The following is a 138,632-nucleotide window of genomic DNA, read 5'->3' as shown; positions in this document are numbered from 1 at the left end:
AGCACGGACGGAGCAGTTGCTGCCCTCTAGTGGCCCGAAGGGACAGGCCCCAGGGGGGTGGTGACAGGACCCTATACTGAAGGTGCTCGGGAAGGAAAGTCAAGAGGACAGAGTGCCTCCCAGTTGCTTTTCCCCTTTTTATTAAAAATAGACCCAAACACTTTATGTATCATACAAAAGTTTCTTTCGCTGGTGGCAGCCACGAAGGAAGCCTGGCCCCGTGGTACTGCTGTCCCACCTCCCCTCCACGGGACCGTGGCCCCGGGAGCAGCGGCTGGGCCTCAGCATGCCCAGAAAGCCCGCTCGCTCTGGAAGCAGCCGACCGGGGTGGGGGGTGTCCCAGGAGCAGCTTGCCCACCCCACCCACTGGCGAAGGGTAGATACTCCGAAAGTGCCTCTTTAGTGCCAAGATGAGCAAACAAGTGGAGTGAAATGGAAACCCCTGTGATTCTTTTATTTCCCAGGGCTTGGGATCTGGGATTTTTTTTTTCCCTTCCACCCCCGAATCCTTTCTCCTGCGAACGGGGGTGGGAAGCTTTACCGTCAGAGACTGGTGTCTCACGGTGTCTGAGGCCAAAATTTCACTCCAACACCAGCCCCTTCTCATCTGCTACTCCCGTGGCCTGGGACCTACCAGCCCCGTGTCTAAGGCTTGTCCTCCATTCACCCAGAAGAGAGGTTAGGGCCAACACGGATCCTTCCACGGTCCTCTGCCTGCCTTATACCCTGCCATTACCTCCATTCTCAGGACCTCAGCGTTAGAAGGACCCGCGACCATCTGTCTCTCCCTGAGCCTTGAACACCCCTGGGGTACCCCGGGCCCCTGTTCCCAAGGGGCCTAGGAGTGACGAGGTGGAAGGGGTGGGGAGGGGTGGTGGGAGTTGGGTTCCCCCCAGGGGTGGGGCAGTACTCATGCTGGTATGGACTGCTTGGCAGGGCCAGGGGACAGGTGTGGGGAGGGTGGGCATGCGGAGGGAGGGCACAGCCTGCCTGAGCCCCTCAGTCCCAGCCGTTGTCCTTCACCATGTGTGACATTTCAATGATGTATTTCCCCTCCTTGTACTTCTGGCTCGTCTCAAAAGCCTGCTCCTGGTGGAGGGGAAGCAGTGAATGTAGGACAAAACAGACACCCCCCACCTCCTCCTACCTGGTGTCCCCCCTCCCCCGCCCCCAGGGGCTGCCGCCCAGTCCAACCCATCAGCTCCCTCTTGCCTCTCGGGACCACGCAACACCCTGCAGTGGTCACTGGGGCTCGGAGGGCCACACAGCACCTGTCCACGTAGAGGCTCGCCCCGTCTCCGGGTACTTACATACTTCCAGCCCAGGGTGGTCTTGCAGCTCTCGCAGAAAATGTCAGCTACCGAGTGGAGCCCCGTGAGCAGGAGACGCTGCTCAGCCGGTCCGCAGCCCACGTTGACCCTGTCTCGGGAAACACGAAGGACCCAGCACCGGTGGAGTTGCTCTGCCAGTTCGGGCCCCCCAAGAGCCCCAAGGAACTTCCATCTGGGAGTGCTCCCCCGCCCCCTGGAAGCCCTGCCGGCAGCTCCGGCCCCCAGGACTAGTGGCTGGGCCTCCTCTCTCCGGGGAGTCAGTTCTGCCCAGACTCTCCACGACACAAGCTGCGGACTGAGTTTCTGAACCCCTTTGCGAAAGGAGAGGCAAAAGCCGAAGGTGCAAGGCCACCTGCTGATGGCTCACCCCCTTTGTCCACACTCTGACGCACGCGCACATACACAAAGAGAGAGGGAGACTCACACGGAGTTAAACAGGTAGGCTCGGCCATGGCTCCCTTGGAAAGACTGTGGAGACATAGGACAGACGGTGACTGCGGGGTGGCCCGAGGGCCCCACTGCCTGCATGCCCCAGGGGTGAGGAGGAGGGCGGACGGCTTTGTGGCCTCTCCCCTCGGTGAGTCTGGATGATCCCCGTTGGGACAGAGAAGAGAGGAGTGGTGGTCCCCCACCTGGTGTACCTTGGAAATAAGCTCATCATGTTTGGCCAGGTGTGCGCGGCAGTGGACGCAGCTGTAGGTGCGGTGGCAACGGGGCAGGTAGCTGCGGAATGTCTTGGCGGGGAGGCAGGTGGGGCCCGGGCCAGGATCGCAGCTGGGCATGACCGGCTGGAGGACGATGCCCTGGCGGGCCGGAGGGGCTGGCGCCGTGCAGCCCCCACACAGACGGTCGCAGGTGAAGCAGCGGAGCAGGTTGGCTAGAGCCGTGTTTCAGGGCAGGAGAGATGTGGGGGGGCTGCCCGGCCAGGGCCCCCCCAGACGTGAACCAGATAGAAATGGAAGTCACCTGCAAAGAGGAAAGAGTGCATCAGGAGAGTCTTGACCTCCCGAAGAGCCCCTCCTCAGGGGGAATGGAGAAGACCGGATCTTTGGAGACCCTCAGCGTGCCATCACACTGTCTCTCAGGCCCCTGGAATCCCGGCTCTGCTGGTGGCCGGTCCAGGCCTCCGGTGCCACAGGCGGGGACGCAGTGTCTGTCCCTCCTGGGGCGGGAGGAGCCTTTACCAGTCTCCACCGAGAGCAGCCTGCTGCTACCAACGCTGCCATGGGAGCAACGTCATCGGCGGCGAGTGTCCTCTCCTGGGCTTCAGCCCTTTTGTGAGGGTCTGCATCCCACATGTGCTGGCAGGCTCGGGTTCAGAGCCTTTTACAAGTTGGGGAAGCCTGGCAGGTTTTCTCTTCTGCGCCTCTATTTGCAATGCAATTGGTCCTTCACAGATTTGGGAGGGGAGGGGGGGAGGCCAGCCCAGAAGGCAGGTACACACACACCCTAGTCAGCCCTCTCCTGGGGGCTGAAGTCCTGCACCCTGGGAACTAGAATTTCATAGATGTCTCCTTTGCTACCAGAGACCTCAGACGTGGCCCCTCGCCAGCCCTGCACTTTGGCCCACTCATTCCAGCTCAGAAACAGCAACTGGCTCTTTTCTCAGCCTCTGAGCCCCTTGATCTATATACTGCTCTTTGCTCACTGTTGCCTTAGCCTCAGTTAAAGACTTGGACATACAGCCCTAGGAGAGAAAATACCTTTCTTTCAGGCAACTCTAACAGCTGGAAGCAATGGGAAATGGGGATCACGTCGGGGAAGGCCGCATTCTGGGGCTAAGTGGTGTGCTGTGGGAGCAACGGGCAGCAGAAGCGGGGGGGGACTCCTGTTTTCCAAACCTATGCTTTGGGGTACAAGGCAGAGCATGTTTCCACCTTCCTCCTGGGGTAGGGACCAACAGCAGTGACTCTGTGGGTGACATTAGATAAAATTGCTAGGTTCTCATTAGGAAGGCCGAGGAAGATGTCATTATCTGCCCAGACTCCAGCCCCGAAGTGGCTGAGGGTGCTAGAGGCAGCAGATAAGAAGGGAGGGGTCATCTGTTGGCTCTGATAAGTGGGTGAAGTCCCGCCTTTTTCTCCATGGTGCCTTCGGGCCTGTGATGGGTGATTTTTTCAGAGGTGCCAGGTGGGTGCTCTGGCAATGCAAGACCACTAAGCAGAGTAGAGGCGGTGTGGCTGCGAGTGGCCAGGGCACACAGGCTCTCGTCCTGTCCTCTGCGGTGGCCGCCTGTGCCCCAGCTGTTCCAGCCTTTCCTGGGCCCGCCAGGTAGTCTCTCTGCAGAACCCCAGAAGAGCCCATCTTCAGTTTGAGGTCCTCTACCCCTGGCTGGGCCCTAGAAAGACACCTTGAGCTGAGTTCAGGGTGACATTGGGCTCCGGCCGCAGGAGATGGGCCTTTCTCACCAGCATCCAGCGTTCAGTGCCCACTTCCCAGGTCTGCCTTCAACTTTGCCTGTGAGTTCCCCTCTGCTGCGCTCCACCTACTGCACCGGCCAGGGGGCTTGCACTGGGTCCCAGCTCGCCAGGTCCTTCTCCAGCCCGCAGCTCCCCTCCCTCCCTCTCTCCCCAGCTTCCCCATCAGGCCAAGGAGAGGCTGCCCAGAAGGCCAGAGAATCACTCACAGGAGGGGGAGCAGGGGGTCATCGCTTCCCGGGCTCAGATCACAGGCAGATTCAAGTTGGGCAAATGAAGAAAAAAACAAAGGCAACCTGAGCACCAGGGAGAGGATGTTCCCCCAAGTGAGATGGGGCTGGACCGTGGGAGGTGGGGGCGAGAGAGCGCTGGCGGGTAGGGAGGGGGGGTGCTGAGCAACCAGCGCTGACAGCAGAGGTGCCCAGGAGGAGGCTCCAGGAACCAGGTGCGAATCCTGTGGCTGGGGGTGGGGGGACACGACACCTGCTCACAGTGATTTTCTCATCTGCTCCGAGGCTTCACCTCCCCCCCCCCCCAGGCTGGCATTCTCGGCATGGTATGGTCCAAATAATTAGCAGCGCAGCCAGCTCCCCGGGCGGGCGGGCTTCGGGGGTCTGCACCAGCAGCAAAACAATAACCAGTGAGGCCTGATGCAGCAGCCAAAGTTGCCGGGAAATAAGTGCGGGAACCGTCAGAGCTCGGAGAGGGATGGAGGAGCTGAGAGAGAGGAGCCGAGGCAGCGGGGAGGGGGAAGGGAGGACAAAGGGTGGATGAATAATGCTTTTGCGATGGGGAGAAAGCAACACGCAGCAGGAGGAGGAAATTTGCAAAGGGGAAAAAAATTCATTTGGAGAAGGGCTGCCCCCTCACCTTGAGGTCTGCTCCAGAGATCTCCGTCTATCTCTCTCTCTCTCTCAATCTCTCAATCTCTCTGCTCACTCTTCTCTCTTCTCTTTCCGCTCCTTCAATGGGGAAGGGGATGGGGGCGGGGGAGGGGAGTTAGGGGCTCGGGCCTGGGGCTGCCAAGCTGGCCAGCTGCTGGGGGGCCAGAGGTTGTCTCTCGTCTGTACCCCGGTCTGTGGGTGAATGTAGCTGTGTGTTGTGGAACTGCATCATAACACTGTGAGTCATCCGTCCCCCCACCCCCTCACCTCCCACGTCAGAGCAGGGCTGGGAGACACAGGAGGCGGGTCGGCAGGAAGGGAGGGGGCAGGCATCAGGGATGGGTCTAGAGAAGGGTGCAGGGGGGTGGGAGCAGAGGGCCGGCCGGCCGGGGAGGCGGGATGCTAGAGGAGAGGCTGGTTGCTGAGGAGAAGGCAGCGTGGCCAAGGAGACGGAAGGAACCTGGGGAAAGGATGGGGCTGGGCAAGGATGGAGTAGGGGCGGCAGGGCTGGAGGAAGGGAGGCGGCCAGGCGGTGACAGTGAGAGATGGATGCAGAGTCAGGCGTGTGCACACACATCCAAGATGATACGTTCCCCATCTCAGCTCGGACGCCAGCCCTGACGCAGGGAAAAGGAAGACATATTAATTGTCACACGGGGCCAACTGTGCCCCCAAGCTTGAACCGGGCGCTTCCAAGCCTCAGAGCCTCAGCTTGATGCCCCTGAAGGACTCCTAGATGGAGTCTGACCTCTCTCGAGCAGGCACCTCTTCTCAGCTACCTCCACGTTCCTTGTGCTTCGTGAACAGAGACGCCCACATTACGTAAGCTTCTCCACCGGGCTGTAAACTTTGAGAAAGGTCCTCTGGGCAACTCCTGTCTGCATCCCGGGACTGCAGTGCCTAGCGCAGAGCTTCCCGACGGAAGATGATCACACACCGGCAGTGGAGCTGCATCTTCAGACGTGGTCCAAGTGTCTGGCGCTGGTGTCAGAGAGACCTTAGAATAGCAGCTCTGCCAGTATAGTCACCAGGAACCGCTGGGAACTTACTGATCCTTTTTGTGCTGCTCCGTTTCCTCTTCTGCTAAGTGAAGCTCATGATACTGACCTCATGGAGATGTGAGAGTGAAGCGAGGTAACGTGTAAACACCTAAAAAGTGCCTGGCACGTGATAAGCACTTAGTAAACCGAAGCTACTTCAAAACGGTGTTCTCCACTTAATACCCTTAAACCCAGAGAGGATTTACTATTAAGTTCTGATATCTCAAGAGACGTGTACCAAATCTCTTTCTTATGAAGAACCTCTATGTTTCGGTGCTATTTTTCTATCAGCTTCCAATTATATTTCATTTGACTCAGATTCTGTTTCTCATGGAGTGCTGTCCTGTGTATATCTCTGAAGTATGTGGACAGAACATATCCTTTTTTTTTTTAAGATTTTATTTATTTATTCATGAGAGACACAGAGAGAGAGAGAGAGAGAGAGAGGCAGAGACACAGGCAGAGGGAGAAGCAGGCTCTATGCAGGGAGCCCCACGTGGGACTCGATTCCGGGTCTCCAGGATCACACCCCGGGCTGCAGGCAACGCCAAACCACTGCGCCACCGGGGCTGCCTGACAGAACATATCCTCTAAGATAAAACCCCCAATTTCTTTAAAGGATTTTTTAAAAAAGATTATTTATTTATTCATATTTATTCATGAGACACAAGCTGAGTCACCCGGGCTGCCCCCAAACCCCAATTTCTAACGGAGGCTAGCTACCATCTAGAAAATGAAGTGTGACAAAGATAGGTACTCAGGGAGGACAGCTCGTGGGTCATTTTTCTTTTCGCATGTAAGGAAGGGAAGCGTAGGTCAATGGTAGGTAATGGGAAGCATTGCTAGCTGGGTATGAAAAAATATAAGGAATTCTGAAGATTTAACCAAGGAAGATTCTGGGGTTGAAGATAAATTCTGAAACACAGTGCAGGTGCCTTGAGTGATATTATCAGAGGTTTGGAACTAAGAGGGAGACTTGGGTAAAGAAGGAAGTGTTTCTGTACGGGCAGTGGATGAGAGAGGAAAGGTAAGCAGAGGAGGGATTTGAGGAACTATTCTTGAGGAAAACAATGGGAAGTGGGAAAAAATGTAGGTGAGTAGTCCTTAAGGCAAGGATGGAAAGTTTGGAAGCAGAAAAGGGATGCCAATTAATTTAACTCAGGAAGAAAATGATCAAGGGTTTAGTTGGTGAGAATGAAAAAGACATGAGGACAGTCTTCTTTGGGGGGTGTGGAGATGGCAGGAATGCTTGGTGTAAGATGACAAGGGAGAAAAGGAGTGCAGGCAAGCCTAGATGCTGTAAATACTGTGCCCTCACTCTGTTTAAGAAGTAAGTTGGAGGGGATCCCTGGGTGGCGCAGCAGTTTGGCGCCTGCCTTTGGCCCAGGGCGTGATCCTGAAGACCCGGGATCGAATCCCATGTCAGGCTCCCGGTGCATGGAGCCTGCTTCTCCCTCTGCCTGTGTCTCTGCCTCTCTCTCTCTCTCTGTGTGATGTGACTATCATAAATAAATAAAAATTAAAAAAAATAAAGAAGTGAGTTGGAGGGACGCCTTGACTGGCTCACTAGGTGAAGTATGGGACTCCTGATCTCCGCGCTGTGAGTCAGAGTCCCATATTGAAGGTAGACATTACTTTATTTAAAAATAAGTGAAATGGGAGATAGTCTAAAGGCGGGGAGAGGTTTCTTTTCCCTAAATTCAGCTTGAGATGGCTGCACAAATAAGCCAAATAAAGATGACCTTCAGATAATTGGGAGAAATTGCCTCAAGGGAGAGAGTGTGGAGGCGAAGAAAGAGATCTGGGAAATAGACTGCTGGGAAAGAGGAGAGGCTGAGCTCATTCAGGGAGGGAATTTGCAAACAGAAGCCTGGAACTGAATTTTTGAAGGATGGTGAATGGTTACGGGATACCTGAGAGTTCACAGGAGAACTAACGCATGTGTGGTGAACGAATGAATTAAAGTAAACCATCAAGGACTAAGCCGTAGAAAGTGAGGATGGCACTGCCTGCTGACAGAATGAGTGTGAAGGTAAGAGTGGGTGTGAAAGAGCCAACCCAGAAAATTGTCCCAGGCTTCTTGATCCCGAGTAACCATGAGAGCCGGACTGAAGAAAGTACTCATCTATAAAGAGGGGGTGACAATTATAGTATGTGTTTCATAGGGTTCCTGAGAGGATTACATGAATTTACACCTGCAAAGCTCATTGAACAGTACCTGGCATCTAACACTACCTGTTTGCTATCATGATAACTGGACTCGGACTCCCAAATCCTGAGTTTGAGTCCTAACATGGGCAAATCCCTTCCCCTGTCTCTGTCCTCCTTTGAAATTGGGAGATCATACCACTGACTTTACACGTTGGCTGAGAAAGAAAATACTGGAAAGGGCTTTAAAAAATTCAGACTGGGCAGCCCAGATGGCTCAGCGGTTTAGTGCCGCTTGCAGCCCAGGGCGTGATCCAGGAGACCCGGGATCGAGTCCCACGTCGGGCTCCCTGCATGGAGCCTGCTTCTCTCTCTGCCTGTGTCTCTGCCTTTCTCTCTGTGTCTCTCATGAATAAACAAATAAAATATTAAAAAAAATAAAAAATTGAAACTGCTGTGCATGTGGATGGCATTATAAGAGCTCCCCCTCCTCAACCTATAATAAAAACTCAAAAGCTAACGTCAGATGCTGTGTTACACTGTGTTACACTGTGCTTAGGACTTTACATGAGTCATCCATGCAATCTTTAAAACGACTTTAAGAGGTTGGGTACTGTTATTATCCCTGTTTTACAGACAAGAAACTGGGTCTCAGAGAGTTAGCCTGATTTGCCCAAAGCCACACAGCGAGAAAGTGGCCGAGCAGAGCACAGATTCCAAAGCCCAAGCTCGCGAGGCTGATGGATGCGGCCCCAACTGCTGCCTGCGGGGTAGGTGGGCGGCCTTGTACAACTGTTGGGAATTCAGGGAGGGAAACCGAGCCCCCCAAAGAAATCCCCGATCCGGAGGAGAGACGTTGTTGGGTAATGACTGGAAGGAATTCTTGGACGTTTAAGTGTTTTATTAAAACAAATTGTAGGGACGCCTGGGTGGCTCCGCGGTTGAGCGCCCGCCTTCAGCCCGGGGCGTGATCCTGGGGACCGGGGGTCGAGTCCCGCGTCGGGCTCCCTGCATGGAGCCTGCTTCTCCCTCTGCCTGCGTCTCTGCCTCTCTCTCTCTCTCCCTGTGTCTCTCATGAATAAATAAATAAAATATTAAGAAAAAATAAATTGCAACGCCGTCTCGGTGCCAAGCGCTGTCAGGGAGGGGACGACACCCAGGCCGGCCTCCTCCACCTGCCTTAGCCCAGACGTCCCCGGGTCCCACGAGGGGTTCCGAGGGATTCCGCTAATTCCGCGACCTCCTGGCTTGTGGACCAGGCAAGCCGACGGTCGTGGGACCCAGACGGCGAGCCGGCCCGCCTCCCCCTCCCCCCGCCGTCTCTCCCGGGCTGCAGGTGAGCTGGAACCTCGGGGGCGAGAGTCCCCTCCAGCCGCGCCCCGGCAACCATTGGCTCCTCCGCGGGTCCCCGCCTCGCGCGGGGCGTCACCGCATCCTACCCGCGGCTCGCCGTCTTCGCAAACAAGGACGCCGCCGCCCCGCCCACCTATGGCGTCACGATCAAAACAATCTTGTAACTACAACTCCCAGAAGGCCGCGCGGCTGCGCGAGCTCCGCCGCTGGAGGCAGTTCCGGCAAAACTACCGATCCCGATAGGCATCGCGCGGCCACTGTTCCCACTGTTCCTGCGTCGCGCCTGCGCAGAACCGCCTTTGTTTCCGGCGTGGATCCGGGCGGGCGCGGCGTGCCGTTGGGTTTAGGCGCTGTCGGGGGCTCCTCGGTTTGCCGGTTTGTGTTTGCGGCTGTGCAGGTGAGAGAACGGCCGGCGCTTTGGGACCAGGGCACGTTTCGGCGTCTCGGGGTGCTGGGACAGATGCTGGACTTACACTTGCGGTTCGCAGTCGGAAATCGTTGTTCACCACTCCTCGGTTCCTCGGCGTTTTCTAGTTGACGAAGTAATTCTTCTTCCCCTTCACCGATCCCCACAACACTTGGGGAGATCAGGTGATTTGTCTAACGACAGTAGTAGCAGATGCTGAGCGGGTTCTTAGGCTATTTTCTTTTCTTTTTTTAAGATTTTATTTATTTATTCATGAGAGGCACACAGAGAGAGGCAGAGACGCAGGCGGAGGGAGAAGCAGGCTCCCTGCAGGGAGCAGATGTGGGCCTCGATCCCTGGACTTCGGGATCACGACCTGAGCGGAAGGCAGATGCTCAACCCCTGAGCCAGCCAGCTAGGTGCCTCACCCCAGGCTATTTCCTAAGTCCGAACCCAGGGTTCTCTGCTTTGCATTCAGTTTGCAGACGCCCTTTCTTGTGGACTAAGAGAGCTGGGAGGGTATTTGTCTCCTTTTCAAGTCGAGTATCCCAATAGAGTGACGAAAGGAGCGATGGAAGTGATATAATCAAGTCTTAGGTCAATGTGTAGATATACTTTTCTAATGTATGAAAAGTATACATTTATTCAGTCGGTGTTTTTATGAGGTGCCTATGGGTTGTCGAGCCTTAGATACTGGAAGTAACAGCAGCAAACCAGACTGCCTAACCCTTACATTCCAGTGGGGGTAGACAGGCAAATGTATAGTGAGACGGGGTGATCACAGCTAAGGGGAAGAATGAGGGTAAGGAGAAATATCCAGGGGAGGATTTTGAGTAGTGTCCTAACTCCTGTTTCAGTCTGGTAATTAATTTGTGTTCTAGGCACAGCAACCACACAGAAAAGATGGGAGAGGAAGCCAATGACGACAAGAAGCCAACAACTAAATTTGAACTAGAGCGAGAAACAGAACTTCGCTTTGAGGTGGAGGCATCTCAGTCAGTTCAGTTGGAGCTGCTGGCTGGCATGGCAGAAATATTTGGCACAGAGCTGACCCGAAACAAGAAATTCACCTTTGATGCTGGTGCCAAGGTGGCTGTTTTCACTTGGCATGGTTGTTCTTTACAGCTGAGTGGCCGCACCGAGGTGGCTTATGTCTCCAAGGACACTCCTATGTTGCTTTATCTCAACACTCACACAGCCTTGGAGCAGATGAGGAGGCAGGCGGAGAAGGAAGAAGAGCGAGGTCCCCGGGTGATGGTCGTGGGCCCCACTGATGTGGGCAAGTCCACAGTGTGCCGTCTGCTGCTCAACTATGCAGTGCGTTTGGGCCGCCGTCCCACTTATGTGGAGCTGGATGTGGGCCAGGGGTCTGTTTCCATCCCTGGTACCATGGGGGCCCTCTACATTGAGCGGCCAGCAGATGTCGAAGAGGGATTCTCTATCCAGGCCCCTCTGGTGTATCATTTTGGCTCCACCACTCCTGGCACCAACATCAAGCTTTATAATAAGGTCAGAGCCAGAGTCAAGGTGGGATGGAGGGAAGGGCTGCTGTCAGGGTAGGAAGCTGTGCAAAAGTGTGCTAATTAAAACTGTCTATGGCCATTTCTTTGCTCCCTTTCAGCTGGGATTTCTGTCACATGACTTTGGAAGACAGTTTCAATTATGTCAATCTCAGGTTCTTAAATATTCCTGTGGCCCTGTTCTTAAGTAATGTACTAAATTTCTACTTAGGACACGAAACAGAAGAAGCAACATAAAATCGAAATCTGTGTTATGGGGTTAAAACCTTAGCCATTAAGAATGTCATTGTTTTCTGGTACCTAATAGCCACTTATTCTACATAACTATTGAGTTCTTTCGTTTTGTGTTTCCTTTCCTCACCTTGATGCTCTCTTCTGCAGATTACATCTCGTTTAGCGGATGTGTTCAATCAAAGGTGTGAAGTGAACCGAAGGGCCTCTGTGAGTGGCTGTGTCATTAACACCTGTGGCTGGGTCAAGGGTTCTGGGTATCAGGCCCTGGTGCATGCAGCCTCAGCCTTTGAGGTAGACGTGGTTGTGGTTCTGGATCAAGAACGACTGTACAATGAACTAAAACGGGACCTGCCTCACTTCGTCCGAACTGTGCTGCTCCCTAAATCAGGGGGTGTGGTTGAACGCTCCAAAGACTTCCGGCGGGAGTGTAGGGATGAGCGTATCCGTGAGTATTTCTATGGATTCCGGGGCTGTTTCTATCCCCATGCCTTCAATGTCAAATTTTCAGATGTGAAAATCTACAAAGTTGGGGCACCCACCATCCCAGACTCCTGTTTGCCTTTGGGTATGTCTCAGGAGGACAATCAGCTCAAGCTAGTACCAGTCACACCTGGACGAGATATGGTGCACCACCTTCTGAGTGTTAGCACTGCTGAGGGCACAGAGGAGAACCTTTCTGAGACCAGTGTGGCTGGCTTCATCGTGGTGACCAGTGTGGACCTGGAACATCAGGTGTTTACTGTTCTCTCTCCAGCCCCCCGCCCACTGCCTAAGAACTTCCTTCTCATCATGGATATCCGGTTCATGGATCTTAAGTAGAGACTGGTATGAAGCCTTGCTGCCTGGGGCATCGAGATCTTCTGGCCATCATGAAAGGCAAAAAAGTTGGGCTAAAGTATGAGACTCTGTTGAGGCCAAACAGACGAGTAAATAGTGAACTAGTAGAAAGCATATTTCTACCTCTTAAGATGGGTGGTGGGAGCCTAACTCTTCTGATCTTGAACCAAAAAGAACCAGGAGAACATAATTGGTTTCTTGGATCACCAAAGGTGCCGCTTTGTATTCTCCGAGGCCCTGGAGAATCGTATTTTTTCCACTATGCTACTTGGTGGACTAATTTTTAGGAGGAACTTTTTAAAAAATTATCACTGCTTTATATTCTGTACATAGTACTTGTTATTCCATTTATCCAAGATGAAAGATTGAATCAGAAGGCCTCTTTCTAGTAAAGTTCAAACTTGGGAAATTTTAATAAATATTTTTGCCATACCACAGAAGTTGGTATAATTTTTTTTTAATTTTGTTTTTCTCCCTAAGCATGATGGAAACATTATTGAAGTGAGTTATTGCTAAATGCTTCAAAGAAAGCCAAGGGCCCACCTTTGAGCCAAGCAGGTGAATTTTTATAATGGTTTTCCTTTCCTTGTAGGTAAATAGATGCTAAATCTGTTAATGCCAGGTTTACTTTGAGGAGCTACAGAGGCTGGTGATAAACTTGGATTGAGATTTCTGGTCTAATTATTTTCCATACATAGCTCATTTGCTCTCCGCTGCAGCTGTCTTTCCTATTGTCCTTCTGATTGGAACTGGGCCCCAGGTCAAGGTGTAAATTGAATTTTCGGGTGGTAAGAAGCTGGGAAAGAAAGCCCCATTCTCTTTGATTTCTTGCAAATGATTTGTGTTCCTAGTTTAGACTGGATTATTGAGTATTATCTGATACCCTTTGATTCATTCTTTCCACAAGTGTTTATTGAGCATATGCTATTGGCCAGGAACCATTCTAGATGGGGAACAAGATAGACAAAATCTTACAGAGCTTACATAGAATAAGCAGACAAAAAAGGTAAGTGCTATGTAAAGTTAAAATTGCGTGGTCTGAGACAGAGTGACTGGGAGGGTTAATTAGAACGGGTGGTCAGGAAAGGCCTCCCCTGAGCACATTTCACATTAAGATTTGAATGGCTGTGTGAAATTGGGACAACGTCTTGGTGGGGGAAACAGTTCAAAATCCTAAAAAAGGAAAAATATTGATGTATTTGATGAAGGGAAAGGGTGGTGTGGTGTACTGAGGGGTGAATGGTAAAAATTGAGGCTGGAGGGGGCAATAGGGACCAGATAATGTAGGGCTCTTATAATCTTAGAGCAGTGGCAAAGGATGGGAGAGGGGTGGTGTCTTAATTCCTTAATTCAGGCTGCTGTAACAATGCCAGACTGGGTAGCTTATAAACAGATTTCTCAGTTTTGGAGGCAGGAAAGTCCAAGGTCAAGGCATCAGCATGGTTGTGTTCTGATGATGGCTCTCTTTGGGGTTGCAGACTGCCTATTTCTAGCTATGTTCTCACATAGTAGAAGGAAGGGCCAGGGATCTACTGTGGAGCCTCTGTTGTAAAGACACTGATCCCACTCACACAAAGATTTTACATTCATAGTATCTAAGCACCTCTCAAAAGTCCCACCTCCTAATACCATTATCTTTGGGGCTTAGGACTTCAATATATGAATTTTAGGGTGACATATTCCAGCAAAGCAGGTGGTTAAATGGAGGAATGGCCTGATTTTGAAAAAAATCATTGCTGTGTAGAATATGGATGATAGATGGAAGAGTAGGAGCAAGGATATGTGAGACTTGTAGTTTCAATGTGAGAATTGATGGGATTAGACTAGCAGAGGTGGAGTAGGAGAGTAGATTGCCTTGGATCTTTTGGAGGTAAGATGGCACTTGCTGATGGGAGTGGTGAGGAAAAGAAAGTGGAATCAAAGCGGATTCCTGTAACTAGATTGGATATGAGATTGGGGAAACTCAGGGAGTTTCACTCAGGGATGAGGGAGTATCAAGAGTTCTACTTTAGCAGTATTAAGTTCTAGCTGTCTACCAGTTATCCATCTGGAGATGCTGTGTGAACACATGGAAACAAGAAGCTAGGCTTGGAGAAGTTAGGGGTGAAAATTCATGGGCACTATTGGCTTACAGATGGCTTTTTAAGACAGTAGTATTGAAGTCAGGGACTCTGTAAATGAAAATCAGGAGACAGATGGACTTTCAGGGCACTCCAAACATAAGAGGTGAAGTGTAATGAGAACTAGCAAAGGAGACATGACCATGGATCTGGAAGCATGGATGTCAGTGTTGACCTTAAGAGTGTAGTTTTGAAAAAAAAAAAAAAGTGTAGTTTTGGAATGGTAGGAATAGGAGTCCTATTGAAATACATTACTGAAGAAGTAGAGATAATCTCTATGGACAAGAAGCTTTGCTAAGAAAGGTGGGGGGAGCTGGATGTAGGGTCAAGGGAGGATTTGTTATTTTTTTATTTATATTTTTAAAAAGATTTTATTCATGAGAGACCGAGAGGCAGAGACACAGGCAGAGGGAGAAGCAGGCTCCATGCAGCCTGACGCAGGACCGCCCAGGCTGAAGGTGGCACTAAAGCGCTGGGCCACCGGGGCTACCTTGTTAGTTTTTTTTGATAGGATTCCTTAGCATTATCAACAGCCTTGAGTGAGAATTTAATGATGGGGAGGAGAAGCTTGACACCATTTTTTAAAAAAAATATTTATTCTTTAAAATAGAGACAGAGGCAGAGATACAGGCAGAGGGAGAAGCAGGCTCCATGCAGGGAGCCTGATGTGGAACTTGAACCTGGGACCCCGGGACCACACCCTGAGCTAAAGGCAGACGCTCAACCGCTGAGCCACCCAGGCATCCCTCTTGACACCATTCTATTTTGTTTTGTATTTTTCAAATACAATGTCAAATTTGAAAGAAAATTTGGAGGGGGATGGGATCCAGAGCACAAGGGGAGAAAGTGCTTTAAAACAACTGGAGACATTGCCTAAGGACATGAGGGAAGACAGCAATATTTATTTATTTATTTTTTTTTTTTAAATTTTTTTTAACTTTTATTTATTTATGATAGTCACAGAGAGAGAGAGAGAGGCAGAGACACAGGCAGAGGGAGAAGCAGGCTCCATGCACTGGGAGCCCGACGTGGGATTCGATCCCGGGTCTCCAGGATCGTGCCCCGGGCCAAAGGCAGGCGCCAAACCGCTGCGCCACCCAGGGATCCCAAGACAGCAATATTTAAATATAAAGAGGTTGGGGCACCTGGCTGGCTCAGAAGCCATGTGACTTTTGATCTGGGGTCATGAGTTCAAGCCTCACTTTGGGTGTAGATTCCTTTAAACAAAAACAAAACCCAAAGAGGTCATTGGTGGTTTTGGTATTGAAAAACTAAATCTTCTCTGTCTATACCCAAGGGTTACAGTTTGTTCTTGTCTGCCTCTGCCTGTTTATGGGTAAGTTGAATTAAAAACGACCTTGTGGTTTGCCATGTATCAGCACGACAAGATGCAAGTGAAGGAGTGGAAAAAGGTATACACTAGAAAAAAAACTATAAGGTATTATCTGATACTCATAGCAAAATAATTTGGTCTGGATGCTCCATTGTTTTAGCTTAGATTTTACTCTCCAATATTTCTCAAATGGTTGATAGTTTAAACCTTATTTTTTTTTTTTTTTAAGATTTTTTAATTTACTTATTCATGATAGACATAGAGAGAGAGGCAGAGACACAGGCAGAGGGAGAAGCAGGCTCCATGCAGGGAGCCCGACGTGGGACTCGATCTTGGGACTCCAGGATCACACCCTGGGCCAAAGGCAGGCGCTAAACTGGAGCCACCCAGGGATTCCCAAACCTTATGTTCTTCATTAAACATCCTTTCCAGGAAATATCTTGTATGGTCCTAAAATAAACTGGACAAGAACATGGAATTGTGTCTAAACCTTGGGATAGTGATTATGCCATTAGTGCTCATCCAGGTAAGAGGTTGGCATCCAGTAGTCCAGTGTCCTAAGAGAGCTTTAGTATGTGTGGTTGGTTGGTGGAAGATCAGATTTTTTTTTTTTTTTTTTTTTTTAAGATTTTACTTATTTCGGGGTGCCTGGGTGGCTCAGTTGGCTAAGCATCTGCCTTGGACTTGGGTCGTGATCCTGGGCTCCTGAGATGGAGCCCATCTGGCTCCTCAGTCATTGGGGACCCTGCTTCTTCTTCAGCTGCAGCTTCCCGTTTGTGCTCACACTTTCAAATCAGGAAAAAAAAAAAGATCTTATTTATTTGACAGCACAACCAAGTGCAATGGCAGGGAGAGGGAAGGAGAAGCACACTCCTTGCTGAGCAGGGAGCTCCATGTTGGGCTTTATCCCAGGACCCTGAGTTCATGACGTGAGTGGAAGGCAGACATTTAACCCCCTGAGCCACCCAGGCACCCCTGGAAGATGGAATTTTATTTTCATTTGGCAGTGTCTAGCCGAAAGACAAAATTTACAGATTCTTACGTTGTTGAAAATAGGAAAAGAAAAATGTATAATGTGACGTTGGGGAAATGGAAATCTTAAAATCCAAGAAAAATATACGATAGAAAAATGAAATTTGATTTCTTCCTAAGGAAACAAATGAAGCTGGATTAGCAGATATAAGTCTCTATAAAAGAAATATTGTATCTCCAGTAATACCTTAACTTTACCTTTTACATGGGCTAAAGTGTTTCAAAGATTTCATTTTTTATTTAAAAGAACCCTGAATAGGGGTAGCCCTGGTGGCTCAGCGGTTTAGCGCCGCCTTCAGCCCAGGGGCCTGATCCTGGAGACCCGGGATTGAGTCCCACGTCAGGCTTCCTGCATGGAGCCTGCTTCTCCTGCCTGTGTCTCTGACTCTCTCTCTCTCTCACAGGAATAATATTAAAAAAAAAAAACAAAACCCTAAATAAAAAATATTTAGGGATGCCTGGGTGGCACAGCGGTTGGGTCAGCCCGGGACGTGATCCTAGAGTCCCGGGATCGAGTCCCACGTCCGGCTCCCTGCAGGGAGCCTGCTTCTCCCTCTGCCTGTGTCTCTGTCTCACTGTGTCTCATGAATAAATAAATTATTTAAAAATTTTTTAATACACACTGGTCATTACAAGAGAACTCTGCAGTAAATGGTGGCTTGAAATCTCTAGCAAGAGTGAACTAGAACCTGATGCATATGCCATGTCAGAAGAGCCAGACTAGACCCCAGAAAATTGGGAGGTAGACCTTTCCCCCTTATCCTTGCTGTCTAGTACTAAAGTATTAGGCCACAGTTTAAGCCTTCGACACTTCACACCGAACCCAGGGACAGACCGCAGGATTTAGGATCACACCTTGCAGGTGAGCAACCTTTGCTTCAGAGAAGTGGCTGCTGGAACACTTTTCTGAGTGTTATGTAATAGCCAGAGCTGCTTTGAAAAGAAATGGCCTCGGGCTAAACGAGGAGAGAACAACACCTGGCCTTGCTCTCGGGTTCACAGCTGGGTAGGGCTAATTAGGGCAAAAGCGTGGTGCTCGGATCTAAGGAGAGTCGGCCAGCAGCCCGCCAGGGACAGCCGGATTCCAGCCTGTGTTCCCGGCCGGGGCGAGGTTCGGGAAGCGGGCGTCCATCCCTTGTGCTGCAGTGAGAAACTAAGGGAATGAAGCCAAGAGCCCGCTGGCATTCCGGGGGGCTGCCGCCACCGCCACCGCCTGGGGGTGGGGTGGGGCGGGCGCTCACTCCCTGCGCCTCCTTCCGCGGTTGGGCTGAGGTCTCGCGCCGCTCTCCTTCCTCTTCCTCGCGGGCCTCCGGCAGGAGCTTCGCCCCCACGACCCTGCAGTCCTGGCGCCCCCTCCACGCGGGAGCCACAGCCAGACCGCTCCATTCCCCCGCGACGCCGCCGGTACCGGGGAACTCGCTCCGCCGCGGACTCCGCCGTTCGGAGTGCTTTCAAGTTCTCGCCATGGGGGGGAGGGGAGGTATTCGTGGCCTAGCGCTCGGCCAATGCTCCGAGGGGCTGAGAGCAGGAGGACCGGCGGGGCGGGCCGCTGATTGGCTACGGCAGGAGCCTGTCTGGGCCGTACCACTTACTTGGAGGGGGTCTGGAGAGGGAGGGAGGTGGCTCCTCGCTCGTGACCATGTCCAGCACACACATAAGCCTGTTTTTACTTCCGAGCATTCCTTCTTGGATACCGTAAGGATAGAAAACAGGACGCAGGGAAACGGAAGAGTCGCCCGGCCACTTCCCCATTTCCGAGTCCTGCGCACTAGGCCAGGCCTCCTCTCCCAGGCGCCCGCGGACCCCGACGGCCGTGCGCGCGCGCGCTCGTTCTCTCGCGTGCGTACGGCGCTGCGCCCCTGCAGCCAATCAGGCCGCGAGGTCGCCGCGGTCGCCGGGTCGCGCGCACGCCCTAGCGCGGAGTGGGGGTGGGGGCTGTGGGTGAATGGGAGAGTGAGCGGGGGCGGGCGCGGCGGCGCGAGCCGCATGAATGAGAGAAACGTGCCCCGCGCGAGACGTCGCGCGCGTCCGGGACGGGGAGCCAATGGGAGCGCTGGGAGGGCTCGAGACCCGGCGCTGAGGGCAACGGCCGCGCGCCGGCTCGAAGGCGAGCGTCGCCAGGCGGGAGCGCGCGTAGCAGGGCGGGCGTGGAGCGTGCGGGGGCCGCGCGCGGCCTCTCAGAGGCCGGACGGCACTGCCGGGAGGCGGCGGCGGCGGCGGCGACGGGAACCGCGCCGGGGGTGAGTGCCGGGGACACCGGCCCCTGCGGAACCGGAAGTGCCGGGCCAGGGAGGTGGGAGGGGAGAGTGACCTCTAGGGAAGGGGGACCGAGAGTGGGGACGTGGGTTGAGGCCCCGTTCCTGCCCCGGGGCCGGGCCATCCAGCTGCGGCGGGACCCGTGGGCCCCGGAAACGGACGACGAGTAGAGGCCGGGGCTCCGCGGCCGCCGGGGCTCGCCCGGGACCTCCGCGCCTGGCGCCGGGCCGCCGCCCCTTCCGCCCCCGGCCCTGCGCCCCCGGGCTCTGCTGTCGCCCGCAGCCTCCGTGGGGGCCCTGCGGCCGCCGATTCCGCCTCCTCGGTCTCAGCCTGCCTCCCCCGTGCGGCGATTCCCTGCCCCAGCTCCCGGGTGGGGACGGGGTGCTGTTCCCCTTTCAGCTCCCCGCATTTCAGATCCCTGGCCCCCTTCTGCTGATACTTATTTTGGCTCAAGCCTTCGTCCTGGTACCTGTTCTCTCCCACCCGTCCGCTGCCTCCCCTGCCCCCACCGGCTGGCCGCTCCGTGCTTTTAGTACTTTGTACTTTTTGCCAGCGGAGCTCGGATGCGTTTGCCAATATTTCACCTATAGGAATCCCTTCGTGGGACAGGGAGGTGGAAAGCGTTTTTACCCACTTGGCCAAATGAAAACACGCTAATGAGAAGTAAGAAAGTGACTTAAAAGTTACAGAAAGAGGTGTAGGATCGGGTGTTACACCCTAGACCTGTTTTTTTTTTTTTTTTTTTTTTTTGCGTTGGATTTTTCACTTCCTGGTTAATGCCATCTTGTCTAGGTTGGTCTTCTCTTCACATCCCTATCTTTTTTATCCCAGTATCCCTTGTGCTCTATCAGATCTCTTCAGAATGCTCGTTGTCACCCATTTTTAAATACCCACCTAATGCCTATAAGAATTGTATCACCATGTACGTGGCTACTTGTGTATGTAATAACACCCTTATTAAACTTCTGCTTGACTCCAGCCAACATCTTGACACGCGGATTATACTTTGTATTCAGATTTACTCTTGCGCTGTTACATTACTTATTTCCACAAATGTTGAGCTCCTGCTATGGGTGGTACTGCTGATTTCCATTCACACCTCTAAGGTACCTACTTGTATTAAACCTTAGCGCTGTATGTTTTCCAGTTTGTTCTCTATATATGTATTTCCATTCCATCGATTACTTTGTGCCTGAATATGTCCTACACATTCTTGTACACCTTTCTCCTGCTGGTCGGGATCCAGACTGCTGGCTGTGATGAACCATGCTCACCCTGCAGTCTCATCCCTACTGCCCAGACCACATTCTTCGGCTAAGACTTGGTGTGTCTTTATTATACCCAATACATTGTTCGGTTTTTGTCTTCTCCGTTCTAAAGTGTATTCCCTAAACACTTCAGATGTTGATTTCTTGGGTTTCTCAGTACCATACTCCCCAAACTGTATGGCCTTTTATGATCCTGCCTTCCTATGGCAGTATTAGCCCATGTCATTTTCTTCCTGTCAGAAAGTATAATCTGAAATAACATATAGCGTCTAAATGGTATTATGCAGTCTAGGTAAAATCGAAGCAGTGCAGCTTTCCATCTTCTCTACTCTTAGGGGTTTTGAGGGGAAAGTTTACTTTGATAGTACTGTCCACAAATCAAGAATTTCCTTCTCATTGTTCACAAAGTTACTTAGGCCCAAATTGAGCAGGTTGGGCTTTGATTCCTATAGAAACTGAGCGTTAAATCACAAAATCAGGGGCTAGAGAGGATTTATCTTTTTTTAGGCCTTTTACAATTTCTTGTACTCTCTTGAGTGTTAACTCTATTATAATATTGCCATTTGGCCCCCTGATACTCTGTTTAACATTTTTAGGAGAAAGACATGCATCTTGAAAGAAGGTGCCATGCTACGGGAGAAAGTAATGAATTCCGGGGCACACTTGTATTTCACTAGCTGAACCTCCTGACCTATGGATTTCTGCCATTGATATTAAGAGAAATCCTGGATGGCTTGGGTCAAATAAACTTTTATTTTTAAACTCTAACTTGAGTAAAATTTTTGGTCTGCACATTGCGAGATGCAGTCATTGGGCAAGTAGTGTAGTGGATGAAAAAGTGGTAGAAAGGCTTTGTGTTGGCAAAGGGGCATGTGAACTCTGGTTCTTAACCTGACTGCTCAAGTGATTAAGTAGATTGGCCTCAGGCATTCTCTAGCCTTCAATTTGATGGAGTGGGGTAAGGGACTGTGTCACCAGATAATGTGAGTTAAGTGCTTTGAGATCACTAGATGAAAAGCATCCTATAAAATCCAAAGTGCTGGTGTTATTTGGCTCCTACCATCAACAGAAATAATTGTTACTCTGAATCATATGGGGAGTGTGGGGGCTCAGTTGACTTCTGATGGGCCAATGTAGGAATACATTGTTGAATGGGGAAGAAAAGGACCAGCCCCTATGGTTGACTCAGTTTCTCAGAGAGAGCAGCTACCTTTTAGTTCAAGGACGTTTCTCAGCTAGGTCCTTTCATGGATTATTCCAGCAGACCAGAAACTCAGCCTCTGCCTCTTCAGGGTTATAACTAAAAAAGCATAGAGAGATAAGAGACCGAGACATACACAGAAGGGAAATGAGATATACTGTCCTAATTTTGAGGTTACTTTTTTCATTGTTGCAATAAATACTTTTTGTCCAAAGAGAAGTATGTTTTCTAGGACTGTTCTTTTCTGTTGTGCTGTTGTTTGTTTTTAGGTTTTGATATTCATGGTATTTGTTACTGCCCATTTGTGTCAGGTGCGATGCACCCCTTATAAGAGCTTGTTTTTGGGCAGCCCGGGTGGCTCAGCGGTTTAGCGCTGCCTTCAGCCAAGGGCCTGATCCTGGAGTCCTGGGATCGAGTCCCACGTCGGGCTCCCTGCATGGAGCCTGCTTCTCCCTCTGCCTGTGTCTCTGCCTCTCTCTCTCTCTTTCTCTGTGTCTCTCATGAATAAATAAATAAAATGTTAAAAAAAAAAAAAAGAGCTTGTTCTTTGATGACCTCAGGCTAGGTGAAGCCACATTCTTCTCTTTCCAGTATGAACAGCACTTAGAAGGGTGAAGGATTCTGAATCCGTTGTACTCCCAATTCAGAATTCTTTTCTTTTGTTTTAATTTTTTAAAAAGATTTTTATTTATTGGGGGATCCCTGGGTGGCTCAGCGGTTTGGCGCCTGCCTTTGGCCCAGAGCGCGATCCTGGAGTCCCGGGATTGAATCCTGCATCGGGCTCCCTGCATGGAGCCTGCTTCTCCCTCTGCCTGTGTCTCTGCCCACCCCCCTACCCCCACCCCCACCCCCGTCTGTCACGAATAAATAAATCTTAAAAAAAAATTTATTTATTCATTCATTCATTCATTCATTCATTCATTCATTCATTCATGAGAGGCACAGAGAGAGAGAAGCAGAGACACAGGCAGAGGGAGAAGCAGGCTCCATGCAGGGAGCCCCATGCAGGATTCAATCCCGGGACTCCAGGATCGCGCTCTGGGCCAAAGGCAGGCGCCAAACCGCTGAGCCATCAGAGCTGCCCCAGAATCCTTTCCTATGTGTACTTAGGTGAAGTGTATGGCATAAAAAGGCATTTTTTAAACAGAGTAGCCTGTGGGGTGTTGTCCTTGATGGTCTTAAGAAATTCTCTGAAAGAATTTATCTGATAGAGATATTTGTGTTTTTCCCCCCCAGGTGAAGCACTGTAACCCAGTTGAATTCTGCATCTAGAAAGCCCAAGACTGAAGAAGAAAGATCAAAGACATTGACTAACCTGGAAACAGGGACCTCTTTGGAACTTTGCTTTCATCCACAGTACCCTTGTAGAACTATCCTTGAGTGGAATTGATTTCTTCATCTTATTTTTGCGCATTGGGAAGAACATGGCTACGGGGATTTTACGTTTCCCTTTAGTTTTGCATGAACCCGATTGGAAACGGAGCCCTTAAAGGGCTTGGGAATAACAAGAAGAGATTGAAGACAGGCTTGCTCCTATTCTCTCTCTCTTTGTTTTCCCTCCCCTGCGGAAGAAAAGGATTTACAACTGAACCTTGTAACAGCTGCTGCCCAGCTTTAGCCATCAAGAGAAAATAAATAAAATTAAACCACCATTGCCAGACAACAAGCCCTGAAGTCAAGGTGTGGGAGTGGTGGCATTGAGAAAACTGCCTCAAAGGGACAAGGACTGCAGTAAAAACAGCTTCTCTTTAAAATTGGAGAGGGCCTTTTGTTCCCTTTTGGATTAAAATAGAAACACAGGGTGCACCTCTTTTCCGTGCAGCTCATACCTGGTGGAGTGTGGTAGTCGTGGAGGTGTTCAAGTGTCTCCTCCCGAAGAACCTTTCCTGCCTGACGTGTTCTCCCCTACCCTGACATTCTCCCCTTTGTGCCCTTCGAAGACTTGCCTCCATCCATGAGCTATTCCCTGATCTGTCTGCCGGCCCATGGTGTCCACCTGCAGCCATTTGCATGTGTACAGCCTACTTTGTCTCCAGTTTTTAAACTGTACAAGTTGTGCTTCTTAATCTCTCCGTCTTGCCTTGTTCTGGGGAGGTGGTTATTCATCATTTGGAATCACCTTTCCCCCTCCCATGTGCTTTTTTTCATTTGAGACCTATTGACCTTTGGTTTTCTTCGGGAGGGGGAAGGGTGATAATTTTAAATTTCTGTTTCCCTGGTTTCCTTCTGTATTCTTCTCCGGTGTTTCCCTCGTCCCATTTTCTTGTCTGTTCTGCCGCTGTGTGGGCCTGGGCTATGCGGCAGGGCAGACCTCCCATCAGAGCTCCAACATGCCCGCAGAGTCTGGAAAGAGATTCAAGCCCAGCAAGTATGTTCCGGTCTCAGCAGCCGCCATCTTCTTAGTGGGAGCCACGACCCTTTTCTTTGCCTTTACGTGAGTTTTTTCCCAGTGGTGGTATTGGGTGGGTTGGTGGGGGGGGGTGGTGGTGGTGGTAGTGGTGGTGGTGGTGGCTCATGGGACTTGGAGGTATTTGGCTCCTGAGTTTTGCTAGTTACTTGCCACGTGCCTGGGCATCTTGATGTCTGATAGAGGCAACAGCAAATCTCAATGACGTGGTAAGCAGAGGGAGAAAAGGCCTATCTTGTCTTGTTACAAATTTTACTGTACTGAATCCTCTCCCTTCCTTGGGAATTACAGATGTCTTTGTGTTTTCCTACCCAGCTCTCCATCATGAGATGATTGTGAACTAGGAAGGAAGTAGGAGGAAACCATCAGAGAGGCTTGAAGCAGCTTAAGCAATTGGTTCTGTGAGAGAACTAGACTAGAGGAGAGGTTTTTTAGATGGTAATGGCTTTTCCTCAGGATGTCTGAAGCTGAGCAGACTGGAGAATTGCAGAATTGATTCAGAAGATATACCAAGGAGACAGCTGGGCTTTTCCTGTTGCTCAGATGGTTTTCTCTGCACTCTCATAGCCGAAGCCTGGACCAGTGAAGGCCACTGGGAAAGGGCAGGTTTTATTTAGGAAGAGTCCTGGCAGGCTGCCTTCACATCTCTTCCTGCTAAAGGCATGGCAGTAATTCCTCCCTGGTCCTGTTAGGAAAAGCAGTTGGCATTGAAAGGTTTCCTGCTTAGGATAGTCAGACTTTGTTCATCTGGAGGAGACTGATTTATCTTTCCTCTTCCCTCAGTATTTTAGCTGTTGACCACCTGGCCTACCTCTTCGCCGTTACCTGTTTATTTTATGAATTAACATGTAGCAGGTTTCTGAACCTTAAATTGTTGAGTCACCGAGTTAGTGTTCTAGTCGTAGCTCTTGGAACAGAGCATGCTAGATTTTCTGGGGAGCTCACTTTGCTGTGATTTCAGGCTCACACCTAATTGTGAGGTGCTGTGTAGAGCAAGGGGAGGTTGCTGGGAAGAGGAAGGAAATGGATGAAAGTGGCAGGGAATATAAGCAGTTTGGACCCACTGAAGGTGAATGAAGCAGGAACTGCTGGGGAGGGGGCAGTTACTATTATGGGGAGAAACCTAAGAACAGATATTAAATCTGAGGAGAGGAGGAAACCCCTCTCCCTTACCGTCCTAAATTGAGCTGCAAAAAAAAAAAAAAAAAAAAAGGATCCCTGGGTGGCGCAGCGGTTTGGCGCCTGCCTTTGGCCCAGGGCGCGATCCTGGGGACCCGGGATCAAGTCCCACGTCGGGCCCCCTGGATGGAGCCTGCTTCTCCCTCTGCCTGTGTCTCTGCCTTTCTCTCTGTGTGTGTGACTATCATGAATGAATAAATAAAATCTTTAAAAAAAAAAAAATTGAGCTGCAGATGTCAGAAGGAATTCTAAAAGATTTGGATTGTTTGGCCAATAGAGTCAACAGAGTAATGATTTTTTCTGTTTAGTTTTTAAACAAGGGAAAAAATGGATCTCTTATCTTAGGTATGAACATCATCCTTTTTACCTCTGGAGGGGAGAGGTCATGGATTCTTTGGCCCCCAGCTCTCCAGCCTGAGCATGCCTGTCGAGTCCCTCAAGGATCTAAAGCAGCCCTACTCTTTGTTGTACTCTTCTTTATCTGACTTTCCCTTATAGTTTTTTTTTTTTTTTTTAAGATTTTATTTATTTATTCATGAGACACACAGAGAGGCAGAGACACAGGCAGAGGGAGAAGCAGGCTCCATGCAGGGAGCCCGATGTGGGACTCAATCCCCAGACTTCAGGATCATGCCCTGGGCCGAAGGCAGACGCTAAACTGCTGAGCCACCCAGGGGATCCCTTCCCTGTATAGTTTCTTTCTCTTACTTAAATTCAGTGTGTTTAGTGTTCTGTCCTTCACATATTGACTATCAATAAGGAGATGTGAGTCTTCAGTCTTAGTCTTGTTTTGGTTTCTGCTATTGTGGTTTATAAATAGAATCAGCTTTTTTATTTTTTTTTAAGATTTTTAAATGTTTAATCTCTACACCCCATGTGGGGCTTGAACTCACGACCCTGAGATGGAGTCACATGATCCACTGACTGAGCCAGCCAGGCGCCCCTAGAATCAGTATTTTAACCAAGGGACATAAGGGATCTTCCATATATGGGATCTTCCCTGTCCCTGGGGGTTGAGGGTGCTGTGTCAGGAGGGTGTTGCAAGACCAGGTCGACACCCTTAGGCTGCTTGATTGAAGGGGAGGGCCTGTTTTACTTCAAAAGGCAAGGCCTTTGGGAAGCTAGGAAATCCAGGGACTGACAGAGCCGTCTCTCTCCATCCCATCTGTTCTTGAGATACGGCAGGCAGAGTCGTCGTTCCTATTTTGTTAATCTGAAGCCATTGAAGTGCTTGGCTGGTTATACCAGTTTTGCCACAAAGAGTTGTCCTGACATAGGCATTTTCTCCACTGATAGTTGAAGCTATTTAACCTACTTTGTCATTCCCTGGTGCCAGAAAAATAGGGGCCCCCCCTTATTCCGTGGACTCTCAGCCCCAGGAAACAGAATTTTGGAGGACAATAATGGACTTCAGAATTACTGCCTCTAATCCAAAGCTAGAAGAGACTTCATTCACAGCTAGAGTTTCCCCTGGCAGTTTCCGCAGGACCAGTTTCTGGGCTTTTTCCCTCCTAGGGGCTCCCCTACCCACTGCATGGAGACAAACGCCCTGTTTATCTCTTAGCTCTTGGTACCTGTGAAATGCTCATCTTTTCTTTTCCAGCTGACCACAGTAGTTACTCTCTAAGTGTATATCTGAGCTGAGCTGCCACTGTTGTCAGAAACTGTTCCCTCCCAGGTTATATCCCTTTGAGGTTCATTCCGTGGAGAAATCCCCATCCGCCACTCCTGTTTAAAACTACATACAACCTAAAAAAGAATTTCTGGTTTCAAGTAGAGAGACAAGAGGAAGTCTCTCTTTGTTTTGTTTGTTTAATATTTTATTTTTAAGTAATCACTACACCCAACGTGGGTTCTGAACTTAGAACCCAGAACTCCAAGATCTCTTGAGTCGTATGCTTTACCGACTAAGCCAGCCAGGAGCCCCAGAGGAAGGCTCTTGTTGAACCAACTCCTGTTTGGGGCCTCAAATCTGTAACTATTCTGTCATCCTCTTGCTCTTTTCACCAGGCTATAATGGTCTGTTCTTACATCAGTCTGAGTCCCAAGTGGGAATGACTTTGGGACCTAGAGGATTGGAAGTAGGAGGGAGAGTCCGTTCAGGTGGCAGGCATAATTAGTGGAGGAATGTAAGCTTCGACTCATTAGGAACAATTTATCCTTGCTGTTTCCCAGGCAGGTAGGGAAAGCTGCAAGCAGAAATTATCAGCTGAGTTTGGTCACCAAAAGGTGATCTGCCCTAGAGAAGCTTAACTACAACAGTTGAGGCTGTGTCTCCAGATCCCTGATCCTTCCCATTCACTGAATTTGAGTACCAAAATGAAGGGGGAGAGTTACGGGGAATTCTGTTGGGGAAGGAAAGTGTCTGCTAAAGTAACCCTTCCCCTCCCAATTAGATCCTAGACGTTGTGTTTAAGATAGTGGGTCTGGATCCTCATTTGTTGTAGTTTAGTCCTCTTCTGTGATTGGCAGGGGTCGGGGGCAGTGCTAGGTAAGAGGAATCAGCACTTTTGGGGGTCAGGAGACTAATTTTGGTGAAGTCTGTTAACCTTTGTGAATCTGTTCTTTGTAAAATGAGGGAGTTGACTGAGAGCACGGTGACCCTTTTTCCAATGAGATTGTGTGTGGAACCCCAGTGTGTAAACATGAGAGGACCAGAGGAGGCTGCTCTGGTTCAAGTGAGGCTGGTGTGTAGAGGCCCAGCCACTTGGTATCTCTTTGCCTCCTTGCGGACTCCAGAGTCTTTGTTAGAGCTCCCGGCAATGCCATTTGAAATAAATCACTGTATTGCCTCCCTAAAATCTCCTTGAGCTCTGAGTTAAATCAGCCAGTGTCTCATTGTGTGTCTATTTCTAAAGTTGGTAGGGAGGCATAGTGGTAAAATCTCTGCTGCAAGTGGTCCTGTATGAGAAGGTTAAAAGTCAGGGTTGGGGATCCCTGGGTGGCGCAGCGGTTTGGCGCCTGCCTTTGGCCCAGGGCGCGATCCCGGAGACCCGGGATCGAATCCCACATCGGGTTCCCGGTGCATGGAGCCTGCTTCTCCCTCTGCCTGTGTCTCTGCCTCTCTCTCTCTCTCTGTGACTATCATAAATAAATAAAAATTAAAAAAAAAAAAAAAACACATCCCAACTAGGGGTTGTCCTTAAAAAAAAAAAAAAAAAAAAAAAAAAAAAAAGTCAGGGTTGTCCAGAAATCCATGATTGTCTTTCCAGTGTCCCATCCCTGAGAGAGCTTTTCTTCTCTTCAGTTTCTGCTTCTGGCTCCTCCCAACCCTTTTACCCACAGAGTTGGGCAACCTCAGTGCCTCTCCCTTTGGTCCTTTTTTTTCTTGACTGCAGAGGTGCTAGCACCTGATTTGAGTGGGAGCAGCCTCGTGATTTAGGGCATTAATTGAGCAGTGGATGTTCCTTTTACTTCCCACGTTGTTTTCTCATCCAGGAATAAGTGCCCAAGTCCTACATCTTGCACTCAGCTGCTTGAAAGTGCATAAGACACGACAAATCAAATATTTTAAGAGAAATTTACCCACCTAAGAGGGGACGAATTGTTTTTGCATGGAATCTTGAGGATCCCCAGGGGCAGGAAGTGGGCTTTTCATTCCATCCTGGCCTCATCAACAAGGAACACTAGCTATGTGCTAGGCATGGGCGGACAGCTTAGACTTATTCTTTAGGAGCTTAGCACCTCTGTTTTAAGTGTTCTTGAATTTCTAGTACCTCACATAGGGGAAGTGGAATTAGGGATGATGTGGAACTGGAGTGATAATTGATGATGGTGATAGTAATGTGTTGGAGGGGGCATGCCTTTGAACCGGTGAATGCTCAGTATTAAGCTAGCTGGTTTATTTATTTTTTTAAAGATTTATTTATAGGGATCCCTGGGTGGTGCAGTGGTTTGGCGCCTGCCTTTGGCCCAGGACGCGATCCTGGAGACCCAGGATCGAATCCCACATCGGGCTCCCAGTGCATGGAGCCTGCTTCTTCCTCTGCCTATGTCTCTGCCTCTCTCTCTCTGTGACTATCATAAATAAATAAAAATAAAAAAAAATAAAGATTTATTTATTTATTTATTTATTTATTTATTTATTTATTTAGAGAGAGAGAGAGAGAGGCAGTCAGAGACACAGGCAGAGGGAGAAGCAGGCTCCATGCAGGAAGCCTGACTCGGGACTCGATCCCGGGTCCCCAGGATCACACCCTGGGCTGCAGGCGGCACTAAACTGCTGCGCCACTGGGGCTGCCCAAGCCAGCTGGTTTAAAGAGAATTTGAGGATCTTTTTAGATGTTCTCCCCTTCATTCTTCTATCTGTATTATGAAGCTAAAGTAACAAAATTGGAGAGTTTGCTGTAGATTACCTAAGGCTACGTAGGGAAGTATTGATTGAGACAGGATTAAGATCCAAAGTTTCATGACTCCTACTTTTTCTTACCAACAACTTAACCATTTTTAAAAGTTTATTTCTTTTTTAAAGTCATCTCCACGCCCAGCATGGGGCTTGAACTCACCACCCTGAGATCAAGAGTTCATGCTTTTCCAACTGAGCCAGCCAGATGCCCCAGGAGTGTGGGTATTGAAACCCACTCTCTGAAACGGGAGTGCTGGATGGGTGGGCAGAAGAACCTGTTCTTCCTGGGTTGGTATAGGTCTGGGAGTCTCATCAGTGAGTCAGCCAGCCTTCTGGGCTATAGCCACTCCCTGTGCTTTGGAGCTCTGTGATTATTGCCATAGGCTGAGGACCAGCCCTAACAGCTCCTCCTCAGCCCAGGCCTCATCTCCTTTCATCAAAGGCAACAGATTCAGACAGGCTACTTGGAGTGGTCACCTAGGAATTTGGCAAAGTACTAAAGCAACAGCAAGCCTCCCCTGGAGCCAAGTAGTAGAATATGGGATGTGGCAGGAACAGACTCTGCTCCTTCACGTCTCTCCTTGGTGGGGTGTTCCCTTAGCTAGTATGAAGTCTATAAGTAGTGGGTCCTAGATTTCAGTCAAGGGGCAGATGCTGCCTGGGATATGGAATTGTTTGCATCATTTCTATTTTTTTTAAGATTTTATTTATTCATGAGAGACAGAGAGGCAGAGACATAGGCAGAGGGAGAAGCAGGTTCCCTGCAGGGAGCCCGATGCGAGACTCATTCCCAGGACCCCAGGATCACTACCTGAGTCAAAGGCAGACTCTCAACCACTGAGCCAACCAGGTGCCCCATTTGTATCATTTCTAGATGCTGCTACTGTGAGGGTAGCTTTGTTTTGACAACAGATTCTAGAACTGGATTGTAGGATTACAGACTTCAGCTGGGATGAGTCGATACCAAGAAGGTTATAGGAGTGGGGCTCCTGGCTCACTCAGTTGGTGAAACATGCAACTTTTGATCTCAGGGTCGAGCATTCAAGCCCCATGGTGGGTGTAGAGATTACTTTAAAATCTCGGGGTGGGGGAGATTGCAGGGGTGACGTTCATTATACAGGGATGGGTGGGTGGCAGCCTACCCAAGAAGTTGGGTGATTTTCTTCATTTGGAAATGCAGAAACTGAAGGAAAAAATGGGGTCAGAAAGACTGCCATCTGGGCCTGTAAGGGGCTGACATCTCATTCTCTCATCTTAGTTCCCCTCAGGGATCGAGGAACCTTTAGTGTGTCAGAAGCTCAAGAGGCCATGGTAGCTACAGTTGTCGTCAGTTCTAGGAATGAGGTTTTTAAATCATGGGCATCTCAGTGTTCTAAGGATTTAATTTCTTTTTCCCTTCTAATTATCTTCCCAGGCTGTAGGAGTCAAGTGAGTCACCCTTTCTCCTCTTCCCCTGGCGGAAATCGAAGCGACAGCTAAGTGCTAGGGAGGGGCTCTGACCTGGATGACTGGTTTTCAGTTTCTGTCCCTCCCTCCTAAGGAGCCTGGGAGGTCAGCCTCTGGGTGGGGCTGTATGAGGACTCTTCTTGCTTGTATTCTACCCCAAACCCTGCCAGAGTATGGGAACATCTTTTCTGAAGCAGATAACCCCCAGAGGCAGAGGCTTCTTTGGGAGGCGTGGATAGCGTAAAACTAGACCTGGGACTGAGGGTCTGTTTTCCTTTGAAATCAGTGCCTACCTCGCTTCATTATTTTGTTTCCAATTACGTACTCACCTACCAAGGGAAGCAAAGAGTTAATTGATATTTACTATCTAAAAAGCCTGTGCAATAAATATTTACTTACTTTTTTTTTTTTTAATGAGTGGCTAAATAGAATTTGAATAAATAGATGGAGGTGGTAAAGACTCGTGAGATGCTTTATGACGGTCAGTCTTGTCTCTTATTAGTTTATATCTGATTAAGGAGCTCAATTCCTGTGAATTGTCCTGAATCACTTGTTCAGGGCTGTGCTTTTTGTTTTGATGGAGACAGATCTCTCTGAACAGAATCCAGGACTACTGTGGATTCATTTTCCAGACTCATTTGTTGTGTTATTCTCCTGGCCACTTCTTTCTTTCTTTCAATGAACTCTTCCTTTACTACTGGCTGGTTTAGATAAAGGGGACAAGGACAGATGCTGTCCTCATTCTGGAGATTAAGTTCTCAGCCACAAAGCAGATTAGGGCATTTAGCCACTGTCTTGTAAGAGGAAGTTCTTCGTGAGCTGAGATAGGAGAACGGGCATTTGATAGTACTGACAAAGTGATCAGCACGTCAGGTGTTTTGAAACTTCCAGCTCCCAGGAAATCAGAAAGAAAAGAGTTCTTATAGCATTCCTACTTAGACTTATAACCTGAGAGAAACTGAGCTTAATCCTCGACTAGAACACCCCCTGCTTTTTTTGGGGGGGGGTGTCAAAGAAAAGTTACCTAAAGCATATCTCTTGATTTGGACCCTGTGGAATATTGAATATGTTTGGCCAGTTTCTTTTTTCCTGTAGGATTTAGGGCTGATTTGATTTGCTCCCTCCTATTTTCCTCTCTGCTACTTGTCTGCCTCATTTATAGACCTCAAGAGATCTAGTTCTGTGTCTTGATATTCCTACATATCAGTGTGTGGGCCCCCTGTCCGCCTTGAGAACCAGCTTTTTGTTGAATAAAAACTCCCAGGAATATCTGATGCAGTGAATAAATTTTAGGCAGTGGAGAGTGGTTGAAAGCCAGCTGGAAAGAGGGAAGGGGAGCCAGAGAGGCAGGTGGTATCCCGTGCTCTGCGCCAGTGTACAGGTCAGTGGGGCATGGCCGAGATCCAGCAGCCTTGGGCTGCGCAAGAGAGGGGAATGTAGCTGGCGTCAATTACACACTCAGTCCCTAGCTCTTATGCCTGGCTAAAAAGAGATAAGGACAGATTCTAAAATGTGGAAAGAGCCACAGGGGAAGAATGAATCTGAAGAACACAGACCTCAGTAAAAGGGGTTATGGTAGGAGAGATTCTGAATTTCGTACCTTGATCTAAAATGAGCATTTCTGTGGGGAAACTAGACCCAATTGTTGGGAAGGATGAAGATCATTTGAGACAGCAGAGATGAAATACACGTAATTTATAGGTATGGGGACTGAAACTTTCAGATTTTTATATGGTCGGTGTCCCAAATGTTAGGGGCAGCCCCTCATTTTCTTTGTTATCTGTGCAGCTGTCCAGGACTAAGCCTCTGTGTGTCACCTGCAGTGCCCATCTACAATGCGATTGTTTTTCTCTTTGTGCTGGCCAACTTCAGCATGGCCACCTTCATGGACCCAGGGATTTTCCCTCGAGGTAAGAGCTCCCTCTCCTCTCTTGGAAACTCCTCAACTACCTTTCAAATATAATGGTTTTTGGACATGTGCATTTAATCCTGGGCCTTAGGACTCTGGGGGTTGTGGGATATGTCTGTAGTCTCATGATGAAAAGCTGGTCAGAGTCCTCCAGAATAGGTGTCATAACTTCTAGTCCTCTTAATTCACTTTGGGTCAAGTTTTTGATTTTCAGTTGCTCATTGAGCAGAGATTCATTTTGAGCATATGGGTCGGGCAATGATAATCTAAGATGAATTAGACAGTTATAATAGTGTGGTGTGAACTGTAGTGGAGGCATGAATGAGGTTCTGTGAGACCATATAAAAGGGTGCACTTATATCTGCCCCCATTAAATTGGGGAAATGCTGCAAGGAGGACACAGGAAAGACTTCGAGTGGAGGATGGTAGGGAAGCACATTCTAGGCCGAGGAAGCAGTACATGCCACTAGTGCTGAGCTCAGTGGGGTGGAAGATAAAAGCTCATGGTCGGGCCAGAAGGAGTAGGAGGTAAACAGCCAAATTGTGGAAGACTTTATGTACTAAATTAAATAGATTACATTTCTTCCTTTGGACAGCAAGAGATCTTTAACTGGAGGAATCACAGGATCAGATTTCCTTTACAAAAATCATTCTTGTAAGAATGCACAGATACCTTTTGGGAGGCGATTGCAATAATGTAAACCAGATGAGAACTTGAATTCAAGGCTGGATTTAGAGATTTTTTTTTTTTTTCAGTAGACTCAACATTTCTTGATGACCATTTGTTTATTGGGGGAGAACGAGAGAGTGAAGGGATTGTTTTGGGCAATCTCAAGGCACCTAATTGGGAAATCAGTTGGATGCTGATTTTTAGAAACCAAGATAGGGGTTACAGGAATGTTGAACAGGTTTGGAGGGAAGATAGCCTGTTAGACACGCTGAACTTGAGGTAGTATGGATCATTCAGGTGCAGTTGCCCAGTGACCATCAGGAGTCAGACTCAGAGACCTTGGTCTCAGAGGCTTCAGCCATGTGGTGTTTGAAGCAACAGGAGTAAGATTGTCTAGGGAAAGTAGAAGAAGATGAGGAAAGAACCAAGGTCAGATCTGACCAGTATTGGCTGAAGAGTTACCTGCTAGAGGGAGGACGTACATTCCCGTGCATGTCGGAGGGGTTAAGCTTGCAGAAGCAGCAAACTGTTCTAGCAGAAGAGGTGAGGGTCAGAACTGTCCTAAGAGGTAGAGAGAAGTTGATAAGGGTTGTTGCTGATAACTAGTATTTCTCTCAAACGTGAAGGTAACTTCTAAGAGTGAGGTGTGGATAGGGATGGCAACTTTGGAGAAATGAGGTTTTCCTGAGATCATTGTATTCACAAAGCCTGTATCACTGTGCTTTATTTGTAACTTCTTCTTTTTTTTAATTAATTAGTTAATTGTATTTGTGGCTTCTGTCTCAAAGATTAGTTGAACCAAAGGAACGTGGAGTCCCTCAAGCCAAGGAGGGCTATTTTTATTAATTTTTTTTCAAGGAGGGCTATTTTAATGAGCTTTTAATGTTTATATATTAAATATTTATTGATCTATATGGAAGGCATTACCGTGGTCATTTGGGATAATTTTTTTAAAGTTCCTTGTTTTCAAGTAGCTCAGTCTATAAAGAAAGGGAAGACATTTATATGACTGAATATCCTATGCTGGGCTAAGTTGTAAGAGTAAAGAACCGTATAGAAGAGAAAGTGCTCACTTCTGGTAGATAGTGGTGTGGAAAGATCAGAAATTTTAAAATAAGTAGCACTGTAATTTTTTTCCTTTAAAAGAAAACTTTTTTTTTTTTTTTAAAGATTTTATTCATTTATTCATGAGAGATACACAGAGAGAGGTAGAGACACAGGCAGAGGGAAAAGCAGTCTCCATGCAGGGAACCCGACGCAGGACTCGATCCCGGAACTCCAGGATCACGCCCTGGGCCGCAGGTGGCGCCAAACCGCTGCGCCATCAGGGCTGCCCTTTTTTTTTTTTTTTTAATCCCTGAAGATTTTATTTATTTATTCATGAGAGAGAGAGAGGCAGAGACACAGGCAGAGGGAGAAGCAGGCTCCCTGCAAGGAGCCCAATGTGGGACTCGATTCCAGGACCCTGGGATCACACCCTGAGCCAAAGGCAGACGTTCAAGCACTGAGCAACCCAGACGTTCTAAAAATAAAATTTGTACACTGTAGTTGAGAAGGCAAGTAGTGCCCTTTAAGTTTTGAAGTAGGATCATGAGTTTTTGATAATTGAAATAGAAAGGGCATGCAGTTAAGGAGAACATCTTGAGCCAGCAAACAACACTGAAATATATAGGGAATTAATAGAGTTGGGGAAGATCCTCCCCTAGGGAAGGGGTTTGTGCATGGAAGGAAAGGTTGCTGTTAATTCCTCTCTTGGATTGCTATAGTTTTTGTGTACTTGTAGATGTTGAACTATTATGCAAGCTCATTATATATGTGCTTTGATATGTAAATTATTTCTTTAAAAATACGTTCATAGTATATAAAACCAAATGTCAGCATACCCGTATCAGAGCTATCTCTGAGTCATATTCTCTTGAACCTCATTGCCAGTGTGTTCCCATAGTGTTGTTGTATGTAGAGCTGATCTCACGGTATTAGTTACTAGTTCCTGTTCTCTCTTCCCCAGTAGACTGAATTCCTCAAAGGCAGTAGCTTAATTTTTTTTTTATTTTATTTTATTTTATTTTATTTTATTTTATTTTATTTTATTTTATTTTATTTTACTTTACTTTACTTTACTTTACTTTATTCTATTCTATTCTATTTATTTATTTATTTATTTATTTATTTATTTATTTATTTATTTATTTAAATGGCTGTATTGCTGTATTTTAAATATCACTGCATCCTTTGTGCCTAGTACAGGTCTGGCATAGTTGTATTTTAATTGAGTTTTCCTCGCTACAGCTGAGGAGGATGAAGACAAGGAAGATGACTTCCGAGCTCCTCTTTATAAAACAGTGGAGATTAAGGGCATCCAGGTACGCATGAAGTGGTGTGCCACCTGCCGTTTCTACCGTCCTCCTCGATGTTCCCACTGCAGTGTCTGTGACAACTGTGTGGAGGTAAGAACCCCAACTAGGGGAGTCCTGCATGCCTAATCTGGGTAATCTTCCTACCCATTGAGTAAGAATTGAATCCTCTGTGTTCTGGGCCTTGGGTACAGTATACCCTTGGCTGACTATCTGGACTGTGTTTTAGCTCTGTCCATGAGTGTTAACATCAATGATGTAAACATGAGAGGTAGAGCATAAATATTCTTCTGTTATAGGAGGGACTCTAAGTGAGAATAGGCTTTCCCAACTCTAGCCTTCCTGACTCATCTTTTTGGTGATTTGTCCTGGACTTGTTGTGTTATCTCTTGCATCCTCTATATCGTGCTGTTGCATTCAGATCTTGCAGCTATATTTCTCTCCGTGCTTGTTCTTCTGCATCCTCTTTTATTTTTTAACCCTTTTTCCTCAATCAGTTTTTACTTAGCTGTAAGCAGTTGCCTGCCAGGCTTTCCTTCTAGGCCTCTTTTTCTCATGAATCTTGATGTTTTGCAAAGCCTCTGATATTCGTCCCTTTCAGAGTTCCTTAGTTATATTGGGTAAACTCTGAGAGGGGGCCTTGGCCTTTGATCAGCCTCTAGAAGGTCTTCCCTTGCAAGATTAAAGTGCCTGAGTCTATGGTTAATTTGGAACTAAACGGTGAACATGATTGCTTATTACTGAAAGCAGCCCTTCAGTTCTGACATTTGGTCCCCTTCTTGACACAAGTGATGCAGGGCTGTGGTCCAAGGATGCTTCTCTTTGTTTCTCTTTTGCCCATAGGAGTTTGATCATCACTGCCCGTGGGTGAACAACTGTATCGGTCGCCGGAACTACCGCTATTTCTTCCTCTTCCTCCTCTCTCTGACAGCGCACATCATGGGTGTGTTTGGCTTTGGCCTCCTTTATGTCCTCTACCACATGGAGGAACTCTCAGGGGTCCGCACGGCTGTCACGTATCCTTCTGTGGGTTGTGGACTTGGGAGTGGGGAGGAGGAGGAAAGTCGAGCGCTGTGGTAGCAGAGGGTCAAAGGGAAGGTGGCTCTTGTAGGGGACGGGGATGGCGAGATCATGCTGCTCTGTTCTCCTTGATTCTTTGGCTTTAGAATGGCAGTGATGTGTGTGGCTGGCTTATTCTTCATCCCTGTAGCTGGCCTCACGGGATTTCATGTGGTGCTGGTGGCTAGGGGCCGCACAACCAATGAACAGGTATGGGGAGAAGTGATGGGAGACCCCCTGTAGCTCTGGGCGTGTGAATTTTTGCCCTCTGATGAGAGTGTAGTGGAGTGCTTCCACAGATGGATGTCTGATGAATACTTTTCTTTTTTTCTTTTCTTTTCTTTTTCTTTTTTTTTAAGATTTTACTCATTTATTCATAAGAGACACACAGAATCAAAGACACAGGCAGAGGGAGAAGCAGGCTCCATGCAGGGAGCCTGACATGGGACTCAATCCTGGGTCTCCAGAATCAGGCCCTGGGCTGAGGGTGGTGTTAAACCGCTGAGCAACCCGGGCTGCCCCTGATGAACAATTTTCATGATGAAGTATCCGTGCTTCTTATGAAAGCACGAGAACAGAACCGTTTCTTAGTTAACGGACATTTGCAGAATGCTCACTGTATACTGGATGGTTTGAGCTCCAAGTGTCTAGAAACAATAGTAGACCTGGGCCAGCCCTCAGAAAGCTCATAGAGCCACTTAAAGGGAAAGGCTTATTTTTGTGTTTATAATAAAGCTGACCTTACCTGCTTCCTATTATGTGTATCATCTTAGTTTTCAATATTGAGAGAGATGTGTATCCCTATTCCACATGAGAACACTGATGTGCAGGATCAGATAGCTACCATGAAGTGGCCCTAGGATTCGAACTCAAGGCCCTGACTCTGGAGTTCCCATTCTTAATTAAGCATCACGATTATAAGCTTCTTTTTTTTTCTTTTTTTAAACGTTATATTTATTTATTCGAGAGGGAGGGAGTGAGGGAGGGAAAGAGACACAGGCAGAGGGAGAAGCAGGCTCCATGCAGAGAGCCTGTTCTGGGACTCGATCCCAGGACTCCAGGATCACACCCTGAGCCGAAAGCAGACACTAAACTGCTGAGCCGGGATCCCTGGGTGGCGCAGCGGTTTGGCGCCTGCCTTTGGCCCGGGGCGCAATCCTGGAGACCCGGGATCGAATCCCACGTCGGGCTCCCTGCATGGAGCCTGCTTCTCCCTCTGCCTGTGTCTCTGCCTCTCTGTCTCTCTCTGTGTGACTATCATGAATAAATAAATAAAATCTTAAAAAAAAAACAAAAAAAAAAACTAAACTGCTGAGCCACCCAGGGATCCCAACGACCATAAGCTTCTTGAAGATGGAGTTGTGTTTTACTCATTTTTGTATTTCCCAAATAGTGGGTGCATAATAATTGGTTATCAATTTGTGTTTTGGCCTTTGGAGGTCAAGGTCCATCATCTGACTGATGTGGCCCGTTTTTCCTTCTTCTAGGTTACGGGTAAATTCCGAGGCGGTGTGAACCCCTTCACCAATGGCTGCTGTAACAATGTCAGCCGTGTGCTCTGCAGTTCTCCAGCACCCAGGTACGCCCAGCCCATTGGTCGGGTGTTCACTTTGGGTCAAAATATTGGTCTTTGAGCTTGTTCTAATATGCAGGGGGGGGGTTGGATGGGAGACTGCTGTTTAGGGAGGGTTCTTAAAGACCGGAAAGTGCCTGTAAGGGAGAGCCATGGTATCCTTTAGTGGATCCCCTGAATTCACTTAGTATTCTTCGGGTCTTATGGTTACTCTCCTTTGAGAGTTGATTTACCCTACAGGGGCTTGAGCTAGGTATCTGCCTTGTCTTGGTGCAGTTTTTCAGGGAATCTAAGAAATCAGTTCAGTGATGAGCTTTCCATGGTCTTGGTCAGACTGTTCTTGTATCTGTAAAAATGCTTTACACAAGATAGGCAGCCACTAGATATTTTAGAATGAATGAAGGAAAGCCCTCTCACTCTTGACACTCAGGTATTTGGGGAGACCAAAGAAAGAGAAGACAATTGTCATCAGACCTCCCTTCCTCCGACCAGAAGTGTCAGATGGGCAGATAACTGTGAAGATCATGGACAATGGCATCCAGGGAGAGCTGAGGAGAAGCAAGGTGAGGAATGTAGGGAAGTAAAGGAGGTAACTTGGGGACTTTCACGGCAAAGGGATGGAAACTTGCTTTCAGTTGACATTGCCCTTACGGTGTTTCTCAATTTCTGATAACTTGTGTTAAAAATTACTTAAGTGTAGGGGTGCCTGGCTGGCTGAGTTGGTAGAGTGTACAACTCCTGACCATGGGGTTGTGAGTTGGAAGTCCTGTGTTTAGTGTGGAGTTACTTTAAAAAATTTTATTTTAATTGCTTAAGTACGTATCTTCTTTTTTTCCATTAGATTGTCAGTCCACTGACAGTAGAAGTTAAGTCCGTTCATTTTCATGTCTTCACAGGATTTAATATAGCAGCTTGCAGATGATAGGAGCTCAACAAATTGTTGGTGGAAATGAACAAATAAGTGACAGGATTAAACCCTTGTTGAAAACTTTCATCTGTTGTCATCCCCCGAATGGCTCTGGTCTCTTATCTTCTAGCCCCAGTTTAGAAATACATAATTTTTGCCCCAGCATCCCTCTCACAGCAGTTTAATACTTTTCAGTTATCCTTACCCTAGTTCTCCAAATCTGATTTTCCCTCATTTACTCAGTCTAAGGGGAGCTTGGAGGTCACGGAGAGCCAGTCTGCAGATGCTGAACCTCCACCTCCTCCGAAGCCGGACCTGAGCCGTTACACAGGGCTACGGACGCACCTCACCCTGGCTGCTAATGAGGGTAAGAGCAGTGGCAGGAGCAAGATTCCTGTGTGCTGTGGAGAAGACAGGCAGGCAGGGCTCAGGAGGTGCTCCTCACAGTGTGCCTGAGAACACCCAGCAGGTGGGCCATGAGCCACTTTGGACAGCTGCGGGGAGGGCACTTAGCTAGTGGCAGTGGAGTGGACTTTATTTATTTATTTATTTTTATTTTTTATTTTTTTTAATTTATTTTTTATTGGTGTTCAATTTACTAACATACGGAATAACCCCCAGTGCCCGTCACCCATTCACTCCCACCCCCCGCCCTCCTCCCCTTCTACCACCCCTAGTTCGTTTCCCAGAGTTAGCAGTCTTTACGTTCTGTCTCCCTTTCTGATATTTCCCACACATTTCTTCTCCCTTCCCTTATATTCCCTTTCACTACTATTTATATTCCCCAAATGAATGAGAACATATAATGTTTGTCCTTCTCCGACTGACTTACTTCACTCAGCATAATACCCTCCAGTGGAGTGGACTTTTGTGGGGAGGGAACTATCAGTGTTTAGATAGACCAGCAAACATCCTAGATGTGTTTGGCACATTTTCTGACTCTGAGTTCTGGGCCTGTATGAGTCTGTAGTCTTGACTGCAGCCAAATCATGTTCCTGGGACCTTTCTGTTGCTGGTATATCTATTCCTACCTTGTTGTCCCTCTGTATTTTAAGGAACTCTGCCCAGGTTAAGAGAACAGCTTATAAAGTGGTGTCTCTGGGCCTTTTTTCCTGCAGATAGCAGCCTCCTGGGCAAGGACAGCCCTCCCACACCTACCATGTACAAGTATCGGCCGGGCTACAGTAGCAGCAGTACATCAGCTGCCATGCCTCATTCCTCCAGCGCCAAGGTACTGAGCACTGTATAGGAAGGAGGGTTGTGATGTGTGTCAGCTGTTCTGGGAAAAAGAATATCGGAGAAGGGAAGAAAGAGGCAAAGGGAAGGGGGAAAAAACCAAAGACATTTTACTGACTGTTGGCATTAATGGGATTGAATCTCCTTGACAGTGCGTCCTTCATCAGAGGGAGTAACGTAGCGTACTAGGTAAAAGCACTGATCACAGCATCATAACTGAGTTCAAAACCCATCATGGGCGAGTTAATTAACCTCTTTAAGCCTCCTTTTTTGCATTCTAAAGTGAGATACTATTTGTTCCAACTTGTGGGTTTGCTTTAGGTATTGAATAAGAGAATGAATGCATGTGAGAGTTCTAAGCATGTTGGCGGCACATACCAAATACCGGTTTTGACTGAGTGCTTGGGCTCTGGAGCCCAGCATCTGTCACAAGAGGAGGAGCACTAAGAACATGCTTTGTTTTCTCCCTCAGTTGAGTCGTGGGGACAGCTTGAAGGAGCCAACCTCAATTGCAGAGAGCAGCCGCCATCCCAGCTACCGCTCAGAGCCCAGCTTGGAGCCAGAGAGTTTTCGTTCTCCCACCTTTGGCAAAAGCTTTCACTTCGATCCACTATCCAGTGGCTCACGCTCCTCCAGCCTCAAGTCAGCCCAGGGCACTGGCTTTGAGTTGGGCCAGTTGCAATCCATTCGTTCAGAGGGCACAACCTCCACCTCCTATAAGAGCCTGGCCAACCAGACACGCAATGGAAGCCTATCTTACGACAGCCTGCTTACTCCTTCAGACAGCCCTGATTTTGAGTCAGTGCAGGCAGGGCCTGAGCCAGACCCACCTTTAGGCTACACCTCTCCCTTCCTGTCAGCCCGGCTGGCCCAGCAACGGGAAGCCGAGAGGCACCCACGTTTGGTGCCAACCGGCCCAACACACCGAGAGCCCTCACCAGTCCGGTACGACAATCTGTCGCGCCATATTGTGGCCTCCCTCCAGGAACGAGAGAAGCTGCTACGCCAGTCACCCCCACTCCCAGGCCGTGAGGAAGAACCAGGCTTGGGGGACTCAGGCATTCAGTCAACACCGGGCTCAGGCCATGCCCCTCGTACTAGTTCCTCCTCAGATGATTCAAAGAGATCACCCTTGGTCAAGACTCCACTGGGACGCCCAGCTGCCCCCCGTTTTGGCAAGCCAGATGGGCTAAGGGGCCGGGGACTAGGTTCCCCTGAACCAGGCCCAACTGCCCCGTACCTGGGCCGATCTATGTCTTACAGCAGCCAAAAAGCCCCAGCTGGTGTCTCTGAGGCAGAGGAAGTAGCCTTGCAGCCATTACTGACACCCAAGTAAGTATGTACGTCCATCCTGAAACTCAGTGGACTTAAAATTAGCATAGGGTCCTACAGAAGATAGCACGACTTCCCTTGGGTGCACATGGACTCAGAGGTGCCTGCTTGTACATAAGCTCCTTTCACTCACTCCAGCTGCCTTCCTGGCTATTCCTGTTAAGAGCCTAAAGATTCATACTTTTGTCTTAATCCTGTCTTCCCAAAATGTACGTATTTGCCTGAGAGTCTATATTTAAGATAGCTGCTGTTGCAGAGAAGGAATAAAGAGCGGAGATAGGGCATCAGGTTTGTTTTAAGCAGGGCAGTGAAACAGGTGGGAATGTTTGGGTAAGAAAGTATGTATGTAGGAAAAAAAGTATGTCAGTTTGTTCTCATGACCTTTAAAACTGTCCCTTTTCTGTGTTTGTGTCCCACTTCCTGACGCCTATCTCTTTCTCTTCCCAGAGATGAAGTACAGCTCAAGACCGCCTACAGCAAATCAAATGGGCAGCCCAAGAGTATAGGCTCAGCTTCCCCTGGCCCAGGCCAGCAACCTCTCAGCAGCCCCACAAGGGGCGGAGTCAAGAAGGTGTCAGGGGTGGGTGGTACCACCTATGAGATTTCCGTGTGAGCCTTCGGCACCTCCCTTCCCCCCACGCCTCTGCGCCTACACCAAAGGGCCCCAGGTGGCCACCTTCCTTTCCTCAAGGGGCTCCCTTCCCCTGCATGGACATTTTTTTAAACCACCGATTCCAAGAGGATGAGGAGTGTTTCATAAAATGCAGCGGGGCTGGGGAGTCGGAGAGTTGGGGCCCTGAGACTGGGGTAGCAACCCCCTTCACCTTTTAAGACCTTCCCCCTCCTTAACCCCTGGACCAGACTCAGTGGACATTTGTGCAATTGCTCGCCCTGGAGGGAACCAGATCATTTTTAAACCAGAAATAATTTTTTTTATTATTGTTACGGATTCTATTTTTTTCCTCTCTGCGTTACCAGGTGTGTGTGTACATATATATATATATATATACATATATATATATTATAAATATCAAAGAAATTCTATATCTATCCTGGGATGGGAAAATGAGGGAGGGATATGTAGAAGGAGGGGTATCTTACTCTTCCCATTCCGCAGACCAGCAGGAAAGCAGCGGGGACATCCATCAAAGTCTTCCTTTTCCCAGTGGTTCCCTCTCTTTTGTCCCAGTTACCAACTGAGGAAAGTGTACCCCCTGGTGTGGGTGCGTAGTGATCAGGAAAGAAAGCTCTGGAGAGGCGAGTCTGGGGTCTTGGTCAGAGGAGGGAAGGACTTGGAGAGGAGAGTTAGTTTTCTAGGTTCATTGGCACTTAGCTTCCCCAGGAAAGGGGTCACAGCCCCATGACTTTGGTGGTGGTGGGGAGATCAGGAAGAGAGCTTGGCTGAGCTCCAGAAACAATATTGGATAACCTCCCCCTTCTTGGGGGAGAGGGATTAGGGTGGGCCTCTCTAGTCCCCTCAGAGCCTTCCCCCAACTCACATGGTTCACATTATTTTTAAATCCAAGGCCGGGAGAGATGAATCCAAAAAGCAATATTTTTCATCACATGCCAAAAACGGGATAGAGAGAAGGAGTGGCAGGCCTAGGCCCCTCCGATTGTCTCTTGGGGGTTACCCCTCAGCCCACCTCAGTATGGTGCTGGGTAGTGGGGGTACCTGGGTTCTAACCTCTAAATAGGGGAGACCCCAGCCTCTAGACAGAGGCCCTTTTATTTTTTATTCTGATTAGCCATTTTAAACCAACAAGGAATAAAAAGAAATCCTGATCTAACCAGCTCCCCCGACTTGTGTTATTTTGTCTGGTTAAGGCAGGGTGAATGATCTCTGGTGGGAAGTTACAAAGAAAACCTTGTAAGCTTCCCTGGTCCTGGCCCACCTTTAGGCAGGACTAGAGAATAACCACTTAAAACAACAGGTTCTGTTTTTATTTTGGTGATTTAATTCAAAAATTCCTAGAAGAAACCTTTTGTGACCACCTCAGCTCCTTGTCATTTCAAAGTTTAGAGAACTCTTGACTGCCACAGTTCTTAAATACAGAATTTTGTCTCTGGACAGGAAAGCTCTTTGGATGTAGCCAGAAGTGAGACAGTGGATGATCAAGGGATGAAAGCCCATTAGAGGGAGACTGCCTGGATGTGGCTGGCACTCCAGTTTGGTAGCTCACGGGTCTGTTCTGTTTGTTGAAAGCAAAAAGGCTGTGCCCTAATTTAAAATAGGCCGCCTCAGACACTACATCTCCAGAAGCCTGCCAGAACCCATTATTTTCACTGTCCGTGACTTAAGTATATACACCCTTGCTCTGAAATCCTAGATTAAAACTGTAGCTCAATGACTGGTTTTCCACCTACTGATCTAGTAACAATCTTGGCTCATAGCAACAGATTTTAACTGTTCTGTGTCAAATTTATTTAAAGTCAGATTACAATAGTTTGGGTTTTCTCGTGGACATTTCTAGTTACCTGGCCTGCTGTAAACACTGAAGGAATTTCTTTCACATCCTGCTAGTTTAGGTTCCCTTTCTGTGGCTGTCCTAGAAGTTTAGAAATGTTTTCACATCAGCCTAATAATTTCATTGTTTTACCTAAGGAATGAGGCAGGTCAAAGATTCTTATAAAGATGAGAAGCATTTACCTTTGCTTGCCAGAGATTAAACAAAACAAAACAAAACCCATAGGCTTGGCCAGGAATTGACCTTGTTGAAGTACACTGGTGATTACTGTGGGTGCTTTTTCAGTTGGCTATTCTGTTTCAATGCAAAATTGACCTAGAAGGGAGCTGAGCCTTAACTGGATCACCTCTTAAGATAGATGGTATAGATCTCATCCAGGTGCTTGGTTCTCAACATGATGGGCAGTGTGAAGTGTCCATTGTGGACAGGTATTAGCAAGCTCTGCCTCACTTGTGGACCATGTTCCCCAATCTCATTTTGGTGGTCTCCCTGCCTGCTAATAAGATAATGTAATGAAGACCCAAATTCCCCACAGATCTTTGAATGCCTTGGCTTAAACCCTGACTCTCACATAGAAAGGCACTTACCTCTTAACAGGCAGCCACAGTTCAGCCAGTTTGATAAATGCAATTTTTTTTTTTTTTTTAAAGAAAAACCCTAACAGATCAGACAATGTCCTAAATCAGACCAATTGCACAGAAGAGATGAAAAGAAAGCTTCCCAGGAGAGGAAGAGATGTCCGTGAGAAAGCCAACTGGGCCGAGCTTTACAAAAGCACGGCCCTTCTCATATAATGTGTTAATCTTAGCCCAGCACAGTTGGAGCTGGCTTCTATCCCGGTTGCAGGGGACGCTCCCACGGCAGAGTCTGGGCCTGGAAGGCAGCTTTTGTCAGCAGGTTCAGGACAGCAGGAAAAGCCCTTCCAGTAGAGTCCTGTTAGCGGAGGCTGCTGCTGCTGCTGGCCTGAGAGCCGCCCACGCCTGGGTGGTCTGGACTGTGTCGGTTCTGGGGAAGACAAGGGAGGAGGGCTAAGAGAACAACTAGGAAGTAGCCTTGGCTTCCATCAGGAGGTGCAGGAAAAAGCTGCAACATGCCCTGGGTTTTAATCCTGGGTCCCACCTGAGGCAAAGGACCTTCAAAGACAGGGTGAGACGGGGAGGCTCTGGGTTGCAGCAGCACAGCCCTAACCTACCTTCTTTTTCTTCTTCTCTTTCTTCTTCCTTTTCCGTTCAGGATCCTCCTCTTTTTTCTTTTTCTTCTTCTTGTGATCAGAATCAGATGGTGTTTCTGTAGGAAACAGTGTGTGCCGATCACCTGTAGAACTCAAAATTCCCTACAGCTAGGAACTGAAGACCACAGGAAAACCTAGTCAAGGGCACCTGCTCCTCTAATGGCCAGAAATGATAAGGGAGGCACTGCTAAGGCACTGTTCCAGCTTTCTACTTGAAGGAAACACTAATTATCCTTATACCAGTATCAGGAGAACTTGGGAAGTCTGGGGCTCTGTAAGGAACCTAACTGGGTTTTTAAAAACAGATGGTCCAACAAGGTCCAGGTTTTCTGTCTTTGAATAGAACTGCTGCTTACCTGGGGGAACAGGATCCTGGGTACGGCTCTGTTTGTGCTTGTGCTTATTCTTCTTCTTGGGCGGCTGAATATGCATCAGGCGACACTGCTCTGGTAACTGAAGGAACCAAAGGAAGTTCCAGGTGAGTGGAGGGACAAAATGCTCTGCTCCCATCATCTGTTCTGCTCAGTAAGTTATGGAGGAACAGACTTGGAGAGAGAAACCATCTCCACGCCTTTCAGGCCTCTCCAAGAGGGGACTCACCGGGCCAGTGTGGAGGCGAAAACCAGCCAGCATGGTCCCTGTGATGGGATTAAAAGAGCCACCAAGAATAGGGGGTTTCTCGATGAGAGAACGGAGGCTGCTGTTATCGTGGGAACCAGGCAGATCAATCATTCCTGGCAGGTCCGGCAGGAAGTTACTGAGTTTCTCCTTCACCTTCTTCCCACAAAATTTATTATAGGAATGTTCCAGGTTGTAGTGTGTGATCAGATTGGTGCTGCCTGTCAGCTCAGTGCTACCTAGAGGGCACGGAGAACAAAAAGATACTAGTCCCAAGAGTAGTGAGAATTATAAAGAATTAAATTTAGTTTTTAAAGTAAGAAACAGCAAAACTAAATAACATAATAGACGCTGAAAACATAAACCAAAGAATGGTAATAGTCGGAACAAGGAGAAAAATCGGCAAACATCCAAATAGAGCACAGATGGAAACTCACCCCAAAGAAGACACTCTTCCCCAACTTGGACTCCTCGCAATAATAACTTACGTGATGTAATTACTGTGCTAAACACTGTTCTGGGTGCTTTTCATATAATCTACCAGTGAGAAATTATACTCTCTGGCACAGCAGGATCTTACCTCAGAGCTTAGCTACCGAGCAAGGTAAGGGCCAAAAAGGACAAAGCCTTGAGCATCTGATTAAGGACTTTTTTTTTTTTTTTTTTTTTTTGCGCTAGCAAGAAACACTAATTATCTTCACATAAGGAACAGGATTTTTAGCTACTGCTGACTAATTTGTTACCACTGTCTCTATTACTAATAATACCAAATATGATGCTTTTTGCCTCAAAGTTAATGCCATAGTTTCCCCTTATCTCTGCAGTGGAGTAACAGCTATCTTGAGCACGCTAATTTTTTTTTTCAAGGTTCAAATGAAAACATTGAAAATTATAAAGTATTCTATAAGTGCAAGGTACTATCAGTATAAATACTGCATGGCTGACTTTTTTCAAAGAATGGAAGTTTGTTAGTAATCTAATAAGGACCTAGTGGCAAAGGGTGGAGCTAGCTAGCCCACAATTTCATCTACAGTTATGATGAACACGAAGAATGCAAATGACAAAAGTGGCTTGTTCATAATCATTCACTTGGAAAAACCCAGGTTCTGACGTGAGTCCCTTGGGGGCCGAGACAATGTTTGTCTTGTTCACACATGTATTGCTGGTGCCCCATGCAATACACATCTTTGGTGCTCAGTAATTGTTAAGAGAGCAAGGTATTTTCCCTCCGTACCCTAAGGCCTTGCTCTATCCTTCTCTTTTTCCTTTCTCATGCCAAACGTTCCAGAAGCACCGTGTACTGTGGTGGCAGAAGACTCAGTGCCACGGTACTGGCTCCTCCTAAACAGACACTGCCTCCTGCCATTCTAGTTATCCTGCTTTTCCTAAACACTTTATGAGCCCATCCAACATCCTGTTTTGACTACCAGTTCTATGAAGATGATTTCTAAATGTCTCACCCCAGTCTCCTAACACTCCTCTCCTAAAAACTAGTCTTAGGTTTCCAACTTCCTCCTAGTTAGTTAATTTCATGCATTCATTTTTTTAAACTCCAAATTTTCTCCACCTCATTTATGTCTTCTCTATTTCAATACATGGCACCCATATTCTCCAGATATTTTTAGAAGCAGTACTCCTCAGGTCAAAAATTTCAATGGTTTCCTATTACCCTCAGGAAAAAGCTCAAATTCCTTAGGTACTCATGGTAAAACACATCTGACTCTAACTTCAGCCACTACTCCCCTATGCCAAATTGCTGACCCATCCAAATGAGTCTCCATCATCTCCTGAAAAACATACTTCTTGTTTCCTTTTAGGAAGTTTGTCTTAGGAAAATTGATGTAATTATAAGACAGTTATTCTAAGTTTTCTTCACCCATATGAAATTTCCAAGGTTTGGCTCAAGTGACAACTCTGTCATTTTGGATCAAGGAACACATTTTGAAAACCAACATGTAGTTTTTTGTTTTTTTAAGTAGACATCTACTCTCAGTGTGGGGCTCGAACTTACAACCCCAAGATCAAGAATTGCATGCTCTACCTACTGAGCCACCCAGGGGCCCCCATCATGTAGTGCTCAATAGTATATGAGGTATGATCACGAAGTAATGAGATCAGCCTTAACAAGAAATATAGTCACTAACCTTTTTTTTTAAAAAAAGCTTTCTTTTTTAAAGACTTTATTTATTCATAGAGACAGAGAGAGAGAGAGAGAGAGAGGTAGAGACACAGGCAGAGGGAGAAGCGGGCTCCATGCAGGGAGCCCCACACGGGACTCGATCCCGGGTCTCCAGGATCACGCCCCGGGCTGCAGGCGGCACTAAACCGCTGTGCCACTGGGGCTGCCCTATAGTCACTATCCTTAAACCACATATGTTATATCCCTATGTAAAATAAGCTCCTTAAAAGCAAGGGCTAGATTTATTCTTTTCCTTCTCATCAGGTGCCCCCCTTCCTACATACTTGCCCCAAACAGGTAGTAGCATCTGTCAAGTGGTTGATATAAATAGGTACAATTTTATAAATAGAATAAATAAGGTTAGAGAAAGTGCTGGTAGACATCAACCCCTAACTGACCAAAGGAGAGTCAACCTCTCTATGCTTTAGTTTTATTCAAGTGTAACATGCCTATCTCAAGAGGCTATTCTCAGTATCAAATTCTATTACATACCTAACTGCAACTGCACTGTGAACTTCAAAGCACCAGGCCAATATGCATTATTATTTCCCTCAACCCCTGATGTAGCAGTAGAACTTGGGAGGAACTGAGGGGCAACTTGGAGATTTAACGTGTCCAAAGCGACTCTTGATTTCCATTTCCTCAAACGTGTTCCTTCTTGGTCTTAGCACTACCATCCACCCAACTATTCAAGCCAGGAATTCACAAGTTCCTCCCTACTTCTATATTCAACCCTTCATTCCTCTAAGCTCTGCCCCTAACATTTACCCTGCATCAGTTCACTTCTCTCCTGCACTGCTACTGCCTAGTCCAAACCATCATCTCCTTCCGGGACTACTATGCAGTAACTTCTGGCTGATTTCCCCACTTTCCATTCTTAATGTAGTTGTTTGGATAATTAAAAATAAGTAAAATCAGATCGTGTCACTTTCCTGTGTGCTAACATGGCTCCCCCTGAGGGGCATCTGGCTGGCTCAGTTGGTACAGCAGGTGGCTCCTGATCTCGGGTGGTGCATTTGAGCCCCAGTTTGAGTACAGAGATTACTAAAAAAAAATTTTTAAAAATACAACGGCTCCCCTGAACTTAAAATCTAAATGCTTTACAAAGGCTGTCTCCCCCACGCCCTCCATCTCCTATCACTCCTTCCCTTGAAACTTCACTGGAGTCCAACTGGTCTTCTGATCCTCGGATAGTCCATGGTTTTCCCTCACACCAGGGCTTCTGACCTCATTTCTTGCGTGTTATCTCTCCCACTCACACGTGACTGGCTCTTTACGCTCAAATATTATCTACGCGGAGATGGCTTCTTTGATCACTCTGGCTAAAGCCTCAACTCTTTATCACATTTTCTCCTTGTAGCACTAACCACTGTGTGATGTTATCTAGTGCACTGTGCCGCCGCCTCCTTTGAAATGTAAACTCCAAAACAGGCAGAGGTACCTGTCAGCCCTAGTCACTTCTGTATCTTAAGCATTTAGAACAGTGCTTTTGGTACACGGTAGGTGCTCAACAAAACAATTCTTTGGTTCGAGTCTCCTCCCTCCTTCGGGTAGTTGAGGAAACGCGGAAGCCCTCAGGAAGACGGCAACACGCCTCAAACCAAGAGCATGTCTGTGACAGATCTGGAAAACCTTAGGTCTGCACGGATGTTAAATCAGGCGTCTCGAGTTCCAAACTCAAACCCCGGAGAGTTTTCAGGGAACCATAAGCTAGCATCAGGGACAGAGCCAGATTCGGTGTGAAAGATGGGTCGCCGAAAGGCCTTCTCTCCCCCTTCCCAACCAGGCCAAAAATTCATGTCAACCCTTCGGTCGCGAGTCCTCAGCGCCCTCCCGACTCGGAGCTCCGAGGCCCGGCACGCGTTGCCTAGGATACCCCGCACCTCCCCCGGCTGGCCGAGAGCCACGCCCACCGCCTCCTCGGTACGATCCGATTGGCTGCCTTCTGCCAGGCCTAGTACTCACCTGGCAGTTCCCGCATAAGGTAGAAGGGACCGCAGCCAGCCGCCGACTTGTCGGCGCCGGGGGGAGCCGTGGCCGCGGTGGACGGCGGGGCCGTGCCGGGGCCCCCGCCCGGAGGAGGGGGAGGAGGAGGTGGAGGCTTTCCTGGTCCGAAGCCGAGCGCGCTTGGTGGTGGTGGTGGGTCAGCTTGAGCTCCGAACAGCGCCGAGAAATTCTCCATCGTCTCCTCCGCCCCGGCGCGGTCCCTGTGTCTGGCGTCGGTCGTTTTCATTGGACAATCCTCTCACGATGTCCCGCCCCCTTCCTCTAGGAGCCGCTTTTCATTGGGTGCCCCGCCTACCGTTTTCTGGCAGCTACTTCCGTCGCTTTATGAGAACGTTCCGGAAGTGCTATCTAACTTGCAGAGATTCCCCTAAAGGCCGTCTCCGTGCGCCACCGCCGCATATCCAATAAAATGACTTAAGTGGAGAAAGCGACATCTAGGTCGGCCAATAAGACGTCAAAGCCCCTTACCTTCCGCAACGTCCAATCAGAGATCTACTTCCGGGCGCGGAGGCGGTGCATCCGAGGCCAAACCCAATGGAAGGCTCGCTGGTGGAAGGGGCGGGGCCAGACCTACAGACGCCGAAGCTCCGCGGGCGCCGCAAAGGCCGGAAAGATGGCGGTCCTGGCACCTCTAATCGCTCTGGTGTATTCGGTGCCACGACTTTCACGATGGCTGGCCCGACCTTATTATCTCCTGTCAGCCCTGCTTTCTGTTGCATTCTTACTCGTGAGGAAGCTGCCCCCTCTCTGTAGCAGTCTCCCCACGCAGCGCGAAGACGGCAACCCGTGTGACTTTGACTGGGTGAGCGGACCCCGCGACCTTCACTGTCCCTGCTCCCCGAGGTTGCATGCGGGAGCCTCGAGGTCCCGAGCCCGTCGCGGCCTCACAGACTATTAGAATGTGGGGCCTGGAGCATCGTCGAGCCTAAACCTCTTCGTGCTTCATTGAGATGGGCAGACAGCGGGTTAGCCTGCACGGCCGCCTGGCTCTTAGGATTCTGGAGTGCAGGGTTCTTCCCATCGCCCCGTTCATGCTGGTCAGCGGCCGTACCCAAACTCGCCACGTGTCCAGTATTTCACAGGGCCGCCCTTTATGTAAAGCTTCTGGAGGAGCTGGTGAGGTATAAACAAGGCGGGTCGTGGTGCCCCCGTTTAACTGATGGAGAGCTTGACCTCGGCGTAGTCGCCAGGGAGCCCACCGGTGAGGGACTGCGACCCGCAGCCACCCCTGCACGCTTTGGCAGCCGTTCCTGGATTCAGTTAACACTCCCAGGGCGCGCGTTACCTGCTAGGCCCGCTGCCGCATTCCGAGGATGCAAAAACATCAACACAGGCGTTAGGCCCGCTGAAAAGGAATCGTAAAAACAAAATTGTAAAGAAATCTCCCTTGAGACTTGCTGTCCTCGAGTAGGTGCGGAGTAAAAGGAGTTGAAGCTCTGTGCGCCCTGCTGTACAGCAGCGGGTGTGTTCTGCGGGAAGGGAAGGGGGGTCAACCTGAGTTTTCGTCTTTTTTTTCTTCCCCAGCCCCCAAAGTGAGTCTTGACCTTTACCAGAACCCACTCCCTTATTTTGTTCCTCCATCCCTTGTTAATGCTTTCCTACATCCTCTGTGCTTTCCCAGACACTATGACAAAAAAAGCTCAAGTGTAGCCATGCTTGTTTAGAAGTTCCTATTTTTTTTTTTAAGATTTTATTTATTTATTCATTAGAGACACACACACACACACACACACACACACAGGCAGAGGGAGAAGCAGGCTCCGTGCAGGGAGCCCGACGTGGGACTCGACCCGGGGTCTCCAGGATCATGCCCTGGGCTGAAGGCAGTGCTAAACCGCTGAGCCACCCGGGCTGCCCCCAGAAGTCCCGATTTTTACAGTGATTCCCCCCTTATCTGAGGCAGGTGGGGTGGTGGATCGTCATTGCAATACCCACCCCCTACCACCAGGGGTTGCCTGAAACCCTGGTTAGTACCCGACCTTATATATATATATATGATGTTTTGTCTCACGTACATACCTGTGATAAGTTTATTCACAATTTAGGTACAGTAAGAGATTAACAACAATAACTAATAAAATAAAGCAGTTTTAACAACATAACACAATGAAACTTACGTCAGTGTGGTCTGTCTCCCTCAAAATATCTTATTGTACTATATTCATCCTTATGATGATGATGATATCAGATGATGAAGTGAGCTGAGTGACACAGGCATCATAACAGCATTAGGCTACTGTTGACTTTCTGTTGATAAGTCAGGAGGATGATCTGTTTCCGGACTGTGGTTGACTGCAGGTAGCTAAAACCACAGATAAGGGAGGACTGCTGTATTCCATACTGATTTAACCAAAATGGGACTCAAAAGATATAAGTGGGTAGTAGTAAAGATTTTAGTTAAGTGTAGAGATTTTTTTTTAAAGATTTTTATTTATTTATTCATGAGAGACACAGAGAGTGAGGCAGAGACACAGGCAGAGGGAGAAGCAGGCTCCCCGCGGGGAGCCGGATGTGGGACTCCATACCAGGACCCCAGGATTACGACCTGAGCTGAAGGCAGTTGCTCAACCACTGAGCCACTCACGTGCACTGTGTAGGGATCTTTTATATAACTAAATTCACTGTATACTCTCATTTAATAATATGCAAAATACTGGAACTTTTTGTATTTTACTATTTCCCTGATAGAATTTTTAAAAATTAATTACATAGAGTTCATAGCCAGTGTTTGTTTTCCTGGAGAAGCCATGTTTTACTGATTTACCTTAGTGACTGGGAAGTTAGGATATTAAAGTAAATAATGTTAGCAATAACAGGTAAATAAAAATAACAGGTAAACACGAAATTTTCAGTGACATGACAAAAGTTTATTTCTAAATGAAAAGAAAGATGCATTTTGTGCTTCCTATATATGTTGTCTTTCAGAGTAAACAAATAATTGGTAAGGGAATGTTGATTTCTTAATAGTCAAATCTGGGCTAATAAATATGGAAGGATGGATAAAATTTAAAAATCCTTTAGCAGGGATCCCTGGGTGGCGCAGCTGTTTGGCGCCTACCTTTGGCCCAGGGTGCGATCCTGGAGACCCGGAAAAAAGATGTGGATTTTAATCAAGCTTTTAGATTTCATTGCCACTTTACAAGAAATATGGGAGATAGAAAATCATCAGAAGAACACATACCAAATCCAGAAAGCAGGAAAGTTGACAGTACTAATGATTCAATGTCTTCAGGAGATAGGTAGAAAAGAATAGATATCCTTTAGAGATAAAGGAATACCAAAGAGGGCAGCCCCAGTGGCTCAGCAGTTTAGTGCCTTCTGTCCGGGGCTTGATCCTGGAAACCTGGGATGGAGTCCCACATTGGGCTCCCTGCATGGAGCCTGCTTCTCCCTCTGCCTGTGTCTCTGTCTCTCTGTGTGTGTCTCTCATGAATAAATAAATAAATAAATCTTAAAAGAAAAAAAAAGGAAGACCAAAGAAACACTTCAGCCAAATGTACTATGTGGATCTGGCTTGCTTGTTTCTAATTTGAACAAACTGCACAAAGACAATTTGAAATTACTGGGATCATTTGCATAAGGACAGAGTATTAAATGACAGTAAAGAATTATTATTTGTGTTAGGTGTGATAGTGGCATTTTGGTTTGTTTAAAAAAAAAAAAAAAGGGCAGCCTGGGTGGCTCAGCGGTTTGGTGCAGCCTTCAGCCCAGGGCCTGATCCCAGAGACCCAGGATCGAGTCCCGCATCGGGCTCCCTGGATGGAGCCTGCTTCTCCCTCTGCCAGTGTCTCTGCCTCTCTCTCTGTGTCCTCTCATGAATAAATAAAATCTTAAAAAAAAAAAAAAGTCATCCCAGAGTGTCTGGGTTGGTCAGTTGGAAGAGCACATAGTTCTTGATCTTGGGGTTGTAAGTTTGAGCCCTCATTGGGAGTAGAGGTGACTAAAAAAAATAAAGATAAAAAACCGGGGGTGGGGGCTTCTTTAAAAAAAAAAAGTCCTTTGGGTGCCTGAGTGGCTCAGTAAGTTGGTTGACCCTACAGCTCTTGATTTTGGCTCAGGGCATGATCTCAAGGTGGTGAGATGGAGCCCAACAATGGGTTCTGCACTGGGTGGAGTCGGCTTGAGGTTCTCTTTCTCTCTCTCTCTCTCTCTCTCTCCTCTCCCTTCCTCTCCTTCCTCCATCCTTCCCTTCCTCCCCCTCTCTCCCTCCCTCTCCCTCTGTCCCCTCCTTTAAAAAAGAGTCCTTATTTGTAAGAGATAAACACTGAAATATTTATAGGTGAATTGATACAGTTAGTATTTGCTTTAAGTTTCTCCAAAAACAGTGGGTAGCATAGATAAATTGAAACTGTTTTGGCAAAATGTTACTGTTAAATCTGAGTAGTAGGGATTTATTAAGAAATTGTAGGGGAAGAAAAAAATTTTTTCCTCTACCTTTCTGAGACCTTGGCTTAACCCCTGTAATAAAAGACATTAAAAACAAAAGATAAACAAGTTTATTAACATGTATACCTCACGTATGCATGGGAGATACCCAGGGAAAATGAATGAACTCAGAGGTGGATTAGAACTCTGGCTTATATTACGTCCTCAACAAAGAGCAATATATATTTGGAGAAATGACTGGAGAAAGGAAAGAAGTTTTAGGCTTCCAAGGAGGGCAAACTGTGGGAAGGTAAACTAATGGTAGATAAAGGCTTGTTTGTTAGTTTCCTCTGGCGCTGTCTCCAGGCTGATAGGGTCTCTCTAAATTTGTCTCCCTTGATTAACTTTTGTCCTTTTTGGTAGAGAAGGATACTTTAAAAAATTTATGTTGTGCTTCGGGGCACCTGGGTAGCTCAGTCAATTAGGCTTGTGACTCTTGGTTTTGGCTCAGGTCATGATCTCAGGGCCTTGAGATTGACCACCACATGGGGTTTCCAGCCCAGCTCAGAGTCTGCTTGAGATTCTCTCCCTTTTCCTCCCCCTCTGCCCCTCCCTGTGCTTGTGCGCATGCTCTCTTTCTCTCTCAAATGAATAAGCAAAATCTTTAAAAAAAAAAAAAAAAAGAGTCCTGCTTTTAGAGAAATAGAGGGAAGGGAAGGAGCTTTTCTTGTATCTACTTCTTAATTGCTTTTAGGCTCAAAGTTATTATGGAGGATAATCCAAAATAGCATATTTTAGGGTGGCACATTCTGCTACTATTTAGTATCCTCTCTATCCTTATGTATGTTTGCACTTTTCCATGATACAAAGTTTAAAAACAAGGAACAAACAGGCAGAGCAACCAGAGAGGCTCTACTTCATATTGGTACATTTGGAATCCAGGCTCATGCTGTCTCACTTTAGGGCCTTAAGGCCATGCCAGCATCCAGCCAGCCAGCAGATGAAGACAGGAAGCTGGAATGCGAGGACACACGCTTTCTAACTGCCTAGCACAGGCATGGCACATTGCTTCCACTCACATTCCACGCAGGAGTGCTAGTCACACAGCGCTACTTCGATGCAAGTAGACTGAGGGAGTACAGCTGCAGTGTGCCTGGGAGGAAAGAGAAGTTGGGTATGGCTTATACACAGCCAATCTTTGCCATCGGGGTCTTCTGTGTAACCACAGGTCCTTTCTTTTTTTTAAGTTACCTTCCCACATTAAGTGCCAATTCTAACCCAATTTCATTTGTGAAAATGTGCTACTTTCTGCTCAGGTACACTTAGTAAGGTCTGTCGTATTCCCTAACTCCCATTTACGTGTCTTATTTCTAAAGCTAGTCAGTTACTTTTTGTTGGAGATGATGCTAAAAATCCAGGACCTAGGTTCCCTGACTTCTACCTGTATTTTGTAGTTGATTGGTTTTGTGTGAAAGAGTGATATGGGTCCCTGTATTGTAAACAGAAAGGTCTGGAAGGCCTCAGATGGTCTACTCTCGAGTTGCCAATCCCCTCATGCTCACTCCCACAGGGGGTGCATTGCAATCTTTACTCTTTGAAATTACCTTGTTGGTATCTTTGTCATGATTACCATCCATCTCATGGACCTTAGAGTCTAGAAAGTGAGAAAGAACTGGAAGCTGAAGGTGCTGAAAAGGGCCTTCTAAAGCCCTGAGATGCCTCTTTCAGTTCTCAAATCCTATTAAAGGTGCATGGATTATCACTATGAATATTGGATGGGAAGGAGTGACTTAATGTAAACAGAACCCCAAAAGCAGAACAGCCAGATATTGTACTAATGGGATATTACAGAGGAAGTTTCCCTTGAAAAATTTTATTTTGCCGGGATCACACTGAGTTGGTTATATTGTCTTACAGTTTTATATGGGACTAGACTTTATGCAGTTCTTTCATACCCATGATCTCATTTACTCCTCCCAGTAACTTTTTGAGATAACTAGCATTCCATGGAGGAAACCAAAGCTCAGGTTAAATGATGTACTGGAAGGCACCAGACAGTTTATGGCAGGAGTGGGTTGAACCTGACTGGTGTTTTTCCCACTGCATCTTCACCAACTCCAGTTATTTCTTTGTTGGTGCCGTTCCCAATCTGGATCTCAGTTGGTTTTTATTCCATATTGGGCTCCCTTCCCCAGCTAAAGCATCTGGGTTTATGGCATTCCTGTCACTTTGATTCTGTTCCAGAGAGAAGTAGAGATCCTCATGTTCCTCAGTGCCATCGTGATGATGAAGAACCGCAGATCCAGTGAGTTTAGCCTGCTCCTCGGTTTCTCGGGCCTCATGCCCTCCAGAGGTGCTTTCAGTCTCGTTATGAGAGGGGCATTATTTGGTGAATGAGTCCCTCATTCCACGCCAGGGCCGAATTTGATCTTGGACTTATCCTCTTCCCCCCCTCTCCCATTTCAAAGTACCACAGGAAGAGTGACAAACAGGATATGGGAGTATGCAGCCCAGCCTGACCTGTGACATCTTTGTGTTTCAGTCACTGTGGAGCAGCATATAGGCAACATCTTCATGTTTAGTAAAGTGGCCAATGCAATTCTTTTCTTCCGTCTGGATATTCGCATGGGCCTGCTTTACATCACACTGTGCATAGGTAAGGAGACTGGTTGTGCGAACCAAATTCCAACCCCAGACAGGTCTCTCCATACCCTTCCATATCTTGTATATAATTAATTATGTACGTGGCTCAGGTGATAAGAATCTATGGAAATTTTAGGAAGAAGGGAATGTGTCAGTGGTCTGCATATGTCCACAAAGTGTATTCTTTGGTGCCTAAAATCTTTGAGTCAGTTTGAAAGTAAACCCCCTGGGCAGCCCCAGTGGCGCAGCGGTTTAGCACCTCCTGCAGCCCATGGTGTGATCCTGGAGACCCTGGATCAAGTCCCAAGTCGAGCTCCTTACATGGAGCCTGCTTCTCTCTGCCTGTGTCTCTGCCTCTCTCTCTCTCTCGCTCTCTCTCGCTCTGTGTCTCTCATGAATAAATTAAAAAAAAAAGAAAAGGAAAGTAAATCCCCTGCTGCAGGCCTTTAATATGTCTCCTCTGACATTTTTTTTTTTTTCTGTGTTTAGTGTTCCTGATGACATGCAAGCCTCCCCTGTATATGGGCCCTGAATATATCAAGTACTTCAATGATAAGACCATTGATGTGAGTTCTCTTCCTTTCTTCTGTTTCTTGGTCCCTTTTGGGTGATTTTGTAGCTGTGCTTTTTACTCACTAGGGGTAACTTCTTCAGAGTAGATGTCAAGGGCACTGTGGTTCGTTATTGGAGCTAGGGAGAGAGGGGAGAGAAAGCCAGGGCCAGCAATTAGACGCTTAAGTCTGAACTTTTCTGGGAACCTGTGTGATCCAGCTCACTGTTTCTTCCCTGTGTGTGGCAGGAAGAGCTAGAGCGGGACAAGAGGGTCACTTGGATTGTGGAGTTCTTTGCCAATTGGTCTAATGACTGCCAGTCGTTTGCTCCCATCTATGCTGACCTCTCCCTCAAGTGAGTACTGCATAGGGACGGATGATGGAAGCAGAAGTGCTATACTTTCCCTCTCATTGTTTTTGGCTTTTTCTTTTTTCTTTCTTTTCTTTTCTTTTCTTTTCTTTTCTTTTCTTTTCTTTTCTTTTCTTTCTTTTCTTTCTTTTCTTTTCTTTTCCTTTCTTTTCCTTTCTTTTTTTCTTTTCTCTTTTCTTTTCTTTTCTTTTCTTTTTTTCTTTTCTTCCTTTCCTTTCTTTCCTTTCTTCACGTTGCAACCAAAGGCATTTCTCCCTGCTCCCCAAATATCTGCATTTCCAGTTCTCTTGATCCATTTTCTTCTTTTACTGTGTTAAATTAAATAATATATTTTTCTTAGGTACAACTGTACGGGGCTAAATTTTGGGAAGGTGGACGTCGGACGCTATACTGATGTTAGTGTACGGTATGTAAGGGTCTGGACAGAGGGTCTGAGCATAAGTCGTTTTGAGTAGTGTAGATAGATGCATTTACAGAGTACCTTCTGGGCCCTGTAGGTACAAAGTGAGCACATCACCCCTCACCAAGCAGCTCCCGACCCTGATCCTGTTCCAAGGTGGCAAGGAGGTCATGCGGCGGCCACAGATTGACAAGAAAGGACGAGCTGTCTCTTGGACCTTCTCTGAGGTATCTGAATGAGTGAGTGGCTTGGAGAAGCATATGGAACAGTGGTGGGCTTTGGAGGCCAACTTGGGTTTGATTGCTGGCTCTGCCCCTTGCCCACTAGTTGTGAGAGTGTGGACTAGTTAACCAGATTTCATTCATGAATTCGCTCAGCAAATTTGTGCTTCTACCGTGTGCCAGAACTTCTAGTACCAGAGAACAGTTATTAAGATTCCATCTCAGAGGCCCTAGTCAGTATAGTCTATAGGCCTGAGGTTCCTTGGCAGTAAATTGGAGAGAGTAACACTTGCATCACAGGGTCGTTTTGTGGAGTATATTAAATAATATAGCTGTAATTCTTGGCATGGTGATTGTCACATAATGGGTATTTAATTGTACAGGGTTGACTTGTCCAGGTACCCAAAAAAGGAGAGTTAGGTTAGAGTAGATTTCTGTCTTTTCCTTCCTTCTTTTCTAGACTGTGTCTAAATACTTCTTACTTCCCAGTAAGTACTTGCCAACCAGAACCCTGATGTGTGTACGCACACCTCTTTTGTGCAGGAGAATGTGATCCGAGAATTCAACTTGAATGAACTCTATCAACGGGCCAAGAAGCTATCAAAGGCTGGAGATAATATCCCCGAGGAGCAGCCTGTGGCCCCCACCCCCACGGAAGTACCAGATGGGGAAAGCAAGAAAGACAAATAGAATCCCTGCCTTGTCTGTGCTTCCTCACCTTTGAGGCCCTGTCCCTCCTGTAACCACAAGCCTTGTGTGAGGCCTGGGCCTTTTATTTATGTTTTCTCCTTTGGCTCTACCTGAGTGGGGCAGGGTGCTGCTTCTGATTTTAAAGAGGCTTCCAGGGAATTGACAGGCACCCTCCAGGAAGGCCTCCACTGCTGTGGCCAACTTTCACTGGAAGAAGGGAGAAATCTACAATGGATGAAGAAAGGCTTTCCTTCCAAGCTTGGGTCACTGTATCAGTTATGGTTACCACTCACATGTCCCCACTATGCTGTGTTTTCATCTCTCCTCTCAGTGGACCTACACAGTCTGCTTAGATTACATTCAACCTAAAACAGAAGACCCCTGGGTATGGAGTCTGCACCAGGATTTTCCCCTCAAGGACCCTTGCTGCTTTAGGCACTTCTGGCTTGGTCTGTGGCCTTCATTAAAAAGTGTAAGACTAACTTTGTCACTGGTCCCAAGGAGACACTTTTAACCACTGAGTGTACTCATTGGAGATAATATTGAATAATAGCCCTGTTTTTTGGGAGTTTGGGAGGAAGGGGAATAGGTTTGAGACCTTCGTTTGTGTGGTAGGGCCTGGAGGAGAAAGCCCTTGGGCAGGAATGGGGTTTCACTTACTCCCCCACCTACTCCCAACACCCAGTAGATGGTTTTCCATAATAAACTGGGATTTCCTTTTGATTCTGCCTTTGTGGGTTCCTCGCCTATTAGAAAAGCCTAGCCACTGCATAGGGAGTGCCTGTCTCCTCACCTGCTGGGCTTGGTCCCCAGAATCGGGGAGGGATGGGAAGGCAAGTTTCTCTAATGCTAGAGAGTACTGACTTCACCGAGTTAGGCTGGGAGTTTGGTTTGGGATTGGTCCGCGGTTCCTACGGAGCAGAGTGGCGGCGGGGGTGGGACTTGTGTGTGGTCGTGCACGCTTTTTACCCCGACGGAAGCTTACTAAAACGCCTGTGTGAAGCCAGGCTTCTTTCAGAGCTGCTTGTCCGCGCTCCCCCGCCGCCGCGGGCGGAGTGGTTGTGCCCAGGCAGCCCCGCCTCCCCCCCGCGGGCATGTGCCCAGAGAGCTCCCCCCGGCCGCTGGCGGAGTGGTTGTGCCTAGAGAGCTTCCCTCCCGCCGTGGGCGGAGTGGTTGTGCCCAGGCAGCCCCGCCTCCCCCCGCGGGCATGTGCCTAGAGAGCTCCCCTCCCGCTGTGGGCGGAGTGGTTGTGCCCAGAGAACTCCCCTCCTACCCCCCCCCGTAGCGGGCGGAGTGGTTGTGCCCAGGCAGCCCCGCCTCCAGGCCGCGTGTGCGCCGGCCACGCTCGGTGCGCCCCGGGGGAGGCATTGTTCCGCCGGCGGGCTTTCTGGCCTGCGGTTTGGAGCTCAGCGCGTGGAGCGGCGTTGGCCGGACCCCTATTGCCGCCCAGGTCAGCTCGGCTCCAGGCGCCATGGCTTCTCGCGGGAGGAAGCGGAAGGCCGAGGCGGCGGGGGTCGCGGCGGCGGAGAAACGGGACAAGCCGGCGAGCGGCAGGAAGGCCGTGGAGGAGGCGACCGTCGTGATCGAGCATTGGTGAGGGGCCCCCGGAGGCCCGGGGAGGCCCGGGGAGGCGGGCCGGGGCGCCGCACTCCGAGGCCCCCGCCTCCGACCTTCCCCTTTTTCCCCTAGCACGAGCTGACGCGTCTACGGGCGCAACGCCGCGGCCCTGAGCCAGGCGCTGCGCCTGGAGACCCCGGAGCTCCCGGTGGAGGTGAATCCGGCCAAGCCCCGGCGGGGCAGCTTCGAGGTGACGCTGCTGCGCCCGGACGGCAGCAGTGAGTGGGGCCCAGCCCCGGGGAGCAGGCGGGAGGGCCTCGGGCTCTGGGGCACATGCTGGCGCATCCCGAAGTGACTTCGTTTCCTTGGTCTTTTCCCAGGTGTGGAGCTTTGGACTGGGATTAAGAAGGGGCCCCCACGCAAACTCAAGTTCCCTGAGCCTCAAGAGGTGGTGAAGGCGCTGAAGCAGCACCTTTCGTAGGGTGTTTGGGCAGAAGTCCTCGTGCTGAGGTTTGAAGGGGACAGGAGGGGTGGATTGGGAGTATTTGCGAAGCAGCCCTCGAGGTGTCCTCACCTCAGGCAGCATCTACAACTTAGAACTCCTCTTGCTCAGGTTTTCCCGTTTGTGCTGGTAGAAAAATAGAAATCGGCCACAAAGTTGTTTATTCTTAAGGTGTGAAGGACTATAGAAACGCAATTTGTGCCCTTTGAAGATGAGGTTATTACTCTGGGGGGTATGGACCCTTTTCATCTTTGTTAAATTTATTTTGCACACCTGTGGCAATTGTTTTTCTTTAGCTGGTGGTGTAATAAATCCCACCGGTTTCCTCGTTTGTGAGTTAGTCATTGATAATGTCCAGATTTTTCTCCTTCCTTTACTGGCAGAGTCTTTGTGTAACCTCATGTGTGCTTACCCCTACCCTACCTTCTTGTGTTTTTTGTTCCTAGGTTTTCTGTTAAATCTCATGTAAAACCTATGGTTGTGTCACTCGTGGCCCCCAAAATGTAGTGGTTGGACATGTTAGGCACCTGATATAGTGAGTGAAATATACAAGGAGGATGCAATCCTTGAAATCTCCTGGGTTTGTGGGTTCTGAGGGTGGGCAATCCTCTGGCTTTAGGATTGCTTGGACCCCTTCTCTAACCTTTTTCCTCCCCCCATCATTTCACAGCATATCCCTGGTGATGTTGGAGCATTTATGACGGAACATGGCCAAACTTCAGTCATGTACCTGAAGCCATGGTTTCTTCCCTCCAGAAATGATGGTTCATTTGTGAGGCAGCCCTCTAGTAAGGCAATGAAAAGTTCTTGGTTTGTTTAATAAAAGTTGAAATAAAGTATTTGAAAGTAATAAAACTTAATCTTATGGTAAGAGTTGGACAAAACCAGCTCTTAGTGGGATTGGCTCCCCTGTGTTTTTAATATTCTGAGGTCACAAATTAACCTGGAGTTCCTAGGGTCTGTGGTAGATCATGTGAAATACTTGACAGAACTGTTGGGGGGGGGGGGGGGGGGGTAGAAATCTATTTTCTAAAAAGCATGTCTTTTTCAACTCACTTCTTGAAAGTTATGATGAAGTGGTCTTTTTGGCCCCTACAGACATTTGGCTAGACTTGCCATGCTGGACTGAATAAGCCACACACATTAGATATACAAAAACGTTCTGTTACTTTTACCCACTTGTTCCATCCCAGCACTGTTTCCCATTTTCTGTTTCACAGAGGGTATTCTCATTTATTATTAAATTAGCAGTGACTAGATGCCTCATAACTTAGAAGACCTGGTGTTGGTTATTTTATGACCCGGTAGAGTTGGGGACCACACAGTTTATAATTTCACTTGTTTATCGCTAACTGGAAAATAGATTACAAAGAAATAAGATGGTTCAAGTTCATAATTTTGTACCCATGGTACTAGTTTTGCTTGGCTCCCAAAGCCTTGGGGGTGAGGGGAGAGGAAAGGACATAGAGAACTACAGTACACTTGCCTCTTTTGCTAAGAGGACAGGGCATGTACCAGCCTCTGCCATTATACCTTTGCTAGCAAACATTTCCCACCCTCCCACTGTCCCCTAACCTGTACTCCTGTTCTACGTTAATATGTCTATCTCTGTGTCTGACTCTGAGGAAGGGTCGGGCCACACAGAGGGAATATCAGTGGGCACCAGCCTCCCCTCTAATGTCCAGTCCACCACATCAATCTCTTCCTCTTCGGAGCTGGCAGGAAGTGGGTCCAACAATTCAGAGTTGCCAAGTAGCTCCTTGCCTGCTTCTGGAGCAGGATATAATACCTCATCCATACTTAGGGACACTTCTGGCCTAGTGTCCATCCAGTTTGAACAGGGAGGTGAGAGATCCTCATAGGACCTTTGGGGAAGGTCAAGAGAGTCCATGTGAAGCTTCTCTCTCTGACCATCCAGTGGTTGGGAGCTGGTAATTTCCAGATCTGGAGTCCAAGAGCCTCCTACTGAAAGTACCTCCCCTTCACTTACCTCAGAGGGTAAGACAAGGGGGCTAAGGGACTCGATGGGCTCTTTGTTCTCAGAGTGCATGACAAGGGGGCCAAAGGGCTCAATTGGCTCTTTGTTCTCATCAACCGGTTCTTTTTCCAATCCTGAGAGCTCCCTGGGCCAGAGTTCCATGTCTGGCAAACACCATTCCTCCCCTTCAATCCAGTTCTTTCCTGTTTCTGTCAGGTGATAGCTAGGGGTCCTGCAGCCCTCGGCTTCAGGACTTTCCAGAGACCCTATGGGTGGCTCAATGTCTGAGCCACACAGCATGAAGTCTAGGATCTCTTCCAGTTCACTGGTGGCAGCAGCACTTGTGATACGGTACTCCTCAGCTTCGCAGGGCTGCCCCAGCAGGGCTGTGTCAAATGCATAGGGCTCTCGGCAGTCAATATCCAGCCCAGGTTCCTTCCCTACCAGCTCTAGACTGGACCCAAACTCGGATTTCACCACTGGGTGGTCTGGGGAGTGGGTAGCAGATAACAGAATGTCTTGTAGCCTAGGGCACATGGGGGAGTCCTGACACAGGTCTACCCTAGCAGATGATGTTTCCAGCTCATTAAGTGAGGATGGCTGAGTACTCGCAGGCTCTTCTGGGTATTGAGATTCTGGGATCTGAGGGCTATCTTGAGAGTTTTTGAGGGGAGGGTCTTGTACCACCTCCCAGCATGTTCCATTGACAATTTTCCGAAGCTTCACTCTTCCAACCTGCCCCTCTTCTGCAGAGTCTGAGTTAGGTGCCCTGACTTCAGGGCTCCTCTTCTTGCTCCCACCTGTCTTTCCAAGACCAGATGGGCTTGGGATGCTCTGTAGAGGACTAGCTCTCCCTGGTTTCTCCTTGTCTTCTGGTACTTTATTTATACTCTTCTGCCGCCAAAGACGCCGGCCAGGGACTGTGGGTACTGAGCTGGGTCCGCTTACCATGCTGGAAGGCTTAGATGTACAGATATCAGGAGATGGCTTTGAGCGACTCAGTCTGATCTTTCTGGGCAATAGCCGCTCATCCACAGAAGGGTACATACTGGGTGGGGAAAGTGCCGTAGGAGCAAGGGCAGGGTCACTCTTACTCTCTTTCGGTCCCTGGCTGTGGCCTGATGGTGAAGAACACTTTTCTTGTGGAATTGGGCAAGCTCTGGCCTTCTTCTTGAGCAGAAGATTGCCGGACAAGTTCTCTGCATTCTGTCTGTTGCTTTTCTCCAAGGGCCCCTCCTCCTTCCCCGAGGACTTTAATCTCACTGGCCCAAGAGGACAAGGAGTCTGGGTCGCAGGGAGTGGAGTCCGAGGTCGACGGCTGGATGCCACCACCCTGGCAGAGATTGGTGCAGCACTTGGAGGCTGTAAGCACTCCCGGTTCAGTCTTCGGCCCTGGGGGGCCTTTACCAACTTCCCACCCTCTAGTTGAAGGGATTCTAGCTCAGATACACGGAGCTGACGGGCAGCAGAAAGCACATCCTGGGCTTCTTCTCGAGATACTTCCATCTCTGAGGTATATAAGAAGTCCACCAGCTTCCTCAGTGTCCTGATCTTCAAGCCCCCCAGCTCCAGCACCACCTTCCGACCCTGAGCTGGCCTCTCCCGCTCCAGACGCTCTGTGAAGAAGGGACTGCAGGCTGACAGGATGCAGCAATGGGCTGGGACTGCCTCACCTGGAAGGAAATCCAAACACTTTGTTATCTCATGCAAACTGGCATGTTCATTGGCTAAGCAGAGTCTTTACCTCCCAAATATGCTGCCCGTTCTCTGTTTTCCTTCACGGAAGTTCGAATAGGAGAAATTTGTTCCTTCTGTCTGCCTGGAACCTTGTGTCATTAGCTAACCCACTTTTTATTCTTCGAAATCTAGTTTAGACATTACTTCTTTCAGAAAGCCTTTCCCCACCCCACCCAAGTCTAGGTTAGGTGCTCCTGGGCAGAGAGAAGGACTCTAGTTATCAGAGCACTTCACTATCTATATTGTGACTACTGCTTTCACTAAGGTGAAGCTCTACAAGGACAGAGACTATCTGTCTTGCTCACTGAGGTATATATACCCACTGCTTGACACAAAGGATGGTTTCAAAATTTTTTAGACTCATGAGAGTTTTAAAATTTTTATAGAAGCTGCTTGTAACAGAATATGAGCTTTGGCTGTAGACAATCAAGGTTCAATTCTCTCCTCATCTCTTAAGCACTGTGCCAGGCATAATCTGTCCTCAGTCACCTTCTTTATGGGCACTTCCTGTCAGTTTCAGTCTCATGGCCTTAATTCCCAAAGGCTTGCTGTTGATTCCCAGGTTCTATCTCTGCCCAGATACCTTTCCTGAGACACTAAACATGCCACAGCCTGCATCAACCTTTCTATAAAGTGAACTCCATTCCCTAACCCCAAAACCTCCCATTTCTTACTTCAAAATAAGTATCCACTTTACCCACCTGCCCAAGCCTGGAAACTACAAGTCATCTTGTCAAGATTTTTATTTTTAAATAATCTCTACACCCAATGTGGGGATCGAACTCAAAACCCTGAGATCAACAGCTGCATGCTAAACTGACTGAGCCAGCGAGGCAACCCTCAAACGTTAATCTTTAAAAAACAACCCCCCCCTATTTCTTGTCCTTTATTGCATGCCATGTGATGTACTAATGTACTATGCAAGGGTTTTACCAGTATTCATTCATTTACTCTTCACTGCAATCCTGTGAAGAAGCTGTTATTACACATGAGTAAACTGTGGCATAGCTAAGTAACAGTAGTACACCTACCACAATTACATGGTTAGCAAGTCACAGGGAGAGGATATGGACCCAGTTTGGCTACAGAGCCTATGCCCTTAACTGCCCCAAGTTTTGTAAATTTTTTGTTTATAAAGCATTTTTCTCTAATCTCAATTCTTTAGTTTTACATCACCATTCCCTTTTTTGGATTCCAAAATGGCCTATCTGTGCTCAACAATAATTCTTCTCATGCAGCCCAAGTGCTACTTACGACCTTCTTAAAACCTTTAAATACATTTCCTGGGGCGCTTGCGTGGCTCAGTCCATTGAGTGTCCGACTCTTGGTTTTGACTCAAGTCACGATCTCAGGGTCGTGGGACTGAGTCCTGCGTCAGGCTCCGTGCTCAGCAGGGAGTCTGCTTGAGATTCTCTCCCTCTGCTCCTCCCTGCATGCACGGACTGTCTCTAAAATAAATATATTTTTTAAAGATTTCATTTATTTTAGATAGAGTATACAAGTAGGGGGGAGTGGAGAGGGAGAAGTAGGCTCCCCATTGAGTAGGGAGTCTAATGCAGGGCTCGATCCCAGGACCCTGGGATCATGACTGGCGGTGAAGGCAGATGCTTAACCGACTGAGCCTCCTAGGCCCCCCTACGATAAAAAATCTTAAAAGTATATATACAAAATACATATATATACACACACAAATACATTTCTCAATGTTCTGAGGACAAGACTTACTTTGCATAACACTTCAGACCTTACACTGCTAATTTCTCTAGCCATATCTCTCATCAATACACTTCTTAGAGTCTGCCCTCTAGACATAGTGAACCACTCACAAATCGTTGGTCATATCTAAAATTCTGTACATGGTATTTTCTCTGCCTGGGAAAAATATTTCCCCACTTCCTCCTACTTCTGTTTGTCCTCCAGAGAGCTAAGAGGTCATTTTCTCCAAGAAAATCACCCTAACCCTTATCCCCCAACCTCCTCCTATCTGGGAAGGTGCCCGCTCTTGAGCTTCTATATTGGCCTTTACTTACTGCAATGTTATTATACTGCAGTTACTTGGATGCACTGGTTGTCTCAAGGTCTCCTCTTTCCATGATTTTTATACAAGGAGGGACTTTATACATGCTGTCTGCCCATGCTAGTACACCATTCTAATATACAACAGGTAATTGATCTTTTTTTTTTGGTTTGCTTATTTTGAATTAAGGAATGAATCCCAACTCTCTACTAATAGAACCAACAGGCAAGTCACTTAATTCTCTAAGCCTCAATTCACTCATCTGTAGAACTAGAACCATATATCATCTTACAAAGCTGTTGTAAGAATCAAATAAGACACTAGGCTATATACTGTACGTACTCTGCGAACTGTAGAGTGCTATAAGATGTTGGGTGTCATAATCTTTTATAAATGAAGAAAGTGAGCTCCAGAGGGATGAAGTGGGACCTGCCCATTTGTCACTTAGTTTCTAAGTACCAAAGAAAGCGAAGACTAACTCTGACTCCTAGTCTTGGGCTTTTTATATGATACCAGGCTCAGGGCGCCTGGGTGACCCAGTCATTTAGGGGTCCAACTCTTGATCTCAGCTCAGGTCTTGATCTCAGGGTGGTGAGTTCAAGCTCTGCATTGAGCTCCACTGTGGGCATGAAGCCTACTTAAAAAAACAACAACAAAAATACATACCAGACTCTATATTGATTGAACGTTCCAAGTTTAAAGGGAAGAGGTGGAAATAAACTATGTATTTTTAGGTCTAACAACAAACAACAAAAACCATCAATTTGAAGAAAAGAAAAATTAAGCAATAGCTTGGCAAGATAAAAAAAGGAAAATATGTAATTGTATTGTCTAAAACTTACATTGCGCTTAGTATGTTAAAAACACTGTTCTAAGTGCTGGGTGTATGGTAACTATCTTCGCAATCATCCCGTTGTATTATTATTATCCACCTTTTACAGAATTTCTACGCTTACTAAACTTTACAGTTATTTCCATTTTTTTAAAGATTTTATTTATTCATGAGAGACAGAGAGAGAGAGAGAGAGAGAGAGAGAGGCAGAGACACAGGCAGAGGGAGAAGCAGGCTACACACAGGGAGCCCGATGCGGAACTCAATCCCGGGACTCCAGGATCACGCCCTGGGCCAAAGAAAGGTGCTAAACTGCTGAGCCACCCAGGGATCCCTTATTTCCATTTTTTAAAAAAAGATGTATTTATTTATGATAGAGAGAGAGAGAGAGAGAGAGGCAGAGACACAGGAGGAGGGAGATGCAGGCTCCATGACGGGAGCCCGATGCGGTACTCGATCCCAGGACTCCAGGATCACGCCCTGGGCCAAAGGCGGGCGCTAAACTGCTGAGCTACCCAGGGATCCCCTATTTCCAGTTTTTAAGAGAAAAAGAGCAGTCTCATTTTCACTCTTGGAAACAGCAACTATCCTAGAAACAAACAGCTCTCTACCGAATAACTTAAAGTGCTCAAGGGGGATAATACATTTTCTTGGTTTTGTCCTCTACTCCCTGGCCCTGAACTCATTTTATCTTATTCTATAGTGAGTATTCTATAGTGACTTTTCAATTATGTCTTACCTTCTGCCTGCAGAAGGACATCACAGAACACACCAGTCTGTTGCTGGTGATGCAGCTGCAGAAAAGCTAACCGGAGAAACCGGGGGTTCCTGTATAGGATTTTGGAACTTGCAGGAGAGCACATGTTAGTCTCTGAAACCTTCTAGGTTTTCACAGATCAGATTCCTGTGGATGAGAAAGTATATTTCAGAAGAATTACTGTACCTAATTTGTTTTTCGTCTTTGAAATGATAGGAAAATCTTGTGAGATCAGAGAATAGCCACAAGGTGAGTTACCTAAGTCCAGAAAGTATGCCAAGGGTCTCTCAAGAAAGAACATCATAGTTGTTCCATGTGGGAGCTCAGAAGCAAGTGTAGATTTGAATCTCTGCTCTGCTATTAGCTTAGCTGTATAATTTCAGGCAAATGACCTATCTTTTCTGAGTCTCGCTTTTCTCACCTATGAAATAGTAATGATAACAGTACTTACCTGGTAGGGCTGTTTTAAAGATTAAGTGAGTCAATGCAGGTAAAACTGCTTAGCACTAGAAGTGCCTGGCATATAATAACTACCACTTCTAAAGCGGTAGCTATTGTTACCCTTACACCTCCTTCATTCACGTTCCCACTGAAACTCAACGCCTACAGTGCTGACAACCCATATTCTCTCCCTGGGCAACAACACACTTCTGAGTTCCACAGGTACCATCCTCAATTTCACACTTTTAAAGAAAACAATACTGAATAGAAAATTCTCTAGGAGGTTGTACACACCTCCTTTTCTTTGAGCTCACTCTTATCACACTAACCAGCAGAGGGTGCACAGTAGAGAAAACAGCTGCAGGACCGGGTGGGAAAGTCTCTCAGAAATAAGGACGCTGCCACTCTTGCTTCAGATGTTCTTGACCAAAGTGAGCCTAGTGCAGCCTGGAAATTAGCAAACGATTTGGCCTTTAGGTTGGTCACACTGGTTCACGACCTGGCTAACGACGGAGCGGGGATAGTTGGGCACTCTACCCTTCCTGATACAAGCCACATATTCTGAATTCAGGCTTACTGTGTTTCCAGCTTTTTGCACTGAAACCCCCACACTCCCCGCACAGCTGCTGTTCCTTTCCTGACATGCAGTTTTCTGTCAGGTGGCACCGAGGATCTGAACAGCTCCCGTCAAACTATCAGGAAAGAAGAGAATGGAAAGGTTAATGAAGAAAGGGTAGGCTCAATTCCAATTTCAGCCAGAGAAGGGGGGGTGGGGGCAGAGGATGGCTCTCGCGAGGCCCCACACATAGGCTCCGGGGAAGCTTCCCAACCCACCAGCAGCCGGCCTGGCCCCGAGACCCGACCTGGACGAGCTGTGCAGTCGGAGCTGCGCTTGGCGACCTCTCGGTGCTTGGGTCCTCTGCCCAGCCTGCCTTGCTTCCTCCCCAAGCCCAGCCTCGCGCGGGGAGGTTTAGCAAAGCAGCGCAGGTGGGCCAACGGCCTGAGGGTCTCCCCGTCCAGAGCCGAGGAATCGGGGCTGGCGGAGAAAGCTGGGCTTCAGGGCAGGCCCTGCAATGCTGGGCGTCCCGTCCCGCACGCTCCGGGCGCCCCGGCCCAACTCCTTTCAAGAGAGACCTCTCGGCGCGAAGGTTTCTGGGAATGGAGCGTGGGGACCCCGGAGGCCCGAATTCAGGGCTCGCGGGCACCACCAGCCAAGGCCGCACGGGCTTTGCAGCCACCCCCTGGCGCCCTCGTACCGCCGCGGGCCCCGCCAGCCGCCTGCACCGGGAGGCGGTGACAGCGAGGGCCTGAGGCCACGCGGCCCGCGCCACACAGCTCGCGCCGCCGTCCTCGCGCACGGCGCGTCGCGGGGCCCGACGTCCTTCCTCCTCCCCCAGCCCCCCTGCTGACGTCTGCCCGAACACGTCATCCCCATTGGCCGAAGGCTCGTCGGACGGCCAATCACAGGGGCCGCAGCACTTTGGGCGGGAGGCTAAGTCTCGAGCGACTTGAAGGCCGCGCTAAGACGGGCTGCGAGAGGTAGGCGGGCGGGCGGGCCTGCCCGGACGGGTCCTCCCGGGGCTGCCCTCTCCCTCGGCGCCCGACGAAACCCCGGTGAGAAGCGGGCGAGGATGCCCCGTAGGGCGGGCTCCCGGGCGGCTGCAGGACACCACTGCCTTCCCTTTGAGGAGGCTGCCAGTAAGTGGCCCTGGCCTGTGAGAGCGCTCCAGGCTCCCCGGGGGGCTCCCCTTGCGCCTCGGTCGGGCCTCTCCGCTCTCGAAAGCTCCTCAGGCTACGGATGTTCGCCAGCGAGGCCTTGGGGTTAGTGCCTGGGTGTAGGCATTTCAGAGATTCCAGTCCCCCCTAAATCTCCGAGACCGGGCGTGACCGAGGGGGTTGCAGTACTTCCCGTGCGGAGCGGCCTCCGGTGTCCTTCCAGGGATGATCTAGTTAGTGCACTTCCTGACTGGAAACAACTATTTTCAGGGGTGAGGTTAAAAAAAAAAAAAAAAAAAAAAAAAAAGTAAGTGATTTCAGGATTAAACATTTAGAGAGAATGTCAGCCCACATGACATGACAATGAACCCGGACATTGGTTCTTACCCGTTGTATGTGTTAGGACCTGGGGCCTGGCTCCCGTGAGATGCCCCGCCACGGCTCTCTAGACGAAGATGGTCAAGGCCAAAGCCACCGGGGATGGAGTGCGGTGAACTAAAGCGGGGCAGCTGCCACTGAGGCCAACGGGAGGCAGAGCCGAAGATGCTCGGGAGAAGGGGAACCTGCACAGAACGGACCAGAGTGCTGAGGTGAGCAGTGCAATGCGCTCAAATAGGTCTCTGTTGGTATCTAACGTCTTTTCCAAGAGGCTTTGAGGGGTATGTCGATGATACTACAATTAACTATGTTTTTAAGATATTTTATTTATTCATGAGCGACATCCAGAGAGGGGCAGAGACACAGGCAGAGGGAGGAGTAGGCTCCCTGCGGGGACCCCAATGTGGGACTCGATCCCAGGACCCCCGGATCACGACCTGAGCCTAAGGCAGACGCTCAACCGCTCAGCCACCCAGGCGTCACTGTAATAAATTATTTTTAAAGAATTTGAGAAGGTTGACTTAAATATGGGAGGCGGGGTGCATTTCCAAGTCAGGTAATAATTTTCTAGGCTTCTGTTCTCAACGTGGAAAAAAGATCAAGGAGCAGAAGACATTTTCGGCTGCAGTTAATGTTTTGAAGGGGAAGCAGTTTGTGAAAGGACGTAAAAGCAGAAGGAGGACACACGCAAGCAAAAAAAAAAAAGGCAGAGCAGTGTTTATGGCATCTGTCATAAGAAAAATAGAAATATTATATCCCCCCCATGAATTTATTGTTATTAGGATTATATTAATTTTCAAGAAATAGAGAGGACTCACTTCTTGGTTTCTTTCTTTCATTCATTCTTTCTTTTTTAAAAAAGCTTTTATTTATTTATTCATGAGAGACAGAGAGAGAGAGAGAGGCAGAGACACAGGCAGAGGGAGAAGCAGGTTCCTCGCAGGGAGCCCGATGCGGAACTCAGTGTCGGATCCTGGAATCACACCCTGAGCCACCCAGAGACCCTTCTTTTCTTTTCTTTTCTTTTCTTTTCTTTCTCTTTTCTTTTCTTTTCTTTTCTTTCTTTTCTTTTCTTTCTTTTCTTTTCTTTTCTTTCTTTTCTTCTTTTCTTTTCTTTAAGATTTTTAATTTATTCATTTGAGAGAATGACAGAGAGCACAAGCAGGAGGAGATAGAGAGGGAGAGGGAGAAGCAGACTCCCTGCTGAACAGGGAGCCGGATGTGGGGCTTGATCCCAGGACCTGGAGATCATGACCTGAGCTGAAGGCAGGTGCTTAACCATCTGAGCCACCCAGGTGCTCCCCTTTTCTTTTTTTTTTTTTTTAATTCAACACCATTTAGATAAATCTTGTGATAGTGGAATTTCTAAAGGGGAAGATAAATGGCCATCCTACCAAGGGCTTTAAAAATGACAACATTCGATGGTAATGTGTAGCCACCAGAGGGTAGAAACGAGTAAAAATATTTTGTCTTCCTTTGTATGGATAGCCAGTGCTTTTTGAAGTTGATTTTTTTTTTTCCCCCGTTTCTTCTCCTTGGCATTTATGGTTTTGGCTATTTTAGGAGTGGAGACAGCACAGCACTCAGCCCTACATGATAATTTTAATATTTCTTTTATTTTTATTTTATTACTTTATTTTTAATATTTCTTTTTTTTTCTTTTTTGAATTCAATATTATTTCCCAACTCTTCCCTAATTTTTTACTATTTTATCGTATCTTTGTATGTTAAGCATGTGATGGATGTTGGAGGGGAGATAAAGTTTGAGAGTTGAAAACTGAGCACTGAATGTAACATTCATTCCGTTTGTTAAAAACAAAACAAAATCAAAGAAGGGACGCCTGGGTGGCTTGGTGGTTCAGGGTCTGTCTTTGGCTCAGGTCATGATTCTGAGGTCCTGGGATGGGGTCCCCATTGGGCTCCCCGCAGGGAGCCTGCTTCTCCCTCTGCCCATGTCTCTGCCTCTCTCTCTCTCTCTCTCTGTGTGTCTCTTACGAATAAATAAATCTTAAAAAAAAAAAAAACAGGAAAGAAAAAAAACCCACCTTGAAATAAAAAAACACCTTATTGGGGATCCTTGGGTGGCTCAGCGGTTTAGTGCTGCCTTCAGCCCAGGGTGTGATTGATCCTGGAGAGCCAGGATCGAGTCCCACATCGGGCTCCTGGCATGGGGCCTGCTTCTCCCTCTGCCTGTGTCTCTGCCTCTCTCTCTCCCCCACCTTATATCTCTAAACATATCCTTAATCTGTTGACTTCTCTCTATTTTTACTGCTACTACTGTAGTTAACTCCATATTACTGCAACTTGACCTTCAAACTAATTTCCTTGCTTTCACCCTTGCGCCCTCTTTTATCCATTTGTCATCTAAGATCTTTTCAAAATCTGAGTTAGATCATGTCACTCTGCTGTTGAAAACACTCACAGACTTCCTTCTACCTGAAAATAGTTTAATCAAATCTCTAACCTGTGGAATTCTTCATATTTCTACCATTCCCTCCCTCATTTTGATACTGTGCTGGATCCCACAAGTTTCAGCCTCACACTTGGGGGCTTTGGCATTAGTAGTTACCATTGCTCCTATATTCCTTTTTTTTTTTTTTTTTTTTTTTTTTTTTTTTTTTTTTTTAAATTTTTATTTATTTATGATAGTCACAGAGAGAGAGAGGTGCAGAGACACAGGCAGAGGGAGAAGCAGGCTCCATGCACCGGGAGCCCGATGTGGGATTCGATCCCGGGTCTCCAGGATCGCGCCCTGGGCCAAAGGCAGGCGCCAAACCACTGCGCCACCCAGGGATCCCCTGCTCCTATATTCCTATGTTGGCTGCTTCTTCCCATTCATATTTCAACTTAAATGCCAAAGTCTCTGGAGAGTTTGTCCTTGACATCCAATATAGCACAAGCCACAAGTCATTCTCATCAGTCCATTTTAAATCTCTGCTTAGTGTTCCATCTGACATCTTTTTTATTTTTTTAAGATATTATTTATTCATGAGAGACACACAGAGAGAAAGGCAGAGACATAGGCAGAGGGAGAAGCAGGCTCCACGCAGGGGGCCCAACGTGGGACTTGATCCCAGGTCTCCAGGATCACACCCTGGGCTGAAGGTGGCGCCAAACCGCGAGCCACCCAGGCGTCCCTCATTTGACATCTTATTTATTAATCTCTCTCCCTCCACTAGAATGTAAGCTTTCTGAGAGCAGGGAACTTGTCTACTTATTATATTTGACATCTAGAAGAGGACCTGGTTCACTGTAGGTGCTCAAAATAACCCAAGTGGAACCTATCTTTTTACTTTTGGTCACCTGAGTATAAAAAATTTTTCCCCTTACTGAGTGTTAATCTTTGTGATGCTTTATTTGGAGAGAGCTGTTTCAGATAGATTTAAATTTTAACAACTTTTTCACCACTGAGTTTTTTTTTCTTTTTTTTTTTTTTTTAAGATTTTATTAATTTATTCATGAGAGACACACACAGAGAGAGAGAGAGGCAGAGGGAGAAGCAGGTTTCTTGTGGGGAGCCTGATGTGAGACTCGATCCCCGGAGCCCAGGATCATGACCTGACCTGAGCCAAAGGCAGACGCTCAACTACTGAGCCACCCAGGTGTTCCCCCCCCCTTTTTTAAAGTAGGCTCTACACCCAATGTGGGGCTTGAACTCACGACCCTGAGATTAAGAGTCAAATGCTCTACCAACTGAGCCAGCCAGGTGCTCCCTGAGTTATCTTTTTTGATTTGCATATCACTTTATTTAAAATTCATTAATATAAATGACTTACCCAGGATTACATAACTAGTAAGCCAAGAGACTTCATTCACTCATCCATCTGTTGCTAAATGTGAGACATTAGGCTGAGCTCTGGGGATACACCATGATCTAGAAAGATACCATTCATGTCTTCATGGAGCTTATCTTCTGGTGAGGGAGACAGGAAAGCACATACAAAAGGAAGGCAAAATACTTGCAAGTTTTTAGAGATGATGTGAAAGAAAGAAGACCAATTTATCTCTAGAAGATAATATTCTTAAATGTGGCTCAAAGAATTGATGGATCAACAGACATTTCTTTCTGCTTTTTTTTCCCCCAAACATTTCTTTTTTCTTCTCCTAAAGATTTTATTTATTTATTCATGAGAGAGAGAGAGAGAGAGGCAGAGACACAGGCAGAGGGAGAAGCAGGCTCCATGTCGGGAGCCTGACGCGGGACTCGATCCCGGGACCCCAGGATCACGCCCTGGGCGGAAGGCAGGGGTCAAACCGCTGACCCACCCAGGGATCCCTCCCCAAACATTTCTTGTGCTGGTTGTTTTCCTTTGGCAATTATCTTTGGCTTTCGAACATGCTATGCCTCGAGGACAGGAATATTAGATGGAAAGTAGAGGTAGAAGGTGTGATAAGATAGTAGGAGAAGATTCCTAGATTGTTCATTTCTCTGTTAAATGTATTCATTTCCCAGTCTAGTTTGTTTAAAGCCCATCAAACAAGTGCTGTGATGCCTTTTTGAGAGAAGTCCTTTTTTTGGCCACATAAAACCAATATGAGGGTCTGTGAGCCTGTAGACAGAGTATGAAGAGGTGCATAATGACTGGATCAGCCTGATTAGAAGGGCTCATCATGCTGAGGAGGAGTGGAATTCTAGTTTAGATAAGGAAAGGTCAGATTATGGTTAGTAAGTGTGACTTTAATGTATTAAATGAATAAATGTAGCACCTTGAAAGCTAATGAGGAACTTGGCTTTTATCCTGGCCACAACAATGTAAGGTGATAGAAGAAGCTTGGGCTTTGGAGTCAGAATCCATGAGGGGTTCACATTTTAGCCAGATGATCTCAGGCAAGTTTCTTCACTTTGTTGAGCCTCGATTTCCTCATTTGTGAAATGGTAGTAGTAATACCTCCATGATGTTATTTTAGAAGTTAGAGATAATGAGCACAAAGTGCCTTTTACATGATAGATGCTCCGCCATTGTTTGTTATTATGGGGCATTGGTGAGCCACTGAAAGTTTGGGGGCAGGGTACATAGAAGTAATAGTAACTCATTCTTAGTGAGTTTCTAGCCAAGTGCTGTACATTGTTTTAAGAACTTCATGTGTATTTTAATTGTCCAAAAAGTTCTGTGAGAGGAATATAGTCATTATCCCCATTTTACCATTAAGGAAACAGAGACCCAGAGAGGTTATATAATTTGTCTAAGGTCACATAGTAATACCTTTACTTAAGTGTCCTTGCAGAGGAGGAAGGTTTGAAGCCAGGCAGACTGACTGCAGAACCTGTGCTCTTAATCATTATTCTAGATTATGAAAACTTTATGAAGATTCATTTTGCAGCATTGTACCGGATAGAATTTAGATTTTTTTGGTGAGAAAGAAAAAGGAAATTTTCAATTTATCATTATCATCTTTGTTTAGTAACCGCTGAATGACCAGAAATTACTAGCCTTTGTCAAGCCTGTAAAAAACAAAAACAAACAAACAAAAAAACCCATCTCTGTCCTTCATGGCATAACAGTGTGAGAAAATAAGGATAATTCTTAACTCAGGAGAAGAACACCTATAATCCTTTACTTGGGTTAAATGTAAAAAAGAGAATTATGAACTGGATCATCTTGAGCTGAAGTGCACAAAGAAACCAAATTTTCCTAACATGAGACTTGTTTTTTCTTACACATGATGTTATCTCTAAATATATATATTGCTTGCTTATTGAATTCCATTTATTTTCCCCCTCAAACCACATTATTTTGATTTGGGATCAAATGTGAAGGCAGTGATTTTCCTCAACACCCCATGGCTTCAGCCTCCTTCTAAAGTATAGACACTAAAAACTGTTAAGTCCAGGTATTTATTTTTTCTCATTGGCTCTAATGCACTTAAACCAAAACAATGAAATCGATAGTTTACCTGAGTTATTCCTACCAACCCAATCAATACATAGAAGTCCTATTTCTAGGATTTTTCTCTCCTTTTCTTCCTATCTTCTTTTGGGAAAATGCTTTGGGGTTGAAAGCAACACACCATAGAGCAGGCAAATAAAATCACCTCTTCTCTTATTTCCCTACCGGGAAAGGAGGGGAGAGAGAGAGCAAGAACCCCACCATCAAAGAGAACTGAAGCTTAGGCGTGCCATCCTAAAAATCCCTTGTTCTTTTGCACCCCCCCCCCAGAGCTCTGCAGCAATTCCTCCGAGATTGTGTAGTCTCCACTTTAAATATAAATATATATATAAAACTTCCCCCTGTCTCTTTCTCTCCTCCTCTCTCCTTTTTTATTTTTTTTAATTTCCTATAATAAAGTTTCCTATTGGATAAAATCAGCTCCCTGATTTATGCCTGGTTCCTATTGGAAGTTCTCAGGGGCTGACATCACTTAGGAAAGCGAGGGGGTAGGGCTGCTAGATCAGTTTGTCACCACCCAGGCTCCCTAGCCTTTGGCTGGGTGCAACTTCCATTTTAGGTGTTGGATCTGAGAGAAAAAAAAAAAAAGAGAGAGAGAGAGAGAGAGAGAGAGAGAGAGATACTGAGAGAGAGGGAGAGAGAGAGAAAGAAGAGCAGGAAAGATCCTGAAAGGAGGAAGAGGTGGCGAAAAATCAAGTACCTTGCTGGATTTGTCTTTCTCAGCACATTGACGAAGCCTTGGGTTTCTTTCTTAAAGGACTGATTTTTAGAAGTCCACATTTGAGGTGTGTGCCTTTTTAAAAAAAAATGTGGTACAGACGGGTAAAGGAGGAGAAGCCAAGTCGAATTTTTGCCTTACGGTAACCAGAGGGAAGTTAAAAACGAGAAAATCTGCTCTGCTGACGGGTGACTTTTAAGCAATTATTTTTTCTTTCTACTTACTTTGGGGAATTTGGGTATTTTATTATCTTAAAAAGTATTCAAGACCCAGTAACAAACTTCTAGGTCTCTCTAACATAGGGAGATGAATAGATTCAAAGGGGTGAGAGCAAATTTACATTTACATGTAAATTTACATTTTGGTGTGTTCTCTGATTTTATATTTTTTCTGGTGTTAAGCTAACAAACTTCTATTTTCAGAGCCCGAACCAAAAGTTCGTTTTTGTGGCATGTTGCGTGTGGGTTGGGAAAGGAATTTGTCCGGGTCAGAAGATGGTTATACAGATGGCTCTTCATATGCTTAAAACTTTTTTTTAACCCCCCGTTATCATTAGATTTGTGGAAGTGGAAAGTTGCAGTGAGCTGTGCAGCTTTAAATGGTGTTTTTTATCCCCCTCAGAGAGTTTGAACGGCCCAGATCAGTTTCAGCCCTGCTGTTCCTGGGTGGATCCCTCTTTTACTTTTCCAGGTGCGGTGGGTGGGAGCCTCCTTCTGCTAGAGGTAGCCTCCCTGCTTCGCTTTATAAAAGAAAACGAATGGATCCATGTTAACCAAACAGCTATTCCTTCCTTCCTAAGACTACCTATGACGGCAGAGATTTGTGGAGGTGTTGTAGGTTTAGTTTGCAAGTACCGTAACGTTTGGTTTCTGTGCTTCAAGGGATAAGGAAATTCTAAACATGCTTTTTCAGTTCACCTGAATAAAGTGGCAGCGCACCTGGAAATATTTTCAGCTTTGTGCCCTCTGAAAGGGCCGTGGATTAAATCAGGTGAGGCTAAGAGAAAATACTCAAAGCAAACTTGAGTGTTTAGAATGCATTTGAGAAAGCATAACAGGAATTCTTATTTTTAAACCAACTGAAAGTTGTTTCTTGGAGGTGAGTTTTTTTGTTTGGCTAATTTGCCGTGAAATCAGAAATCTGTAAGAGCTGAAGGCCCATGCCTGCTTTCACATATTTAATCTTAAGATTTGTTCTGATTTTGTTTTTGCAAAATACATTCTTGCAAAAGTACTGTTTGTAGATAATTATATAGCCAACTCATCAGTATCTGAAAACTGAGTGTTCCCTTCTTTCTCTCTTTAAAAAATGTGCTGAAATTTGGTCTGAAAATTATAGTTGGAATAGATATTGCCCTGATTGTAACAAGATGGGCCTTAATAGATAAGCTGCTCTTTAGCTTGAAACTGGTATGTATCTTTAATAATCCTCTGGTTTTATGCCCCCCCCGCCCCGCCCCGCTTTTAGACCACAACACTTCCTTGAATTTCTTTTCCAGAATGAGAGTATTTCTTGAAAGATGATTTCATCCTTGTGAGGTTGTGGCTTCAGAGGAAACAACTTTGTTCCTTCTTTTAATATAATCTATGTGAGGGCTACAGTAAAATTTTGATGTCTGGATCTCATAATTATAGCAAGTGCAGTTAAAAAGAAAAGACACAATGTGTACAATCTGTCGGGTTGTAGCTCTCATTTAATATTTTCCAAATTTTCTTTCCAACATTTTCTCTGCCTTGACTCCATCCTAGGGGAGGTTTCTTGGTGGATCTTTGAAGGGTTGGTCATGTTGCTGCCAGAGTGTCGGTTTCCTACTCAACCTTTAGGGGGAGGGATGAGGGAATCCGAAGAAGGAGTACAAAGGCAGTTTGAAAATAGGTTCTGGATGACTGAGTGATGGTGATTTGGGTCCAGCTTTAAATACTGGGCTTTGTGTAGCTGCAGTGAGCATCCTAGTAACTAGCGTCCAGGACTATTTCCACGACTGAGGCTTTGTTTTGACTGGTGTGTACTATAGAGCCTTTTGGTTGATAAGATGGAAGATCTGTCTTTTACCTCACCTCTACTAGTTCTTTCAGGAAATATAAGGGGTGCAAATAAGTAAATCTTTTTTGTTTTGTTTTGCTCCTCATTTTGGTTTTGGGGTAAACAATGACAAGTATGAGTTGTACAGATTTTTCTTTTTTTGTTTGACTCCTATATTCTGTTGGTTTCTTTGTTATATGACTAAGGTACCGTCTGTGTATTCCAGGTGGGTGTCTCTTTTGGGTGGTTAGAGTTCTAGTGCCTTTCTTAGGGTTCCAAATTATGGAGAGTCACAGGGACTAGGTATGTTCTCTCAGTATAAAAATTGAGACTATTGGAGACGTTTTTTTTTTTAAAAAAAAAAACCTCCGAGTAATTGCAATTCAGCCTTAGGTTTATGAGGTAGTTGCTCTCTAGGGATGGGTGAGACAGGATGGATGCAAATAAATTAAGCATAGATCACTATTCAATTGGAATAACAAAATGATTAGCTCTGTATAATTTATTGCTTTCTATTTTAGTACGTGATGGTCCCCTGTTACTTCCAGCCCTCTCTCCCCACCACCCCCTTGTTGTTTTTTTTACTGCATGCTAAGCATTTTGCATGAACTATTTACTTAATTTCCCACAACTGTTTTTTTTTTTTTTTTTTTTTTTTAAAGGAATGTGAGCCTCAGAGAAGCTGAGGTTTGCTGAAAATCTCACTGCCTGTAAATGGCCAAGGCCAGGATTAAATCCTCGTCTGACTAACTACAAAGTCCATGGACTTAACCACTAATATACTACCGTTCTCCAGAGAGAACAGAAACAAGAACTAGAACTAAAATGAGCACTTGCTAGAGGCAGGAGTGTTTAATTTTGCAGAGGGCCAGTCCCCACTTAGATTTCCAACCCCCTGCATGTTGGGATAATATATGTAAGAAATCCATTTTCCATAAATCCCATAGGGAGCTGAATATGTTAGAATGGATATTATGTGTCTTTAAAACAGGGATCTTCCCATATGCTCATCGCTGCTGTCCTGATATCTTAAGCTTACCGGAAATGCCTCCAACTTTGATTATCAGTGAAATTTCTTCTTCAGACGATTGTCAAGCATGTGGTTTGGAATGATCTTGCCAACTTGCAGGGAGAGGCTTGTAACAGTAGCCCAAATAATATTTATTGCACTGTGTTAAAATTGTCTACTTATTTTTGTCTCTATTTCTAGACTGTGAGCTGTTTAAGTGTAGATGCTATGTTAACTTCTGTGTCCTCTTAGCACTTATCAGTGCCTGGTATATACCTAGGTGTCAGTAAGCCTTGGTTAAATAAGGCACTTGATGGGAATCACTGAGGGACTTTTGTGGGGAAGGCTGAAAGGAAGTTGAGATAGGAAGCAATACAAACTAGATTAATGAAATCACAGTATGATTTAGAAACTTCTGTAGAATGAAGTTTCGACCTTTCTCTCATTTTTAAGTAAGGTTTCTGGAAATAATTGAAGGTTTAAAATTTTACTTAAAAAAATTATATTTTCTGGGCAAACTGTCCAAAGAACAGTATAAAAGGTAAGGGTCCTAATATTTCATAATCTAGGCAACTGTTAACTTCAACCACTCAAACCTTAAGTATAGCCGTTGTCTAGGGGAGAGGCCCTGCTTACCTAGAATTTACTAGGGCAGCAGCAGCGAAGTATTGCTGTCAGACATGTTGGAAATGAATGGTTTTTATACTAGTAAATAAAAACATAAAAAACTTGAGATGGTAGTTTTGAGCATCAGTATTCCAAAGAAATATGTTTGGATATCATTGCTTTTTTTGGTTTGTTTGTTTGTTTTTTTAATCGGTGCTTCTGGCTTGAAACTTCAGGAGATTTTGTTCACCAAGTGTATTGGGAAGTTTATGAATTTAAGAACCCAAATTAATTTTCTTTCTTTCCTTTCTTTAAAGATTTATTTATTCATGAGAGACACAGAGAGAGAGGCAGAGACAAAGGCAGAAGGCAGAGGGAGAAGCAGGCTCCTCACAGGGAGCCCAATGCAGGACTTGATCCCGGATTGAGGGAGCCCGATGTGGGACTCGATTCTGGGTCCAGGGAGCCCGATGCGGGACTCGATCCCAAGATCATGCCCTGAGCCAAAGGCAGGTGCTAAACCACTGAGCCACCCAGGCGTCCCCAAGTTAATTTTCATGGTAATTTAGAACCATAGTAACCAGGAACTTGCCTAACGGAATGATGTGTAGGTTATCAGTATGTGATTTCATGTTCTCTTCCATTCCACAAGGATTCAGATGCCACGAAAAGCTGAAATAGGGATCGCTCTGCCTAAGTGCAGCTGTCTGCAAGGTTTCCAGTGGAGAGCATTGATACAGCCTGGCAGAGACCTAGCGAGGAGGGAAGAACTGATATTATGGTTAGCACTAATAAGGGGAAAACAAGGGTATGGATAGATTTGTATTTGGTTATATAGTATAATGTATTTTTGGGAGGAAATGTGCCCCCTTTTCTATTTGGAATTACGTGTTATTTGTTATTAAATATTGAGCATTGACAATGGAGCCCACATTTAGTGTTGTGGCTCAGGGACAGTGTTCCCCCCCACTTTTAGGTCCATTTCCTCTCCAGTGAGTCCTGCAGTCTGACTGAAGTTTTGTGGGCAATTCAGATCAGGCATTTAGTGGGAACATTATAAGGATTGTCTTCTTAAAGCCGCCTTTGCTGGCCAACAGGTAATTTGGTCATTACTTTTATAAAAGATATCCCATTATATGATGATAAAAGAAATTTCAAATTTTTAATTTTGAGAAAAACTTCAAACCTAGAGGAGATTTCCAAGAATAGCACAAGAACTCCTGTGTATCCTTTAGTCACCCAGATATCAGTAGTTAACCTTTTGCTGCAAATGTGCTATTATTCTGATTTTTATTAATATGCTGACTGAAAAGAGAATTTCCAGTCTAAGAATTCCACAGATATGGAGAGGCAGGGTAGCATAGTGGTTAAGAGCATGGATCCCTGGGTTAGTCTACTCAGGTTCAACTCTTGCTCTGCCACCTACTAGCATATAACATTGGGCAAACTGTTTGACCACTCTATGCCTTGGTTTCTATTGGTAAAATGAGGGCAGTATTTATCCATCTCATAGAACTGTTGTGATGCTTAAGTGATTTAATATATGTAAAATTTACAGAATGGTGCTTATGATAATGCCTTGTAAATTTTTGCTGTTAGGATGGATGCTTTAAATAAGTTCAAATATCATTTGTCTGTTGGACTAAATGCCCTTTTAAGTTCTCTTAAAACCTTATTTTCTGTGATACAGATGTTTATATTAGGGAATAAATGGGCTTCCTGGATGAGTAATCTAACTTTTTTTTTTAATTTTTTAATTTTTATTTTTAAAAATGTATTTATTAGAGAGAGAGAGTGTGTGTGGCAGGGAGGCGCAGAGGGAGAGGGTGTCTTAAAAAGACTTCTCATTGAGCAGGAAGCCCAGTGTGGGGCTCCATCTCAGGACCCTCAGATCACAACCTGAGCTGAAACCAAGAGTTGGATGCTTAACTGGCAGCACCTACCTAGGTGCCCCTAAAATTTTATTTCATTTTATATTTTTTAAAGATTTTATTTATTCATGGGAGAGAGAGAGGCAGAGACCTAGGCAGAGGGAGAAGCAGGCTCCCCTGAGGGAGCCTGATATGGGACTCCATCCCTGAACTCCAGAATCACGCCTTGAGCGGAAAGCAGAGCTCAACTGCTAAGCCATCCAGGTGTCCCTAAGATTTTATTTTTAAGTAATCTTTATATCCAAAGTGGGGCTTGAACTGAAAGCCCCGAGATCTTGCATGCTCTACCAACTGAGCCAACCAGATGCCCCAAGCTAACTTTTTTTTTAATGGGGGAAAAAAGTGTCTAAGCATAGGCAAGTTTGGGGAGTTATTTGGGCAGAGCTGTCCAAAATATAGGGATGGATAACTTTTTTTTTTTTAATTTTTAAAGATTTTAGTTTATTTGACAGAGTGCATGTGTACAAGCAGGGGCAGTGGCAAATGGAGAGGGAGAAGCAGGCTCTCTGCTGAGCAGGGGACAGCTTTGGGACCTGGATCCTAGGACCCCAGGATCATGACCTGAACTGAAGGCAGATGCTTAACCAACTGAGTCACCCAGGCGCCCCGATGGATAACTTTTAATAAAGTACAGTGAGGCATCAGTGGGGGAAGAGAAACAGGTGGCAAAACTTGAATATCTTACAGTAATTTCTTCAGAGACTTGGAGACTTTAGAGAAAAAGCCACTGAAAAGGTTTCTCTCATGTTTTCTATCTACAAGAGACAGAGCTGTAGCATCCAAGGGTAAACTTTATTTAATTTTGCAGAGAATGGACTGGGAAAGCTTTGTTTGGCCTTATTGTTTTTGACTTTGGACCAGATTCTTTACCTTGAAGTGTTGTCCAACCAGGATTTTGTAGGATAATATTCAGCTATGAATGGTTGTACAGGAAACTACATAGAAATGAAGGCAGGCTTTTACTATCCCTTTTCTTGAAATAAACTTCCCTCTTTTATGTTCAGGAAACACCATTCTCTATTTTCAACCCAATGGACATTTGTAAAACTGGGGCATGTAGAAATTTTGCTTCCTATGAGAAGTGTGCTTCTAAGAAAGAGATTTGCTCTTGTATGTGGAAAAGGCAAACTGTGGCCTGGGGAAATGTGTATGTGTTAGATGCAGCCTTGCCTGGAAACTTCAAGGTTTCTGTTAGCTGAAGGTTTTCCTTCTCGTCATACCGACCCATGAAACTGGTGTTCTGAATAGTATTTAAACTAATTTCTGTTTGGCACTCCGTAGCCTTCCAACACAACTCCCCACCCAGCTCTTTACGTTTTTTTTTTTTTTTAAACCCGCATTCCTGTCTACTGCTGTTTCTACATTTTCTCCTTTTTGTTTGCTTTCCTGATTTATGGTGTCCCCTGTCTTTTCTTTTGAGATTGGTGGTCTTCATGGGCATTGCTTTGCCTTGCTAACACTTCATAAGAAAGAAGTTTCTGGTTCTTATCATAGAATAAATTGTACTTATGTGCTAAAGGTACAAGTATTAGGATACTGCTTGTGCTTTATTTCAGTTAGATCCAGATTAAGATAAATTGTGATTCAAGAAGATCTCTTCTAGTAATTCAGATTATTTTTTATCTTTGATTTTCAGATTTCATGCACATATACCAATCAATTACTCATTTTGGTTCACTGGACAGTAGGGCAAAAGAAATGTACTTTTCCAAGAGTAAATTACCAGTTTTGTGTGTATGCTTCCTGCATTGTTCTGTATTGGAATGTAGTAGCACATTGAGAGGTTGCTTTGTGGCATGAAAAGATTTTTGTTTTAGGGAGCTTATATTTTAAGAAACCAAAATATATTCTGATGGTTGAGGACATAAGACATTGTAATAGAAACTAGGTCAACTTTTCAATACTTTCATCAAAGCACCCACAGTTTCCATTTCTTTGCAAGTGAAGTGAATCTCATTGAAACAAAGTGGCTGGTGTATATTCAGCACACCTTTAAAATAGAGTAGTCTGTTTTAAAGGAGAAATTGGTGCCAATCTGATTTGTTTCCACTGTGTTTCTGTGTTGGAATGGAGGAAGTTTTGTAACCTCTCTGCTGTTCTGCTGTCCATTGACTACTTAGTAAACCAGGGCAGAGTTAGCCATTTGAATGTGTACCCTGCTGAAGGTCAGGCTACAGGAGACCCCAGCAGATGGGTCTAAGATCACAATTAGGAAAAAAGTATAGAAAGTTACATTAAATGGAAATGAAAGATATCATTAAGTACATTTCTATAATTATCATCACAGGTCTTTCAGAAAGAGGGCTCCCAGCAGTAAGTTAAGAATCTTTCTACTCTTTCCTATTTTTATTTCTAAAAATTGCCGCCTTAGGCTATTTTAAGAAAATACGACACCATTCTTTCTTTGCCCCATTCTGTTATCTTACTACCTTACGTGAGCTCTTAATATATATGTAAAAATATCTGTTTTGCAACCATCCATAAGGCTCAGAAGACATATATAACCTAACATATTAATTGAAAGTGAAGTGTCAGGGTGCCTGCCTGGCTCAGTGGGTGGAGCATGCGGTTCTTGATCTTGGGGTTGTAGGTTTGAGCCCTATGGTGGGTGTGGAGATTACTTTTAAAAATTAAAAATCAAAAAAAGATTAAAGGGTGAATTTTTTTGCATGTGTATGTCACTCTCTTGGTATAGAACTTTATAGCTAGAAACTTTTTTTGCAGGGGAGGGGCAGGATTTCTTTACTCCAAATATTTAGTTGTAACAATAGAAGAATATCTTTTAAATCTTCTAACAAGATGTAATGAATAAACCTTTGTGTGCAAAAAAAAAAAAAGTATAGAAAGAAAAATGAACAAAGTTGACTTATTTTTCTAAGATTTAACTTTGTTTTCATTGGAAAAGTGAAACATCTTCATTCATTTAAAAGAAATTTGAGGGCAGCCCCGGTGGTACAGTGGTTTAGCACCGCCTGCAGCCCAGGGCGTGATCCTGGAGACCCTGGAGAGGGTCACGTCAGGCTCTCTGTATGATGCCTGCTTCTCCCTCTGCCTTTGTCTCTGCCTCTCTCTCTGTCTCTATGAATTAAAAAAAAAAAAAAAAATCTTAAAATAAATTTGAGAGCCTGCTGTATGCCACTCACTGCAATATAACCATATACCACCAGGTAGATCTCACAGGGTTTATATTTTAGTTGGAAGAGATGGAGAATAAATAAGTAAATGCATAGTACACCAGAGTTTGTGATACTACTGGGAAAAAAAAAAGCAGAACACTTAGAGTGGTGACTAAGTAGTACAGGGGTAGGAATGAAGTTCTTAAAAATATAGAGAGTAGTTGGGGACAGCCTCTCTGTTACCAGTGAGCAAGAGAGATAGGGGGAGACACAGACATAGACCTACTCAGAGAGGTTCAATGGATATGTGTTGGGGAGAAGAGGGGATAATTTAACATGGGACCTCATCATGTACAGGCAAAAAAGTGTCATCTCCTCACTTCAGACCCCAGAGACAACGGCTGTTAATGATTTTTTGTGTGTTCTCTGTAAAGAGCTGAGGCAGTACCTGATCCAGCCTCCATCTTTGTCCCATTGCAGGAGTTATGTGTGAGTATAGTCAGCACATAATTTGCAGAGTAGTGGATTCTGCATAGGTTGATGACCCTTGTCTTGGAGAATATAATAGTAGGGTAACTAAGAATAAGCTTGTATGTGTTTGGGAAGTGAGATAAAAAAATTTCTTCCCTAGAGAAATATAGTTCTCTACCTTCTTTACCTACATAGTCAATGTTCTATGAATAGAAGAAGTGACAGCCTAGATCTGGTACAGTTTCCTTTTGAGTACATTTGTTGCTTTGGTTTATCAAATATGCCTATCCCACTTATCTGTTGCTTTCCCTTTTGCTCATTTGACCAAGAAGCTCCTGCTTCCCAAAAGCCCTAATCATTGGTGTTTAATGGCTTCAGGGGCCATGTTATAGGTCACCATAATGGATTTCTGTTTTGCACTATTTTCCCTTTCCATATGTATGTTTAAGCATTGAAGGTTATTAAAGAATATACTGAGCCACTTGGCCTGGTTGACTTTGGTGGGATTGAGGAATAACCACCAACTATTTAGTGATTGATATTCTATGGTAACTACATATGGGATTGATATTCTATGGTAACTACATATGGGAAAGTAAAAGGGTAGTCGATTTCCAGAGTATTTGTGTCTTGAATCACCCATTCTTAACTTTCCCTCTCAAGATAATCTGGTTTAACTAGTCCTGTCCTTCAGTGAAAGAATCTGTTCTCCCTTTCTCTCTGTTGTTTGGAGTTTAGCTCTGCAACTTGACCTTGTTACCCTCTGTCCTTCTCCTTAATTATACCTATCTAGCTGTCATCCTGTTACTTAATATCATCCTTGGGAGATGACCTCAATCAGGAAACATTTATTTCCTTACCATCCTCTTCTCCTTTGGTCAACTGTGTCATCTTGCATAGGAAATACTCTAGGCGATCACAGATTCCCCTAATTTTGAAGTTGCTTTAAATAACTGGTTGATGTGTATTACTTCAACATTCACAGATGTTTGCAGTTGCCTTTTTTTTTTTTTTTTTTAAGATTTATTTATTTGAGAAAGAGAGTGAGCCAGCATGCTCATGAACACATGAATGGGGAAGGGCAGAGGGAGAGAGAAAGAATCTCAAGCTGACTCCCCACTGAGAGCAGAGCCCCATACAGGGCTGGAGCCCACAACTCAGAGATCATGACCTGAACTGAAACCAAGAGTCAGGTGCTTAACTGGCTGAGCCACCCAGGCACACCATGTTTGTAGTCGTCTTGAAAGTATGTTTTTCAGTGGCATTCTTCTTTTCAAAATCTTCAGTGAGACATGCTTCTTGTGGAAATATTTCTCTTTATGGCTCTTTTAAAAACATTTTGCTACTTACTCTTACTCAAACCAGAAGTTAAAGTGACTTTTGCTTGAATAAGTGTCAGATGTAACCCTTGAATCAGTATTGTCAACTGGCTTAGAATTATCTACGGTTGTGAATGTTAGATTTGGATTTTGGACTTCTTTTGGGATGAGATATGGAATGAGTCTTTAAAAATGTTAGCACAGTTCTTTGTTTTTTTGGAGGACAGTTGAACTGAGTTGTTTTAAAAATAATCAGGGTTGTCCAGTCTGCAATGTAAATAGGAATATTCTCCAATGTAGCAGCTCAGGATTCCAAAAAAAATGAGATAATTCTTTTAGGTTCTGAGTCTAGAGTATAGAATTTAGGACTGTGTCATTCCGGCCACCCATATATATAAATCTGTGCTTTCCAAGAGCTCTAATCCAGCCTGCAATAATGATCTGAGCTGTCTGATGGACAGTAATAGGCCCAACATAGTATTTGATAACCAGTGTCCTTCCTGCTAGAGGAGTGTGCTGGTCAGATAACCACTGTACTAGGGATAGGTTAGTACAGTGGTTCCCAACACTTTGAGAGCTTTTAAAAGCATGAATTCCCAGACATTCCGTTTAGAAATTGAGGTATGGGGGATGAGGAGGTAGCTTTGGGAGATTGTATTTTTTATTGTATTTTTAATTCTTTTATAAAACTTAATTATTTAAGTAATCTCTATACCCAATGTGAAGCTTGAACTCATGACCCCAAGATCAAGAGTCACTCGCTCCCCAGACAGCCAGCCAGGCGCCCCAAGAGATTCTATTTTTTTAAAAAGCTTTCCAGGTGATTCTGATCACCCAGATCTGAGGATGATGAAACCTGAACATTTGAGTTAAGCCACATATCTATGTGATTCCTCAGGTGGGTGGTTATTTAAATTAGTATTAAAAGTAGAAAAGAGGGCAGCCCCGGTGGCTCAGCGGTTTAGCGCCACCTTCAGCCCAGGGCCTGATCCTGGAGACCTGGGATCGAGTCCCAGGTCAGGCTCCCTGCATGGAGATTGCTTCTGTCTCTCTCTCTCTGTCTGTGTGTGTGTGTGTGTGTGTGTGTGTGTCTCCCATGAATAAATAAATAAAATCTTAAAAAAAATAAAAGTAGAAAAGAGGGACGCTTGGGTGGCACAGTGGTTGAGCATCTGCTTTCAGCTCAGGGCGTGATCCTGGGGTCCTAGGATTGAGTCCCCCATCGGGCTCCCGTAGAGCCTGCTCCTTCTGCTTGTGTCTGCCTCTCTGTCTTTTAAATTTTAAATAAAAATTTTTAAAAAATCTAAAAAAAAATAGAGAAGAATAGTTCATAGTAGTAGATGTGGTGGGAATTTGAAGTTGTCTACCTCTGTAGCCTGTATCATGTAGGAATTACAGATCTCACTGCCTGATGGAGGGTATGCCCAGCACTTAGTATGGTATGGAGGACTTCGTCTTATGAGGGAGGGAAACTCAGACGATATCTCCACTTCCCTTCTCCATTTTGAAATTGTGGAACAGATTTGGGAGAGGATGTTCTCATTGAAACTCAGCTGGACAATTTGTTTAAAACTCGACAGGAAGGGCCAATGTTACTTCCTGTCTGAAAAGGAAGTGCTGGCTTCCTTCCCTTCCTCCTTGGCTAGCTCTGGCCAACTTCTAATATGGGTGGGGGAGGGGATGATCATGTTAATACTTTTCACTAGCTACTCATCATGCCTTGGGAATCAGGTTACCATCATTGTTCAAGTGTGGAAACATCTACGTTCCCTTCTTTCCTCTTTTGAAACCTGGAGACGGGTGCTCTGTGGGCTCTTGTCTCCTTGCCCTTGTGTGAGAGCCCTGTGCTGGGTTTGGCTGTTGCAGTCCAGGATGCCTCTCAGTCTCCCAGCCATTACTTTACATTGAACCTTATACTTCCCCTGTATTCCCTGACATTTGAAAATAGATCAAGGAGCTGTAGGGAAGAAACAGAAATCCATTTGACGCTGAGGGGGTAGGTTGCGGAAAAGAGAACATAATTGGGCAGAAGGGAGTGGGTGACAAAGGTTTCTTATTTTTAAATTGAGCCAAGAAAACATTCCTTCTAAGTGGGGCCAGTTGGCACTCTTCCTGCTATTTTAGTCCTGGCTTCTCCTTCCTACTGCCCAGTCAATTGTATTAAGTGTTTGATGTGAGTTTGAACTGTGGTCTCTGGGGCTGGGGGGAGGGAGAGTGGTGGAAACAGCTGGTGCCTTCATCAAGCTATCTCAATTACGCTTCTTTTTAGAGTGTTTGGGGGTTGGGGGATGGAGGAATTGGATGTATGTTAGCAGAGCCCCAGCAACTCCCATGTAGTGGGATTGGATTCTCAGGCACTCTTAATACCATGTGGGATGCTGGCTAGTTGGAATGTAGCTAAACTTTCCTTGGTCACATTCTTTTCTCTGCCTCCCCGCCCCCCAATTCTTTCAGCTTTGGGCTTGATTTGGAAAGAGGGGTATGTGGGAAGTTAGATAGCAAAACAGATTCATATTCTTCCAACCATTGAGTATTCAGCTTAAGTCTTGTGCCCCTCCATTGAGTTTCTTCTTACCCATTCATTACTCCTTCGGTTGGGTTTTCTAAATATGTCCACAAACAGCCAGAGATACAATTAGAACCAGGATCTTTGGTGAAGTCATGCTGAATTGTAATCGGTTGGCTATACTGGTCTCCTTCCCTCCCTCACACCCTGGGGTGACTGTATTTCTGACTCAGCACTGCTTTTCTGTCTCACCTGCTCAGTTTGAGGCAGAGAACCTGCCAAGCATCCTTTTGAAGCAACAGCATTGATATGGGTGTGGCCAGTTCTCTGGGGTGAGTTTTTTACAGCCCTTTGTTTTTGTTTGTTTTAAAGTGTCTCCAAAAACTCCCCTGCTAGATTTTTGGTCTCCTTTTCTATAACTACCTCACATGATACTACTTAATTGTCTGATTTATTTGGCCTCGGCTATGGTGAGAGAGAATCGGATAAGAATAGTAACAATTGGGGACACCTGGGTGGCTCAGTTGGTTAAGTGTTCGACTTTCAGGTCATGATCTCACCCTGTGTCAGGCTCTGCACTCAGGGTGGAGCCTGCCTGAGATTCTTTCCTCCCTTTGCCCCTCCCAACTCATGCTCGCTTGCACTGTGTACTCGCATGCTCTCTCTCTCTCACTCACTCACTCAAATAAAATCTTAAAAAGAATACTAACAATTGGAACTACTTTTTCAGTTATATTTTTGTAAAGATTTAGTTTATTTATTAGAGAGCAGAGGGAGAGGATCTATCTATAGCAGACTCATGTTGGGCATAGAGCCTGACGTGGGGCTCCACCCCACCACCCTGAAATCATGACCTGAGTTGAAATCAAGAGTCAGACTCTTAACTGACTGAGCCACCCAGGTGCCCCTCAGTTATTCTTTTTTTGTTTTTTGTTTTTTTTTTTAAATGAGAGACACAGAGGTAGGCTCCCTGCGGGGGCCCTATGCAGGATTTGATCCTAGGACCCCAGGATCATGACCTGAGCCAAAGGCAGATGCTCAACCACTGCCCAGGTGTCCCTCCCCTCAGTTATTCTTGAGAGAAAAAGGGAGTTAGTTTGATTCAATGCTAGGTAAGATCTTAAACTTTTGTGTGTGTGCTTCAATGATAGTTTGCAGTGGCTAGGCTCTACTATTGAAGTTCTGTTCTATAGCTAGTGTTGCTAGCTACCCACTTTTCTACCCAGCTGTAGAATGGCTGACTGTTGTATATACTCCTGCCCTACCTCCTTCCATCTAGTTAGGTCAGATCCAGATATGGGCAAATTCCTTCTAAGTTATGCTGTTTCAGACTTAGGCTCCTTTTGCATCATATACTGTCTAAATGAGGGTCAGCCGAGACTACTTCTAGCAGATCCAAGAAGAAGGGGGAAGGAGTTTTTAAGGAGAGGAAAAAATGAGAAATGATAACATATTACTAGTCTCCTGGTTGGAGAACTCTGTGCTGAACCTGTGTTATGCTTTATGCAAAGGGAATTGAGCCCTGTGGGCAAAGGGTGTTTCTTCTTTGGATTTCAAGAATCTCTGGCTAATAGATTAGCTTGACTTCTATCTGCATCTTTGCTTCTGGGGTTTAGGGCTAACGTCCAATGGGCTTGTACAAGATAACAGAAGAATGCATCATTTGTCCCATTCTTGGAATTAGCTGAGGACCCTTATTAGAAAGGAAGGCTTTTTTTTCCCCCTCCCTTTCCAGAAGAGGTTCCAAATCTACAGCCCCCAACCCACTCCAGAGGGAGTAGTGAGCAGGAAAGGCTGAGATTGCTGTCTTGACCTCTTTGCTGCCAGGACTACTGTGCAATTTTAGTACTCCCCTCATTCCCTCGGGAAGTAGAGAACTTTGCTCCCAGCACCTGCTGGTGCTTATCCTGCCTCTTTGTAGGGTGGAGCCTGCTGCCTTTGTTTGTTCTCTGTGGGGCCTCTAAGAATCAACTTTATGCTTGTGGGGAAAGGTTTGAAAGACTTTGGAAACAGTGGAAATGGGTGATAGAGAAGGTGACAGAGGATATGTGTTTTAAAGTACTTCTCCAGGTGGGAATGTTCCATTGACTGCATCCAGAGTGGCAACCAGATTGCCATAGTGAAGTTTTCTTTGGGATGAATCACATGCTTCTGAACTGAATATCAGAGCAGCAGCGGCTTTAAAATTCCCGGTACCATGCCTCCAAAGTGAAGAAACTGGCCAAGTAGGAATCTTAAAAATCCCCTCACCCCCTTCAAACCCTTAGATCCACACATAGTATCTTTCTGTGGATTCTTAAAGGCCTGAGCTTTGTCCTGGGTAGTGTTGGTTTGGGGCAGGGAGGAGGGTTGTTTTCCCCGAACATGATAAGGAACTGAGCAGGGCAAAGTGGGAGCTCTGACTGGTGATTGGTGGATGGGACGCCCTGGAATGCGGTTGGCCTGCAGCCCAGAATCCAGCACTTTGTATTTGTTTGTTTCTGGGAGACTGTGGTCTGGTGCTACTGTGACAGGAAGTGAGAAAGCTGGGAGTGGGGGGACGGAGAGGGGCCGTGTCTTTGTGGTTCTCCTGTGAAATCTCTTTGTCCCTGGAGAGCAGCTCTGCTCCAGGGCTCTACCGAGAAGAGAGCAGTCTTTGTGTGTCTAATGGGTCTCGGATCATCTAGCTACTCTGACTGATTAGGGAGTGTGAATTCTGACTGTGGCCTTTTGCATCTCAGCACTTGAGTTATATAAATGGCCTCCATCTCCTAGCATTGGGGAATCTCACTGAGTTTTATGTGTGTTACTGTTATTTATAGATCTCTAGGATTTAATTAAGAAAGGAATTCTAGAAATAGATAGATGTTTATGTAATGTTTATTCACTCTATATTGCAAATACTTTGTTAGTTCTGAAAGGGATGGAGTGAAACAGGTAATGCTGGGGCCCAACATTTTTCATTTCATCCTTCCAGTTGGCACCCTACTACACATAGAGCTAGAGAAACCTACCCATTCTTTGATTTCAGTATTTGGAGGTAATGGAAATTCACTGTTTGCACATCACCAGGGAATGGTTGGTAGTTTCCTGGGAATTTACCCCTTCTGTCTAGACTGAAATAGCACCTGTAGCACTCTCTGTGCCCCTCCTCCTTCATTTCCCCCCTTGTTTTGTGTTTTCCCTGCCCTCCATTCCAGCTGTGAAACAGGCATCTCTTCTAACTCTGTAGATTGGGTGGCTGAGTCCTCAACTTCTTGCCAAGCTGGCTAGTCCCTGAGCACACACACAAACCAGCCTTTGATTGCTCAGGAGGACAGCTGCCCCAGAGGCAGATTGCTAACATACCGCTAGAACAATCCCTCCCCTCTGTTCCTATGTGGCCAGTACAATCTTCCCTGCTTCTAGTTCCTTCTGTTTCCCACCCAGCTCTGATCTCTGCTTTTGGTTTAGTGAGATGCCACATTAAAAATGAGAGTAGTAGTATTTATGATTTTCTTTCTTGAGGTGGGGATGATTTGAGAATATGGCATGTTGCCAGATTTCTAGAGCAGACCCTCCACTGGAAGAGATGGTTATATAAAAAGTTATATTACTTTAACCCTAGCATCTTCCCTCCTGAATTCTTATTCCTTTATAAAATGAGGTAGATTGCAAGCTATTCTTACTCAGAATTGAGTTAAGTTCTTGCTCATTAAAGTGAAGGTAATACCCAGAGGCACCTGGGTAGCGCAGTCAGTGAAGTATCTAACTCTTGATTTTGGCTTTTGATTTCGGCTTAGGTTGTCAGATCGAGTGGCATGTCAGGCTTCATGCTGAGCACATACAGTCTGCTTGAGATTCTCTCCCTTTCCCTCTGCATCCCCCAACTCCTGCCAGCTCATGTGCATGATTTCTCTGTCCTTCTCCCTCAAATAATAAATCTTAAAAAAAAATTTTTTTTTTGATGAAGTGAAAGTAAGACTCAAATCTGTTAGCTTCCGTACCATTCTCTCCAGTTGCTTTTGGTCAGCTTCTCTATTGGAATTAGAAGGACTTAACTACAAGATGTGTAGAAAGTTCATACCCTCTTTACTCTCTCAGGAAGAAGGAATACAGACTGGGAGAACAGATGCCTTTCCACCACTCACTGGCTCTATGGCCTTGGGCAGGATACTTAGTTCTTCTGATGTCAGTTTACTCCTTTGTAAAAAGGGGCCAGTGTCACCCCAGAAGTTGTTGAGATGATTATGTATGATAACTTAGAGGGGGAGATCAGTAATTAACTCACAACTTTTCTTCCCCCGTAAGATCAGATTTTCTTCTTTCTTTTATAGAGGGAAAAACATTTCCTTCAGCATTCGGTCCTATAACTGAAATAGGCAGGACCTTTACGCTTTCTCTGATTTCCTCAGACTCTCTGTTCCTTGTCTCAAAAGCCAGGTATGTTCTAAACCTGATGGAAGGGTGTCTTATTGGTCTTTTCAGTACTTTGAGGAAGCAGGACTGTAAATGTGACTCAATTACTTGCTTTCAGCTTTCCCAAGTCACTGTCAAAGAATGGGCAAGGAAATGGTGAGATTGCCATAGCTAGAAAGTAAGGGGTTTGGTGAGAAGCTGCCTCTTTAGAAAAAGGAATGTGAGCGCAAACATTTGGGTGACCTCTAGAAAACCCTAAGGTTAAGCTTTTTTTCCATGAAAAAAAATTTTTTTTTTCTAGCCTGCAGTAGCAAAGGGTATAAGGTGTCCTAGTTAATTTTAGGATTTCTCTTTTATGACATAGGAGTTGCATAATACCTTCCTAGTTTGATTAGACTTTTTCTCATTTCCCATTGTGTACTTGACCTCCCTCTTTCTCCCTTCTCCGGTAGAAAGGAGAAAAGCATTTAGCCTCTCCCCTTCCTCCAGTCTGACACCTCCTTCTTTTTGTCCCTCCCTCTTATCTTTGTTTCCTTATCGGCCTCTCCCTAAAGCTCTGCCTTCTCCTTATAAGGCTAGGTGAGGCTTCTTTGGCAGGGTTGCATCCGGGATCCAGGTAAGTAACTCCTGTGTCTCAGACTTTCAGTATTGAGAGAAAATTCAGCCTTGTCTGTCCCAGTGGAGGGCCTTGGAGAGGCACATGGGTAATGAGGGTGGAGAAGGAGGCGGCCTGGCCTGAGAGATCAGAAGGACTTGTTAGACCAGTCCTGTGTGTGTGTCATACGTGCCCCAGAGAGAAGCAGGTTTTGTTTCTTTCCATACCCTTTCGTCCTGGGCCCCCTCACTAGCTGAGAGCCACACCCTTCCTTTGCTTCAGAGCCAGTCCAGCATTCAGCCATTTAGAATGTTATGGTTTGGGGGGTTCCCAGAACACTGAGTAGGGGAAAAGAGAACAAGGAGAATGTTCCATCTGGTTTCTGAATTTAGGGTCAAGATGATGGAAGTTTTTTTTTTTTTTTTTTTTCCTTTTAAAGTCACAGTAAAAACTAAATCCTTATAGGTAACTTTGGGTAAGGATAATAAGACTAAAGTGAGTTTAAGGTGTCTTGTTGACCTATAGAGATTACCAGCTCAACCTCCTTTTAACAAAGAATATTTTTAAGAAACCCAAAACTATATATTTTATTTTCCTTCTTTTCTCTGAAACCCCAATCAGAAGTATTGAAGATAGTGATTTGTCAAAGACTCCTTAATTCATCAGAGAGGTTCGTGGTGGACACAATGAGACCCAGTCTTTCCCTGTGAAAGTGAAAGTCCTCAGTCAGCCTCTTGGGTGCTTATAAGTGGAAAAGCTAGGCCTTGCATCAGGCTGATGCACAGGGAAGCTCAGATGCTAACACCTAACACATGGCCATTTCCAGAATATCAGTTTTATAACTCTGAGGAATGATCATTTGGGATCGTGACATGAGCAGAATCTTCTCTAGGCCTTAATACAAATCACATCCAGGGACTTGGGCTTAGTGTGGGAGTAAGTCTTCCCAATAAAGGGGGCAGGAGTACTGGACTTATGCTTACTGAGCTTAGGATGGTGGAACATCAGGTAGTAGGTGAGGTGCTTAGATCTTGGACTTGTACAAGCACTCTTGGTGGTAAAAAGCCAGAGGAAAAACATATTCCTTTACTTTAAAAACAAAATGGCAGTTTTCTGTGTATGTGGTTGAATAGGAATAATTGCTTTGAATTTTGGAGCACATGTCATTTTAGGGATTTAGAAGACCTACCTTTGTTGGCTTGAGTGTTATGTAGTACAGCTCTATGGTCTTACAGGTGCTATATTTTACTGATTGGTATTCTTCAGTACAAGGCTCAGTGTGCTCTCTAAAACAGCCATTTGAAATCCCTAGGATGACATAGAAGAGGAGTTTTGCATATCCTTGCTTTTAGAGGGAAGGCATCACTTTGTGACATTGGTTTTGATTTCATAATAAAAAAGAAAGGAAGGAGGAAAGCTGGCTTTGGGATTGGCTGCAGAAGATAAAATTTCCTTCCTAAGAAACCCAAAGACTCTTTTGTGGGGTTTAGATTTTTTCCATCTCAAATGGAAAATGGAGGACAAATACTTTTTCCTCTTTCCATAAGGGCTAGCTTACCTAATTCTGGTCATGTCTTTGGATATCTTTATCAGAATAGCATGGATGTAGGAAAGAAGTTCAATCCCCAAGCCTATGGTTTTACATATATTAGCCCATTAAAGCTAAACCCTGACAAGTAATAAAAGTGAAGATTACAGGAGTTATAACTTCTCCTGAGAGCTAGTTCTCACAGCTAGTTTTGGGCAGGGTGAGGACTAGGACCTCAGGTCTTTTGACCCCTAGTCTGAAATTTTATTTTGTTTTTCCCTTTTAGAGTATGAAGAATTCCTGTAGTTTACTGGGCTACTTGTAAAACAGTGAGGGGACCATGTGGAGACATGTGTGGTTTATTCAAAAGTCCTATTAACACCACCGAACTTGGGATCCCTGGGTGGCGCAGCGGTTTGGTGCCTGCCTTTGGCCCAGGGCGCGATCCTGGAGACCCGGGATCGAATCCCGCATCGGGCTCCCGGTGCATGGAGCCTGCTTCTCCCTCTGCCTGTGTCTCTGCCTCTCTCTCTCTCTCTCTGTGACTATCATAAATAAATAAAATAAAATAAAAAAAAAAAAAAAAAAAAAAAAACACCACCGAACTCTAGTCCCTTTTGTTAGCTATTTGTGGTAGTGGTAGTGTTTGTATCAGTAACCATATTAATAGATTGCTGGTGTCAAGACATTTTTCTAAGTACTTTATGTGAATTGTCTCACGTACTTCTCACAACTACCTTTACATGTATTTTATTTCTCCCATTTTACAGAAAAGGAACCTGATTAAGTGGTACTTTGCCCTAAGTCCTACAGCTAAGAAGCAGTGGAGCTGGGATTTGAACCTAGTCTGATTCCAAAGCCTGTATTCTTAACTTCTAAGAATCATATTTCCAAATATCATTCCTATGGCCAGGTTACATCCCATCCCAGGGACTGCCTTATTGCTGATATTTTTTACCTAGCTACCTGGTTGGCATCGTCTCTTTGGTCTGTCTGGGTATTTGGTCCAATTTAACTTTTGGTTTGAGTTTCTTACAGAAGAGACTGAGTTTTTACCATTGGCATTGCCTGAACCTTGCTATAGACTTACAGGTCTATAGGATCTATGGCTCGTTAGAAGTAAAAGCAATTATAGTCTTAGGGTAAAGTCTAGTCTTAGGAGAATGGCAGGACTCACCTTATGTGTAGCCTTCCTCCTCTTAATTTGAGAATTCCTTGATGGTGTTTTTGTGGTGAGAACTAGTATAATTCATTTGAAAATATTAAGAAAGGTGTTGGCCTGGACTCCCATGACTTTCTTGACTAATTGCCGAAGTCTGGTAATGGTTTGCAGATTCTGATCTAAAGCATTTTTTTTTTTATGTGTATGGCATGAGTGAAGACTCCTCAAATCTGAGTTGTGAGGCAGTGTATTATATAACAGCTTTCTTTCCACTTTTTTTCCTTCTCTTATTTGTTTCTGTTCTCCCATTTATATCATCTGTGTAGATATTATGAAAAACCCTTTAAAGAAAAGTGAAGGCCCCCCCCCCCCCACATTTTTCCTGTGATATTTGGGCAGAAAGCACAAGTACTATGAGGGAGGGTGACTGGACTGTCTATCTTATACTGGACTTGCACTTTCTGGACTTAACAGCATGTAGTAGAGAGAGAACACAGGCTTTGGAACAGAATAGATCCGAGTTTAAATTCAGAGTTTGCTATTAAACCGAGACCTTGGGTAATTTCTTCACCTAGAGCCTGTTTTCTCATTTGCAGTAAAACTTCCTTCCTTAGGGTTGTAAGTATTGCCATGATAATAAATGTAGAACACTTAGTAGTTGTTAGTTCTTTTTCACCTTCCCTTTCACTGTGGTCATAAACTGCTAAAGTCTCAAATGTGGGATCAGAACTGATGTGTAACGCTGCACTCTGTGTCCCAGAAACACTGGTCTAGATGGGACCTCCTAGTAAATAGAGCTGGAGCAGGGGAACCCGCTTATCCACTCCTCAGAACCCAGTTATGCTTTTGATCCTGTTAGTCTCACCTACTAGTTCACAAAATAGTTTTCGGCTGAGGCATTACCATTAAGTATTATAATTGGGGGATAGAAACTAACTCCTGAAACAACTTAATACCTCACATTTGTATGGCATACATTATCTTACCAGATCCTCTTAGCGACTCTCAGTTGAACTGGGCTGGTGATGTTGGCATCTTACAGATGAGAACATGGCAGTGACTTTTTGCCATTGTTGGCTAGTGGCAGAACCTGGCCTGGGACCGGTCTCTTGCAGCCTATCCTACATAGCCTCTGCTTCTGCCATCTTTCAGGCAGAAAATCTCCCCGTGCCATTAGGCTAGGAATCTGATCCTCTTTCTGTGCTATCCTCTTCTCCAAATTAGAGCTAGATGGTCAGCCTTTAAAGCCAAGAAGATAGGAAGAGATCTTGCTTCCTGACCTAGAGCCCTGGCTAGTTTTCCTACTGTCCTTTAACTCCCTTTTTAGAATTAAAGTTGTAGGGGTAAAAAGTAGCTGTTTATGACAGGATGACAATTTCTCTGCAGCAGGGAGTGTTGTCACCGTATGCCCCGTAATAGTGGTAGTTTGGGCTTTTATTAGCAAAGAAGATTACAGGGCGAGGCTGCCAGAGTGGTAACTGCAGTTCAAGCCCTGTTGAAACCTAGAATGGAGGAATCTCTTGCGCTTGAGTCCTCTTGATGTGGATGGCTCAGAGGTTATTATCATATGTAGTGGATAAGGGCAGTGCTTAAAATGAAGCATTGGAGATGAAAAGGGAGCAGCATTTTAAAATTTTATTTTATTATTATTTTTAAATGAGGATACTTCTTAAAGACTTTTGAGTAGCTTTTTGGGATGTGGGGTAGAAATATGAAAACTCGGCAATAGACCAGAAGAAAGAGCAGGAGTAAGTGACTGCAGGAGCCTGGAGCCAGGGCCAGAGATTTAGAAGGGCTGCCACATTCTTGGATTTAGGTGCTGTATTCACTGGAAGGAGTCTTAGTGGTAGAGGATTAATTAGGGAGTTTATTGGGCACCTGTCTATCTGTTGCTCTGGGTGCTCTTGCTCACAGAATGCTGCATGTACTCTGAAGCAAACAGGCCCCAGCGTTTGTGTTGGTAGGGCTCTGGGGAGCGTGGGAAAGGGAACTGAAGCAAAAGGCCCAGCCTAGGCTAGTCCCCACATGTCTTCCACACTACGACAATTGCGTTGATTTCTCAATGTCTTTGTGGGCATGCTGGGACTAGGCTTTGAGGTTTCTGCCTTAGAGGTGGGAAGGAAGGGGAAGGGCATTCTAACAACAAAATCTACACCCCCCCCACCCCCCAATTTGGTTGCTGGGAATAGAGGGTAAGTGAATTTTTATCCATATTATAACCTACTCCTCATTCTGTACAGAAGTAATTCTTGACAGTAGAGTCCAGGTTTTAATAAAAACTACATCCAAGGTCCATGTATCTGAAGACAGAGCAAAGTCCAAAGGGCATTTGTCACATTAAGCAATTCCAAGTCATATTTTATACTACTCCCTTCCACTCCCAGATTGTCTTTCTCCAAATACCTGCCCCGTTCCTCTTATTTTTTAATGTTTTGTGTATATTTTATTTTCCTCTCAATCCCATTTTTCCTCCAAATATTTCTGCAGCTCTCTCCTTCCTGCTTCCTCCTTGCTGTGGTGGCTGGGATGCTTCTCCCATGATTTTTTGAATCTAGACTGGGCTGTTCTCTGTGTTAAACCAATCAATTACGACCTTCTCTTAACAGGTGTGTATGGAAATGTTTATTAAGAAAAAAATTTTTAAGTGCCTTTTTTCTTTATGGGGGGTTAAAAAGAGGGTGGGGAATAGGGGAAGAGAGATCATTTTAAATCCTCTGGACATGGTATATGTTAGACTGGTCATATCACCTATAGCTAGTTTATAAGCAAGAAACTGTTGAGTCCAACTGTATGACTATAGTGCCCCTCCATTTACTGGCCAACTTGCAGTTAATGGAGTAGGGAATGGGGAACTCATTGTAAGTATCATTTATTATATAAATAACACACAAATCTTTTAGATACTTGGATATTTATCCAGAGTTGGAAGAAGTAAAGATGTAAAAATAGAGTTGGTTTATTTAGAACTTTCGGCAGGATAACAGGGATGTAGGAAGTTCCAGCCGTTGACTGTCTGGAAGTTAGAATATGAACTACTGCGAGGGGCATTTTCAGAGTTTGAGCCTAATGCTCATTTTCCTATTTCTCAAAGAGATGAAGGTTGCTGCAAGTCGTGCCTTTTTACATACAGAATTTTTTGTGTTTTTACTGCTCTCTTGTCTCCTTTAGCCAAGGCACACGGTTTACCTTCACTATTAATAGTATAGCATAGTCTTGAAAAGTAGAAAGGCTCCTTCATAAATGTATTCAATATATGAGGGCCTTCATTTTGTTTCCTGCTTTTGACAGTAGGAAGTTTTTTAGTATTTCCATTATGAGTGGCATTTTAATTTAGCATATTTATTTAGTATATTTTGCCACTATTGAGGCAATTTCAGTGTTCAAATTTGGAGAGGTTAAGTAAGATCTGTAGGTCCGTACTGCTCCCTTAATTCTAGAAAAGGCTTGCCCCTGCAGGACAGTGAGTGTTGGTCTGTACCGTGGAGTTACAACTTTCACTGAGTTGATGCCAGCAAATTTTTCCAGGGAAAAATAATGTAATATTAATCTCTGGTCAGGACTACGTCTCTTAGCCATATTCTCCCTCTCCTGCCAACAGTGTAGAGGTGGATCTAGTTGCCCCTTTCCATTCACTGGTTATTTCTGGTGAGGTGTTAAAAGGGTAGTGGGCAAAGGATGCTGCTTAAGCAGACACTGGTGATGGGCTCTTAGGCTTGGTGGTGGCTGGCTTTCTGCATTGCAGTAAAACCACAAGAGGGCATCTTTGGCTCTGGGATTAATGATTCATCTGTCTTCTCTGACCTGTGACCTTTTCTCTCCTCTCCCGTACCTTCTCTCGGTAGTGTGAAGTGAGGGGGGCCTTCTCCCTCCTTGCTCCTCCCTCTGTGATCCACACCTTCCTTTTTACCCTGCCCTGCGGCGGCTCCGCCCTTTACCTTCATGGACGACTCAGAGGTGGAGTCGACCGCCAGCATCTTGGCCTCTGTGAAGGAACAAGAGGCCCAGTTTGAGAAGCTGACCCGGGCGCTGGAGGAGGAACGGCGCCACGTCTCGGCGCAACTGGAACGCGTCCGGGTCTCACCACAAGATGCCAATCCACTCATGGCCAACGGCACCCTCACCCGCCGGCATCAGGTAACCCCTCTATCCATCAGACCTGCAGGTAGGACTTTGGCATGGTCATAGAGAGGCTGTGATCCTACATGGAAAACTACTTTCCTTGTGGTTATGGGCTATCCAGTGTCCATGCTTCATGGTGAACCTTTCCAGCACTGATGTGAGAGATAGGGGGTATTGCTGCTCTGCTGAGCTGAATGCACTTATCTTGAGAAGCATCTCTCTGACTTCCTGTTTTGCTGGAGTGGGGTTCCTGGGTTGGGATGTAATTCTAGTCATGGTAGATCCTATAGTTTGGAGCTATACTCAAGGACCTTCTGTTTTCTCCGATTTCCCCCTGCCCCAACTTGGTATCAAAAATTCAGGAAAGTAAATGCCTGCTTAGTGGTTGGTGAAATTGGCCATCTTGTACTCTCAGCTCCAGTTCAGTCTCCCTCAGGGAACAGTCTGCTCAGAAGGTGTTTCAGTGTCTATAAATTGTGTATTCTTGTTCCGTATTGTCCTTGTATGCTTGTTTTGTTGGCTTTGCAAATTGTGTCTTGGAGGGGGATGGTCATTGTTAATTCTTTTGGTTGGAGCTGGAGAAGGAGCATCGTGCTGCTATTTAACCCAGATAACCACAGGAGCCAGTGGTCTCTGGGTTGGCTGACTCTGTGATATGACTTGGGGGAGTTGGTATTAGAAATGAGAAGTATCTTGTGTTCCCTATGGTTTCTCTGGTCTGACTTTGCTGTGATGTAATCTGTCTGAGGGTATGTGTTTGTAGAGTAGACCTTGCCTGGTAGACTCTATCTTATGAGATTTCTGGTGGGAACTAACAGCAGTGCTTATGCTCTAATCTAATAGTCCTTTTCATTGATTACTTATTTTTTAAGACAGAGAAGATCCCTCATGCTGAGAAGCATATTGCATGAGAGGACAAAAGTCCATGTAGGGGGTGATCAGGAACTTGGGAGATAGTATGTTTGCAACGTTTCTAGGATTTTTATAGGAACCAGATAGTGTTAGGAGTGAGAGGTATATATTGAAAGGGGTGAGCAGGACTGCCCAGGCTTGGAGATGGTGGGGAATTCCAGGATTTAGTACTGGGTTTCTCTCTTTCTTTTATTTTTAACTTCTGTTCAGCAATGAAGCCACACCCTTCCTTCTTCCTGAGAGTAATGTTTAACTTCCTTTCCCTGCAGCATTACACTCCCTATGTAATGGGAGTAGGGTGGGAGAAGTCTCCCAAGATGGCTGGATCTCACGGTTTCCTATTGGAAGAGGAGCAGTCAAATGTATTTTTACGTAGTATAATGTTGTTAGATTATTTCCTGTTGCTTAAGACAGAGCATCTTGTGTTCTGTGGCCCTAAAAATTGGTGAAGATGATGTTGAGACAACTGTTTTTGGTTGAGGGGAATTGGGGTACTTGTTTTCTTCCTACTTGAAAAGGGAGACTCCTATCTCTTGTGTTTCTCTTTAAAAAGCTGGCTGATAGGGGAGTTTCCAGTGGTAGTAGAACATGAAGATGCATGGAATGATAAAGAATGCTTTTGGAAACTCCCCAACTTAGCTTTTCTAACTTTCCTTATATTTTTAAGGACTTACCGGAGTCTCTGCTATTTACTTGGCAAATAATTTTTGAGTGCCTATTATGTGCCAAGCAGTGTTCAAGATACTGGAAATATATCATTGAACAAAACTAACCAGAAAATAAAAATATGAAAAATGTCTGCCCTCATGGAGCTTACCTTCTTATGTTCTAGGGACCCATTTTGCCAGTTCCAGGACCAATCCCAATTTTGAGGAAAGTGCTAAAGCTAAGGAGTGATGTGGTTCTTTTATAAGTACTTGACAGAAGGATTCCAGGCCACATATCTTTTTGAAAGCCTTTTTCCTGTTTGGAAAAAAGATCATTTGTATTTGATAGAGCAAAGGAAGGCTACAAAATGAATTGTCTTCTTGTGGGCTGTGTTTCAGAACGGCCGGTTTGTGGGCGATGCTGACCTTGAGCGACAGAAATTCCCAGATCTGAAACTCAACGGACCCCAGGTAATGTCTTTGGTTCGAGGTCTGGGGTTGCTTTATTTTTCTCTTCTTACTTCCCCAGCCCATAAGAGTATTATTGGTATCTTGTAAAGTGCCTGGTACATTGTAAGTACCCAACCATTGATGAGCTTCTTTCATTTAGGAAAATAGTGGAGCTTCAACGTATACATGTAGTTGTATTTTGGAATGAGTTTTAATGGCCGCTGATCCTGTGTTTGGTCCCTCAATTACTGCATCCTTTTGCTGGAATGGGCATCCCTCTATTTCTCCCTGAAATCTGGTGGGTCTTGAGCCTTAGGCAGTTTCTGAAGAGTAACAGCCCCAGTCAGAAGATCACTTTTGTTTTTTATCTTTTGTTTTAAAGATTTTATTTATTTATTCATGAGAATACACACAGAGAGAGAGGCAGAGACACAAGCAGAGGGAGAAGCAGACTCCATGCAGGGAGCCCGATGTGGGACTCTATCTGACTCGATCTGGGTCTCCAGGATCATACCCTGGGCTGAAGGTGGCGCTAAACCCCTGAGCCACCTGGGCTGCCCAGAAGATTGCTTTTGAAGGGATTTTCTGGTTCATCTTAAAAGTTCTTAAAAAAAAAAAAAAAAAAAAAAAGTTCTTTACTGGGCAAACTTCTTTTTTGAAGGATCATTCAGATGTAGATGTAGCCTCAGTTAATAACAGTTCATATTCACTCCAGTGACCAGAACTGGGAAGTTAAATTTGCTGTCTCTGTCACTTGGATGTTGATGTGGCTATAGTTAACTCAGTTCATATTTATTAAGTGACTAGAACGGAGGACTTCTGTCTTCTCTTTTGTACAAGTTCAAAAGGTAGGGATAGCTACCCCACTAAAAATCTTGGGGTCCATGGAAGATGCATGGGGAGGGGGGAGTCTTTGTCTCTAGGGAGATTGCTTCTCATTGGGTTGTACCGTTGATGTTTATGGCTTAATAGTTGTTCCTTCCTTTTCCTCTTTTCCATACAGGATCACAGTCACCTTGTGTATAGCACCATTCCCAGGATGCAGGAACCAGGGCAGATTGTGGAGACCTACACAGAGGAGGACCCTGAGGGAGCTATGTCTGTCGTTTCTGTGGAGACCTCTGATGATGGAACTACTCGGCGCACAGAGACCACAGTAAGCTGAGAGTTGTGTGAGGTCTAGGATGATGGAGAAGGTCTTCATTGGTGGTGGTGGTGGTGGTGGGGGATTAAACACTTAATTAGGGTGGATGAAAGGTATTAATCTGTAGTGAAGGCATAAAGAAAGTGATCTCTAGCCAGATAGGAAAGATAGAAGAGATATGGGAAAATCAAATGGAATGAGGAAGAGAGAAATATACAAGGTTGCCAGTAGCTTCCCTTATAGTCATGGTTACTGCCAGCACAGATTTCTTGCTTGGGCACTAATAAGATGGAGAGAAAGGGTAGTGGTAAATGTAAGGCATTTCTAGATAAAGTGAGCTTGCCATAGGGGTTTGTTTCATTTCTTAGGTCTAGAATTTAGGCTTATATTGTGTTCACTTTTCTCTTTCCTTACGTGAAGGTCAAGAAAGTGGTGAAGACTGTGACAACACGGACAGTACAGCCAGTCCCTGTGGGACCAGATGGGCTGCCTGTGGATGCCTCATCAGTTTCTAACAACTATATACAGACTTTGGGGCGTGACTTCCGCAAGAATGGCAATGGGGGACCTGGTCCCTATGTGGGGCAAGCAGGCACTGCTACCCTTCCCAGGAACTTCCACTATCCTCCTGATGGATATAGCCGCCATTATGAAGATGGTTATCCCGGTAGCAGTGACAACTATGGCAGTCTGTCCCGGGTGACCCGCATTGAGGAGCGGTACAGGCCCAGTATGGAAGGTTATCGGGCACCTAGTAGGCAGGATGTGTATGGGCCTCAGCCCCAGGTTCGGGTAGGTGGGAGCAGTGTGGATCTGCATCGTTTTCACCCGGAGCCTTATGGGCTAGAGGATGACCAGCGTAGCATGGGCTATGATGATTTGGATTATGGCATGATGTCTGATTATGGCACTGCCCGTCGGACTGGGACACCCTCTGATCCTCGCCGACGACTCAGGTAGGGAAGAAAGGGTGTTACCAAGACAGTGAAAAGTATTTCTTCTTCTAAGTATTTTTTTTTAATCAGAGACACTTGTGTCTTCCCTTTTGTGACTTTACTAAATACTGACTTTCTTTTTTTCTTTTTTATGATGGAAGTCCTATATTCTAATGACTTGTGGCTGTTGGTCTACATCCTGAAGAGTGGCCTTTGCTTTCGTGCCAAGCCTTGCTGCTATTTCTGCCTAAGATCTGGCCCCTTTTTTGGTGATAAGCAGCAGCACAAAGGAGCTTGGTGCCTGGTGCTATGGGATATTCACTAGCTCCTATGAATTTCTTTAGCATCTGGTTTGGTATTAAGACAGGGTTGAGGGTTTAGGCTTTCAGGGCCAGAGTAGACAGTTAGGTGTATGTGACAGCCCTCCCCATGGTGGTTTTAATTTCAAGTTAAGAACAAACCTTGATCTCACCAAAGCCCTGATAACTTTCTGTTTTGATTTTTACGTTTGGTTATAAAGTGAAAAGGGGGTGGCATCCTTTGAGGGTGGTACATTAGTGACACTCTGGAAGGTCACTAATCAGCTGCCTATTCTGACTTTACTACTCATATGGGATTCTTTGGTGATGTGAAAAAGGGAGTGATTGATTTTGGGGCTGGTAGAAGGTTTGCCTTGAAAGAATGCTTTGGAATTGGGGGTTGGCAAACCTTTTCTGTAAAGGATCAGGTAGAACTATTTGTGGGTTTTTTTTTTTTTAAGATTTTGTTTTTTATTTTTATTTTTTATTTTATTTTATTATTTTTATTTTTTAAATTTTTATTTATTTATGATAGTCACAGAGAGAGAGAGAGGCAGAGACATAGGCAGAGGGAGAAGCAGGCTCCATGCACTGGGAGCCTGACGTGGGATTCCATCCCGGGTCTCCAGGATCGCGCCCTGGGCCAAAGGCAGGCGCCAAACCGCTGCGCCACCCAGGGATCCCAAGATTTTGTTTATTCATGAGAGGCAGAGAGACAGGCAGAGCGAGAAGCAGGCTCCATGCAGGGAGCCTGACATGGGACCCCAGGATCATGCTCTGGGCCGAAGACAGGCGCCAAACTGCTGAGCCACCCAGGGATCCCAGATAGAACTATTTGAATAGGCTTCGCAGGCCACATATAATTTTTGTTGTATGAACGTTCTTTTACAACCTTTAAAAAACATTAAAAACCCATTTTTAGTTCTGGGACTGTACAAAAACAGGTTTGGCCCATAGGCTGCTGGTCCTGCTTTAGAATAAATCAGAGACCTAGTGTTTTCCAGGCAAGGAAAAATAATAAGAAAGAAAGGAGAAGATTTACAGATGTCTCGGTGCTAAAGCTGTCCTAGCAGCTGTTGCTGAATTTCTATATGGGGTCATAACCTTCTAAAGCAAATTCCTTGGTGCTCGTTTTACCTCCTATTAGGTTTGGTTAATAGCGATCTGGGCTAGTCCCCGGGTAGAGGTCCCATTATCTAAGCCTGAGTCATTCACCTTTTAGGTATTGTATCATTTGGACAGCTAGTCCAACTCCCATGTGACTCACCTTTTATTGGGGGAGGGGGCCGTGGAGTGGGCACCAGACCTCAGCTGGTGCGACTTGAAGCAGTGATAGATAACAGCTATCACCAAAGGAGTCTGCCCAGGGCGGTGGCCTGTCTGCTTGTTAACAAGTCCACTTTTCTGACTTCCTCATTAGTGGAGTTGGACCTAGGTGGGTGGGGGTGGCCAGGTCATTCTCTGCTCTGGCAATTGACATAAAGAGAGCATTTGGGCCTGGTTCTTGGGTCCATTCCAGGGTGGCACTGGACTTGGAAACCTGCTTGACTAGCAAGAACATTAGCTGCTTCCTGTTCCAGGCCTAGGAGAGTAATACAAGGTCAAACGGAAACAGTAAGGCAGAATGATTAGTGGAAAAAGCACTGAACCAGAAGACTTCTGGTTCTAGTTGTGCCTTTGCCACTAGCTATATAGCCTCAAGCAAGTCATTTAATCTTTCTGGGCACAGCTTTGTTATTTGTAAAACAAAGGAAAGAATGTCAAGATCCTCTGCTTATGGAAGAAGGAAATAATACAACTGAATGACCAAAAGTCCTGGCTATGACAGTTGTTTTTGTAATTGCTTATACTGAAATAATAATGAAAGTTAAACATGCTCACTACAAAACTAGAAAAACCCAGAAAGGTACACCAGCGGCCATCGGTAAAGAACTACGGTTAACATTTTTGTGCACTTGCTTTGAGTTCTTTTTTCCTATGCATGTAGATCTGCCCTGACCTTATTTTTCCCCTACTAAACTGGAATCTTAACATACTGTTCAGTAGCCTCCTTTTAAAACGTAGCTATATAATCTGTTCATTTTGTTTCAGTGATATTAAAAAATAGTGATTTTTACTATATGATTTGTCCATCTGAGTTGCTGTTGAGTGGTTGATGTTGACAGCTAAGAGGCAAGGCCTCTTTGCTCTGGCTAACCTTGAGGTTTTGGTGACTGTGGGAGGGGTTTTGTGGAACAAACAACAGGCTTATTTGGAGAGTTCCACACAATAGATTCTCCTCTCCTATGGGAGCCAGAGGGTGAGATGAGCTCGCAGATAATGGGTCTCTTCCTTCCTGGTGGTTATGAATAAATAATAGTGTGACAGATTCACCCTCTAGTGGTTGCTGGTAGTATTGAAATAGGAAGAATTTTCTTCGGTGAGACTTTTCTTTCTTCCATTGCTTTGTCTCTTGTTTTCTTTCTTAGTCGTTGGGTATCTCAAGTGCTGGGGTGCTCAGTAGCCTCTGTTTTGACAGGATCCGAGGTATTGTTTTTAGAAATTGGAGGCTAGGAACCATATCTCGAACACATTTGTTGAGTGTCAGAGATGACTTTGGGATGAACTGTGAAAATTAATGTTCAAGCTTATACCAAAGCCAAGTTTCCCTACGATATAGCAAGAAGGCCTATACTATTTCTACTCTTTTCACGTCTTTTATAATTTCCAAAATAAGATAAGGAGAGGCTTTAAATAAGAAGTGTGTTTAAGGGTCTAATCCCAGCAGCTGTTTCCTATGTGTAAATGCCTCATTTCCTGTTTAGCTGAAGGCTTGTAAGAACTGTTCTCAGACATTGTTTGCTGACTTCTTGGGTTTAACTCTGTCGTCTGAGGGTTTATTTCAGTCTCTATCCAGAGCGCTTAGCTGTCAGGTATCATTTAACTCAGGATTTGATTCTGTTTTTGTGATTAACATCTCTGAATGCTAATTATTCTCTGAACTAGTAAACTTGACAGGAAAAAAGGTATTTTTAATCTAACTGCAGATGCCTTTGAAATTGTTCCCTTATCCCCTTAAGAAAAATTGATCAGTATATCATTTATGCAAAGGAGAGGTAAGATGTAGTGTACTAGAGCTGAAGTTACTCCTGCCTTGGAGGTAAGGGGTCATAGGAGCTCCCCAGGAAACCAGACTAGACAACTTGATGTATTCTTCTTTTCCCCTCGGTTCCTTCAACACTGCAGGAGCTATGAAGACATGATTGGTGAGGAGGTGCCTTCGGACCAGTACTATTGGGCTCCTCTGGCCCAGCACGAACGGGGAAGTTTAGCAAGCTTGGATAGCCTGCGCAAGGGGGGGCCTCCACCCCCTAACTGGAGACAGCCAGAGCTGCCTGAGGTGATAGCCATGTTAGGATTCCGCTTGGATGCCGTCAAGTCTAACGCAGCTGCATACCTGCAGCACTTGTGCTATCGCAATGACAAGGTGAAGACTGATGTTCGGAAGCTCAAGGGGATCCCAGTACTGGTGGGATTGTTAGACCACCCTAAAAAGGAAGTGCACCTTGGAGCATGTGGAGCTCTCAAGAATATCTCTTTTGGGCGTGACCAGGATAACAAGATTGCCATAAAAAACTGTGATGGTGTTCCTGCCCTTGTGCGATTGCTCCGAAAGGCTCGGGATATGGACCTCACCGAAGTCATCACCGGTGAGTTACTGGCACAAGGGCAGCTGCTGGGTTGGGGTTACCGTGACCCCTAGAGGTGTTGAGAGCTAGAAGGACTTCTGGTCCTTTTACTTTTGACTCAAGGTTGTGAACTGGTGATCTTTGGGCAGAGCTATCTCACTGATTTGTTTGGATCACATAAGGTTTTCACAATTTTAAAGAATTGATTGCTGATGTTTAAGATTCAGAAGATTTCACTTAAAATTCCAGATGTTCCTTCTATTAAAGTGTGAGAACTGGCAACAGTGGATCAGTTTTGCTACCTGACAGTAGCAAAGGTTTGAGCTGTTATGTGTGCTCTCTGGTTTGCAATAATCCTGAACATACTTCGTTATCTTTAGCCAACTACTGCCATATAGCAAGTTGTCCCAAACGCTGAAGCTGGGAGTCTTTTGCCGTTTTTTCACTCTTTTGTCATTTCTTTTAAATATCTGTTTATCTTGACTTACCTGCCTGGCATGTGTAGACACTTGAGCTTGTGGTCCTTGCTTTTAGAAGAGTTGTTTTTCATATTGTGGGTTGTGATCCATTAGTATGTATTGAACACATTTGTGGATCCCGATCAGTATTTCAAGACAAAGCAAGAACGAGAAGTGGTATAGATTAATTCTCAACGAGGACTGATCTTGCCTGCCAGGGGACATTTGCAATGTCTGGAGATGGTTTGGATTGTCATTACTTGGGTTAAGGGGAGGGAGTGCTACTGGTATATAATGAATAAAGGCCACAGATATTGCTAAACATCTAACAATGGACAGGTCAGCTTCCCACAACAAAGAAATATCTGGCCCAAAAGGTCAGCCATGCTGAGTTTGAGAAACTCTGGTATAGATAAACCAGAGAGCGTTGCTTATAGAAAGTATTTTATGAAACTTTATTTCTTGATATACATGTATGTATGTATGTATGTATATGTTGAGCCGTAATGTATATTTCTTATCATGGGTCACAAACAAAAGCTTTGAATATCATTACAAGGTATTTGGTCATTGGGGAAGACTGAGAAATGATGGAATAGGGGATTCTCTTTGGTATTCTTAAAACATACTGTCTTGGGTGTTGAAGTATCTGATGAGTTGTCTCTGCCAGGAACCCTGTGGAATCTCTCATCCCATGACTCAATCAAAATGGAGATTGTGGACCATGCATTGCATGCCTTGACAGATGAAGTGATCATCCCACATTCTGGTTGGGAGCGGGAACCTAATGAAGATTGCAAGCCACGCCATATTGAATGGGAGTCAGTGCTCACCAACACAGCTGGCTGTCTTAGGTAACATAAGGGCTTCGAGAGTATGAAGATTGAATTTTTGAGGACTAATTTAAATTTAAAAAAGAAATTCTTTTTTAATTCTTTAGCCTGTCATTCAGCTTCCATATCTATCTATATTGCACACTATGATTCCAGCCTGTCTTTCTACCTTTGTTACTACTTGCTTGTGTGCCACATACTTTTGATATGTCAGTTTACTTGTTCCCCTACACATCCTCACTTCTGTGTCTCTTTGACTTTGTTCATTTGATTTTTTTTATTAATTAATTAATTAATTATTATTTATTTATGATAGTCACAGAGAGAGAGAGGCAGAGACATAGGCAGAGGGAGAAGCAGGCTACATGCACCAGGAGCCTGATGTGGGATTCGATCCCAGGTCTCCAGGATCGCGCCCTGGGCCAAAGGCAGGCGCCAAACCGCTGCGTCACCCAGGGATCCCGACTTTGTTCATTTGATTTTGTAAACATTTGTTCAATATCTACCACGTGGAAGGCAGTTAGTTGTCTTAGTCCCGAGCTTGTGTGTATCTGTGTCCCTGTCCTCAGTGACCTGTATTTTGAGTAAAGCTGCAATAAATGCAACAAAAGGAGTACAGAGTCCTAGAATGGAGAGGGAGGAAGTTGTGTTCTTCCCTCAGGCCACAGTGCCCTTGTTTGTCTTTTTTTTTTTTTTTTTTTTTAAGATTTTAAGTAATCTCCACCCAACGTGGGGCTTGAACTTAAAACCCTGAGATCAAGAGTCACATGCTCTATCTGAGCCACCCAGGTGCCCCTCCTTATTTATCTTATGAGGCTAAATTCAAAATTGCCTTTATTTAGGAAAGTTTTCCTGATTTTTTTTTCTATCCTATAAATGTTGCAGTGTAGTCTTTCTCTGGAATACCCCGTATGCTCTGCCCCATTCTTCATTTGTACTTCTGTGCAAGAAGTATCTATGTGATCTTAAAGTATTGTTGGTATACTTTACTTAGACCCTCCCTAGTCCCCCACCCCCTGCGGCCTTGTTATAAATGTCTGAAAGTGGGGAATGTCTTACTCAGCTTTCTCTCACCTACAGTGCCTTGCTTATAACAAGTATTCACTAATTGTTATAGTAAAAAGAAAAGGTATGGAGGAGGTTTGTAATGTTGAAGATATTAAAGGAGGATTTCTAGATCTGAGTCATCTTGAAGCCTCTCCCTTCCCCTTCAGGAATGTCAGCTCAGAGAGGAGTGAAGCTCGCCGGAAACTTCGGGAATGTGATGGTTTAGTGGATGCCCTCATTTTCATTGTTCAGGCTGAGATTGGGCAGAAGGATTCAGACAGCAAGGTAAGTTAATGGCTGAGTGAATTCCATTCATAGCAACCATTAAGGTACCTGTAGCGCAGACCTCCCCAGCTCAGGCTTTCAAATGACATTAGGTATCCATGCGTACCAGCCCCCCTGCCTAAAGTAGATGTTCACCTTAGAAGAAAACCGTTTTCTCTAGCATTTCTGTCACCTATGTCATCTATTTTAAGGCTGTTTAGCTGTATTTCCAAGGTTATATATTTTTCTAAGTAGGAAAAAAGTCAGGGTGACCCTGTTTTGTGTCACACACCAAATGGTGGCAGAAACCTTCCATTAGCCTGAGGCTGCAAGGATTTTGAGAAGCTTGGTGCACTTAAGAGGCTTTGTGAGAGATGACGGATTAGGCTATGCTTTTGGGGATCAGTATATTAATTCTTGAATCACGGAAACCTGTACTTGTGGGGAAATCACGATAGATGTTCTCCTCATTCACCGAGCCCTTCCTCTTGTGTTGTCAAGCTTGTGGAGAACTGTGTTTGCCTTCTTCGGAATCTGTCCTATCAAGTGCACCGGGAGATCCCACAGGCAGAGCGTTACCAAGAGGCACCTCCCAGTGTTGCCAACAATACTGGGCCACATGCTGCCAGTTGCTTTGGGGCCAAGAAGGGCAAAGGTGAGTTTTGGGTCATTGTCCCTTGCTCTTTAGTGGTAGGACAGGAAGGGGAAGGAACACTTTGAGCTTTAGGTACAAAATACTTGCTGAGTGATACATGAGTCCTCCTAGTCAAGGATATCTCCTTGCTCTGCAGCTGCTTCCCTGTGTTGTGTGCAGTGATAACGGTGGTGGTGGTGGTGGTACTGGTATCAGTTTGGGGGCAGTAAGGATGAGAATTCAACTAATCTGGGGCCTTCTCCCCCATTCCTCCTTTGTGTTTCCTGTGTTTTTCTTTTCCTCTCTGCTTTCCTGCTTATTTGCCCGTGATCATGTTGACACCTCTCTCCTGCATTTTTCTTCCTTCCTTTCTCTCTGCTTTCCATCTTGGGTGACGCACTGGAAGATGAGTGGTTCTCCAGAGGTGAGTGGAGTCTTTGAAGGCGCTTCCCTACTTCTAATTTGCATGCTTTGGTTTTAGCTTCCCTAGTATTTCCTAACCCTTCCCTGTGGATGCATGTAGGAAAATTCAGTTGAGGAGGACTATGGAAACAAGTTCAGCTCTTTGGAGCTAGTGGCTCCTGGCATGCTATTCCTGGGCAGCAGTCCCAGTGATCAGAACTCAGGACAACAGCAACCACGGTGCTTATCCTTGTCTTACCTGTCTGCTGCCTGTTTTCTGTCCTTGTTTCTGTGCAGCCCCCTGTAGGGACGGGGGTGGGGCTTGGTTTTTTGGTTTTGGGTTTTGGTGGTTTTTTTTTTTCCCCCTTTTGATGCATCTCTAATCAAAAAGATTTTGACTGAAGAATAAAAGTGCACCACATGGACTCTTTCTCAAACTTTTTACCCCTCTCTCCTTTTTTTAATTTCCAAAGGGAAAAAACCCACAGAGGATCCAGCGAATGATACAGTGGATTTCCCTAAAAGAACTAGTCCAGCTCGAGGTAGGTCGTCTTTTTCTTTTTAGTCTCCAGGGTCTCTTACATACACAAATAAGTGTCAGGTAGCCTAGCAGTAGGCTGTGCAATATGATCATTGTTCTTGTTCCTTCAACTCTGGATGTGGAGTGATGGTGAAGCATTGGGAAACTGGTATTGTAGCAGTAACTTGTGAAGGATGGCTTGTTATGGAAACTTTTCAGATTATTGGAGGATGAGTAAGGTCCCAATGGTATGTGAGGCTAGAAACGTTAGGTGCCTTAAGTAACCACTATAGTCCTTAGGACTTAATCATCACCTGTTATAAGAAGCCTCTTTCTCACAGTTTGGGTGTTTATATTTATCAATACAGTGGGCTTAAAATTCACAGCTCTTCATGGATATAAAAATTTTTATATATTATTAAATCTAGGATAGGCCCCTTACACTTAGTCATAGTAAAGGTGAGCAGAATGACTCAGTTAAGTTAGAAGCAATTAATTTGAGATGAGGAATCTATGACCCTGAGTGCTATCAGTGGGCAAATGAATCCTCCAAATGCCAAGGCCAAGTAAACTGTGGAAGGGAAGAGGCAAGGAAGAAGGAGACAGAGGAGTTGCACATGATAAGTTGATGTCTGTTCTCCTACCATGGATGAATTATTCTTAAGAAGGCATGGACGCAAGCCTCTGAGTTGGCTGTTGGGTGGGTGGGAGAGTATAGGGAGTCTAATGGTATAGGAGCATAAATCCATCAATCCAGAGTACTGAGGCTGGACTTCAACCAGCCAGAGCCTGGTGCATAGGTACTGACTAGCTTCTTCTGCTTTCCTGCCCTTTCTTGTGCAGGCTATGAGCTTTTATTTCAGCCAGAGGTAGTTCGGATATACATCTCACTCCTCAAAGAGAGCAAGACTCCTGCCATCCTAGAAGCCTCAGCTGGAGCCATCCAGAACTTGTGTGCTGGGCGCTGGACGGTGAGTACCTTTTTGAACATGGATTTAGAGGTGAGAGGACTCAGCTGACTAGTTTGCCGCCATTTGTAATCTGTTCTATCTCTTTCCACATGTTACTTCTAGTATGGCCGATACATTCGCTCTGCTCTGCGTCAAGAGAAGGCTCTTTCTGCCATCGCTGACCTCCTGACCAATGAACACGAGCGGGTAGTGAAAGCTGCATCTGGAGCACTGAGAAATCTGGCCGTGGATGCTCGCAACAAAGAACTCATTGGTAAGGAGTTGGATGTGAACCATTAGTTCAGGATCTAGTACAAAGCCTCTCATCCGGCAGATGCTGAATCATTTATTATTGAAATGACAGAGGTGGAATTCTAGCTAGCCCTCCGTAGTTTGCGATCTGAGGGTTCTAGTTTAACGGTTCTTAGAAAGACAAGAAGTGTTGACTCTTCAAAAACAGAACAGAGGCAACTCTTTATTTAAAGCACATTCTTTGTTAGTAGGCATTGTTAACACTTCCACACATTCTCACTGATTATATCTTCCAATATAATAGTCTGTAGCAGAATGAAGTTGATTCCTATGGACAGGACTGGCACTATATATGACGAGTATAATTAAGTATAGTGTTAGGCTCCTCATAGCTGGACTTGGCTTGTTCTCCCTGCACAATTCCTTTCGTCTTAATGCTGTAGGTAAACATGCTATTCCCAACTTGGTAAAGAATCTGCCAGGAGGGCAGCAGAGCTCTTCCCAGAATTTCTCTGAGGACACTGTGGTCTCTCTCTTGAACACCATCAACGAGGTTATTGCTGAGAACCTGGAGGCTGCCAAAAAGCTTCGAGAGACACAGGGCATTGAGAAGCTGGTGTTGATCAACAAATCAGGGTGAGTTTATTAGCACTTAAAACAACAACTGGAAGAGTTTGAGTGTGACAGGGTTGCTGCTAGAAAGGAGCACCCCCTTTGCTTTCTAAGCTTATTGTCCCTTATTTATATGTGAAGTATGAAGAGATACTGCTGTTCTTTGTCTTAATGTTGAGCTATCAGTTGATAACCCCCTTTTCTATCAGACATTTTTTTTGTGCATCACTGTTGGGGACAGAATACAGAACTTGATGAATACTTGGTCTTGCCTATTTTGGCATTTCTGTTGTTACATTACATTAGAGAGTACAGGTTCTTAGCTTCTTCCCTGGTCTTAATGTCCAAATTCCATCTGGTATTACTTTCCTCAAAAGGAACCGTTCAGAAAAAGAAGTCCGAGCAGCAGCACTTGTATTACAGACGATCTGGGGCTATAAGGAACTACGGAAGCCACTGGAAAAAGAAGGATGGAAGAAATCAGACTTCCAGGTAGCGTAGCTCTGGGGCCTGAGGCGCGTACTTTTGACATGGGTCTCATGTACCACTTTTGTCTTTGGTCTCTTGTGCTTCACTGTCATGTTAAGTCCTACTTTATCCCAAGTCTTAGTTAGTGAGGAAATAATTTGGTTTACTCCTCCTCCCGAAAGGAGTAGTGCCTGTATGCTTCATTTGCTGCCCAAACAGCCGTGGCCTTCCTCTGTATCACAGCATGCTGTCCGTGCTGGTCATGACGAAGGAACTTGGTCTTTTTGACTTTTCCCCAAATCTGCCACAGCCCCTTGAAGGAAGTCACCTTCTCTGTTGTCTCCTCTTTAGGAACATAAACAGAAGCTGTAACATCCTAGTTTGTTTCGCTGTATAGGTATTTATTTAACCCATATGAATTACCTTTTGGTGAGAGTTGTGTTTGGGAATAGGGACCTGAAGGTCTGCCCACTGGGGAATAAGATGGGGGTGAATTCAGTGTTCTTTGACATTGTTGCATTTTGTTTGCCTCCAGGTAAATCTAAACAATGCTTCTCGAAGCCAGAGCAGTCATTCATATGACGATACCACTCTCCCTCTCATTGACCGGAACCAGAAAACAGGTGCAGTATCTAGGGGGCTCACCCTTCTGCTTTTACTCCACCACTACTGTTCTTTAGTGCGTGGGCTACCTAAGGAATAGAATATAAATTTATTATTGAATGAGCTAATATTTTGGTAAAGGGTAATAATACTTGGGGATTTTACAACAGAAGCGGCTAGGTTTGAGCATTAGAAAATGAAACAAAAGCAGGAGCCTGTGTGGGATCCTCTGTCCTTCCTTGCAGACTTACAATGACAGGACAGTAAACCCTCATCTCTCCATATCCTCTTTTTGAGAGAGAACTGACATCTATCATTGTACGTGTGTAAGGTGTACAACACAAATGACTTGATACATGTATATGTCACCTAATGATTATTTTTTGCTTTTTAAATTTCCACGTAATGTCAAGTAACATACGGGCTGTTGAAAAATTAGAAAATGCAGACAACTAGAAAAATAACAAAACCACTTCTATTTTTTTTTTTAAGATTTTATTTATTTATTTATGAGAGACACAGAGAGGCAGAGATAGGCAGAGGGAGAGGCAGGCTTCCTGCAGGGATCCTGATGCAGGACTCAGCCCAGGGCCCCGGTATCGTGACCTAAGCCAAAGGCAGATGCTCAACCACTGAGCCATCAGGCATCCCAACAAAACCACTTCTGTTATTACCCAGAGATAACTGCTTCTCTTTGTGGTTTTATCTTTTTTTTTTTTTTTTTAAGATTTTATTTATTTATTCATAAATAAAGAAACAGGCACAGCACAGGCAGAAGGAGAAGCAGGCTCCATGCAGGGAGCCTGATGTGGGACTCGATCCCTGGTCTCCAGGATCACACCCTGGGCTGAAGGTGGCGCTAAACTGCTGAGCCATCCGGGCTGCCTGGTTCTATCTTTTACACACTTTTGGCATGTGAGCATATACATTTTCTCCCCAAAATATGAATTACGTATTTTGTTTTAGGAAAAGTTTTCTTTTTCATGGAAGTGTATATTGTAACTCTTGTTATCCTGAGGACACTGGGCTTTTGCCTCAGTCAGGGCTCTTGAAATGTGGTGTGAGGATTCCTATGTCTGTTGACGTTTAGGCTGATTGTACAAAAGCCCTGGTGATGCACACTGGTGGTGCTTGTTGTGGCAGCCCTGGCAGGGACATCAAACCAAACCAGTCATTGTAGTCTTTATTGCCATGGACTCACAATTTAAAAAGGAGCAAATTTCACTTAAGAATGTACTTGATGGGGCAGCCCCAGTGGCTCAGCGGTTTAGTGCCGCCTTCAGCCCAGGGCAGGATCCTAGAGACCTGGGATCCCCGTCAGGCTCCCTGCATGGAGCCTGCTTCTCCCTCTGCCTGTGTCTCTGCCCCTCTCTCTCTCTCTCTCTCTCTCTCTCTCTCTCTCATGAATAAATAAGTAAAATATTAAAAAAAAATGTACTTGATGGAGCTGTAAAAATTAATTTTATTTTTTGTAACCTTGAGTACACATCTTGAAATATCCTGTGCTGCATACAAAGCATAGTGGTTGACCTGAGGAGAAACACTAGTGCCATAGTTGGAGTTTCTAAGTGGACTAGCCACTCTTTTTATGGAATGGCATTTTGCCTTGAAAAAAAGGATGACCAACTACAGCTATTCAGGCTTGAATATTTGCTAGATATTTTCTCAAAAATGAATGCCATGAGCTTGTCACTTTGAGGAAAAATAAGTGACCATACTTGTTACCTGAATTTTCAAGTGAAAATGATAATTTTGACAAACCTGTACCTGCCATTATGAGTCTGGTAACACCCCAGTACTTGAAAGACTTTTTAATGAAATCTGTGGTGATGGTAATGAATGTGATTTTTTTTTTGATGTTGCATAATGAAATGTGTTAACATTTAGAAGATCTGCATTACTCTGTGAACCAGTATTTTTCAAGTGACCAATGCGTGATGTTTCAGAATCATGCATAAGTAATTGACCTATTCAAAGTGCAAGGCGGACCAGTGTCTTTTAATTTAACAAAGTATGAAGAGATCGTTCATTTGGATTCAGATTCCATATAGTTGCTAACCTTAGAGGAGCTGTACTTGTTGAGTGTTAGGATACTATCAAAGAATATCCAGTTATCTGAAAAGATTATTAAAATTCTCCTTGTTCTAACATTTTATCTGGAAGTTGGATTTTCTTATAAACCTCAACTAAAATTACATCACAACAGATTGAATGCAAAAGCTGATATGAGAATCCAGCTATTTTCTATTAAGCCAAACCTTAAAGAGATGTGCAAAAATGTTATTTAAAAAAAACCCGTGCTTTTTAAGTGTTTAAAAGTTAACATGGAATAGGTAATTGTTACTTTTTTTTTTTTTTTTTAATTTTATTTATTTACTCATGAGAGACAGAGAGAGAGAGGCAGAGACACAGGCAGAGGGAGAAGCAGGCTACACGCAGGGAGCCGGATGCGGGACGGGATCCTGGGACTCTAGGATCACGCCCAGAGACGAAGGCGGCGCTAAACTGCTGAGCCACCCAGGCTGCCCATAGTTGTTACTTTTAAGTGAAATAAATATCTAAAATTTCCAGTACAAATGGTAATACATATGACCGACACCAATGGATGCTTTTTGGATCTTAATTTTTAAGAGTGTAAAGGGGTCTGGAGACCAAATAATTTGACAATTGCTGGCTTAGAGTGAATGATTTCTTATGTTAGGAGTCCTTTGGAAAGGGATCTCTTTCAGTTCCATGAGGGCTTTGTCTACTATCTGGCACATGGTGGGTACTCAGTAAAAATTTGACGAGAGGGAGGGAGGACCGACCAGAGAGCATTTTTATGATGAGCATAGAGTTTGAAGAGTTGGTTTTTGACCTGGATAACTTTCTGACTTCGTATAGATAAGAAACCTGATCGGGAAGAAATTCAGATGAGCAGTATGGGATCAAACACAAAATCTTTAGGTAGGTGATTAATTCCTGCCTGAGGATATGGAGTGATTTTTCACTGAGATGAGAACTGCCTGGCCTTGAAGTTTTTTTTTTTTCTAGCACCTTCACCATTTACCATCCTGAAAGAGCATTGATTGGCTGGACATTTCCATTTGTGAGGATGTGAGGAGAGTTAGTGAAACTTGATCCACCTACTTTCTTCCACATTCCTACCTACTCAGAGGTTAAAAAAAAAATCTTCATTCTCCACCCCCCACTCCCACCCCCACTTACTACAGAATCAAGTGTGGGTCCTTAAACCGTTAAAGCCTTTCACTGGCTGGCCCCAGGCTCCCTCTCCCTCTTTCTCCCTTGTACTCTGTTTCAGCCATCCCTGGTCTAATTTGCTATTTTGTCTCTTTATACTTTTTTGGTTTTGCTCAGGTAATACCTCCTAACTGGAATGCCTTTCCTCTTTGCTTTGCTAAATTTTCTTCATCCCTAAGGCTTAACTAAGTCCTGTCTCCTTTGTTAGGTCCTTCCTGACCGTTGGCAGTTCACCTCACTCTCTCTCCTCTTAATTCCAATACTACCATTTATAGACAGCTCGCTTCTGTTTAGCTTTATTATCATGTGTCCTACAAGTTCTTTTTAAGTCCGGGACCTTAAGTCAAGGACCAGACCTTAATGCCTTTTTGGAGCATTTGACAAAGTTCACTTCCCAACAGGGGTGCCTAATTCACACCTCTCTGCTTAATACATATTGTACACCAGAGGGAATATCCTGTTTCTTGTACTTTTCTTCCTCTAGATAACAACTATTCCACACTGAATGAGAGAGGGGACCACAACAGAACACTGGATCGATCCGGAGATCTAGGTGAAATGGAGCCATTGAAGGGAACACCCCTGATGGTAAGTTCTCGTTTATATACTGTTGTCCTTCTAAGGCTAGTTCTTTTTTGAAAGCTGCATGTTTTGTGAAATAGGAAAAAAGTACCTAGTGAAAGAGTATCCTTTTCTGGTAGGATTTTCAGGTAAAGTAGGAGTTTTGACTCATGTTGGGATTTCTTGGGTCAGAAATCTGCAATGGTTAGGTTAGGTTAGGGGAAGGAAGACCATAAATGTGTTACTCATGTGACTAATGCTAATTTATCTATTCTCATACATTACTTTCTTCCTGTTCCTGCCTTTTCTCGAATATCTTGCCCTTTTCTTACTATCTCTTGTTTCGTTTGAGTTGACCAGTTGGGATTTTTTCTTAGATCTGGCACACACTCACAAGGTTTCTATTTCCTTATTCTCATACTAACAAATTGCATGTGTTCACAGCAGGACGAGGGGCAGGAATCTCTGGAGGAAGAGTTGGATGTGTTGGTTTTGGATGATGAGGGGGACCAAGTGTCTAACCCCTCCATGGTATGTCCTCCAGCAACCCCCAAGATGGTCTTTGAGGAAGGAGACCCCTGTGTGCCAGCAGTTTGCCAATCATGCTGATCTGATCAGGCCAGAGACCCTAGTCTCAGCCACGTGGAGCTTGGGGGTGCTGCTTCTGTGATTATTGCCTCTTATGAGGCTGGGCCATGCCTCTGGTGATCTGATTCTCCATTATGTGCTACTTTCCTCCCTTCAGATTTGCTCAGCTGTCTTTTGGTTCTCCTCATTCCCAACCCTATTAACATTTCTTTCTCTTTTTTCCCTACAGCAGAAGATTTAGCACCACTATCTCCGCTACATCTGGGCTTATAATATATGTACTTTTATTTTTTGGTGGTGAAATGGACTGATGATTTTTCCCTTTCTTCGCTGGACTATTGTGCCAACTGCCAGGCTGCCTCCTGCCCTTACAGCCCTAAGTGGCCGCCTTCTTTCCACCAACTCCTAACTTCTTCCAGTGAAGCTTAATTGTCCCTCTTCCCCTCTCCAGATCCCCTCCGCTCCCAAGAAGCCTGACTCAGTTATATGCGTATCTCGAGAAACTGCTGCAGATTAGCTCTTTTTGCCAGTTCTCCCTGGAACTCTTGGCCTTGTATGGAGGGAGGGAGAGAATGGGAGTCCTCACTGGAAGCCATGGGAAGAATTGGAAGTTACATGCTGTATATGCAGTGTCCAGCACTCTGATAAACTGATGATTCTTAATCCAGATTTTTTTTTTTTCCTGGTGGGGAAGGGACTTTTATTTTTTTGGAGAATGGGAAGTGTGAGTTCTTCCCTTTTCCCTGATGACTATTTTTGAATCAAAGAAGGCTGGCAACATTAGCACATTCCACCTGGCAAAGGCCTTTGAGTAAGTGAAGGTCTCCTAGAACTGAGATTAAGAAACCTTGCTCTCCTCATCTCCAGGGCAGGGACCATCATGGACCTACAGACTCCATCTCTTCTCCAAGCCTCATGCCAACCCTGGGCTGCTGCCATTGCCCCTTATTGAGGCTGTCCTTAATCTTCCTCTCCCATCCTGTGATAATGTCTGCTGACTTGGCCGGGCCATTTGCAAGAGGCTGTAGAAAGAGGAGAATGTGTCAAGGAAGACTTGGGTGAGAAGGAGCAGAAAGATGTCTTCTGGGGAGGAGAAGAAGCTCTAGGAGGAGCTAGTAGGAATGTACATGAATCAGTTAGTCTGAAACTGGCAGGAAGCTTTGAAGCTGGCTTCCCCCTGCCCTTACGTCTCCTTTTTCTACCCTGATAGCCCTGCCCTTCCCCTGCCTCTCCCCTGGATTGGTTGGCTGACAAAAGGACTTGATGTACATACTCCTGCCCCCTTTACCCATAAAAGGTGGAGATCACCCCTGGATTTGCCTCTTCATTGTGCCTTTGGCCTGGGGTCCATCTCCTCCTTCCCTTCCATGTGCCTTTCTTTGCCTCTGCGCTCTCATTTTCATGATTTTGCAAATTATATTTTGTTGCTTTCTTACCCACTATTGGCCCTAACTAGCAGAAAGGAGAGGTGACCTAGAGAACCTCAGATTCTCCATTGGGAGTTGGTAGAGCCTCTGATTTCAGCCATTCAGCTTTTGCTCAATAGTATGGTTGGGATTTTGCAAAAATCCTGTTCTGATGAATCTCAAAATATGGGAGGAGTGAGTGGTGCGACTCTTATTACTTAGCTGCCCAGAATTTTATCACCATCATCTCTGAAGGGGCTGGAGGGAAGTTGCATCTCTGCCCTCCCTCCCAGACCCCCTTTCCCCCACCCCCCAGTACCTCCTCCTTTCAGTTTAGTGTTTATTAGTGGGTTGGGCTAGAGGAATCAGCTGCTGTGCTGGTTGACTTTTTTTTTTTTTTTTTAAACCCTTTTCCTTATTTGCCTTTTACTCCTCCCCTTAATCTAAAAGCTCTGTTCAATGCAACTGGAAATCTTTATCCTTCTCTCTCCCCCTCCCCTGATATTGAGGCTACGGGGTAGGAGAAAAGTGCACAACCCACCATCCCCTTCCCTTTCCCTATGCATTAAAATCCCTTATTTACCCTCTCCCCCATATCTTCCCACTCCTTTTCTGGCAAAAAGGAGCCTTTCCCCCTCTTTGACTCTAAAAACATACTGCACAGGGGAAATTGCCCCCATCTGGACCTGGCTCCACTCTTGGTTTCTCTTGTCCTCTTCTGCTCTTTTCCTGGTGCTCTTTTTCTTGGTGGGGTGTGGGTAATAGAACAGCCATGGGCTTTTGGGGACCTTTAACTATTTTTTTTCTTTTTTGTTTATAAAAACACTAAACATTCAATTCCAGAGAACCAAAAATCCCACTTCCCCACCGAATACTACTAAGGGGCATGTCTTCTGCTCCATACCTTTCCTGTTTTTTCTTTCTCTCTTGTTAATGCTTTTAAAAACAAATGAGTTTTTTATATAAATAAAGTTTTTAAAGTGTGTATGTGGGGGGTCTGTGTCATTTCTTCACTTTAAGCTGTATCTTTTCCCTCCTTTCATCTTGGTTACTTCCTCATGTGTATCCGTGTCCTTCTCTCCAGAGCAGCCAGAAGGGGGTTGTACCGGGATGGATTTATTGTGAGCTCAATCCCAACTCTTACGAAGCAACACTCTTTTTAATTACATATGAAACATTTTTCCTCTGAAGATTCTTAAAAATTAAATGTGGCCGAGTATGGGAAGCTTGTTGCTAACTTAGAGATAGGAAACTAAAGTATAAGGAATTGATGACATTCTTAGTCACTGGAATTCTTTTGCAATATTTGACCCAACGAATGTTGAACAAAGCCCATTGCAATACATGGCCCTCTTGAACATTTAGCATTTATGACCAGAAGGTTAGAAGCTGGCCCTCTTGAACATTTAGCATTTATGACCAGAAGGTTAGAAGCTACCAACTCCAAATGCTCTCCTAATAAACATGAAAATGTGGAATTAAAAGGCTCATGTATATAAGTACTGAATACTGGGTCATAGTGTTGCTTTTCAGGCTATTGGCAATCCTCTAATAAGGGACAGACCTATAGCTGCTTTTGTGTCCTACCAAATATGTGGGTGGGCAGCAACCACTTGTTGGGTTGCTAGGGAACGTTTTTTACTGCGGAGGCCAAGGATTAAGACCTATGGAAAGAGACTTATTTTTCTGGGGCCCCTATTTCCTGTTATATAATTAAAAAAACTTGAGAATTTATGTAAAATGCTTGCTGTATGCCCAATCTTTAGATTAAAAATCTATAGCTTCTGATGATGGTCATGTCTCAATTTTGTTAAACTAGGTCTTGGGTATGAAAACTTTCTTGAGCTAGTGAGACCAGGAAATCTAAGCACGGTAGCTGATCCCTTTTAAAGCTTATGTCTGACAGTTGTAGTTTTGGACTAGAAGGATGAAGCACAGAGCCAAAAAGCTATCAGTTTACTTTCCAAAGAGGTTTGGTAGCTTCACTTGAGATGGTTTTCTATCACTGGGGAAAAGCCAGATTACTGGTGAATAGCCTTTATTTCTGTTACATTCTTTATATCCACTGACATTGAGCTATAAACAAATCTTCCTTTTCTCCCCTCTTCCTGGGTCGGTCCGTTTGTTTCATATCATTAAATATCTACTGAGCATCTTCTATGTTGTGGATGTTAGGGTTAGAGAATGAAATGGACACTTTCTCTTTACAACCTGTGAGAATCCTATGTGACTAAGATCTGTGGTCTTTTATTTATTTTTAAGCTCTATACCCAACATGGGGCTTAAAACTCCTGACCCCAAGATCAAGACTTGCTTACTCTACCGACTGAGCCAGCCAGCCACCCTGATTTATGGTCTTTTAAAAACATTTTTCCTCTCTGTACCTAAAATGAGGTGTTAAACAGAATGATTTGTAAAGTCCCTATATCTCTCAAGTGTCTTGACACGGACTTAGTAATGCTTTTGAAGTGTATTGGTATCTCTTGCTAACACCAACTTTAGGGATCCTGTGGATTTTGTCAAGATTTTTCAATGTACTCCTTGATCCTTTAGAGCCTGAGTTGTTTTCTGGAAGTGGTTATAGATGATGCTCCATCACTTTTCTGTCTCGGTGAAGTTTTGTGAACATGTTCGTGAAATAGCTAGCCATAATGGGTCCTGCTGTGACATACTTTCTGACAGCTGAAAGTTACGACTTCACTTGACCACTTGTTCTTTCTTGCTGAACTCTATAGTTACAAACTGGAAATACCTCTTCCAGGAAGAGCTAAGGACCAACCAGCCTTTCTCAATTTTGTCTTGTCTTTCTTGTAACTCTATAGTTACAAACTTGGTTACAAACTGGAAATACCTTTTCCAGGAAGAGCTAAGGACCAACCAGCCTTTCTCAATTTTGTCTTGTCTTTCTTCTTCTCCCCCTCCCCCCCCTTTTTTTTAAGATTTTACTTATTTATTCATGAGAGACAGAGAGGCAGAGACATAGAGGGAGAAGCAGGCTCCGTGCAGGGATCCCGATGTGGGACTTGATCCTGGGACTGCAGGATCACACCCTGGGCCGAAGGCAGGCGCTAAACTGCCGAACCACCCAGGGATCCCTCAATTTTGTCTGTCTATCTGAAGTATAGGATAGTAGAGATTCATCTTGGTATTTTCATGGATAGACTTAGTAGACCAATTAGACTTCACCTTCTGGATCTGAACAAGTGCAAAAAAAAATTACCTGGGAAGCTTGAAAAACGCAGATTCCTATGTCCCATTTCCAAAAGCTGATTGAATAGAGGCGACTGAAATCTTGATAAGTCACGTAGGTTATTCTGACATCTGTGGTCGGTTCATTGAAGGTTGAGATCCTGATGTAGTTAATGACTTGCTTAAGGTTCGATCCTCAACCTGAAATCTAGGATGACTGGCTCCAACTCCACTGGCACTGTTACTAGTTTCGTGGTGGGTGTGATGATAATCACAGTAAGGGAGAATTCATAGAAAAAACTTGATTTCAAAGGAATGAAGTGCTTACTGTTGAATTTTGAGGTAATAGTGATAGGCTGGTATATAGGTAGGAGAGACTTCTTACAAATCATCCCCTGTAGATAACATCCAGGTGGCTGAGAGGTGAAGCTAGTCCTTGATATGGGACCCAGTAGTGCAGAGAGGATCTTCTGGAATTGTTGACTTTGACCAACAGGTCACTTCTGGCTACAATGGGTACCCGAACTGGGGAGCATGGGGCTCCATTGGCCAAAGCCGAGGAGGTGTGTCTGGAAACAAATCCCTCCTGAGAAATGGCCTACCTCAAGAAAGCACAAAAGAGAAAAGACCTTATAGGAGGGAATGTCTTTTTCACAAAAAAGACTGACTTCCTGACTTTGCCGTTGTCTGACAGTGTGAGACAGATGGGTCTTCAGATGACCCACCCGGAATTTAGAGGCAGACACGGATGGAGAGAAAGCTGGAGGAAGTGAGGTAGGGAAAGCATGAGAACAATTGTTTTGGTCTTTCTGCATTAGAAGTGACCAGGACGAGTTATCCACAACTGTTTTGAGTCAAGAGCTATAATTTATACTTGTTAGTAGAAATTGTAAGAGCCATAAGCATTATTGTAAGCATGATGCTTTATTTTTAGCTAAGGAAAAAGTTCTCCATTTCTCTCCATATGCATCTCTGTTGTTGAAAAGGACCGGTTCTTCCACTTCCAGTGAGGATACAGAAGGGAATATTATCTTACTGTCTTTCTGCAGCAAACTCAGGTGCTAATGGGCATAGTCTGAATGCCCTAAGGTGGTTGCGCCTGAGGGAAACAAAATCTGGGTCATCCATGGTGAAATCATGTCAGGCACTTACTCTGCTCTTCACACCTTTTTCCCTTCACTTTTAAGGCAAGGCTAGCATTGGTCTTTTGCAAACTTTGGGCTCTGGATCTTTTTACAACCTAATTCTGTCAGACTCCAGGGTGGGCAGAGTGTACTACATATAGTTGGGACTAGTTCAGGCTTCTGTTGGCATTGTGGTGGATCATCTGAACTGTCATTTCAGCAGAAACAAGATGCTGGGTGAATGCATTTATAAATAATACTTATGAACACATTGATGAACAAGCATAAAAATAAGGAATCTACAGATCTTCAGAATGAAGTGAAAACTGGAATCCTAAGAACTAAGCAATTGCTAAAAGCTTGCTTTTCCCCAGAGTTTTTGCCAAGCTCAGCAAACTTTAAGCATCTATTTTAGTGACTCTACAGTGTGTGGGGAAGTAAGTTTTGCAGGTGACTCCAGGTAAGGCTTGGAATACCCTCAGTGTCAAGGTGAACAAGAAATGAACTGTATAGAAGGGAGCAGCAAGGAGCTTAGTTGTCTCAACCAAGGTTCTAGATGGAAGGAAAAAGAAGTACAGTATTTTCCCTTAGAATTCATAACCACAAGATGGTCCTCTGTGGGTTTTCAGTACCAAGTTTTTGTACACTGCCTGTGTGGTCCAAAACAGTTGTAAGTGGAGAATTTAAAGTGGTATTTAGTTATGCCTCCAGGTGACTTCCAGAAGCAGATGCAATCCCTGTAATGCTGCAGTTCCCATAGAGAAACTCCTAAGGTAAATGAGCAGTCCTGCTTCAAAATGATGATACACAAATAAGGCCCCATGAGTGAAAAGGATGGACCAAAAGACACAGAAGCTGATCTTTAAATACTTCAGATGTTGGCATTGTCACACAGATTGTAATGAAATAACATTTTGATTATAAACTAAAACAAGTTTGAAAATAGGACAGCAATCCAGATTTGAACAAAGCCGTTTTCAATTAGGAAAAAGTCAAACTAAAAACTCAGAAAGAATAGGTTGGAGAAGTTGAAGGGCTGCTAGTGAATTAGAAGATTGTTCTCAACAAATTATCCAGAATGAATTCCACAGAAGGAAAGAAGGAAGAATGGAAGACAGCAATGTTGTTGAGGTTGGGACAAGAGAGTAGAATTTAATGCACATTATGTGAAACTCCAGGAAGTAACAGTGGGAAGGAAGAGGCAATATCCAAAGATAGGATGGCTGATCAAATTTTCAGATTTGGTGAAAGTCACGAGACCTCAGATTTAGCAATCGCAATGAATTCCAAGCAAGATTTTAAAAAGCAACTCATTCCTAGAGACAGGGTGAAATGCAGAAAACTTAAAATCTTGAGCAACTAGAGTGAAAACAAACTATCTGTAGAAAATAGCCCAGATTGGTAACTTCTCAGCATCAATGGTAAAAGCCAGAATCCTTACCATTTATCCTGCTGAGAACAAAACTCTTATCATGGAAATTGACACTTAGTGAAACTTTTTAAAGAAAGAGGGCTAACTAAGAACATTTTCTGACAAAGGCAAGGTTTGCCACTCAAAAAAGGAAAAATCTACAGGATGTTCTTGAGGCAGAAGGAAAATGATCTCAAATGACAAACCAGATTCAAGGAAGGACACTAAACAAAGACTGGCAAATGTTGGTTAAAAGAAAGCATTACCTTAGAGCAGTATGCAATTGAGAGAGGGATATAGACTGGAATGAAAATACTGGACAACATTAGCATGTCAGTTGGGGTGATGACAGCACTAATTTTTACGTTCTTACATTCAGGGGGAAAGATACTAACAAGACTTCTGTGGAACCATACGTATTAGCTAAATAACTAAAGAATAGGTAGCCATATAAATTCCAAACCTTTCTTAGGAGGTGAAGAGCCTACCTCTATTTCACTGACCTGGTGCATAGTGTGTGGCCAACGAAGTAGATATGTGCAGGGAAAGAGCAGTGAGTCAAGTGTAAGAAGGGGAAAAAATAGATTCATTAAAGTGAAGTTAAAACTTAAATGAAGATTATTTGCTGGCTGGTATGTGAGTTGGTCAGCCTGACCTAAAAGACAAAAGATCAAGATGGAATTTATTTATTTATTTATTTATTTTATGATAGTCCCAGAGAGAGAGAGAGGCAGAGACACAGAGAAGCAGGCTCCATGCACCGGGAACCCAACGTGGGATTTGATCCTGGGTCTCCAGGATCGCGCCCTGGGCCAAAGGCAGGCGCTAAACCGCTGTGCCACCCAGGGATCCCAAGATGGAATATTTTTATGTTTTGTTGGCTTAGTTGCTGATCCCATGAGTACAAGCTCTTAACTTGCCTGAGTGGCCTCAACCTATCCTAATAGAGCTTGACTCAGAGTAGGGCTAGGCTAAGGATGGAGGCTGTCTCTGACATGAAGGAGATGTACCCTTTTGGGGGCACTACAAGTTGTGGATTAGAAGAGGTCAAGGGGGAGCACTCAGCTCTTCTAGCTCATCTCTGGGTCTTGGATCACTTCCTGGGCTCTACGATGGGCTTTAAGACTCAGGGATGTTGTTTCAAATCTTGGATTGTTGATACATCTCTTTGACACCTATTTGTAATATACATTTCTTTCTCTGATCCACTTAAAGCATGTGCCTCTGCAATGGAATGCATGGATTTTATAGGAGACAAAGATGTGCTAATAATGTCTCATTCAAGTGCCTCTATCTTTAATCCATTATTTTCTCTTTGTTAGGGTTAATGTCTCAAATCTAGCTCATAGGTTTTTGAGATGATTCAGAATGATAATATATATAAAAAAACTAAGCAGTAAACTCACGCCATGGAGATAGACTGCCTGAGTTCAAGTCCTTATTCTGCTACTTAGCTGGGAGACCTCGGACAAATTTCTTAAGCTTTTGGTGTCTTTCATCATATGTAACATGGGAATAATAATACCTACCAGTAGGGTCTTTTTTTTTTAAAGATTTTATTTATTTATTCATAGACAGAGAGAGAGAGAGAGAGAGAGAGGCAGAGACACAGGCAGAGGGAGAAGCAGGCTCCATGCAGGGAGCCCGACGTGGGACTTGATCCCAGGTCTCCGGGATCATGCCCTCGGCTGCAGGCGGCGCTAAACCGCTACACCACCGGGGCTGCCCAGTAGGGTCTTTTTAAGATTTTATCCATGCATTTGAGAGAACACAAGCGAGGTGAGGGGCAGAGGGAGAAGCAGAGTCCCCATGAAGTGGTGAGCCTAATGTGAGGCTTGATCCTGGGACTCCAGGATTGTGACCTGAGCTGAAGGCAGACACCCAACTGACTGAGCCACCCAGGTGCCCCCAAGGGTCATTATGAAGATTAAATGAGATACTATAATTGTACTTAGAACACTGTGGGCATATAGACTATTACTATATTATTGTATCAAACACCAGGTACCTCTCTTCTTCATATATGTGTATATAATCTATGTTTAGCTGTGTGAGCACTCTTCTCAGCTATCATATCCAGCCCAACTGACAAGTGGTGCATATGTCTATCCTCTGGTTGAAGAAAACCTAGTAGTAGTAGTCCCTCTGGGTACTTACTGCCTCTTTGGTCCCAGGCCTGTTTTAGACATGAGGACCTTTAGGAATGAACCTTGCAGAATTCACATGAAGTGCTTAGAGACTACTTTGTCACAGGCCCAGGGAGACATGTCCCTTGAAGCCGGTAGTGCCTGTGACACACAGACTTCTCTGAACAAGAGATACTAGTTTTTCTGTATGTCTGAAGCCTTAATACCTACTATCCATATAGAACCCATGAGATACAAAGGGATTCAAGGAAAAGAATGAGTAAAAAGCTTCATGTAGGGATGCCTGGGTGGCTTAGCAGCTGAGCATCTACCTTCAGCCCAGGGCATGATCCTGGAGTCCTGGGATTGAGTCCTGCATTGGGCTCCCTGCATGGAGCCTGCTTCTCTCTCTGCCTGTGTCTCTCATGAATAAATAAATCTTAAAAAAAAAAAAAAATCCATGTGTGTGGGGATGAGTGAAATAGGTGATGGGAATTAAGGAGCACACTCATGATGAGCAGTGGATGATGTATGAAAGTGTCAAATCACTGTTGTACACCTGAAATTGATATAACTGTTAACTAACTGGAATTAAAAGTAAACTCAAGCAATGTAGGAATTAAACAGAAAAATGAGTGTAGTAACTAGATGGAAGTCCGTGCTTTTATCTTGGTATATTTTTTACTGTTACTTTTTAGGGCAAAGATTTTATGAAAATGAATAAAGAACCTTAATAATAAAAAAAAGCTACCTGTATTTGCTGTATGCTAGGTCCTACGCTGGTGATAAGAGATGTTGCAGTGACCACACATCCTTATTCCCAAGGCACTTGTGATAAACTATCCTAAGAGCAAAGAGTTTTAAGCAGTAAAGTGACCAGGTCACTAGCTATAGAGAATAATAGTATGGAGGGTAAAGGACAAGATGACTGGTTAGAAGGAGCTGCAAGATTCTAAGCAAGAGATGGTGGCTTGGACTAGGCCACAGTGTAGAGACAAAAGTTTATCAATTTCAGGTCTGTTCTGTAATGATGGCAATAATAGCTAGTATTTAGGTGCTTACTATTTCTGAGATGTTGAATTTTTTTAATATATTGACATTTAATCTTCCTATCAACCCCATAAGAGGGGAATGACATGAACATATATAGTAATAGCAAATATTTGGGACCAACCTTTGTGCTAAAGGCTTTATACACATTATTGTTTAATATTTACTACAACTTTTTATTATCTTCATCTTACAAATGAAGAAATGAAATCTAAGAGCAGTTAAGTAACTTGCATTTGGTTACATACAGTGGCAAAAGTCAGACTTTGACCAGATTTGTTGGATTCTAAATCCCATGGTTTTGGGGTTTGTTTTTTCTTTGTTTTGGTCTATTTTTTTTTTTTTATTATTGTGGTATAGTTGACAGAAAACGTTAGTTTTAGGTGTCTAACATCATGATTCGATATTTGTACACATTGTAAAATGATCATCACAGTAAGTCTAGTTAATATCCATTACCAAGCATAGTTGAATTTTTTTTTCTTGTGATCTTGTAAGATCTACCCTCCTGGCAACTTTCAAGTATGCAATACAGAATTATTAAGTATTGATGTATAGGGTAACCTATAGGTCAGACTTTAAGCTGTGAGAAGATCTAAGCATCTAAACACAAAGTATTTGTGTGAGAAGAGCAGAGGGTTTAGATTCCAACTCTGGTGTCACATCAATATTTAGGAAGGGAAGGGAGATTCTGAAAAGAAAAAAAAAGTATCAAGAGAGGTTTGGAGAGTCTGTTTCCGAGAAAGTTTGATATCACTAGGGGCTTGAAACTAGAGAACTGCTTGGCTTAGAGCACTTTTCTCTTAAAAGAACCCTGCAGGGGCACCTGGGTGGCTCAGTCTGTTGAGCATCCGACTCTTGATTTCAGCTCAGGTCATGACCTCAGGGTTGTGAGATTGAGCCCCATCAGCTTCTGTGCTCAGTGGGGAGTCTTCTTGAGGATTCTCTCTCCCTCTCAAATAATCATAAAAAAAAAAAAAAAAAAAGGTCTGCATGGTTTCCCAATGCAAAGAGAAGTAACACAACAAATAGTATGGTTTACTTTGATCTGTTCCATCTCTGGATATGTTTTTCTTCTGATCTTCCATTAGTGTTTATATGGATGTTGGTTTGAAGTCTAGGGTCTGGGGTTTTGGAACCCTAGAGGGCATGGATTCAATTTTTTAACTCTTCTTCCCTCTGGTGTAAAACTAAGGTTCAGTATCTTGAAGGACCACTGTATCAATTGGACGAAATGGGCAATATCTCATATTCTTCCTACTTTCATCCATGTACCTGCCTATTGTGTCTTATCTCCCTACTCCTCTTTTTCTTGCCCCTTGATCCCTCTCTTTCTTTGCTTTCCTCTTCATTTCTCTTCCACTACAACTCTAGTTGCTGCTACTCCAGGCCTGCACTACCTGGTAGCTTATCAAGAATCACAGATCTCTAGCTCAGTGTCTCCCTGCTCAGAAATTTTGTCACTTTAAGAATGGTGAGCATAGCCAATACAGCAGAGCCATCTTTCATCCTGTGACTACGAGAAGGAAGCCACTTCATGGGAGGTTGCCCTTGTAGCAAGTCTTCCCTGCAGAGCAGAGATTCCCAGCTCACTCAGATAGGAATCTTGCAAAACTGGCAGGACTGGGATCCCTGGGTGGCGCAGCAGTTTGGCGCCTGCCTTTGGCCCAGGGCGTGATCCTGGAGTCCTGGGATCGAATCTCACGTCGGGCTCCCGGTGCATGGAGCCTGCTTCTCCCTCTGCCTGTCTCTGCCTCTCTCTCCCTCTCTCTGTGTGACTATCATAAATAAATAAAAATTTATAAAAAAAATAAACTTGAATGTTAAAAAAAAAAAAAAACTGGCAGGACTGACTTGAAACGCACATCCATTCCCTTTACTTTTCCATCCATAGTTCTTACTCTGTGGCTCACTGTGATTCCAACAGACTTCCTGTCACATCACCCCATGCTTTCAGGGGTCAAATGGGACCAAGCTGGAGACTTGTCCTTGCTGAGTAGTTCTCCACCTATGAGACAGTACAAGTAAAACATCAAGCACAGAGCACAGCAAGTGCTGAATATGAGTACATGGTAGCCACCTGCGACAGAAGAGATAATGAATGGGTGCCCTTTGTTGGCAGAGCCCATCACCACCAGGCTTTTCTACCTCTGCAAGAGGGCATGCACATTCAGCAGCGTATATCTTAACCCCATCCGACCACATACATTGATTTTTTAAAAAGTCTTGGTTTAGGGGCACCTGGGTGGCTCGGGCATCTGCCTTCGGCTCAGGTCTTGATCCCAGGGTTCTGGGGTCGAATCCTGCATTAGGCTCCCTGCTCAGCAGGTTGCTTGCTTCTCTACAGCTCCCCCTGCTTGCTCTCTCAAATAAGTAAAATACTTTAAAAAATAAATAAATCTTGGTTTAAATGATAAAAGCTTACATAGCTTTTTTCTCCCCCATAATTTAATACAGTAGATTATTGAAACTAAATCTCTTCACTCCCTTTCGTATCACTCCTCAGGGAGAACTACTGACAATTTGTTGCACATTCTTCCAGATTCCTTTCTATATGTGCTTTGCAACATATACTTCTTTTTAACGAAATTAATGTATGCATGCTATACATATTATTCTACAATTTGTGTTTTCCCATAAAAATATGGACATCTTTCTTTTTTCTTTTTCTTTCTTTCTTTTTTTGACATCTTTCTACTACATCTAGGTCTACCTTGCTTTCCTCATGATTGGCCAGTTTACTTCTGTAAGTCTACTATAATGTTATTTAGATCCTGGCACATTCCTGCTTCTGGGCTAACATGGAACCCAACAGCTCAATTCTTCAGAAGACTGAGCGCCCACGATCCTGTGATTAGGATGAGCAGACCTCTCCTCTGCTCGTCCCTTTCTCAATGGTTCAACTTATCAATGTCCTCACCCCACCTCCTCAAAGGATTTGGGAATAAGCGTCCTACTGCTCTGTGCCCCTGGGCAGAGATGCTAAGCATCATACCCTCTCCATTCCTCAGAACACATGGAAGGTTTTGACTTTTTTACTTAGATTTCATTCAAAGATTAGAGTTGCTCTGTCTGCCATCTCCAGGCATGATCTGAGTGCAGAAGCAGAAAGTAGGATGTAGTTGACTTTGAGTCCTGGCCAGCCAGTTGAAGGCTGCAGCTGACTTGCTATTGATGGAATTCCTAGGGCCCTGGGCCCACTTAATTCTTACTATGTCTTTGTACTTTTGAGAGGACAGGCTTTGAGCTCTCTTCTCTTGGTCTGGTTAATGTCTGACTATGGGCACTTGGTAACTCCGCTCAGACTTCATCTTTACTTCTTGTAGAGTGTCTTGAATTCTGCTATTCTCATTCCAGTGATGGTTACCTCATTGCCAATCAGTTGCTTTGTAACTTGCATTCTATATAATGTCACTTAAATGATACTACTTTTCTAAACAAATCCTGACTCCGTTAGTATTTTATTCATTCTGCAAATATATGTTCAATAACTATTTTATAACCAAAGCCATTCCTGTCTTTGAGGAGTTGCAGTCCCAGGGATGGAGGCATTAGATTTGAGTTAATGAGATAAGCGTTATTATAATGATAATTTTCTAGCGTTATAAGAGGGGTAAACTCTGCTGGGAAGGAGGGCAAGGCTTCACTGAGGCGATAATTTAGTTTGCTTTTAAAGGATATTTAGGATTCCACAAATTGGAGAAGATGTGAAGTCATGCAGGTCAGGTGGAATGATATGCAAAAGTACAGAAGTGTAAAAGGAATATGGTTCACTGAGTATCCTAGTAGGTGAGGGGAAGTTTCTCTTTATAGGAACATTTTATCTAATAAATGACAGAGTGATCAAAGTAGAATATCACCACTTTGCAATCTTCAATAACTAGATCTTGAGCATTGAGCATCAACAGCTGCTAATGTCACAAAAGGAGCCAATCAGACACCATATGCAAAGTGGTTCTGAAAAAGAAAAATCCTGAATCTGATCAAATCTCTGGATCCAATTATTATTTTATAAGAAATACAGAGGATAGAGGAAATGTTAAACTATACCATGGGGATGCAACTAGCAAAATGGGGGAATTTATAAAACAAGTGACCCAATTTATAATGATAGCATTATACAGTTATGTTGTAATGATATAACGATTTAATAAAAAAGGAAAAAAGATGAAAGGATACCTACAGGTGAAAAGAAAGTCATCAATTCATCTTATACGTGAGTCTTATTTGGATCCTGATATAAAGATGATATGAGATAATTAGAAATTTGAACACTTGGATACTTGATATTACCAAGAAATTATTATTTTTTAGATGTGACAGTGATATTGTGGGTTATAATTAATTTCTTGTCACTGTGAGCAATGTGATGAAATTTTAATGGATGAAATGTTATGAGGAATTTGCTTATAAGTAGTATGGGGTAAGAGTAGAGGGGGAGGTATTAAATGAAATAAGATTGTGAGCTGATAACCACTGAAGCTGGGCTATGGGTATATGGAGGTTTATTATAATATTCTATTTGATTTTTATGTGTATTTGTAATTCCCTATGATAAAAAGTTTATTATTATTATTATTATTTTAAGTCGTGATAACCAATTTGGGAACTAATTGTTCCAGGTAGCTGAGGCATGGGAACACATAGGTAGTAGCAAGACATGGGATTTGCAAGGGGGTGGCAGTGGCAGCAATGGTGCTTGGGTTATGAAGTTCTTTTCATGTCCTGCGCAGGCAAATGCATTTCAAACCACCATGGAGACCTGAGGTTCTGTGGTGGTGCCTCCTGAGCAGCCACAAAGACAGGAGAGTGGGGTTGAACAGAAGATACACCAGTTCACCTACATATTTTAACAGCTTTGCTTCTGCCTTATTAAATTGGGCTTCTGGGTAATATTTCAAAACAAGATTCTGAGGCTTTAAAAAGGTTCTCTAGCCACTGGGGGAACAACTGAATATTTTAAAGGTTATCACTTGAGCTGTAGTACAGAAGATCGGAGGTAGGGAAATTAGCTATGGGACTATTGTGATACTACAAATGAATGAGAAATTTGTTTTGAGAGGAATTTAGCTAATAAAGATTTGGTCCAGGAGGTAAAAACATTCTATGATAGTGTGTGCAATCCTCGGAAGAAAAACAGAGAGGGTGAGGAAATAACGCTCGCTCTTCAGGCAACAAAGTCAGTCTCTGAGCACCTACTTGAGTACGGGCTGTACTCCAGCTCCCTCTAATAGCCCATTCTTGGCCCAGCACTAGGAGAGCTCCCATCCTGGCTGCAGTCTCACCCTCACTGATGAGAGAGTCTCAGCCTGGTTCTATGCACCATAACCAACGGTGTAGGGAATGACGCCAGTGGTTTGGGCCAATGTGACCACTTCTGTCCTCTATGCCCCTGTCTCAACTACAGCTGCTTCAGATAAACCCCCACCACACCTACCTGACCGGACTCTAGCTTAGTATAGCAGCTTCAACTCCAGACTGTAAGACCCAACAGTGAACTCACTTTTATTCCCTTATCTCTGCAATCCAGGGATTTCTCTTCCTGGGAAAATCCACTGACCTTCCCTCCTATTACTCTCCCTTGGAGCTCATATCTCTCTGATCCCTGTGCCAAGCCACACACCCATGCACCAAGTTGCCTATGGCTAATTAAAATAAGCTATTGGTGTTCCAGACTTACAGGTGAAAATGGCTTAGTCACATCTCTCAGGGGCCTCCAGCCATTGGCTTTCACTCTTCCTGATGGTTTGGCTTTGTGGGCTGTTTTTTGTTTTTGTTTTTTAAACTTTGCCCTTGCCCCTCTGACTTGATGCTTGAACGAAGCCTCCTTAGTTGTTTTTGTGGTTCTAGGGTGTATCTTAGCCTTCTTAATCAGGATGGTTCTTAGCCTTCTTAAATTATGGAACTCCTTGAGAATCTGATGATAGTTATGGACCTTCTCTAGAAAAGTGTGCACACAGCATTTTGTGTACAAATTCAGAGTCTACATTTTTAAAGCTGTGCTATGTGGATCCACT

The 138,632-nt window shown here is 45.0% G+C and overlaps 8 protein-coding genes across 29 annotated transcripts; 5 read left to right on the top strand and 3 right to left on the bottom strand.

Annotated features, from left to right (window-relative positions):
• Nucleotides 1-117: 117 nt before the first annotated feature.
• On the bottom strand, nucleotides 118-4,825 carry YPEL4 (yippee like 4). 2 transcript variants are annotated; one of them, XM_038563229.1, is made up of 5 exons: nucleotides 4,619-4,825; nucleotides 1,973-2,297; nucleotides 1,756-1,799; nucleotides 1,311-1,419; nucleotides 118-1,089 (listed from the first exon to the last, which is right to left on the bottom strand). In XM_038563229.1, exons 2-5 carry the CDS (start codon nucleotides 2,111-2,113, stop codon nucleotides 1,000-1,002), a joined length of 384 nt encoding a protein of 127 aa, XP_038419157.1. In that variant the 5' UTR covers nucleotides 2,114-2,297; nucleotides 4,619-4,825; the 3' UTR covers nucleotides 118-999. The 2 variants fall into 2 exon arrangements, with proteins under 2 accessions (XP_038419157.1, XP_038419158.1); XM_038563230.1 differs by lacking the exon at nucleotides 4,619-4,825 and adding an exon at nucleotides 3,958-4,095.
• Nucleotides 4,826-9,388: 4,563 nt separating this feature from the next.
• Nucleotides 9,389-12,607, top strand: CLP1 (cleavage factor polyribonucleotide kinase subunit 1). Of its 3 annotated transcripts, none has more exons than XM_038563228.1 (3): nucleotides 9,389-9,715; nucleotides 10,461-11,088; nucleotides 11,481-12,607. In XM_038563228.1, exons 2-3 carry the CDS (start codon nucleotides 10,483-10,485, stop codon nucleotides 12,150-12,152), a joined length of 1,278 nt encoding a protein of 425 aa, XP_038419156.1. In that variant the 5' UTR covers nucleotides 9,389-9,715; nucleotides 10,461-10,482; the 3' UTR covers nucleotides 12,153-12,607. The 3 variants fall into 3 exon arrangements, with proteins under 3 accessions (XP_038419156.1, XP_038419155.1, XP_038419154.1); XM_038563227.1 differs by having other exon boundaries at nucleotides 9,390-9,764; XM_038563226.1 differs by having other exon boundaries at nucleotides 9,391-9,570.
• Nucleotides 12,608-23,367: 10,760 nt separating this feature from the next.
• On the top strand, nucleotides 23,368-43,584 carry ZDHHC5 (zinc finger DHHC-type palmitoyltransferase 5). The gene is given in 11 exon segments (NM_001048105.1): nucleotides 23,368-23,814; nucleotides 32,546-32,667; nucleotides 35,626-35,783; nucleotides 36,534-36,706; nucleotides 36,857-36,959; nucleotides 38,237-38,328; nucleotides 38,753-38,885; nucleotides 39,473-39,596; nucleotides 40,348-40,460; nucleotides 40,938-41,797; nucleotides 42,245-43,584. Coding segments are annotated over 11 exon segments (2,148 nt in total). The 5' UTR covers nucleotides 23,368-23,710; the 3' UTR covers nucleotides 42,411-43,584.
• A 148-nt stretch (nucleotides 43,585-43,732) lies between these two features.
• Nucleotides 43,733-50,734, bottom strand: MED19 (mediator complex subunit 19). Of its 2 annotated transcripts, none has more exons than XM_038563224.1 (5): nucleotides 50,259-50,734; nucleotides 46,097-46,353; nucleotides 45,853-45,949; nucleotides 45,458-45,579; nucleotides 43,733-45,270 (listed from the first exon to the last, which is right to left on the bottom strand). In XM_038563224.1, exons 1-5 carry the CDS (start codon nucleotides 50,524-50,526, stop codon nucleotides 45,202-45,204), a joined length of 813 nt encoding a protein of 270 aa, XP_038419152.1. In that variant the 5' UTR covers nucleotides 50,527-50,734; the 3' UTR covers nucleotides 43,733-45,201. The 2 variants fall into 2 exon arrangements, with proteins under 2 accessions (XP_038419152.1, XP_038419153.1); XM_038563225.1 differs by having other exon boundaries at nucleotides 45,458-45,552; nucleotides 50,259-50,726.
• Nucleotides 50,735-50,833: 99 nt separating this feature from the next.
• Nucleotides 50,834-60,263, top strand: TMX2 (thioredoxin related transmembrane protein 2). 6 transcript variants are annotated; one of them, XM_038563217.1, is made up of 8 exons: nucleotides 50,914-51,102; nucleotides 56,910-56,970; nucleotides 57,208-57,321; nucleotides 57,798-57,874; nucleotides 58,108-58,214; nucleotides 58,570-58,635; nucleotides 58,727-58,856; nucleotides 59,394-60,263. In XM_038563217.1, the coding sequence occupies exons 1-8, from the start codon at nucleotides 50,914-50,916 to the stop codon at nucleotides 59,538-59,540; spliced, it is 891 nt and encodes a 296-aa protein (XP_038419145.1). In that variant the 3' UTR covers nucleotides 59,541-60,263. The 6 variants fall into 6 exon arrangements, with proteins under 6 accessions (XP_038419151.1, XP_038419145.1, XP_038419149.1 ...); XM_038563218.1 differs by lacking the exon at nucleotides 50,914-51,102 and adding an exon at nucleotides 51,226-51,421 and having other exon boundaries at nucleotides 59,394-59,540; XM_038563220.1 differs by lacking the exon at nucleotides 50,914-51,102 and adding an exon at nucleotides 51,508-51,711 and having other exon boundaries at nucleotides 59,394-59,540.
• A 628-nt stretch (nucleotides 60,264-60,891) lies between these two features.
• SELENOH (selenoprotein H) lies at nucleotides 60,892-62,499 on the top strand. The gene is given in 4 exon segments (NM_001164506.1): nucleotides 60,892-61,133; nucleotides 61,230-61,375; nucleotides 61,478-61,607; nucleotides 62,270-62,499. Coding segments are annotated over 3 exon segments (369 nt in total). The 5' UTR covers nucleotides 60,892-61,011; the 3' UTR covers nucleotides 61,579-61,607; nucleotides 62,270-62,499.
• Nucleotides 62,500-62,658: 159 nt separating this feature from the next.
• BTBD18 (BTB domain containing 18) lies at nucleotides 62,659-70,598 on the bottom strand. 2 transcript variants are annotated; one of them, XM_038563216.1, is made up of 5 exons: nucleotides 70,225-70,598; nucleotides 69,939-70,053; nucleotides 69,656-69,808; nucleotides 68,903-69,067; nucleotides 62,659-65,250 (listed from the first exon to the last, which is right to left on the bottom strand). In XM_038563216.1, exons 4-5 carry the CDS (start codon nucleotides 69,024-69,026, stop codon nucleotides 63,188-63,190), a joined length of 2,187 nt encoding a protein of 728 aa, XP_038419144.1. In that variant the 5' UTR covers nucleotides 69,027-69,067; nucleotides 69,656-69,808; nucleotides 69,939-70,053; nucleotides 70,225-70,598; the 3' UTR covers nucleotides 62,659-63,187. The 2 variants fall into 2 exon arrangements, with proteins under 2 accessions (XP_038419144.1, XP_038419143.1); XM_038563215.1 differs by having other exon boundaries at nucleotides 62,660-65,250; nucleotides 69,691-69,808.
• An 882-nt stretch (nucleotides 70,599-71,480) lies between these two features.
• CTNND1 (catenin delta 1) lies at nucleotides 71,481-125,503 on the top strand. 12 transcript variants are annotated; one of them, XM_038563203.1, is made up of 21 exons: nucleotides 71,481-71,667; nucleotides 101,191-101,309; nucleotides 102,546-102,837; nucleotides 104,781-104,852; nucleotides 105,835-105,987; nucleotides 106,396-106,931; nucleotides 110,435-110,898; nucleotides 112,006-112,189; nucleotides 113,383-113,500; nucleotides 113,981-114,134; nucleotides 114,520-114,537; nucleotides 114,989-115,057; nucleotides 115,879-116,006; nucleotides 116,109-116,259; nucleotides 116,681-116,873; nucleotides 117,227-117,341; nucleotides 117,853-117,940; nucleotides 120,804-120,866; nucleotides 121,645-121,748; nucleotides 122,166-122,252; nucleotides 122,539-125,503. In XM_038563203.1, exons 3-21 carry the CDS (start codon nucleotides 102,643-102,645, stop codon nucleotides 122,548-122,550), a joined length of 2,904 nt encoding a protein of 967 aa, XP_038419131.1. In that variant the 5' UTR covers nucleotides 71,481-71,667; nucleotides 101,191-101,309; nucleotides 102,546-102,642; the 3' UTR covers nucleotides 122,551-125,503. The 12 variants fall into 12 exon arrangements, with proteins under 12 accessions (XP_038419131.1, XP_038419142.1, XP_038419134.1 ...); XM_038563202.1 differs by lacking the exon at nucleotides 71,481-71,667 and adding an exon at nucleotides 77,843-78,128; XM_038563206.1 differs by lacking the exons at nucleotides 71,481-71,667; nucleotides 120,804-120,866 and adding an exon at nucleotides 77,842-78,128.
• Nucleotides 125,504-138,632: the final 13,129 nt, after the last annotated feature.

This window comes from Canis lupus, chromosome 18 (assembly GCF_011100685.1).
Source record: "Canis lupus familiaris isolate Mischka breed German Shepherd chromosome 18, alternate assembly UU_Cfam_GSD_1.0, whole genome shotgun sequence".
NCBI lineage: Eukaryota > Metazoa > Chordata > Mammalia > Carnivora > Canidae > Canis > Canis lupus.
The sequence above is the reverse complement of the archived record's forward strand: the minus strand, read 5'-3'. Positions and strand labels throughout refer to the sequence as shown.

Bases quoted from the DNA above. Each gene is read 5' to 3' on its own strand.
- YPEL4 (XM_038563229.1), bottom strand. From the start codon at position 2,113: ATGCCCAGCTGCGATCCTGGCCCGGGCCCCACCTGCCTCCCCGCCAAG. The intron at 1,420-1,755 runs GTGAGTCTCCCT...TTCCCGAGACAG, and splicing joins GCCTACCTGTTTAACTCCGT to GGTCAACGTGGGCTGCGGAC. The intron at 1,090-1,310 runs GTAAGTACCCGG...CCCCTCCACCAG, and splicing joins CCACCCTGGGCTGGAAGTAT to GAGCAGGCTTTTGAGACGAG.
- CLP1 (XM_038563228.1), top strand. From the start codon at position 10,483: ATGGGAGAGGAAGCCAATGACGACAAGAAGCCAACAACTAAATTTGAA. The intron at 11,089-11,480 runs GTCAGAGCCAGA...TCTCTTCTGCAG, and splicing joins ACATCAAGCTTTATAATAAG to ATTACATCTCGTTTAGCGGA.
- MED19 (XM_038563224.1), bottom strand. From the start codon at position 50,526: ATGAAAACGACCGACGCCAGACACAGGGACCGCGCCGGGGCGGAGGAG. The intron at 45,950-46,096 runs GTGAGTCCCCTC...TGGTTCCTTCAG, and splicing joins TTCGCCTCCACACTGGCCCG to TTACCAGAGCAGTGTCGCCT. The intron at 45,271-45,457 runs GTAGGTTAGGGC...TGTCTTCCCCAG, and splicing joins AAGAGAAGAAGAAAAAGAAG to AACCGACACAGTCCAGACCA.
- TMX2 (XM_038563217.1), top strand. From the start codon at position 50,914: ATGGCGGTCCTGGCACCTCTAATCGCTCTGGTGTATTCGGTGCCACGA. The intron at 57,322-57,797 runs GTAAGGAGACTG...TTCTGTGTTTAG, and splicing joins TTACATCACACTGTGCATAG to TGTTCCTGATGACATGCAAG. The intron at 58,857-59,393 runs GTATCTGAATGA...TCTTTTGTGCAG, and splicing joins TCTCTTGGACCTTCTCTGAG to GAGAATGTGATCCGAGAATT.
- BTBD18 (XM_038563216.1), bottom strand. From the start codon at position 69,026: ATGTGCTCTCCTGCAAGTTCCAAAATCCTATACAGGAACCCCCGGTTT. The intron at 65,251-68,902 runs GTAAGACATAAT...ATTTCCTTCCAG, and splicing joins TGTCCTTCTGCAGGCAGAAG to GTGAGGCAGTCCCAGCCCAT.
- CTNND1 (XM_038563203.1), top strand. From the start codon at position 102,643: ATGGACGACTCAGAGGTGGAGTCGACCGCCAGCATCTTGGCCTCTGTG. The intron at 104,853-105,834 runs GTAATGTCTTTG...TTTTCCATACAG, and splicing joins TGAAACTCAACGGACCCCAG to GATCACAGTCACCTTGTGTA. The intron at 121,749-122,165 runs GTAAGTTCTCGT...ATGTGTTCACAG, and splicing joins TGAAGGGAACACCCCTGATG to CAGGACGAGGGGCAGGAATC.